The following is a 137,735-nucleotide window of genomic DNA, read 5'->3' as shown; positions in this document are numbered from 1 at the left end:
GACACCTCGTTGTTATGTCCACACCGTAACCTGTCCTGTACCAAGGACACGGCCATTCGAATGGATTTGTACACTCTGCAGAGGTAGCACGCTGTACCCACACGCACGATACTGCCCGAGGCAATATCGACATAGCCGACACCCAGCCATGGCATAACCTCGCCTAGCCGCCCACATACCCTCGGGTCCTGACCACTCTCGGTCTCCACCCATAAATACATCCACCTCGGACGACTACCAGGTTAGCCAGTGGGATTAGGCTAAGCCCGTCCCATTCCGGAACGCGTGGTCGCACTGAACATAGGTTAGGTGAGATGGCAAAACAACTCGGCCCTTGGGTTTCACCAGGGCAGTGACCATCCCTAACAACACAACCCCGAGCCTACCACCACGGCAGCACTCGAACGTAAGTCTACCACCACGGTAGCGCTTACACATCCACTGTCCCACACTGCCCCGGTTGACATCTCATCTCATATCAGGTTCAACTCGACGTATCCAAGGTCAATAGGCAATCATCATGCAAGACATCATAGCAACATGCAATCAAGGCAGTAACTAGGTTCATCTCAATCACTCGGTAATTATCAGCAGCACATGCAATGACCTATACTAAGGCTGTAACGGGTAGTTCCTCGTAATAGGTGCAATATGATCAAGCAGGGGTCGATGAGACTTGCCTTCGCTGGCGTAAGTGTCCTCTGCGTCGAACTCCGGGTCGTTCGGTTCCTCTGGTTCTCCTTCACGTACGGGTTCTGATTTTGATTTGTAATCACGCAAACAGACCACATACATGTATAAACAAACATCAGCACATCATACACATATTGGTTTCATTTGATAGTTCTTGATTTTATATGAATTTAGGAAAAAGAATCGGGTCAATCGGAGTTCGGATGGGTGAGATATGGTCTAAACAGTGTTGCTGTTTTTAGTTGACTACGAAAATAAAAAGGAATGGATCGACTTGGGCTGTACGAGTGTATCTGTCCTGCTGTGCAATTGATTTGGGTCCAGCTAATTTGTGTACGTGGGCTTAGGCATGGTTGGGCTGTGTGGGCTCCTTTTACTCAGCCCATCACGTGGGGGTCATCTGCCTCACACAGACCACCAGGGTAATAGGATTAGAAGATTAACACGGTCACGTTGGAACGAGATAGAAGAAATTCGGTTGGGTTTCCAATTTAATCAGATGGAGGTCAAGATGAGTCGGATTGTGGGTTGACAAGGAAAAATACAAAGGACGGGTTGCATTTCGAATGAGAACAAAGTTTGAGCAACTGACATTATTTTATCCGGAGTACTTTTATTAATTTAATTAATTAATTAATTCTTAAGTACGGTTTTAATCATGCGTAAAATTCGGGATGTTACAGACCTACCTCACTTAGGTGGAATCTCGTCCTCGAGATTCGGGTGGTTCCTGAAAAAGGTGGGGAAACTCGGCTCTCAGCGCTTCCTCTCTCTCCCATGTCGCTTCCGCTTCTGAGTGCCTGCTCCACTGGACTCGGCAAAGCTTGACGGTGGACGTCCTGGTCTTACGAGTCATAGTGTCCAAAATCTTAACGGGCACCTCTTGATACCTCAAGTCATCTTGCAGATCGATGGTGTCCCGTACCACTTGTTCTTCTGGCACTCTTAAACATTTTCTCAGCTGGGACACATGAAAGACATTGTGCACATCTGACATCTCCTCCGGCAGCTAGATCTTATAAGCTACGGCTCCCACTTTCTTCAAGATCGGAAAAGGACCGATAAATCTTGGGGCCAGCTTTCCACGCACTTGGAATCTGCGCGTGCCACGGATTGGAGAGACTTTAAGATACGCATGATCTCCAACCTCAAAGTTGAGCTCACGCCTTCTCTTATCCGCATAGCTTTTCTGGCGTGACTAAGCTACCTTCAAATTTGTTCTTATCTCGGCCACTTTGTCTTCTGCTGCTTCAATAAAATCTGGTCGCTCCACGATGCGATCCCCAACTTCAGACCACATCAGTGGGGTCCGACACTTCCTTCCATAGAGAGCTTCGAACTGTGACATCTTAATGCTGGTCTGGTAATTATTGTTGTAGGAAAACTTGGCATATGGCAGACTATCTTCCCAGTCCTTGCCATAAGTGAGGACACATGCTCTCAGCATATCCTCTAAGATCTGGTTAATCCTCTCAGTTTGGCCATCTGTTTGAGGATGATAAGCCGAACTGAAATCCAGCTTAGTGCCGAGTGCCTCATGCAAACTCCTCCAGAACCTCGAGGTGAACTGGGTCCCTCGATCTGAGACTATCCGCTTGGGTACGCCATGCAGCTTTACTATACGGTCGATGTACAGCTTAGCTAGCTTGTCACCGCCATAAGTGGTGCGCACAGGTATAAAGTGGGCAACCTTTGTGAGACGGTCAACCACTACCCAGACGGAATCATTACCACTCTTGGTTCTGGGTAGACCAGTAATGAAGTCCATACCAACTTCATCCCATTTCCAAACTGGAATTGGCAAAGGCTGGAGCACTCCACTGGGCTTCTGATGCTCAGCCTTGATTCGCCGACATACATCACAGTATGCTACGAACCTAGCTATGTCACCTTTCATTCCATTCCACCAGTACTTTTCCTTGAGGTCCAAGTACATTTTGGTGGCACCAGGGTGAATAGAGTAAGCTGAGTTGTGTGCCTCATCCAAAATGGTTTGACGTTAATGACCTTGCTTAGGCACACACAACCGCTTTTTGAACCAAAGAGCTCCATCCTTATCCACCCTGAAATCGGGGGCCTTATTTTCTCCTGTTTGGCCCTTGATCTCCATCAACTTCTCATCATCTTTCTGAGCCTCTTTGATCTGATCATCCAGAACTGGTCGAACACTAAGGTTGTAACCATAGGAATGGGGTACAACACCTAGGTTCAACTTCTGCATCTCCTCACATAACCGAGGCTCCTGGGTAACCAAGTGGTGGCAATAAGCTTTTCTGCTTAAGGCGTCTGCCACTACATTAGCTTTACCCGGATGATAACGGATCTCTAGATCATAATCCTTAATTAACTCCAACCATCTCCTTTGCCTGGGATTTAGATCTGGTTGGGTGAAAATATACTTAAGGCTCTTATGATCCGTATAGATCTCACACTTATTTCCAATAAGATAATGCCTCCAAATCTTCAGAGCATGCACTACCGCTGCTAGCTCCAAGTCATGAGTCGGGTAGTTCTGCTCATGGGGCCTTAACTGACGGGAGGCATAGGCTACAACTCTTCCTTCTTGCATAAGCACACAGCCTAAGCCTTATCTGGAAGCATCGCAGAAAATGACGAAGTCCTTGTGAATGTCAGGCAAGACCAACACCGGAGCGGTAGTTAGCCTTTCCTTTAATTCACGAAAACTTCGCTCACAAGCTTCTGTCCAGAGAAACTTCTTGTCCTTCTTGAGCAACTTCGTCATTGGCCTGGCTATCTTAGAAAATCCTTCAATGAATCTCCGATAATAGCCAGTTAATCCAAGAAAACTTCGGATTTCTGAGACGGAGGTTGGCTGCTTCCACTCTGACACTGCAGCTACTTTCTCTGGGTCTACTGCTACTCCTTCAGCAGTCAGGACATGCCCAAGGAAGCTTACCTTCTGTAGCCAAAATTCACATTTACTGAACTTGGCATACAGTTGGTGGCTTCTAAGCTTGCCCAAAACTACTCTGAGGTGCTGCTCGTGCTCTTCGGCACTTCGAGAGTAGACTAGTATGTCATCGATAAAGACAACGACAAACCGGTCTAACTCTTCCATGAACACCTTATTCATGAGGTTCATGAAGTAAGCAGGGGCATTGGTTAAACCAAACGGCATTACCGTGAACTCGTATTGACCATAACGAGTCACAAACGCCGTCTTAGGCACATCTTCCGGCCTAATCCTCAGCTGGTAGTATCCTGACCTTAGGTCTATCTTGGAGAAGAACTTGGCTCCTTTCAACTGATCAAACAAATCATCTATCCGAGGCAACGGGTACTTGTTCTTGATGGTGACTTCATTAAGGGCTCTATAATCCACACATAACCTCATGCTTCCATCCTTCTTCTTAACAAAAAGGACAGGTGCTCCCCACGGTGATGAGCTAGGTCTTATATAACCTTTCTGCAGGAGCTCATCTAATTGGTTTTTCAACTCGACTAGCTCTGGGGCTGCCATCCTATAGGGTCTCTTGGCAATAGGAGCTGTACCAGGGGCTAGGTCTATGGTAAATTCTACTTCACGCTCTGGAGGCATACCCGGTAATTCTTCAGGGAACACATCCATATACTCTGCTACTACCGGTACCTCCTTTGGGGTTTCAGCCTTTAGGTGGTGCAGCATGGGGCCTGGTCTACTGACCTTAACATGGCAAGTGACCGTTTCTCCATGATGATTGGTCACGGTCACTGTCCTTTCTGCACAGGCTATGCTTCCTCGGTGTTTAGTTAGCCAATCCATCCCAAGGATAACATCTATCCCTTGGGAGTTGAGTACCACTAGGTTGGCTAAGAATACTACCCCACTTAGGTTAATAGGGATGCCATTAAATCCTAAGTGGCAAGGTATGTGGCCTCCCGGAGATTGAGTTATTAATGGCCTCTTAAGGGCTACCGTATCAACATCATTAGCGTCCACAAAACTTGATGAGATAAAGGAATGGGATGCACCAGAGTCGAAAAGCACAGTTGCAAGGACTGATTGGACTAGGAACTCACCGAGTATCACTCCAGGGGCATCCTCAGCTTCCTCGGTGTAGACATGGTTCACTTTGGCCTTTCCATAAGACTGCTGGGTCTTTGCTGGTGCTCCACGGCTGGCTCCAGATGTCTGCTTTGGTCCATTCACTGAGTTGGAGAAGACAGACGGTGCTGGCTTATTCTTGTAGGGACAATTGGCAATAAAGTGCCCGGTCTCACGGCAGTTAAAGCAAGCCTTTGGGTTGGTCAGCTGGCTCCCACTGGCTGACTGAGTGTGGTTAATGCCTTGAGTCTTAGCAGGTGCAGACTGAGATGGCTACCTAAAAGATGCAGTAGGCACCTTGTAAGACACCACACTATGACTCTTCGATCCAGAATAAGCTGGATGCTGAGTTTTCTGAGTCTTCTCCTGGTAAAACTCCTTCTTGCGTTCAAACTTTCTTTTTTTGTCCTTGATTTCCTCCTTGTGCTTTGCGGTGGTGATGGCCTTGTTGACCAAGGTGTTGAAATCCGGATAAACAGAAGCTCCAAGTAGGGTCCTTATCTCCGGATCCAAACCGCGAAGGAAGGCGTCTTGCTTCTGCTCATCTGTCTTCAACACCTCAGTGGCATAACGGGACAGCTCTGTGAACTTGTGCAAATATTCCACCACCGACAAGTTCCCTTGCTGTAGGCTCATGAACTCCTCTAACTTGAGCTTCATCACACTCTTAGGGATGTGATGCTCCTTAAACAGCTTAACAAATCTGTCCCAAAGCATGGTGTTGGCATCTTCATTCATCTCCCTGTAGCTCTGCCACCGTGCCAAAGCTGGTCCTCTCAACTGCTGGACAGCCAACAACACCTTATCTCTGTCATCAGCATGGACTACTTCCAGCTTCATTTCAATTTCCCTGATCCAATCATCCGCTTCAATCGGGTTGTCGGATCCACCGAACTTTGGCGGGTTCAGCCGGTTAAAATCTGCAATCCGGTTATTGTTTTGGGGAACATTTGGCCGGAGGTTAAGGTTACCATTATTGCCTTGAGCGGCCAGGGCATTCGTCAGTAACTCAAGAAGTCGAGTCTGACGATCCAGAATGGCCATCAGATCAGGGGCTGCTGGGGGTGGTGGCGGTGGTAGCTCAGGATTATTCTCTCCCACATCATCCTGGTTGCCAACCACCGCGGCTCTCGCTCTCTCAGCTTGGTTGACCTCATCCTCATCCCTAAGAGCTTGGTCCCTCCGGACTTGGCTCGATCGGTGGGACATCTGCGGTCAAGCACAAGCGGGTTTAATATTATTACTTTTATTATTATATAGCACACATACAAAGCATCACAAACAAGCACCAAGCCACACAATCATTCATTCAAACAAGCAAAACACAAGATACAACGAGCATAACGTGCTTGCTAACTATTTCGGGTCAACAGGCACATCAGCCTGGCTATCCTCTCCTAACGCTTGCTTCGCCGAGTCTTCACCTTCGTCGACTCTATCTCCTCGAGGCGACGTTGGAGGGGTTGGCGGGACAGGCTCGCAAATCCTCCTTCTAGGACTTGCTAGATGGTACATTGGTACTCCCTCCAGGATTGGAGATTCACCACCATTCCCGGAGCGATTCTTCCTCTTGGCACGGTCTACAAGGTAGACACCCCTAAGGAGCTGACTATGATGGTCGGCTTGCTCCCTATTGTTTTCTTCTGCTAAGACGGTTCTGCTTTCCGCGCTGGTGGCTTGGGCTTCGGCTTTAGCAAGCTCCACTCTTGCTTTTCGCCAACGGGTTTCAGCTTCTTCAGCGCGCTTGATGAGACTCCTCACGCGTTGGCCTAGCTGATCACAAAGATCATCCAAGGCTAATAAGTAGCCTAACATGGCCACAACGGTGGGATTATCATCGCGCTCTCCAGGGCTCTCCAGGGTTCGGATCCTCGCCACCCAGGCGGGGCGATTACGATCCAAAGGCGGGAAGTACTTCATGGGCGTGGGGCCCAAGTGCCATTCATACATCTGGCACAAGTACCTTAGGCTTTACGGGCTACCAACTGGTATGTGTCTTTCAGACGACACCCAGTGGCAGTGACACTCCACGGCTTCATCTCTAAAAACTTGTCACTGGCACCAATGTGCACCGTGACTTCGCAGCTCTCTATGCCACGCTCCACATATTCACGACCCACGTACTCCGGGCGTTCCGGAATACCAAGTCGGATAGTGGCGGCGTAGAGCACTTTAGGGAAGCCATCTTCCTCGGTGCAATAGGTGGTGGTCCAATCTCCAGACATCTGATTAACAAGCAAAAAGGGGTTAGCACATTAAAAACGAACCTATCACTAAGGCTCTAGGGGGTTTCTTGGGTTCCTATGGGGTTTCCATCCTAAGGGGACATCCTACAGTCTCACAAGCCTACGGTCCACGTCCTACAGCCAACCTGGCTCTGATACCACCTGAAGCGCCCCGACCCAGAGGATCGGTTCTAATAATGTATTGATATACCAGAAAACAGTCTCTGGTACAATACATCACATAGGTGGAACCAACGTCATACAAGCTTTATTTTTACACAGTTCATCACGAAGATTACAATCACTAGGAACACGATCACAATCATCATATCGGCACTAAGCTGCTCTTCACACGTCATCGGCACTACCGCTAGACTATGGCTCCACGAACACAGACTTGGGTGCGGGCACGGACTACTCGACGTCTTCTGGCACGTAGTCAGGATCTTCTAAAAAACATATCAGCAACAGGGGTGAGTACAAAAGTACTCAGCAAGTCCCACCTCGCCCTACGAGAGGGGGTTAAAGCAGATAAACAATGCAATGATCAAGTAGCTAAATAATGCAATAACAAATGCAACAAAAGGGTGACAATTACCAAGCATTCCGGGTTTATCTCACCAATGACCATCACATAACAGGGCTAGAATAGGCTGGATAGACACCTCGTTGTTATGTCCACACCGTAACCTGTCCTGTACCGAGGACACGGCCATTCGAATGGATTTGTACACTCTGCAGAGGTAGCACGCTGTACCCACACGCACGATACTGCCCGAGGCAATATCGACATAGCCGACACCCAGCCATGGCATAACCTCGCCTAGCCGCCCACATACCCTCGGGTCCTGACCACTCTCGGTCTCCACCCATAAATACATCCACCTCGGACGACTACCAGGTTAGCCAGTGGGATTAGGCTAAGCCCGTCCCATTCCGGAACGCGTGGTCGCACTGAACATAGGTTAGGTGAGATGGCAAAACAACTCGGCCCTTGGGTTTCACCAGGGCAGTGACCATCCCTAACAACACAACCCCGAGCCTGCCACCACGGCAGCACTCGAACGTAAGTCTACCACCACGGTAGCGCTTACACATCCACTGTCCCACACTGCCCCGGTTGATATCTCATCTCATATCAGGTTCAACTCGACGTATCCAAGGTCAATAGGCAATCATCATGCAAGACATCATAGCAACATGCAATCAAGGCAGTAACTAGGTTCATCTCAATCACTCGGTAATTATCAGTAGCACATGCAATGACCTATACTAAGGCTGTAATGGGTAGTTCCTCGTAATAGGTGCAATATGATCAAGCAGGGGTCGATGAGACTTGCCTTCGCTGGCGTAAGTGTCCTCTGCGTCGAACTCCGGGTCGTTCGGTTCCTCTGGTTCTCCTTCGCGTACGGGTTCTGATTTTGATTTGTAATCACGCAAACAGACCACATACACGTATAAAACATCAGCCCATCATACACATATTGGTTTCATTTGATAGTTCTTGATTTTATATGAATTTAGGAAAAAGAATCGGGTCAATCGGAGTTCGGATGGGTGAGATATGGTCTAAACAGTGTTGCTGTTTTTAGTTGACTACGAAAATAAAAAGGAATGGATCGACTTGGGCTGTACGAGTGTATCTGTCCTGCTGTGCAATTAATTTGGATCCAGCTAATTTGTGTATGTGGGCTTAGGCATGGTTGGGCTGTGTGGGCTCCTTTTACTCGGCCCATCACGTGGGGGTCATCTGCCTCACACAGACCACCAGGGAAAGAACAGGACTGTTCTTCTTCCTGGCTTCCTGTTTCTGTCCGCCATTGGAGAGCTCAAGTGAGCTCTGGCCGGCGTGGGGGAAGGGGAAGGGGACGGCCAGGGAGCAGGGGAAATCGATCCTTGGTTCACAGCTTGCTCATTTGAGGCGTCAGCTCGGGGAATGGCCATGGGGCTGCTGCTGCATCGGGGTGCTGCGGCCATGGAGGCAGAAGCTCGACGGCAGCTCAGGAAGACCATGAAATCAACGATTCAGCAGGTGGGGGAGGCAGGGGGTACACTGGTGGTGCTCACCTTGCCTTTGGTCGGTCCGAGGAAGGCTCACAGGAGCAGATCAACGAGGGCAGCGATTTCAGTTTGGGGAAAAGCTTGAGCTCAGCTCGTGACTGGAATATGGGAGTCGAGTGGATTGGGGCGCTGTGGTGGCTGTGGGTTTGTTTAAGTAGCGGAGGAAGGTCGGTGCTTGCCGGGAAAAATCTCCGGTGTGCTGCTGTTCGTGTGGACGCTCTCACAGTTCAAGCATGGACTCGCTCATCCGTTTTACTTGCTATGCTGCCCGACGAGTCGCGTCACGTCCGGCAGCACAGCGAGTGAGCACAGTTGGGAACCAGAAGGTTGCAGCCTCAGTGCAGTGACATCCTCCTTGGCATGGTTGTGCGAGAAAAGGCAAAGACGGCGGGCAAGCTGTCGGCTCAGGCTGTTGGCCGTTTACCGGAGTAAAGGCTTTGCACTGGTGATCGTTTACCGCAGTAAAGCCTGCGTACGGCTGCTTCCGGAGGCTTCGGCGCGTGCGTGAAATTGGTGAGGTGCGCGGCTGCCGAGGCTGTCGGTCTCGCCGTTGCGGCGTGCGTAAAAGCAGAGGGGAAAAACAGGCAAATTTACCGAAACACTAGGCAAGGCTAGCGGGCATGTTGGTGATACTTCATCGGCTTCGACTAGAGGTAAACGGTGAATGAGATTCTACGTTGTGCGGTGGACTCGGAAAAATTACAGGGATGACGAGAAAGGACGGTGAGCTCTACTGATGATATTCTGGACCGAGGAGGAAGAAGGGTAATAGGATTAGAAGATTAACACGGTCACGTTGGAACGAGATAGAAGAAATTCGGTTGGGTTTCCAATTTAATCAGATGGAGGTCAAGATGAGTCGGATTGTGGGTTGACAAGGAAAAATACAAAGGACGGGTTGCATTTCGAATGAGAACAAAGTTTGAGCAACTGACATTATTTTATCCGGAGTACTTTTATTAATTTAATTAATTAATTAATTCTTAAGTACTGTTTTAAGCATGCGTAAAATTCGGGATGTTACATGTGAAGATGCATCTTGAGAGTTTAGGGACTCGAATGACATCTCCGGTATGCATTTTGAGAGTTTAGGGATCTAGATGACACCTCGAGACAAGTTCGAGGACTGCCCATGTATTTTACTAAAAAGATGTGATAAGATGACTTTCAATCGTGTATGCGACATTTTTTTATACTCTTTATATATATATATATATATATATATATATATATATATCATCATCTGAATTTCGATTCTACCTCCATGCTTTTTCATTCAGATTTCAAGGTCTTCAGTAACATTGCTCTATTGTTAATACATCATATTGTAGTAAATCATTTACAGAAAATATTATTGAAATTAAATGGCATGCAAGGAATAGGATAGGATGCTGTGGTTTCCACTGCTTGAATACTGGATTAGGAGCATCAGTGTATGATCTGTAACAATGGCATAGGAATTCCAACAATAATTGCATGAAGGATTATATGTGTTGCAGAGCTGGATAGAATGTGCAAGCAAAGCAATTCAGATTGTACCATTTTCAGTTTTTGTTGTCTCCTCATGTTTGAATTACTTTGGAAGATGGCAGATGCAGTTTCACAATGTGGAGTGGTGGCATGGCATGTGCCGGTTATTGTAATTCTGCAGACACTATAGTACTAGATTCCTCAATGCAAAATATTGGTACTCCCCATTCTAAGATAGTCAATTGAAATATCCTAACTATTCCATGGTAAATCGATCTCATCATTATAGTAACTGGTTTCTCAGTACTGCTTGACACCAATTTGTGGTAAGTCTGGATCCTAGTTTTCGTCTTGAGCCATTCAATTATTGTAACTATCTTACGACAAACTTATTGCATCATCATACTATCATAGTTAGTTGTTCCTCAAAACAGCTTGACGCCAAATTTGTGGTAAACTATTACACGGTAAATTCGTACTGGCATTGTTGTAATTGGTTCCTCGTAGCACCATGACGATAAATCACTCTTCTATTGGTTCCTCGTAACACCATAACTATAAATCACTCTTCCTAGTATTCTCCGGATCCGTTAATATAATCATGTACTCTCGTAGATTCTAGTAAATTATTTAAAAGAACTCTCGTAAACATATACTTGGAAAGTTTTACTGCTGCATGCACTTTTAAAGATGCTTATCTTTTTTGTTGATAAGTCCTCACTTTTTCGGAGTAACATTTTCAATTTTTCATCCTTGCAGATTGAAAATTTATCTGTTCAGCCGTTCTGTTATGAAAAAGAGCTCACATTCCCAACATAAACAAAAGGATATGACCAAAGCTACCAATAACTGTGAAAGAAGAAAGATACAGTAATGGTCGTTTCATGTAACTTTATGAACAGATTGTGAAATTGTGAAAGTTTTTCCTCCAAATTGCGCTTCTGCATTATACCGAATACTGGTGTGGTGCATGCCTAAATTTAGTCAATGAAGTTAATCAATGCTTTGTTACATTGGTCTTGATTTAAGTACCTGTAGGATCACACTGATTAAGGTTTCATGCTATCCTGCCCATTCAGTTTTAGTTTTCTTGCTTTCTGACATGAGTGTGTCATGATTTATCAACTCAAGCCATTTGAATTGGCACTTTTTTATACGAATACATGGTAAATTCGTCCTAGAATTATTGTAACTGGTTCCTGGTGGTAACACCATGATGCTAAATTAAATCAGCAACTTGTGCCGTCAATCGCTAGTATTTATCATGGTTTTTGCATGCAGTAGTGCTACATGTATGCGCACTAATGCTCTAGCTTGTATTCTGGTGACACTTGCGCTTGACTGTTTAAAAAAAGAAAAGAAAAAACACATACACATGCAAGCATGCGTATACAAACTGCGATCATGTATTCTCGTAACCCGTCCAATTGCTTGCATGCAATCGTTCACGGTAAACTAATCAACGTAACTTAGTTACTATTCACTGGGTCCTAACTTCCAAGTATTTTGGAAGGAAACAAGTTTCAATTATGGAAGGAGAAATCCGGTTGAAAATTGAAGTTTCGATCGCATTGAAAGTATTGTTCCGGCGTTGATTACCGTAATTACCGTCGGCTTGTCACGCTCGGCTGGCTCGCTCGCTCGTGGGCTCGGTCCTGGTGGTGGCCAATCCTATTGTGCCACGTGGTACCCTACATATATACATATATAGGATAAATTTTTGTGCAGTTACTCTCATCATCGGTATACCATCGTGCGTATGTTCATATACTCATTTATCACTTTAAATATGTTGATATACTTATTCTAAGATAACTTTTAAGGGATATGCACGAAAAATTTCAAAAACATCCATATTTTTTAAATATATCATGATTATATATTAGTATTAGTATATAAAAATAAGTATATACCATCACAGATGGTCTAGTATGATCATATACACCTCGTGAGTATCTCATGATGTAGGATAGACATAGAGGAGTAGCTAGAAGCGAGTATCTAACCATGCAGGAGTATCTCATGACGTAGGATATATCTGACCCAACAAAGAGTATGTACGTGGAGTATGTGATTATACTAGAATATTTATGATGGTATATATATGTTGGGTATGTGACTATATATAGAACATATGGATATACTTATTTTTATATACCAATACTAAGTAATACTAAGGTATAATCATAATATATTTAAAAAATAGGGATGCTTTTAAATTTTTCATATATATCAGTTTGAAGTATCATAGAATTAGTATATAAACATACTCAAGGTGATAAATGAGTATGCAGATATACGCACGATGATATACCTATGATGAGAGTAGCTACAAATGAGTGTAGATAAAATTTGTCCTATATGGCAGCGCTATTCTATAGCTAAGGTGTAGAATGTTATTCTACACCCACCTTCTATTACTAGCAAAAATAGTCGTCAAATTACTAAACTAAATTTACCAAGTTACTGAACAATGTTGGTAATAGTTCACTGGTTATTGAACTACAGAAAAAATATTCAGTAATTCTGCTCAGTTTAGCTGTTGGTGTAGAATAGCAAAGGTGTAGCTATACCCAACTAATTACTGAACAAATTTTCAGTAATATCCACTGTGCGTGATTACTTATACTTTTTGCTGAACGTGATTCAGTAATACGGTAGCTCGGTTCAGTAATTTGACTGCTGGGTGTAGAATAAATGTTAATGGAGCCCGGCTTGGACGTCTGCAGCTGGCCGGTGCGGGACGGGAAGGGAAAGCGCGTCACTAGAGGGTCACTAGCGGGAGGCCGAGTCGCGAGAAATTTGAAACCGAATCGTCGTCCCATGATCTATCAGGAGCTGGCGAAGGAAAAAAACGGACGGACGGAGGTGGAGGGAACCGCCCGAGGGGAACCGACGAAGGGGAGAAAAATCGGATAGGGGTGGGGGAGGCGCGCTCGGTGAGGTGGGGGGTCAGGTCGGACCCAAGGGAGGCTCGAGTACTAAATAGTTATTCAGTACCCTGAGTACCATATAGAAGTACTATATATATAGTTATTCAGGAGCATTACAAGATCATCTTCGAAGAAGGTGAAAAGTACAAGATCCAACATAGGATCTTTAGAAATACCACGCAAACGTCCGTGAGTACACTGCCGTTGACCAACGCTAAAGACACCGAGGTGGAAAGGGCCTCCTGCTTCAAAGAGCTAAGGTCGATATGGGGTCGCCGAGACCACAGAAAATGAACTTCTCCAGCGAAATGGTCGAAGTAGCTCTGAATTGTATAAGATTGGCTCGATGAAACTCCGAGATGATCGTCGATGAACTCTGAACTCAGGAGGCAGTATGTGACATTAACATCTCCTATCCCTCGCAAAAAAAAAACATCTCCTATCAACAACATGTCTACTCCCATTGAGCTTCTGCTTACCATTTGTTCGGTTGGCTTCCTCAAATCTCTTTCACTTGCTCTATTTATGCCTATAGTGCTAACTACTTTCTCCGATGAGAAACATAAGTCCATCAAAGTTTGCTACAGCCGAATAATTTTTTTATATTTGACAGTAATTATAAACTTTTATGTAGATTGACGCATGATATTGAGATTACATGAGAAATACTGTCATAACATATAACCTTTCACATTTTATAGGTATTCTTAGTTGATTTGGAGACTGCGCCCATATCCTAACACGCTTGCATTTCCGATCGGAGAAACTATTTTGATCCCGTTATATTAAGAAAAAAAATACTTTCTCCATTTTTCTATTCATCATTGGGGGCTGTGCGTCACCGTCACCGTTGCGCGGCGCGGCGCGCTGTTTGTTCAAGGGCGGTGAATCTTTTCCGGGCCTGTTCTCGCGGGCGGGCCCACCGCCGCGGCATGGGGAGCAATCCGGTCCACGCGCTCTTCACGTGGCCTCCGCACCGGCGGGGCCCATCGCTCCGCAGCCACAAGCTTTTGCTTCCCCGCCGCATCTCTTTTTCTTCCTCCCTCCCTCTTGTTTCTTTATGAGCTCTCACTTCACTCGAGCAACTGCTGCAGCGTCTCTCTCACTCGTCGTGTGGCCAAGCTTGCTTCCCCACCCTTGACGTCACTGTCCTCGTTTTTATAAACATAAACATTAATCCTAATTACGCATCATCTTTTGCCTTTTTTGCAAATAGTTTGCGATTGCAGGCTGATTAGTCAATCACGGCAGCATGGCCTGCCCCGATTTGGATGGATTGTGTCGATCCAAATCCAGATCTCCAGCCCGGACAGATGGATAAAGATGGATGGATATCGATGGGCATGGGTGTCCACGTAACTATCTCATCTTCTGTCGGGTGTGTCACTGTGCTGCGGCCGGAGCGCTAATTGGAGAGATTGGAACGTACTTCATGTCACGCTCAAGCTGTGTGGCTGCCTGCTTGCTGGTGGAGCCAGCAAATTCGCATGCACGGTTCTTCCAGTGCCCGAGCAATAATACGAAAAAGGAAAACATGGGTTTTCCTGGCCAAGGAAATTGAGGTGGTCTGAAGAATTTCACCAAATAGAAAATGTTTAAGTAACTAGTTTCTTTTTACCCTTTAATTGAGTTCAGGTCGGCGATCCCTCCCTCCCTTTTTTTTTTGCTAGGGATTTAAATAGCTAGTTGTATTATAGTCAAAGTCGAAATATTGAAAGGAACTGAAGAGGATTTTCCCTTTCAACCCTCTCCAATCCCCTCAACTCTACTGAGGAAAGGATTAGTCGAACAAGCTCTAACTAGGTGCTCAGAAGAGGGGGTTTTACCTGGAAAAAATAGACTTCTTTTACCACATACGCACCACCAGGTGCTTAAAATGTGGATGAAGTACTTGAGTTTGTACTGATGATTAACGTGTGCTAACAACCTATTAGTGCTTACTACTCACGTTCACCGTTCACATGGCAGGAACTAAGCAACTTTTATACCGATGTTTACTGATGATGTGATAAGATTCGCTCCTTAAGCACCGGCCGGTGTATAAGCACCTCGGATTGTACACGGAATCTACTGTCTTGCAGTAAAAAAACAATTTGTACAAAGAAAAAACCACAATCATGCTTACCCATTGATAGGCTGACTCCAACGGAGCAGCCATCCGGGCAGGCAAAGCAAAAATGGCTCCCACGCGGGTACTATAGCGCTCGGATGGGTGTTCCAACGGGCCAGCCATTTGAGCCAGCCAAAATAGCGGCAGGAGGGAGAAGCAGCAAAACTGGATGGTACTGTGGCCGCTAGCGATCGGTGTTGGGCCCACTCCTACCAACGGCAGCACGGCGGCTTCCTTCTCCCCGTCCCGCTCCCCCTCTGTCTCCATCGGTTTCGCCTCCGCTACCCTGCCCCCGCCGCCCGAAGCCCGCCGCCGCCAGCCCGCCGCCGCGCCTGCCCCCCCCCTCCCGCCCGACGCCGCGCCCCTGGGCCCCCTCCCCCACCCCCGCCGCCGCCCGCCCGCGGCCGCGCACCGGCCCCGCCCCCCTCCCCCCCCCCCCCCCCCCCGCGCCCCTGCCCCCACAGCCCGGAGCCCGCCACCGCCCGCCCCCCGTCTTGCCGCCGGCCCCGCCCCTGCCCCCGCCGCCTTCCGCCCGCCGGCGCGCCACTGCCCCCGCCTTGCCGCCGCGCCCCCACCCCCGCCGCCCGAAGGCCGCCGCGTCCCCTCCACCTCCGCCGCGTCCCCTCCCCGAGGCGGAGCTCCTCCTCCGCCGCCGCCGCGCCCCCCACCCCCGCCTTCCACCTGCTAGCGCGGCACTTTTCCTTTCCGTGGCGCGAACCAGCCTGGGCCAACGTCTCCAGCTATTTTAGCTGCTCCGTTGGAAACAGTAGGTCCATCGATGGCAATGTAAAATTGACGGGGCACTCCGAGATGGATGGCCCAAATGGCTGCCACCCGTTGGAGTCAGCCTCAGTCGGTGGCAGGCAGCCCAGCGCTGCGCGGTTACCTCGGCGGGGAACAGGTGAGAACGGAACGGAGGCGAGATCGGCCGAAGCCCGAGGCCGAAAATGAAAAACAAAACGGGGCCGGGGACCAGCCTGCGGGCCCACGCTCAGTGAGCCACCCACCACCCGCGGCCTCCCGCCTCCCAGGCCAGCGTGCGGCCGGGCCGTGGGGCACGTGGCCCGTGGGCCCCCACGCGATCCCCCCGCAGCCACCAGTGCCTCAACGCCAGTTCCCAGGCTCCCAGCCCGCCGTCGCACCGCCACTAGTTCCGGCCCGCTGCCCGATGCGGATCTGACGGCCGTGGAGCGCGCTCCCGGCCGGGCCTTTGGCTGGTTGGTTGGCCCACCACCACCAACGTGTGGCCACCGGCGGCTGGGAATGTTACGTATGGTACTGTACGAAAAACCACCGTTGTGCAGAGCAGACCGCGCCGTGCCTAGGATTGAAGGGTAAACTAGGGATTGTACCGTGTACTAGACATGGTGTTTCTTTATTTTTTTTCATTTTTATAAAAAAATGATAGGTTTCAGCAGAATTTTCTGCCGTAGAGGATTTCTTACTAACTTTACTTGCCAGTTCCTGCATATTGTCATTGTGTGCTTCGACTACATGTATATATAGTATGTTGCTCTCCAATATCAAATTTCGTCTGGACTTCCAATCGTGGGACTTGCGCTTCTTTTCTCTTCTATATGCTGCAATTTCGGTCCACATGTGTTTTCTTAGGGCCGATGCTTGATGTTGTCTTGCTCTTTTTCTTGTATTCCCCTCTTTCTCGGTGAGGTATGTACAGGCTATGCCATTGCTCAAAGCCATTTAAAAAAAGTTGCATCCTTTCTCTCTTCCCAAAGGTTGTAGCACAAAAGGATATGAATATTCGTAGCTTTGCATGAAGTTCAAATGATATATGTTGTTGTTAGGAACCTAAGTTGGCCACTGCGAGGAATGGAGATATTCTTCAGGACGACTATACATCTGATTTCTCTCGCATCTAAATTTCTAAACTATCAGATCTTGGGTCAAATGGTCCATCTTAAGAAGGACAAGTGATGTCATGGAATATATATCTAAAAGGAATGATCCTAAAGTTAGCTTCCACATGAATCTGTTTTTATTTTTTTCGGCTATCTTGTGGCAACTGACTCTACATATACTACCTTAATTAAAAAGTTTGAATTATATGGTGGATGTTCAGATATTTCAATCATCTATCATGAGTTGTTGATCCATAAGAATTCATGACTTATCCCGATATTTGCAAAAAAAAGGGCCAAGGTTAGTAGAGAGAATATGTATATTCTTCATACTCCTTCCATCAGTAATAGTACATGCTGCTTTGAATTTTCAGTAAACTCATTATTTTCTAACATTCTGATAAAGCTAAATAAAGTTATACTTGAGTCAGCTTTCATTTACACACTAGTTTAAAATCCGAATCTAAATACGAACATGCCTGGATTATAGTGAAAGCTTTCATGCCATAGTTTATATATTGTCATAAGATTATACAATGGTACGAAGGTACAATCATGGCAAACATTTAGTATTCATGACACATGTACGGCCGCATAAAATAGACAAGCTTCCTCGTCGGTGTCCACAGCTTCAAGCAAACCCAGATCAGGAGGATCAAATACAAGTCAGAAAAAGATTGCATTATAAAATTCGATACGGAAGGGGACATCACTTAGAGGCTGGCATACTGGAACCGTAGAATGTTCAGAATTGCTAGATGTACCTACAGCAACTTACAACAAAAGAACAGTTGAGAAAACACTGACACTTCTCAACTTTTAAATTGTGAATACTTGGGCCATGTGTGGAAACAACTTCTGATAGACCAAAATTGCAAATAACTTTCTGTAACATTTTTAATCCACACACATAATAGTGTTGCTATACTAGGTCAAATACCTCATGGTCATGTTAGGCTCGCAAGTTTTTTTTCCCTTTCAAAATTCACAAATATATTTTTCACAATATGCCGAATACATTCTCATAATGTGCAGATTGAGCGCAACAAATGTGGTAGATTTGAAGAATATGCCGCCGTGAACCATCGAACTGGTATGGAAACCAAAGATGACAAAGGTGTTAAGCTAGCCCTTTTTTTTTTAAAAAAAGAAGATGTTAAGATCAGTGTGTAGTATCTTGTGTACGCCTAGCAGGGCACGGGAGGCGACGGATGAGAGAGAGAGGTGAGCCGCAGAGAGGGAGGAAAAATATCTGACGCTTGTGGCAGCGTGGCAGGTGGAGCGGGGAGGTTTGTGGTGGGGGAAACGAGGAATACGAGGAAAGCAGCGGATGGATCCGGGCGCTTCACGTGGGCCGACCCACCTCAGCAGTTTTGAGCTTGTGGCCCTCGCTCTCTTCTCTTCTTCCTTCGAGGCCACACTACCCCCCTCCCAGCCTCACGTTCTCCTTCGTGGCTTATTCCTCTCACCACGTCTACTTCTTCCAAAAACTTCTTTTGTTTTTTCGCAGTCTTCATTTCCTCCCGGCCACGACATGTGCATATGCATACTTTTTCTGAAAAAGTAAGCATGCGTACCCTCAAATTAATTTCTACTTGTTCTGAAAATAAATTTTCTATTACTAGTCTAAATGGGATCGATCCATTATAGAATTTAGTTTTCTTTTTCGTTTTTTGTGTACTCTAACTTTTTTTATCCATTTATTGTTCGAGGTAACATTGTACGTCATGCATACAAACACTGGCAAAGCATATTGGTATAAAATACGTGTGAGGTGTTAAATTTCAATAGGTTGTCATTCTTGCCACCGGTTTTGAGATGTCATTATTAATGATCTTGATGCATTTATTTTTCAAAAAATAAGTATGAGAATTCCAAAATACTTTCTACTTGTTTGAAAAAATAAGCTCCGGTGTTAAATTTATATTTTGCATATATAAAAAGCATCTTACATTAGTACACATTGTATGCGTGTGGTATAAAATTTCTCATGGTTTTCGATTCTTCCCTCCTATTTGAGATGTCACTATTATTGACCTCACTATAGATACCTTGATAACTATTTGTTGGCCTTCTACGGTCTCAACAGCTGCGAACAATTGCTTTCCATCATCCCATATATATTCATTTCAAACCATGCAACACAAATCTTATTCTTGATCTTTGGCGATCAGTTACTAAATACTTCGCTGGGCAGTGCTTGGATCCCGAGAGAACAAATAGTCATGTCAACTTCAAATAGTGCTTTAGAGCCATGGACAAATTAAAGATTTGGATCTAAGTCTAGAAGCTTAAACCACTATCACAGCATGCCTCTGGCGTAACAACTACATATAATATCACATGCGTAGAATTGATCCTTTTCTTAGTTGAATTAGTCGCTTGATTATACGACTATCGATAAGGGATCACTCAATTAATTAGATTAATATTATCTTCTCTAAAAATTCATGTTACACCAGTGAATTACATTCCCAGTGAATAAAATATATAAGTACGGAACATTGCAACCCACACCATATAAAACAACATCAAAATAGTAGATCTGGAAAAGGATAAAAATATATTAATATAACATCAGACGCAATAAATCAAATAATGTAATGTGGAATCTACTTGAATTTAAATTTTTTAAATAAAACTTTCATTACCAAACGCGACTAAATTGTTTGTTACCTCGCTTATATTTTCGGATTTGAAGCTACAAACCGCCGCCGGTGGCCAGATAACCCATGCCCTATAGCTGCTGAGCTGTAGCAATAAAGCCTCCGGGAAGAAGACGGGAGAGAGGAAAAAAAGGCGTGGAATGTCCAGGTGGAGGCTCCCGCGGCCAGTAGTGGGAGCGAAGCGCATCCGCAGAGGATCCTCGGCTGGAGGCTCAAAACCTCTCGCACCCAACCAAACTCCAGCCTCACATCACACCCTCCTTCCGTTTACTCCTTCCTCTCCTCACAACAACACAACACACCACAGAAATCTCTCGTCTCTCTCTACGCTCCGCGGAAGAGGAAACAACGGAGGGGGAAAGAAAGAGAAGTCCTCTGACGGCGAGGCGATCTCCGAGGACGAGGATCATGGCGGCGGCCGGGGAAGGCGGCAAGGAGAAGGGCCCCGGGGGCGCGTGCGAGCTCTGCGGCGCGGCGGCGCGGGTGTACTGCGGCGCCGACGAGGCCACGCTCTGCTGGGGCTGCGACGCGCAGGTGCACGGCGCCAACTTCCTCGTGGCGCGCCACGCGCGCGCGCTCCTGTGCCGGGGCTGCGCGCGCCCCACGCCGTGGCGCGCAGCGGGGCCGCGCCTGGGGCCCACGGCCTCCCTCTGCGACCGATGCGTCCGCCGCGGCCCGGGGGCCGCGGGCGCCGGCGGCGCTGGGGCCGACGAGGAGATGGGCGGCGGCCGCGGGGGCCGGGACGAGGAGGATGACGACGGCGAGGGCGAGGACGAGGAGGAGGACGGCGAGGAGGAGGAAGGGGAGGGGGAGAACCAGGTCGTGCCGTGGACGGAGGAGGCCGCCGCCACGCCACCGCCCGTCGCCAGCTCTACGTCCAGCAGCAGCCGGGAGGCCGCCCCCAACGGTGCGAATGCCGCCGAGTGCGCAAAGGTGCCGCCTTTATCTCCTCTGCCCTCTCTTCCCCTGCTCCGCCATTTTGGTTCCGACTCCATTCCGTCGGATTCAAAGATGCGATTTTTCGTCGATCGGGGCGGTTTCCTCGCGAATCGCGGTAGAAAAGACCGGCCATTTCCTCCAATTCGTGAGCGGCCAGTCATTCTGATGCAAATATCGCCGTGTCTCTTCTAGGAGGATGTGCCGTGCTCGACGTCGCAGCCAGGCTTGTGCCACTACTCGTCGCCAACGCGCCACGGCGGCCAGAGCGACGAAGCCACCTCCTCCCGGAACGGCGGCCGGTTCCTCGCCTCCCGGCACAGGAAGAGATCACCCTCTGATTTCCTCGGCCCAGGGTCGGCGCAGTCCGGGAATGGCACGCCGGCCAGGAATTGCTCCAACGCGGGCATTGGCCGAAATGGGTGAGTTTGCAAACCCCTTGATCTGAAAATTCCATGGCATATGCTCAGTGAAAACTTTAAGAACTGTGAGTACCATTCACTGTACTACAAAAAAGGAAAAGTCTGGACTTGCGAACATGGATGCAATTATGCATCTTCACAAGCATGATGTGAAGTACTCGGTCATTAAAAAGAAAAGAAAAGAAAATGACAGATCACTGTTTTTTTTTCAAATAACTTGTAAGTAGCACGACCAGGGAAGAACGAATAAAAATAAATGTAAGGTGAGCGAATTGATGCGATGGTTGATAACTACCTATGGGTTCTACGGTCATGAAGTTTCTACTGGCGAAAGGGGTTGCCTGCATCATAATGAGAAAGCTTTCTTGTCTTGTTGAGCGCCATCATATGATGCTTGGAGTGATCCGCAATCCCAGTAGTGCTTTAGCTGATGGGTAGCAAACTTGCTTTTAGATTCTAAAAGCATTACATTTCCACTTTTTTGTGGTCTATTTTGAGTGAGTGACATGAAGATGGCAGGCGAGCTTGTGAGGTGCCAAGTGTCAATTTATGTCACTTATCACACTCAAGTGCTATGGTGTTAGTGTTTTTGCATTTGAGACTTGAATGATATTTTGTTGTTTCTATGATGGCTTATGCTATGATTGGTAGTTTGTAAATATTGAGCCACCTTCTGGAGAAATTTTCTTTGAAAACACAATATGGATTCTGTTCTTCTGGAGAAATTTTCTTTGACAACACAATATGGGTTCTGTTTCGTGATTACAGTAAAAGTTGCTCATGGTTGATTTCTGTTTTGTTATTGCAGCTTTACTTGAGGCAGGCAACTTGCGATGACGGTGTAGATGTTGATGCTAACTGCATTAGAATGCCACTTTTAGTGTATCCAAGCATTTGGGGGGAATTGGATCACGACGAGATTAAGCTTCCACCGAGGCATACATCTTTTTCGGTCGTCAACTTGCACACTTGAGTTGTCAGGGCAGCCATCCCAGAACCATGATTGTATTCCCTAAATGGCGACGGCTCGCTGGAGATTGTATATGTTCCCCACTAGTATTCATGCATTCAATTCCTTCCTTCTTTTCTGTTTGTGGATGAGGCGTGTTCGCTAACCTAAGGAAAATGATATAAGGCTCGCATTTGCTGGGACATTCTTGGATGGTCTACTGTCTGAATGCTTCCTTTTGTGCCCCACTACCTGCTTCTGGTTCATACACAATGTTTGATCAAAATTGATACCTCTTGTGGCTGCAGTGGGCAGTAGAGAAGCCTGTTGCTCACCTGGCAATGTGCAATTTGGGCAAGTAGCACCGTGGCCTTGAATTCTTAATAGCCCATTTGCGCACGGGATTAGGATATGATTCTTCTGCGGATGCAACGCTATCTGGTCAAATTAATGTTCTTAAATGGGAAAATATCCAGCCTGGTAGGAGGAACGGAGAAGTAACCCTCCATCTAAAAGCCTGCAGAGGTTGATCTGATCTGATCTGATCTGAGCTCATCAGGTCAGTGATAGCAACCTGCAGATTTTGATACTGCCATAAGCCTTCCTGCCTGCTTAGGGGCATCAGATTCTTCGTCCTGATCTTTTGATCCGCAAGGTCGTTATCGACATCACTCACCAGTCGAAGAAAGAGTCTAGATTACTCCTCTCAGGTATCATCAAAGTCTAGATAACCCTTTAAACTATCTTTTTTCAATTTACCCCCTAAACTATATTATTTGATTCAATTTACCCCTTAATAAGATTTATCTTTTTTATTTATCCATGCACAAGCGAAGTCTTGATTTAAAATTTTGCAGGATGATAGCGGACATTATAATATTTTTTAGAAAAATATGTCAAGAATTTTTCATCATTATTTTGGTAGGGTATAATATTTAATAATATATTAAACCTTATAATACAAAATTATAGAAAAACTAATAATAAAAAATTCATAATATATTTTTTGACATACATTGTGATGCCACTACAACCCTGCAAAATCTTAAATTAAGATTCCACTTGTACATCGAGAAATAGAAAAGATAAATTGTATTAGGAGGTAAATTGAACCAGATGACATAGTTTAAATAGTTTATGGGTCAAATTGAACCAAGAGATAGTTAGACGGGTTGTCCGAACTTTGACCCTACTTAAGGGGAGTAATTTAGACTTTTTCAAGAAAAGAATGCCTGAAAACGAAAGGAGCGACACGCCATTGATGTACGCATGCTTTGCTTTGTGGTGTGAAAGAAAGTTGCAAAGAACTGAAGCGTTTGTATTCTATTCTGCTGGCGTTTAGCATGGCGAGGAGCATCGTGCAAGCCACATGCCTGCAGCTTGCTTGAAGATGATGATACACTTGGGCAATAGAGTAGTGACCAAGTGGAGTCATTAGGAGCTGAAGAACATGCAGAGGGAAGGGATCAAGGAGCCTCCTTGACCCGGATCTTTTTAAAAGACCCTTAAGTTTAGTTTGTCAAGAAGATACATAATAAGCTATGCCATCCTATGGGCTATGGCTTCTAGATCCGATGTATATTCTTCTGTTGCGAAAATTGCCAGCATACTGAGGGCGAGAAGTGGAGCCTTGGTCCTACATGTCATTGACGCGCTCGGAGTTGTTTTTCTTTTATCCAAAAAAACCCGCTAGCCTGGTCCCACATGTCATTGGGACGCTCGGAGCTGTTTTACTTTTATAAGAAAAAACCCTGCTAGCCAGGCCCGCCCTACATGTCATTGGCACGCCAACAAGTGTTCTACCAAAAACGGCTACTCGTGGTACTCGCGCAGAAGGAGCAAATCTCATCTTCCTTTTTCTGATTCTTTATTCTAGGAGAATTTACAGAAGCTTGTGATCACATAGCCGCGAGCTGCTGGAGCGAGCATTTGAAGTGTTGGGGGACAGAAGAAAGGTGGGATGAGCATGGCCAAGGAATGCAGGGGAGGGAATAATTGTTGTAGCACCTTTACTAGGAAGCTCTCAGTCCTGGGAAGTGGTCCTAAAGAGAGATGCATGTCACCCAAGCGATCCGAAAAGATCTCTGCACAAGAGAACATGCAAATCCAGGCCACAAGTTATGTACACTGGGCATGTAACTCTCTGGAAAGTAGGGCCAGGGAGAGCATCAAATAGTTCCAACCTAGGAGGCCACAAAAGTGTCCACTTTAATTTTCTTGGTAGTAGGAGTAGCTTAGCATGTGTTTAGTTGGATGGATGAAATAAGACGGGGTGAGGATATATCCACTTTTAAAAGCGTTTGGTTCAGAGACATATGTTAAGAGATACATGTTATAGTGTCATCCCAGAAGAGGATGCAAACGAGCCCACCCTCCTCAACACGAGCGGATGGACTCATCTCACTTCGATGCCATGAAAATCATCTTCTCTTCATCAGCATGCACCCCACTAAAGCTCGACCACACCACCCTTTGTTGCAAGCCGACCCACACCCTTCCACCTGATCCTGACCGTGTCGGGCTCCGTTGGAGAGACCAAGCCCTATCTACTCACCACGGGTTTGATTTACAACGTCCCCATGGTTGAGCTCACCAATGAGATTGATAGGCACAATCTTGCTGTTGACGCTGGGGTCGAAGCTCGTGGAGGCGGAGCTCAGGGTCGCAGCTTGTGGGGTTGTTGTGGAGGGGCATGAGCTCACCACCGGAGGAGCTCGTGGCGCTGCAAGTAGGATAGGGTGGGTAGGGTAGCTCCAACCGAGACGAGTAGAAGGTGGGGTCGAACTTGCAGTTGATGGAGGAGCCCGAGTTTGCCATAGGGGAGCTTGTGGCGGCTCAAGTAGGGCTGGAAGGGTGGAGCGGCTCCGGCCAGGAGGAGAAGATGCAAGCGAGAGGGTGAAGATGGATATTGGTATGGTGGCCCCGTTAGGGACGGTAGCTAACAGTGAGGGTAACCTCATCCATACCTCTTTCCGATTCTTCTAACCAAATAAAAAAATATGGGATGGACCCATCCTCCGAATCAAACATGAGGTGAGATGGTGAGATGATCCCATTCAAAAAAATTAGGATGGGACATTTCATCCCACCTCATCCTCGAACCAAACGCATGCTTATTCACTACCTTTCCATGGTCTATCTTTGCTTGTTGGCTGTAGTCACACAAATTCGTGTTCCTGTGAAACTTGATATAATCCATGCAATGCCATGAGGGCAAGATGAAATAATGCTTTTTATTTAAAGGAAAAAACTTGACAAGAAAGGAAATATTGAGGTGAGGACGGAAATCATCAATCCATAGTTCCCTTGTTCTCTTACCATTTTTTCAATGATGGAACTTTATTGTATAACATAAAGTTTAGGCTCTTTGTACCAAACCTACACAAACAACCTCTACCTTCAAATCTAGGTCCCTTGAACTGCAAAAGGGCAAGCTTTTAACACTACTCCCTCCGATATATAAGATATTTTGATTTGTCATAAATCACACTATTCTAAGTTTGATCAAGTTTATAGAAAAGAGTAATAATATTTTAAATATTAAATTAAAATAATTAGAATTACTATGAAATATATTTTCATAATTGACTTATTTGATATGTTAGATGCTGATATTTTTCTATATAAATTTGGTCAAACTTATACTACTTTAATATTTTTTTGAACACCTTTTATCTAGGTACAGCTGTAAAATACGCACACACACCAACCTCACCACATACGCACGCCATACTCACACCCTATGCACACAACCAGACCTACAACTCTACACAGAAACGAAAATCGCGTCCTTCTTGAGATCACTGGAAATTCCGTAGACGACAGACATATGGTACTCACTTTATGGCTTCACGCGTGAGAGGCTGCAGACTTATTAAATGGAACACAGTCCCGGTGCGAAAACCTCCTGATAACCTTCTTCTCATAACCTTTTTTGCAAAATGTGAATGGATATTCCAAAAAATGTTGGTCAATGATAATCTTCTGATAACCTCACATAATCATCAAAATAATTAAATAAATGCATTTCATTCTTCCACAACTCAAGTGAAAAAAGGAAAGTCATAGACATAAAATGGCAAACATGCGAGAGCCCAGGGCGATGACGATGAAGAGAGTGGCTGTCTGACTGCCTCTTGTCCTCCCCCCACCACCATCCCATTCCCATCCTTCCATCCGTTCCTCTAAAAAAATAAACTTCGGATCAGCCAAATCTCATTCTCCAGCAGTCCGAGCCCACCGAGGCGGGCAGCGGCGACGCGAGGTGCTTTGCCTGAATCTCAGAATCCCAGGTAACAATGCAAGGCACTGGAACAATTCTTAGCAATTAGTCTTTCTTGCCCGGCATCTTGGTTCGAGGATTTTCGTGCCATGAGCTGTCGGTGAATTCGGTCTTAGGTTTGAGGATTGTTTGCACGGCTGTTTGATGGCTCAACCTTTTTTTTTTGTTGCTATTTTCGATTGTGTTGAATGCACTGTTCCAAGAAGTGTGTCAACGGAGATTAAGGGGAGAAGGAAATTATATGAAGAAGAAAGGGAGATGAAGGTGGAAGAGAGATGAGCTCCCCTAAATTTTCAGCCTGCATCTGCCACTGGTCATCGCCACACGCTCATGCTCGGAAAAAGAATAGGTTTCCTGAAGAAATGTAAGAAATTGATTCTAATTCTCATGCACAACCGTTCTTTCTAGCTTGGAAATTCCAACGTTCCTCTTAAAAAGTTCCTAAAGGCTTGTAACCGGTGAAAAAAAAACTTGATATTGCGGATCTCTCCCCTGTCTCTCCGTTCTTCCTTCAAACTTTTTCTCCTCTCTTTCCTCTCGTTGACTCCCTGTCCCCCCACCCACCCGCCCCCTGGCTCTCTCGCTGGCCTTTCTTTCGTGGCAGCGACGACTGGGCGTTTGGGCGAGCGGCGCCAACCTACGCGACGTTTTCGTTGGCTCCGCGCCGGCGACGAATATCCACCAGGGACGCCCTTCCGTCCCCTTCCCTTCCCGCTGTGCGAAATCGATCTCCCTAAATCCTTGTGTAAGCTAATTTTTTTTTGCGGGTGAAACCTTATTTTATTCGGATCTGACTGACCCAATTATAAGTATATAGATGTATTATATATCCACTAAATTCGATTCTTTGCAAATTATTTTAGGTGTGCATATGCATACCCATGTCCTATACTGGATCCGCCCCTTGCGTATCTGTACTGTAAATGATAGATTGGTACATGCAAAATTATTGCAAGATTCTTACATATAAGGAATGACGCATACTATGACAACTCTAAATCGTGTTTGACGAGGAAAATTGCAAGGGTAGAGAATCACGAGGGAACACAGGTTCCGTTGCATTCTCCATTTATTGTAATCTTCATGTGCTCCAAATCTAGTCACGAGTCTTGCAGATTGGTGATGCTAAAATATCAGTGCTGTTCATATTTGTAACACCGGCATCCTATTTGGGAGAGTGAGCCCGTTAAAATTGCGCAGAACATATTTTGCAGGATGGAAGGGGAGGCAGATATCGTGGTTGGTTCTTGTTCTAAGCCATGTGGGCCCTTGGAGGAATACCACATTCCAGATTACATTCTGAAGCCTGATTGCCAACAAGTGATTGTCGATCATGCTCCTCCCTGTCCTGTAGTAGTGTTCATCAACTCAAGGTCTGGCGGCCAACTTGGAAGTAGTTTGATCAAAACATACCGTGAGCTCCTCAATGAAGCACAGGTACCTGTTCTGCCCTTTTGTAAATACTAGAGCATGGAAATGCACTTTTCATCTGTCCATAGTAGCATTGTGGATGTGGCACTGTTGTGAGAGCTGCTCAGTTATTTTCAGGTTTTTGACCTCTCAGAAGAGGCTCCAGATAAGGTGTTGCACCGTTTATATGTCAACCTTGAAAGACTCAAGATGGAAGGAGACATTCTTGCTGTTCAAATTTGGAGGACGCTGAGGCTAATTGTGAGTGTTAACACTTTCAGAATTCAGATTATATTATACAGAGATGGCTGTCTCTTTTCCTTTGCCATTTTATTTTTCTTGACTGAACGTAATTCAACTAGGTTGCAGGCGGTGATGGTACAGCTAGCTGGCTGCTTGGGGTGGTCAGTGACCTTAAGCTTGCTCACCCACCTCCAGTTGCGACTGTGCCTCTGGGAACAGGAAATAACCTTCCCTTTTCATTTGGATGGGTAGGTGGTCAGCAACTGTTCTAATAAAATGTATTTCTCTTATGTTTTTGTGTCCCTTATGTTCCACACGAAAGGGGAAAGGGAGGCTATTTATAATATTTTCTCATCCATGATGAAAGGTAGCAGAAAGAAAAAAAATGTGATTCACCTAAGGTCTATGCTAATACACCAATGGCTGTGTCTTCCCTCTATTACCTGTATACTGAATGTCTAATACTTTGTAGTACTTTGCATAGGATCTACTTACTTTTTTAATGTTTATTTTGTTGGTTTATGCTGCTGTGAGTGTAGAAGATTTTGGAAAGTTGATTCACTTTTTTGGGTTCTAGCAGGTCATGCAAGTACAATTTTATTGATGGACTGGCTCTTTTTTCTCACCTGAACTTTAGCTTGTGACCTTGCATGCATGTAAGAAAAGATTATAATTTGTATTGAATTCAATGTTGCAGGGAAAGAAGAATCCTTCTACGGACCAAGAGGCTGTAAAATCGTTCCTTGGGCTAGTGAAGCATGCAAAAGAAATTAAGATTGATAGGTACTGCCTGAAATATAGATTTCATTGTTTGTTTTTTTAACTTATCTAATGCTTGTCACGAGGATGAAAGTGTTGCTGAATTTGCCTAATAATCTTCTGTTTGTGCATAGCCCACATTCTTGTGGAAGTCTGTAGGAAACTATTTTCTTAATAATGAAAAATGCAGCCCTCCTGTGTGTTTGCAGCAAAAAATAAACTTGTCTAATATGTGATGCAATAATGCATCATGCTTCTATGCTATAATTTATCTACTGCTTCTAAGAAAATTGCATTTAAAATAATTAACTCTTCATGTTGATATCCTTCCTCAGTTTAAATCATGCTTATTCTTCTCTATTTCATGCCTAGGCAGGTTCAATTTAATGCACACTTTGATGTTTCAGTTGGCACATCATTTTGAGAATGCGAGTTCCAAAAGAAGGTCCATGTGATCCTATTGCTCCATTAGAGTTGCCTCACTCGTTGCATGCATTTCATCGTGTCTCAAGTGGTGACTCCTTCAATATGGTAAGACGTCCTTTTGTGTTGCTATTCCTTTTGTTATGGGATTATACTTGTTTAAGATAATGTGTATGCACCATTACAGTCAAAGACATTTGGTTACTGGATTTAATTCAAAGCTTCCTTGATGATTCTTCTTTACTTCAGGAAGGTTACCACACATTCCGTGGAGGATTTTGGAATTATTTTAGTATGGGTAAGGCTTTGTTGTTAATCTCCTCTGTATATTGCTGAAATGAGGGGAAAACCACTTTGTACCTTAAACTATGCAATTGCATATTTGTATTTTTATCTTGATCTGCGATGCTGGGTGCTAGTTCATGATACCAAGGATAGTGATTTTACTGACCCACTAAGGAAGCTATTGCAGATCTATTGCCATTAATGTGATGGCAGATCACCATTTTCTGTTTTTTTAATCCATATTTCTCACTGAATCCTTTTAAGAACATAAAAAACAAAGTATCCAGACTCCAGTGAGTCAACAGTCAATCATGACACGCATGACTTCACATGTTGCAGGGATGGATGCAGAAGTGTCTTATGCATTTCATTCTGAAAGGAAGAGGAATCCAGAGAAGTTCAGGAACCAGCTGACAAATCAGGTAATTTTTATTTTTCATATGTTTGTGGGCTCAGTTTCTTTACTATATTTTCTCTCTGTTGATTAAATCAAATGCCCATCCAGTATTATTTAAGTTGTGCTGAACCTATTGAATTGTCAATATATATCATTTATGCAGGGTACATATGCTAAGCTTGGACTTAAACAAGGATGGTTTTGCGCTTCTCTAAGTCAACCATCGTCAAGGTAAAGTTCACTAATTTATCATAATTCCAGATCAAAGAAACATCTGCTACATCGCTATGCTTGTGTGATGCTTGCCGTCCAGGACTAATGGAGCTTCTTATCTTGATCATGTTTAGTGTTACATATGAAATTAGACTGCAGAAGGAGCATGGGAAGGGGAGGGTGGTGTTCTTTGTTCTTTAACTGTAATAGCTATTAACTTTATGTTTTTTTTCATTGCTTCAAATCACCACCATCTTTTGCAATTTGAATTTGTAATCTGGGAGGCTATAGCTTCAGTGATAATGCTAAAGATATACTTTTCTGTCACTCTGTGTGCATCTTTGAGGTTTTCCTTCCTCTCCTTTTGTGGATAAATGATAAGCTAGAATGCTTTATTTCCAGGAACCTTGCTCAACTTGCAAAGGTAAAGGTCATGAAAAGACCTGGTAGCCAGTGGGAGGAACTTCAGGTTCATCACAGGTAACTTTTGATGCCTTTTACTTTCGTCAGAGCACTGTTTGTTTTTCTCCTATACATCAATATATTCCTACGAGTATGATTGACAGACCAAAGCTTCTTGCATTTCACTTGGGAATATTTCCCTTTTTCTGTTCCGTTTGTTGTGCCTTACAAAATACTACTTGGGTATCTGTATTGCTACAAGGCAGCAGATGGGTCTGTAACCTGCATTTGTGACTCCTGCAGCATCCGGTCAATTGTCTGTCTGAACCTTCCTAGTTTTTCTGGAGGACTGAATCCTTGGGGCATGCCTGGCACAAGGAGAGCAGCAGATGTGTGTTCCTGTTTCTTAATTTCTGTCAATAGATCATGCATGAACTGCAATCCACGGTAATTAGTTCACAAGTACGTTGTGGCAATGTGCAGAGGGAGTTTACCGCACCTTTTGTCGACGATGGACTCATTGAGGTTGTTGGCTTCCGTGACGCTTGGCATGGGCTGGTCCTGTTGGCCCCTAATGGACATGGTACTCGCATTGCGCAGGTGTGAATTGCTTCTGCTACCTCTTCCTTGTCCATCTTACATATCAGAAACACAAACTGAAAACGTAATGTGATTACCATTTTGGTTGTTTGGTACACTGCCATGGATTGCCCTCGCTATATAAATCTGGTATCAACATCCTGTTCGGCAGGCCCATAGAATCCGGTTCGAGTTCCACAAAGGCGCGGCGGACCACACGTTCATGAGGGTCGATGGAGAGCCGTGGAAGCAGCCTCTCCCGATGGACGACGACACCGTCGTCGTGGAGATCTCCCACCTCAGGCAGGTCACCATGCTGGCAAACGAGCCCTGCAGGTCCAAGAGCGTCAGCGACCCGTCCTTGCCATCCCCGGCCCACGACAGCCATGGCGACGACAAGGATGCCGCGGAGGAGGACGAGGATGAGTGGGAGGATGGCAGGAGGAAGTTTGGGGCCGCGGATACCTTCAAGCTCCCTGACGAGATCGACATTGCTCATCTCAGTTGAGCTTCGCTTCTGCATTGTCGTGTGCATTCTGATCATATATAGGAATTGATTTGCTATATGATTGCCTCAGCCCTGTATAAGTGGATCTAATGTATAATTGCAAAAACACACGAACATTTTTTTTCCATTCAAGAATGCAGCGTTTGCTTTTTGTTAAAAAGTGGCTCAAATATTTAATGTAGATATATTGCTACTGTATGTAATCTTTCAGCATACGAGGATACTAGTAGTGATGGAAATGTGGACGCGGATATCCGAAATATCCGATATTTGTATCCGCTTAAACATCAATATGGATATCCGTGTTCGTATTCGAATTTAGCGTGGTAGTAAAGTGGATACATCCAAATCCGATTTTTATTGTTTTCTCTATTCGATTCCACATCCGTATTCGACACTATTCGTATCCGTTTTCTATAAAACTATTTAAAAAGTTATATTTATTTTCTATAACCAATGTTATTAATTTTATAATAAAGATATAAGAAGATTCTTGTTTTATTAAAATTACTTTTATAATTTTTATTATATATTAATAAAAATTGTTTATATATTTATTAAAAATATATTTTTATTTCTAGTTTTATTTTTATGTATTTATTTATTAAAATATTTGTTGATAAATAAGCTATTTTTAACCGGCTATCTTTGTTATATTGTGATACTTTAGTTTAGTTTAATTAGTTTGTACATGTATAATAATTTTATATTCTAAAACTACCAATAAAGAAAATAGCTAAATGTCATCCTATATGTCGAGTAAATATCCGAATTCAAATCCAAATCCGAGACATCCGTTTTGCATTCGTATTTAAGAATATTCAAAACTGCATCCATATTCGAGTCAAAATATAGTAGAAAATGCTATCCGAATTCGATTTCCGATCCCCTTCGATACGGCGGTTCAAATCCGAATCCTCTGCGCAGGCGCGTAGCAAGCTCCTTCACGCCACGGCGGTTCGCATTGCAATTTGCGAGCACCAAGCCACCCAGCCGCAAGCTACCAAGGTAATAAGCTCATTCGCATTGCGATTCGGTAGCTTGCTGATTGGTACTTTGGTAGCCAGGGTAAGGATTTAGGATTGTACCAAATTTGTGGCTTGTGTCATTGTACATTCAGCATTGATTGAGCGTGATATTTTCTTTAATGTGAATGAAGATGATGTAGTGGAGATTTTCATGGCCATTAGAAAGCGTAGTCCTGAGAAGTAGCATTGTAATCTTATTTGAAATATTGTAAGTGTGTAAGCTTCTTTTGAGGCAAATTCAGACTTAATTATGGAGTTTAATACATTAGTAAGAGTGTTGTAAAGTTGAAACTTTACACTTTTGATATTCAAAAAATTTATCTCAGCTGGACCACCTAGATTGAAATCCTGCATACGCCAGTTCATGCCTCGCTCTTCAGTGACCACTAGCTTGCTCAAATCTAGCTCTGTTTTTCTTTTTTCAGGTGCTCCATTTGCAAAGGAAAATGGAGGACGTGGGAGATGCCGAGCCTGCGCAAGCGACACTAGCCAGGAACTGGTTGGAGCTGCCCCTTGATGCCCTCGCATTGGTCTTCACCAAGCTCGGCGTCGTCGAGGTCCTCAAGGGTGCGGGACTCGTGTGCCACTCGTGGCTCGACACGGCCAAGGTGCCTTATCTGTGGCGGTATCTCGACATGGGCCACACAACAATGTTGTCGAAGTGAGGCGCAGGTCTGGGGGTAGAGATGTCCTGGGTGCCATGGCAAAGGAGGCTGTGGACCGTGCCGGCGGCCAGTTGGAGGTGTTGCTAGGGGAGGAGTTTGTTGATGATGACCTTCTCAAGTACATAGGGGGCAGGTATGATCTTTAACTGTCTTTTCGGTACCGCACAACAGAATTGTCCTGTCAGCAAAAAGGAAGAAAATGTCTAGCTATTGCCTGTTTTTGGCAGCACATTCCTGCACTCCTTTTATTTGCATAATTTATTTATTGAAATCTAAACTCTACACATACTGAAACACTACATCTCAGGAGTAGCTGTGGGTTTGATACGTGGTTAGTTGCACCGTTATGATTTTACAAACAAGGGTTTTCCTTTTCCGGAACAACGGAATATTGTGGAAGAAAAAAAGGTTTCATGTTCTACTGAAATTCTAACTGGGCACAACCTTGTTTTGAATGCCGTTCCAGAATTTGGTGTTTCAAAATGTTTCTGAATGTATGAGATGACACTGTTTTTGTGTTATCAACGCCACTAGAGAAGGAGATTGGTTACAAGGGTAGTAGCCTAGTAGGAGTAGTGCTCTTCCATGGCCTCTGTGAAACACATGTTTCAAAACGTTTGTCCAGTGTAAAGATTAAGAGCACAGTCATTGCAAACAATGTTTTCACTCTCTTCCTTTAACTAAATGCATTGAAAGAGAGATTGGCATGCCTTTTGTTCGAAATATGTATTTGTCCTGTAGTTTTGGCCATCTTGTTTGAAATATAAGGCTTGCATGTAGATTTTGTGATGGTTTCACTCTGTACCCCCTTTTTATCTTCACACTCCATTTATGAGTAGCAGTGTAGCACCAACACAACGTTCTTTCAAGATATTCATCATTTCACTTTACCATTCTGATGGTTTCATGTGTTCCATAGCAGGAGAGCTCACGGAGCTAGTGTCATCTAATACTAATAGAGATGTGGATGGTCATCTTTGCCATAATTTTTCTTTCATGGACCTTATGCTTCCTTGCTTAGTTAGCACAGACCAAGGTTGCAAGTGGTCCAATGCATGAAAACTGTGCTTTTTAAAAAATAGGGGTGGTTGGTGCTGGAGAAGTTTCAATCACTTGATGTTTGCAATGAGAATTATAAGTGGTTCAGTATCCCAGATTTTTTTTAATACAGCCGATACTGTAGCTAGTTAACTTTGAATGAGTACACCTTGCTTTTGTATTTTGTAGAGCTTAATTAATATACAAGTGCTGTTTTGCAGGGCACCTTCTCTCAAGGTTCTTCACCTAACTTCTTGCTCCAATACCCTTAATGAAGGATTTGTGGAGGCAATAAACGAGTTCCCTCTGCTTGAGGAGCTCAAGCTTCCCGCCTGCGAAAGTATACGTGGTCGTGCGACCTACGAGGCTGTTGGCGAAGCGTGCTGAAACCTAACGCGCTTCGAAGTTGGCAAACACATGCCCTTGCCGTGCGCTTTTTCAATTTATCGCGGGGACAATTCCGGCTGCGACGAAGCCCGCGGGATCACAACGATGCACGGGCTGCGCTCCCTGAAGATTTCTCACAGTAAACTCAACAACAGCGCACTGACCGCCATCCTTGACGGCTGCCCTCACCTGGAGAGCCTTGATCTTCAGTTTTGCTTCAACATTTTCGTGGATGGAGCCACACCACCGTCCGTTCCGGCGGTGGGATGGGCCGGGAAGCTTTTCAGCCTGAAAATTGAAACCGGCCCGCCTCACCACCGTGTCCCGTCCAGTGGCAAAACCGCAGGCACCCCGCCCGCCGTTTCTGGGGGGCGCAACGTACGAGGCTCCTCGCTGGCCTCCTGCAGTTTCTCCGGGCGGCGGAGAAAAGGACGGCGTCGCAAACCGTGAGCTCCGGCACACCGGAAAGCACCCGGCGGGGCCACCTGTCCTCCTCCGATCCCTCTATAAAGCCTCACGCCCCCCTCGTCCCGCCTCCATCCTCCTGCACAGAGAGAGAGAGAGAGACAGAGAGAGAGAGAGAGGCCATGAGCCTGAGGCACGTGATGAGCCGCATGGCCTGGAAGGACGCCGCGTCGTCCTCGTCCTCACCGGTGCCGTGGGGGCCGAGGAGGGCGCCGGCGGACTCGCCGCGGCGGACGGCGGCGAGCGCGGGCCCATCGGAGGGGGCGAGGAGAGGAGTCGCTGCGGCGGCGGCGGGGGAGGAGCCTGTCCGGGCGCTAATGTTCCTCTCCTTCTGGGGGCCGAACACCTGACCTGGCTTCTCTTCGTTGCGTCGAGTTGTATGTAGCGCATCGCATGAGCGATGATAAGAACGCTACATGTGAATGTTCAGTAGTTGATGAATGACCAAGCTAATCGAGAACAGTCAAGCTCGATCAAATTTGGGCGAGTACTAGAGTAAAAAGATCCAAGGAATTCGAACGTTCTTTTACAGAGAAACAAATGGAAATGAAATGGCTCAAACAAGAGCTATGATCATTCATTCTACTAAATGAAACATATGTGTCAAACTCTTCAGTCCAGGCAGCCATTTTTTTTTTCTGTGTTTGCAAGGCCTTTCTCGATTCGAGCACGGACCAGATAACTGACACAGCTACTGAAAATCACTGAGAATTCTCAGCTAGTTGGGTCCCCAGCAGACGAGATTCACCAGCCTCTCGTCCTTCTCCGCCCGCCGCCGCCGCCGCCTCCTACTCATCGCCGCCGCCGTCACCTCCTCCGCGGTACTCGCCGCCGGCCCGGCCAACCCACCGTTGACCAGCCTCGCGGGCGGCTGGTGGTGAGACGGAGGACTGGGCGCCGCCGCCTGCCTGGTCGCCGCCAGCTGCTTCTGCTCGGCCCGCCGGACCGTGGCCTGCGCCGCCCGGAGGCACAGCCTGCCGACGTACCCCAGGCTCATCGCTCTTCCCAGCAGCTAGCTTTCAGAGACAGATCGATGGCAGACAAGTTAAAATGTGGGCTTCTTGACGAAGAAGAAGGTCGAGGCGACGGCTGACGGAGAGAGATCGGTTGTCCGTACTGCTGTTCTTGACGGAGGAGGATTGATCGGCGGCGGTCGATCGGCTCCGAGGTGTATTTTTCATGCTGTTGCCTGGTAAAGAAAAAAAAACGTGGCCTTCCTGCAGGCATGGTTACTACCGCTGGCTTGTTTGCCAAGAAGGAAATGATTATTGGCCAAGAAATCATTAAATTGGTAGAGCAGGTAATTAATCAATGCTGATGTACGTAGCATTGAGAGGTAAAAAATAAGGCATTTCAATACGGGAAGAAGGAACAAAAAATTAAAACTGCAAGATACTGGAATTTTTGAACAAATCAAGTTACCACGCGATGGTTTTAACAGGTTTGCATATATGGGACAGACTTCTCCATGTTGTTCAAACTACCAACAAGTATATGTAAGTGGCTGGCTAAGAAAAACAAGAATCACTACGGGCTGGTTACAATCCTTGCAGGGGGGTTTCCTCTCTACAACACCACCTCAAGAAACGCTGTCACTGCAACAACATGCACCTTGCAGGGATCACTCCTAGATCAAACTCGCTCCTGTCTGAAACTTAAACCGACCATACTACTGTGCCAATAATCTGCATGCTATGCCTGCCAACAATCCCTCTCTCTCTCTCTCTCTCTCTCTCTCTCTCTCTCTAATCTCTGAAATACTAAATCAAACCGATCTCTGCATGCTATGAACAAGTAATCGACGATCTTCATGGGAAGTTAGCCGGCGATCGAAACAGCCAAACCCTGCCATTGTGCCAATGCAATTCGCACCGGCGGTCCTATGATGGCTGGAGGCATGTGGATCGGTGGATGGTCAGTTAGCGTTAGGTTACACACGTTCGCGTCCCTAGCTCTGACAGTAGTCTGATCATCAGACGCCGGTCGTCCTGCGGTTGCTGCCGCCGCGCCGCGAGCCGTCGCGGTCGACGTTGACGTACCTCCCCCAGAACCAGTGCTGGCTCCAGACGAGGTTCATCTCCTCGATGGCCACCCCCTTGGTCTCCGGCAGGAAGAGCGCGACGAAAGCGGTCATCACGAACATCCACCCGGCGAAGAAGTAGAAGAGCCCGAACTTGAGCGTGCAGAGCATGCTGAGGAAGGCCTGCCCGATGATGAAGGTGAGCGTCATGTTGACGCACACGGCTATGCTCTGCCCGGCCGACCGGATCTCCAGCGAGAACACTTCGGAGGGGACGAGCCACCCGAGGGGGCCCCAGGACCAGGCGAACCCGGCCACGTACAGGCAGATGAAGAGCACCAGCAGCATGGCGTTGGGCCGGGACATGGCGCCGACGCCAGAGGTGCCGAACTGGAGCGCGATCAGGGTGCCCACCACGATCTGGGATATGAACATCTGGGTGCCGCCCTGGAGGAACAGCGCGCGGCGGCCGAGGCGGTCCACGGTGACGATGGACACCACGGTGGCGAACATGTTGACGAGCCCCGTGATGACGGCGGACATGAGCGACGCGTCGTCACCGAAGCCGATGGTCAGGAACAGCACCGGCGCGTAGAACATGATCACGTTGATGCCGGTGAGCTGCTGGAAGAAGGGGATGAGCACCGCCACCGTCAGCTGGGGCCGGTACTTAGGCTCCAGGATGTTGCGCCACGGGTGCTCGATCGCGCTCGCCTCCTCGCTCGCCGCCACCATGTCCTCGAACTCGTCGTGCACGTCGTCGGTGCCGCGGATCCTCACCAGCACCGCCTTGGCGTCCTCGTGGTAGCCGCGGGCGATCAGGGAGTTGGGCGTGTCGGGCAGCGCCAGCGCGCCCACCGTGATCACCAGCGCCGGCACGCCGGCGAGCCCCAGCCCGATGCGCCAGCCCCACCCGCCCTCGATGCCCACCGTCGCGTAGTTGATCAGGTTCGCCGCCAGGATGCCGATGGTGGTCATCAGCTGGAACCCGATGTTGAGCATGCCCCGGAGCTTCGCCGGCGCCATCTCCGACAGGTACAGCGGGACCGACTGGTTGGCGAACCCGACGCCGATGCCGAGCAGGATGCGGCCCAGGATGAGCATCATCACGTCCGTGGCCGCGCCGTTGAGCGCCGAGCCCGCCAGGAAGGTGAGCCCGCCGCAGAACATGGACCACTTGCGCCCGAACACGCGCGTCACCGACGCCGCCACGAACGACGTCGCCAGCGCCGCCAGGTACAGCGACGACGTGAAGAGCGTCAGCAGCTGGCTGTTGAACTTGCAGTACTGGTTGGTGTCCTTGGTGGCCTCGGCCTTGGCGTACACGGAGGGGAAGAACTCCTGGAGGAACGAGTCCATGGACGTCACGCCGCCGGAGATGCCGATGTCGTAGCCGAAGATGAGCCCGCCCGAGGACGCCACCAGGCAGGTGAAGAAGACGAACGCCGTCATGTGGCCGGGGTACTCCTTGCCCCCGGCCGCGTTCACCACCACGCCGCCCGCCATGGCTGCCGTAAAGGGATGGGACGAGGGTTGGGAGAGGTGGCCGGGGGCGGGGACGCCTGGTGGAGGAGACGCGCGGCGACACCTGTTTATATGGAGGCGGCAATCCTCGTCCAGCGGCGGCACTGATGGATGAGACGAAGCTGCGATTTCTGATCACTCCTTGGAGTGCCTCGGAAACTGCTAAAATTAGCCCATTTTCGCCCCGTTTTCTTCTTGTTTTTCAGTTTGGTTTGCTGTAATTAGACCGCAATAGAGCTTTATCCATGTGCCGGTCTTAACCTTTTCAATTCCATATTTAGTCTACTATTTCTTCTTGGTCATGCACGCATGCAAAAGATGGTTTCTATCGAGGTATTTCAAACTTCCATTGGCTTTGCAGACGTTCTAAACTGGACAAGAAATGCAAACCACCTGAACAAGCTATTGTTCATTCTATCCGTGCTGTTAAAATAGATTCGAGACACGTAGAGGCATGGATGGGGTACTCCATCACGTAGAGGGACTTTCGTAAAGAGGCAAGGAAACATCATGAAGATAGCATGTTGATTAAGTCAAGAAAATGGGGTGATGGTGCAAATGATAAAACGGTCCGGGTGGATTTGATAAAATGGCCGTGGTAAGGGTTGCAAGACGAGGTGGATTTGAAGCTTGTTTGACTAAATTTCAAGCTTTGGTGGATTTACCAAACTTTGCAGCTGGAGATTGGTACCAGTTGAAGTTCCTTTTGGTCTGTGATTAGTTAATTAGTACCACCGAATCAAATTTTGGACACCAAACTTGAGGTAAGGGTGATTAGGCAGAATTTTGGGATTATTGAACATTGGGAATGTTAACCTTCACAATTTTTCTCCCTTTACTTTATTCCTCGTCTTGTCTCGACCCTCAATGGTTTTATGAGCTTCCTAACCTGTTCCTAGGGTCAACACCAGCACCGCACTAGTTGAATTATGTAGCCTCTGGGTATCTATAATGGGATTTGCAAGGAAATGGGTAATAATGTATCACAAAATAGTGGTTATAATTTACAAGTGTCTCATGCAGGTTTATGCTGTGCGGTGCAAGAATGCGAAAATTTCCTTCGATATGTATCAAGCACACTTCATTATTGTACAATTTTAGTTCCTTAACTTACAACGCACAACTGTGTCATAGACACTGCCACTGTGGTACCACAATAGCTCGATATACAAGAATCACATGTGAGGCAACTGACGTTTCTATACACAAAACTACCTGAAGACACTCTTTTGGACCCTGTTCTACCGATCAAACGGTACACAAACTGGGCAGACAATTATCAAAACCAAATCCACCCAGCAGCAAAAAGGTATGCACGACCATACGGCATGGAAAAGTTGAAGACATGGAGCATCGAAACCAGGTAAAAATTCAACACCCAGCATCTCAGGCTGTACATTCCATAGCCTCATATAGACATGGTCATGGGGAGAATCTTCTGAGGCGTTGGTTGTGGTTTAATTTCCCATGATGCCTTTTCATCCGACTCTTCACGGAGAATGAATGGCTGTGAAATCTCCTTGATCATCATGTCGCCGCAGAAAGGGCACTCACTTGCTACAGCATCATCCAACTGTGACCTAAGCTGTGAAAACAATTAATTGATCGCATCAGCAAAGCAGCTGCATGGTGAAGGATGCTGAGTTCAGAAATTACAGACCTTGTCAACCGGGGTTGTGCTCATAATAGATTCACCATTAACGTTTGCTCCATTGTCTTTTGCTGCTTTTCTATCCATCAAGCTAAGCCGTTTCTGAAGGTCCAATATTCTCTCAGCCTAGAACATAACGAACTCATCCATAAATGATTGGTATAAGACGTTAAATGTAAGCCTGGTTATATTATTGAATACCACAACAAGCAATTGAAATATTGCAGACAAACTTACATGCGCCTGGCTACTGCAACGAGTTACATGCCCAATCAAGCAATGCGCATGGAAGGCATGTCCACAGGGAAACACGTAAAAGGGGGCCATGTGCCCAACAGACGTGTAGCTTCTTCCTACCTGGTGTAACCCTCCAACAGTCAATATTTTACGCCGGCAAACCTATTAGGTCAGGAACAGGAATTAGCATCACGATGTTAGATACCAAAAGCAAGCATAAATTCATAGAACCATGTCTATAAAATGGTAAAGAATCCAAACATACTCAAGAGGCAAAGGAAATACAAACACAGGTATCGTTCCAAATTTCACTTGCTACATGTTTGAATTTCAGAAATACAAGTCAAGAGATGGAAAGTAATGAAGAAAGCAACAAGTAAAAGACAGCAACAGCACTATCTTGGATACTGCAGGCACCAGTGTCTTACCCCACAATCCTGCTCACGATCAATTACAGTATATCTCTGAGCAAGGGCACCAATATCACTTCTGATATTGTCTGCCCCACGGGTGGCATCATCCATCTCCTGTTTCAGCAGCTCAATCTGGCTGTTATAGTCCTTGAGAGATTTGCATATTTCCTCCTGTTCATTGCAGTACCATAATTAATAAACAAGAAAAGTCGTATGGAACGCAAACATATAGAACACAAACATAGAACATGAAATGAATCTCAAACTGAAGGAAGAACTGAACAATGGAAATGATCTTTTTATAATAAGCACTCCCTCCGTTTTCAAATATATGATGAACTAATTAGCTTATCCTAAACGTCATATATTCAAAAATGGAGGGAATGAGGGACTCAGAATGCATGGAACTTTCTTTATCTTACTTTGAAGTCGTCAATCAATACGAAGTCTGGGAAAAATGGTAAGATATCCTCAATCTTTAACAAGTTATTGGTCTCCGAAAGGAATTCTATTGCTTTCTTTATATTTTCTCTCTTGACACCTTTCTCTTGCTCGATTACATGCTTCGCAACCTTAAGCCACAGCTTCTTCCTAAGCTCTTCATCTTCTTCTACTTTGTCAGCTTCTGCCTTTGCAAGTTCTAAGTCCACCTAGTGAGAACAAAGTAAAATATAAGAAAAAAGAAGAACATAAAGAATCAAACCATTGACATTTAGAGGCACAATGCCTGCTAATCAGGTGGAACATAGTGAGGAATGAGGTTTACCTTTAAAGCAAGTGCCACAGCTTCCTCATGCATGGACATCATGCTGTAAATACGAACACAAGCACGCATTCTCTTCTCTTGAAGACATAGACGAAGAGCATACTTGGGATCATAAAAGAATTCAGGGCCATTTGTTTGTCCTTTACCAAATTTGGTGTCGAGAAATTGCAAAAGCTGGGATTCATCCTCCTACAGATAGATCAGAGCACATAAAAATTCTTGTGTGCATGTCTCCAAATATCCACTTAGCCTGATGGATTTGGTACGTATTCCTTTTTTTTTTTAAAAAAAAAGAACTACCAAAGACATGAATATGGCATGAATGCAGCAGAAGTAATATTGCTTCTATGCATAGGCTGTCAGGCACAACCATGATCATGTCCAAGAGAAACAAACTAAATGCAGCAATAAATTAATACACGGAGTTTTGTTTTTAGTCTGTAAGAATGACAGGAAGATCCAACTGTAAGCATACAGCATGACTGCATGATCATAAAAATGCACAGTTTCAAGAGGATTTACTTTCTTGGCATACAGTGATAGCAACAGATTATGCACTCCAGGGTCCTCGTTCTCCAAATCTTTCACACAAAATTCTAGGTATTTAATAACCTCGTGTGTTTCGTTCCTGCAAGAGTCACAAATATAATTTCATTACACCATGCAAATTGTAGAAAACCATGTTAGCCACTTTGAATTGCAGTTTGCTGAGGATCTTAAGAGAAAATGGAATAATAGCATTTTTTTTATAGTTTGATTTAAATAGTAGCAATTTTTTAATAGTTTGATTTAAAGTTTTGAAACCAAAGCTTGAGATTTAAGTTTAACAGACATCTCTTTCCATCCAAAGAATCTGCAGAAATGAAATGAGCAATATAACAAATGTTTCACAATACAAGAAACATAGGGTTCCCTGACATGATAAAAACAATTGCAGAAAAGCTATCAAAATATGAAGATCCATTTATAGTGTTATAATGGAAGAAAGGATGTAAGATGAACAATGATCTGTCTAAATATCATACTTCGCATGTGGTTCGCTCACATAACGCATCATTGCTGGTATGAGTTTCCCCGGATTCAACTTGTTTCTCACCATCATCCATGATTCAACAGTCTCATAAGCATCTAACATGATTAAATCTGGGGCAAATTTATACTGCAAGAAAACAAATAAGTAGATTTAATATGGTAGAAACAAATTTTTAAGATAAAAAACAGTATCATTGAAAGAACAAAATTCTGTACCACAAGATCTACAGGAACATTGAGCCGTTGAAGCACTTCCAATGCTTTTCTTGCTTCTCCTTGCTGACACAATAAATGGAAAAGGCATTAGAACTGGCATCTCAGCCAAGATCAATGGATACATAGTAAAATCCAATTGATTGTGGCCAGAGAAATGGACTTACACTAAATATGTGTAACTAAGACAAATGGTACTCGGTCAAAAAACAATGGCCAGTGCTAGTAGAATAAGGCATATGTATTGAGACAGGAATACTAGGTGAATAAATCAAGATGGCTATGCATTAATGTCCGACATCAAATAACTATTTCCTTTTCTGTTTATTTACATACGAAAATAAATTATTTTAAGAATTACAATTGTTCAAAAAAAGATAAAAGTGGATTCAATGGTAGATATATAGCAAGAATGCAAAACCATTGTAGCCTGGTACCCAAGACAAGAACAGCAAAGCACAACACAACAACTACAAACCGACCCTAAGCCCAATAGGCCAATCCAGTCTCAGATGTTTCTGTTGAAACATGGATTCTGCAATATTCTGGCACATTTTTGGATTCAAGTAGGCCCGCCTAAAGCACTGCAGCATATACGTTGTTTATGGGGAGCGTGGTTTGCTCAAATATTATATAAGCATGTCAGCTGTCAAAATTGTGTAGCAATTGGCAGTTGAAAGCATATCCTAAAATTAGGTTCTATAATTGTAGTGCTACACATTTCCTGAGATGATGAATGTCCACATAATGAAACCCACCTGAATGTAATGATGAACCACAATTTCATATTGCTCCTTCAAACCAGCAAAGTACACTAGCTCATCCACTCTTCCATAACTGCAATAGTTGAAGTGATAAGTCAGGGCATATCATGCATTCCAAGTACGGAGTAATCTAAACTACAGAAATGGCATACTGTTACATATATCTATTTAGTCATCTCACAGCATTTTTTTGCTGCTAAATAAGTATGCTACTGATGGTGAAACTATTTATAATTAATGTAAAAATAAGTCCTGAGCTTATTACAAAAAAGACAGTATAATCTTTCCGATTATCTCAAGTTCCTTGGAATTAATAATCCTTTTTCTCACAAGTGATTATCAACATTGCAAGTAGTATTCAAGTTTGCATTATGATCCTTTTGCAAATTCAGGTCCTTCAGTCTTAAATAGTACTGTAGGTGCCTTATCCCAAAAAAATATTATCTAGATTTGTATATTTACAAGAATATTTAAAAAATTAAAAATATAAGTGAAGCATATTCACAATATAACGTACCTTTCCAATAGTCTCATTGTTGTTGCTTCATCTAATACATCTTTGCTGTCACTAAGAAAAGCACGGAATTCATTTACTATCGAACGATATTCTGAGCTATTAGGCTCTGCTACAGAATTTGTAGTGGTGCCAGTGCTATCTTCCAACAGGAGGCGATTAATCTACAAAAATTACACAAATAATGAATAAGATCTAGAAAGGCGGTTAGCTAACCCAATACTGAAGCAATAATACCAACACAATGTGCTATATAATTTTAGGCACCTTGTCTAAGTACAGCTCAGTAGCCCAAGTTGAGATCATCGTAATCTGCATCTTGTCATCTTTGGTGAGGTTGTCGAGCCTTCTCAACAAGAAAGTTCTGAGAGCATCCTGCCATGTAGACATAGTTGACTGCTTCAGACAAATCCAAGATGTCCATGAAAAAAATTTACATCAATGTAAAGCTTAAGCAAGAGTGTGCCAAAGCATAAAAAGAAGTTTTCTGTAAGTACAATACAACAACCTTAATGTCATTATATTTATCATTATCAATCTTGGAAATAGAACATTCCACGTTATGCATCATGATAAGGGATACGTAAAATGAATCAAATCAACAAAAGATAACCTCACAGAATTATATAAGTTTAAGACAACACATAATTTACTATACAGAAAACACTTTCACATACTTGCTATAGATACTGCATCAGAGAGTTTCGAGTAAAATTACCTGCTCACCTATTGATATAAATTTCAGGCTGATCTCCTCAAACGATAGGATATAATTCATCTATAACCAAGAAGAGTGATACTTAGTCTCAATGGGAACAATACAACATAAATAGCAATAAACGTTATCATGGGACACAAATAACAGTATGAGTATCACCTTTGCATAAAAGGAAGCTGCTATGAAATACTCTTTTGCAGCAAATGCAGCATCAGCCTGCAAAACAAAAGATTTATACACAAGAACTGAAGTCATCCACCAATCATCATCGCAAGATCGAAATAAGAACTCCAACTTAGCAACATTCTGAAGTGTAAATATAGAAGTAAAAAGTAGCATATGGAAGTCTTATGCAAACTACAGAAAGTGATCGCTGCATCAAGATATATAATCAATACCTGCACTAGATAGACTTGGTCCCGCTGGAAAGGGTTGCGACAATGTGATAAAGCAGCAGCATAATGATTCATATCCAAGTAAACTTGCCACATGTCACGACCCTCATCAGAAGTGGAAATCTAAATGATAGATAGCATCAGCTATGCAAAACTACAAATCAGGAAGCATTGATGACATGACCCAAAGCAAGAAATAAGAAGTCCCAAACCTGGAATATAGAACTTTCGTCATATGCATAGAAAAGTCCTGTAGATGCATCACTACAGAGGCCAATGATTCCTCTTGAAGTTTCAGGTGTATTATCAACTACAAGTTCCTCCACCATCTGCTGGCTTATTCTGTTCACTACCTAAAAATTTGAGGTTATGCATTGGCTTTCTAAGGAAATACACGACATAGTGGGTAAGAGAAAATAGTGTGAGAAAGCAAAACAAATCACAGAGAAAAGGCGTAGAGATAAACTTTTGAGAAAATTATACCTTAATCTTGTCCCCAGTAAGAAGCAGAAAATGGAATTCAGACAATGCAAATGACCTTGGTTTAGTTCCAGAATCTCCCAATTTTGAGTAGTCAAAAAACCCCTTATTTTCCACAAAGTTCTCATCTCCACTAGTAGAGCTGGAAAACTAAATTGAGTTAGAAAAAAAAATAGTGCAGAAAATTCAGAAAGGTGCTCTAATTTGTGTTTCCTGTAATTTAGCGCAATGATAAGACAGATTATTACAACATTTTTTTTCTTTTTTTCTTGAACGTGCAGGACAGCTGCACATCAATATATTAAGAAGAAAATGGGGATAAAGACCCCAGAATGTTACAGATATAAAGGGCCTGTAACCCACCCTTCTTACTGACAAACTTACTTACTCATAAAACAAAAAACAACAAGACCAGGAACACTAGACCAGAAACACTTACGTGGCTGGAACACTAAGATTATTACAGCATGAAAGGGTAGCCTAAAAAAGTAGCACCGTTAGGATATGGTGTGAACTAATGGGGACCAAGCTCCAAACTGTCTGAGGATTAATTTGGCATAGTTTCTTGACATAAGATTTATTACCAAGATACGTGTAAGCGGTTGCATCGGCCAGCCCAGATTCTTTAGCAACTAGGAGAGCAATAGAGCTTGCTTTTTGAAAAGAGCAATGTTGTTCAATGTAAGCTTGAACTCTACTCCTAAAAATAAGCTCAAGTAGTAAGCATTTAGTAATTAAGTTCAAAGCTAGGGCATTCTTAGTCTAGAATAACCCAAACATTCAACGGGGAACATCTTATATTATGTACTCCTGCTCGTAACAGAAGCTGATGATAATTAATATCACAGTATCAGTTTTGAAAGCTAATGTCTTGAAAATAATTGCAATGAGCAATCTACATGTATAATTTTTGCATATGGCAAGCTAGTGCGTTTCCACGTTGGCCGTGTGGGTTCCTTTTTCTCCTTCTTAATATAATGATACACAGCACTCCTGCGTGTTCAAGAAAAAAGTGCTTTTGCGCATTAGTAGTCAAAGTTCAAGAGTCTGATTGCGTGTTCCCGAAGAAAACTTGCATTTGGGAATGCAGGAGTCGGTTACTTGACTAACGAGCCAAACCAAACTTACAACAAGGCTTAGCCAACTAAGGAGAACATATGAAGTTGAGTATAAGGCTAGTTCAGTGGTTCACCTGTGTTGCGCTCCAAAATTCAGTTCACCATGATAAATTCCAGATCCAGAAAGCCATCCGAAGTGTTTAGCCCTTCTTTGCTTGATAAAGAAATGTAATTCACTGGGTGGCATCCAATGGATACATAAGTTAGAAACACAAATTTGCTGTATACAAATGCAGCTGCTTTTACTCTTGAGCACTGTAGAAATCACATCAGTTACCTGTTAGGTATTTCTCCTGGGAGCTCCATAAAGTGTATGGCACGATCGGAGTAACTAGTAAAAACAGTCTGTCCAGGATAGTTGTTATTAAAAACCACACAAATTTCAATATAAAATGCAACGGAAAAAACTTCTAAAGAAACTTTATAGTGTGTGTTGTTGCTCTCAAAAAAAAACAAAGCATTCAAAGTCAAAACTGCAGTATATAGTATAATGTGGTATCTACGATATTGCTGAGCCTAGTCGTTCAACATAAGCCCTGACACTGACATGGACATCAAAGTCTCAAGCTGACAAACTAGTTTTCCCAACCAAATTTAATTGTGATAATCCTACAGCATACACAGTTAAAATGTAGTATGTTTTTGAGATCTGCAACTGGTAAAGCTGAGAATCAATACTTACTTCTAATGAACCAATGCCTGTGAACGAGTAAAGCCGTGTTGGAGTGACGGCCATCACATAGTACCTTGTGGAATTTCCAACCACAGCAGTCTCCATCTGCGAAACAATTGCGCAATCACACCCACTCCAATTAAAACAGAAGAATCTAGAAGCAATTGACAACATCTCAAACCTGCAAATCCTTGATGCCCTCTCTTTGCTCAGTGAGCTGGAAGAGCGGCTTCACATACTTCTCCCTCTTGTCGGCCTCATCCACGGCCATCTCGAAGATCTGCCCGCTCTCCGTGCCCAGGATCACCTCCTTAGTTGATGCTGCAGCAACAAAATCAGACGCTCAACAACCGCTGCCACCATGGTCAATCCAATTGATGAGTCGATCGAGAGGAGAGGATGGTCCACCTTCCGTGATGGATTGGCGGTTCCAGGCGACGGCATTGACGAGGAGGCCGCGGAGGCGGGGGAGCGGCTTGGGGCGCGGCCACCTTGCGTGGTGGTAGTACGTCTCCGCGCCGCCCGGGTGGACCACCGTGGCGACGCAGTGCTTGCCGCCGGGGTCCAGGAACACCCGGTGCACCGAGTGGTCGCCGGAGCGGCCGCTCCCGAGGTCGAGATCTGCAGGAGGGGAGGAAGCAGCGGGGGCTGTGAGACGACGCCTTGCGAAAGGGGAGGGTGGAGGGGAGGAGGGGAAGACTTGCCGTGGGCGTCCTCGAAGGTGTAGTCGTGGCGAACGAGCCAGCCGCGGGAGGTGCCGAGGACGATGACGTCGCTGCCGGCGGCCATGGAGGTGACGAGGCCGTGGCCCCGCGCGGCCTGGCGCTCCAGGGGGTCCACGGAGAAGAGCTGGCCGCCGCCGCCGCCGTCCATGGCCGGTGGTGAATTGGCCAGGTCCGAGGGGAGTTCGGGCTCAGGCGGGCGGACGGCGGTCAGTCGGTTGTCGCCGATGCGGCCGAGCGCATCGCCGCCTCCTCGTGGGGGCCCGCGCCCGGGCCAGTGAGGGTCTGAGAGAGTAACAGAGGGGGGGGGGGGCGATGGCTGAGGGAGATGAGGCTGCGGCGCGGGTGCAGTAGCTCGCCGGCGCGGAAGCTCGCGAGGGGACGACGGGATCGCTGCGGCCGCCGCGGGGGAGCTCGCCGAGAGCCGAGGAGCCGAGCCGGTGGAGGAGAGGATCGCTGGTGGGGCGTGGGCCGTATGGTGGGTCCGCGCTGTGAGGTGGGAGATTGCAGCCCGGCCTGCGATCGGATTGCGGCCCAAAATAGCCCAACGTAATCGCAGTGAGCTGCCACTGAAACCAGATGTCACTCACTGTTCTTGCCTTCTTGGCATTTTTTTCATTTTCCAAACTTTTTAGAAATATATATATATACATATATATATACATAATCTGTATTTGTACACATGCATGTCTAGTAAGTTTTTGAAGTTTATGCTTTATTTACAGCTTTTGATCCCTAAGGCCATGGCCGCTGGCCACTGTCAGTAGCCCAGGCAGCAAGCTACAGCCTTGCAGTAGCTTCCGGCAGAAGCCAGAGGCACGCAACATTCTTATACAAGCCAAGGCAAGCCGGCCGAGCTCTGCGCGAGCAGCTGCGTCTTCCGATCCAGTGGCAAGCAGGTGGGTGGCCGGCCGGCGAATTGATACGCTAGCTAGCTAGCTAGATCGGGCCGGCGCGCGGTCGATCTGATCTATCTCTACCGCGCCTGACCGCCCGACCGGCCGGAGGCGGACGGCGACGAGGATGTCTTCGACGTCATGGTCTGCTTCACCTCTCTTTTCTGTCTTTGTTCCATCCATCCAGCTTTGCCATTTTGGACACACTTGTGGACGGAGGATTTCTTGATCTCTTGTAGTGAGATCAACATTTGGCATGCTTTATTCATCCAAACATGGTCAGCTAGATGCCTAGATATAGTCATACTGGCCAAACGGAGAAGTGGTGTAAATTGAAGATGACAAAGCAAAACGTCGATGGCAAACACAGCATTAGGAGTTGATGAATTGATGACAATAGTAAAGTTTGATTTCCCCATGCATAAATTATTGCCTCATTGTCACAATTTTTTTCAGCATTATTAGTAGTCATAAAATGATGTTGTTGGGTATCTGTTGTCACTCATGGTTGTCAATTAGTCAAAACAGCAATTCTTGCTCTAGTTTGCCGTGCCAATGCATTATATATATAGTTCGGAACTTAATGAGGGGTCATGTTTGCGAGCAAAAGGGGTTTGGGATGTTGGTGGTTCTTATCATTTCATGCGCATTGGTACCTATTGTACTGAATTCTGGTTGTCTCAAAAATTAATCTCTCCTGTTAATTAAAAGCCATAAACAAATTAATAAGGTGGTTCCTTCAGAAATACTAGGTTTACATTCTGTGGAATTTCCATCATGATATACAATATAATATAGCTAAACTGCTTGCTAGATAACAAATCTCTCTTCCTCATGTACGTGTCCTTTTCACACTTTTTGTAGATCTTTTCTGACCTTGTCTTTAACTCAGTTTGTACAATTTACCTCCTATTTTGACATATTTACCGCAGTAGGGGGGCTTCTCAATTGTATTTACCTAACAAAAGACAAAATTTCACATGGATTTTCCCCTCATCACTTGGGCTTATATATGAGTGATCTATATGCAATGCGAAGTTTCAGAGCCTCCACCAAATTTACATCAAACCCACAGTGATAGCTACTCTTTTTTTGCACACAATGGCAAATTTTTCTTTGGCACATGATAGCTCTGAATCAAAAGCCTCTTAATACTCAATTGCTCACCCAACATGTGGCACATCTTACCTTCAAATCTGTAGATCTTATTATGCTTGTCACTGCCAATTAACCATAAATTCATACAGACTGCAAATGATCTGTTAATTAGCTTTTCCATGGCGTGCTTTCCAGGGAAGAAGAAGGGGGTAGCACTCTGCGCATACTCGTGGCAACAGATTGCCACCTTGGCTACCTTGAGAAAGATGAGGTGCGAAGATTCGACTCCTTTGACACTTTTGAAGAGATCTGCTCATTGGCAGAAAAATATAAGGTAAATAACGATCTTGTCAAAAAGAAAATTCTTATTAGTATGTGTGTATGCTCTCTTTTGCAATGCGTGCACATGTTCTACTTTATGCATGTAATGCTGTTTCTTTCTTGAAAAAATTTATCACATATGATGTTCGAGTAGATATGAACGTTTTTTTTTCAAAGAATGATATATGAACCGTGAATGCTGAGGAATGATGATGAATTGCAGGTGGATTTCCTACTCCTTGGTGGTGACCTGTTCCATGAGAACAAGCCCTCCAACTCAACATTGGTGAAGACAATTGAGATCCTGCGACGCTATTGTACGAACGACCGACCGGTGCAGTTTCAGGTCATAAGTGATCAGGCAGCCAGCCTCCAGAATAGGTGCAACAATCTTTCACTTAACATTATATCTCTCAACTTCTTAGTTCTGAACATTAATCTTTCACTTACTAGCTAGACCAAGTGAAGCGTATGTCTACTTGTCCTGGTCCAATTGACAGGTAGTGATTTGTTCAGGTTTGGCCAAGTGAATTATGAAGACCAAAACTACAACATTGGCTTGCCCGTCTTCGCCATCCATGGGAGCCACGGTGGACCTGCTGGAGTTGTATGGACATTATGAATTATGATTTCTTTTCTTCTGTGTTTATTTTCATGATAGAAAGATAAATATACTCTCTTCATTTGCAAATATAATACACAGTTTTTACTTTGTGCAGTTTGCAAACTAATCTTTGACCATCAGTTTATGCTTTATCGTATTGTTGAAAATTATGCCAACAAACATAATCACATGGGAGTACTTTAAAACACGAATCCAATGATATCATTGTTATATTAAAAATCCACATATTGGCAGTCGAAGTTTATGAAATTTGGATGTATCTGGACATTATTATTTGCCTTTTTCTATAAAAAACAGCAGGCACATTTGTGTCCAGTGTCTAATTCGTTTAGTTTCTATTCTTGTAGGATAACTTATCTTTGAATGATATACTCTCAGCTGGAAATTTTTTAAATTTTTTTGGTAAAACTGATCTTGGATGTACGGGTGTCGGTAAAATAACAGTTTATCCTTTATTTATCAGAAAGGTATACCCATTTGATATTTTGTATTATATTCTATACGATGTTAGCCAGCCTAGTATTATCACTTATTAGAGGCTGATGCAATAGCTTGTATTATTTCAGGGTCAAACTTATCTTGCCCTATATGGACTTGGCAACATTAGGGATGAGAGACTGAACAGAATGTTACATGTACTTTGCCACAAAACCTGCTTAAGATCTGTATTTATGCATTTATTTTGTAGGTGAAGCAATGAACTTGCTAATTAATTATGAATATTTTAAATATATTTATTATTTAGGAACCACATGCGGTTAACTGGATGCTACCTGAAATCCAAGATGAGATAGACTGGTTCAACATCTTGGTTCTTCATCAGAAAAGGTGCATAGTCTGACTGAGTGATTGCCTATGATGATGATGATGATTTTATAACAATTTATGATTTTTGTTTTGCGGTTGTGCTTCCTGATCAGAATTATATTCTGAATTTCTTTAGAAAAAAGGCAAGTCCTAGCAATGGTGTCAGTGAGCTCCTCTTGCCACGTTTTCTGGACTTTGTAATTTGGGGCGGCCATGAGCATGAATGCCTAATTGATCCCGAGGTAACAAGACATTAAATTTTAAAAAAGGAAGGGGGAAATGCAGCATTTGCATATTTAGTCACGTGTTCATTATTTCTGCATTTTACATTTAGATTTAACTATTTTTCGTTCCAATCACCTACTTACAGGAGGTTTCTGGAATGGGTTTCCACGTCACCCAACCAGGTTCCTCAATTGCTACCTCACTGATTAATGCTGAAGCAAAGCAAAAGCATGTGCTCTTGTTGGAAATCAAGGTCAGTATTGATGCAACATGCTGCACTAACATTCAAATAATTTTTATCTCATCGCTTAATTTCTCATGTTACCCTTAAGCAGGGGACGCAATACAGGCCAACCAAAATACCTCTGCAGTCTGTTAGACCTTTTGAATATGTAGAGGTAATCCACTTCATACTTCCTTTCTGCATCAGTCAAGTGAATTACATCAAGAGAATGGCATGCAGGTTATACTGGAAGACCAGGTAGATGTCGATCCTAGTGATGAAGCAACCATTCATGCGTATCTGCACAAAATTGTAAGTCTCCAACCAAGTACCTAGTATTTTTCTAATACGAATTATGTCCATTTTCTTGAATATATGACCGTGACCAATTGAATTACCTCGAGAACGGTATCTTTAATCAGATCCATCATTGAATTTTTAGTTATTGGATGTTTGTAGTTCTGTGCTGTTGTTTCTATCTATTTGTATGCTACTCAATACTAATAGCCGAGCTGGTTCAGGTGAGCAGCCTTATTGAGAAGGTTAGGGAGACAGCAGCCAGTGGATCAGAACCCAAGCTTCCACTAGTTAGAATAAAGGTAACTCAGTCCTCGCCCCCCCCCCCCCCCCCCCCAAAGATTGTATTGAAAAGGATTGAATTGTTCATCAGGTGGATTACTCTGGCTTCTCGACAATAAATTCGAAGCAATTTGGTCAGAAGTATGTGGGCAAGGTACCTCAAAACCTAAATATGGAACTTACTAATGTGATGTCATCCCTTAGTCTTACTTCTTACTTAAGGTTTTTCTGTTCACTACTATTGTTGTTGTAGGTTGCAAACCCACAAGACATCCTTCTTTTTACAAAATCAGGGAAAAGGTGTAAAAATACACAAGGTACTTCTTATTATTTGAAAGAAAACAAGGTATTCAGTGGTAGAGCTTGGGCTGAACTTAAAGAAATGTACTTATTTTTATATCTTCTTAATGCAAAGATACGAAAATATCCTGTGTGTTCAATAAAAAAGTACACATGTGCTGATGATACGTCACGACTTAAGCAATAATAGAGAAACTAGGACATATTCATTGCAAGATTTAGATGGTTATATTAGAGAAGAATGCTAGCGAATTCATGGAGGAGCAGAAAGGTGGGACGACTTGTATTGATCATAGTTCTTTTAAATAAATTAAGACAAAACGGTATTTTTTTACTGGACACATATTTTTCATTCATGGCCAGAATAACCAAATTTCATGGAATTTTGGAATAATTTTACTAAATTAAAAATCCAAGTTGACTCTCTTCCTTAGTGCAATGACACACAAGATTTACCATGTTACTCGAAAAAGCCATTTGGTTTTTTTTATATGACTTGACCAGCAAATGAGCATTTGCAATCCCAACTGAGTAAAGTGGTCTACTGAACTTCCTTTTCTGTATATATTGTAGAAAGCACCAACAGTTCTGGACAGGTTGACACAAATGACCTTAACCAACAAACCATTGAAGCGCTCATTTCAGAGACTAACTTGGTACGTAACTTTCTCTTGATCCTCTTTTTAGCAGGAGTTGCATAATGTTAATGGTCTCTTTTAGTCATGTTGCATCATTATGTTAGACATATAGTTGAAGCATAAATGCGGGTTGATACGAGATACTAACACTGTACTATTTTTCATCCAACCTTGTTTTGCCCAGCAATTGGAGACCCTCAATGTGAATGACTTGAACAGTGCATTGCATGATTTTGTCAACAAGGATGACAAGACGGCATTTCACTCGTACTTGAAACAAAGCATCGATGAAGCAAGAGTAAGATACACTAGTACACTACAGATGTACAGAATATAATTATTATATAGATACACTAGTACACTACTGATGTGCAGAATATAATAACTATTATATATAACATCGATTATTGAACGAACAATACTACATGTTCTGGAACTGGAATATCTAAATAACTAACACTTCCAATTTTCTATCCGATCTGAACCTAAAAAGACGTCTGTTTGAGATTTGCAGAACAAGCTGACTACCGCCACGGAGGATTCTACAAAGATTGACGAACAACAAATAGCATGCTTGCTGGATCAGAGCATGCAGGTGTTAAAAGTCTTCTTTTGTGATCAACTGATATCTTTCTCGAAACAGACTATCTGATAAAACTTAAGCAGAACAAAAGTTTTTGCTGAAAACCATTCTTGTTGTGTAGGCGCCAGGACAGGAAACCATCACCAAGGGAAGACCAGGCTCCCAGAGTCTGCTGATCGATGCACTCAGCGTGCTTGAATCCGACGATGAACCGGTTGAATCTTCCGTACGTAATCTCTCATATGGTTCTGTTCTGCTAATCTGCTACAGCCATTTTTGCCACATGACATGCTGACAAACTGCTCTATATTTAAGGATCCGGAGGAGAGTGGTAGCAGCAGCCATCAAGCAGCAGGAAGGAAGCGGCGAGCGGCACCAGGTGGCGGCGATGGGGGATCTGCGGCGTCTGCTGCTTGGAGGAGGAAGACTGACCTGGCTTCGTTCCAAAGGGCTCCGACGAAGGAAGACGACGCTGATGCAGCCAAGAAACGCCGGGCTCCTGTAAGTTGCATCCAGCGATCTCTCTGCAGCTTCTCCATCTCCCAATACAATCGCCAGACATTGGCTGCTTCAGTTTGTTACTCAGAGTTCTCTGCACTGAATGCATGCATGTTCAGTGAATGGAAGGAGCTGCGCTTATTCCCCGAGGCTGGGTTGTCTACTTGTGCAGGTTGCCCCCGGGAGGTATGGGGCTGTGATCCGGAGGAGGTGATAACTGATGAGCTCGTTGGATGCCCTGCGGCATCGGCTGATGACTGACGACATTCCTTTTGGGGGTTGAGTGTTCGCGCCAGAATTTGTTTGGCGAAATAATTAGTTAATCTGCTCTGCTAGAAGTCTTTTTATGCACGACATGGTTCAAGTTCCTTGGCGCTACCGGAATCTGTTCAGCGCAGTAGATTTTTTTTTCTGAATCGACGAAGCTCTTCTCTCTTGGGGGTCTCCACCTCCCTCCAGTGGCTGCAGCACCGCGGCGGCGGCGCGGCAGCGGGTCTCCGGCGCGCGGACGTGGCGGCCAATCTCTGGTCAGGAGCCGCCGACAGGTGTCCACGGAAATTTCGCCGGGGTCAGACCTCTTGAGCGCGACGATGTGATCGAGATGCGCGTCCGGGTCGGTGATGTCCCGCCGGCACGCCGGCCGCGTCTCGTTCGCGGTGGTCTCCCCGCCGCCGCGCTCGGCCGCGCGCCGCGCCGACGACAGGTGGTACACCGCGGGCTTCTGGCACGGGCTGGGCGTATCTGGAGCGCCGTACCGTTCCGCCAGTGCCGATCTACTCTCCGGCGCATCCCGTTCCGCCGGTGCCGAGCTCTTCTCCGGCGGCGCCCGCCGTCGCGGCACACCAGGGCCTAAACCGGAATCAGGGGGGTTTCTGCAAATAATCGGATCGCGATTAATGGCCGCGATCCGATTGAGGGGCTTTGTGTAAATATTCGGATCGCGATTAATAATCGCGATCCAGTTAGGGGGTTTTGTGTAAATAATAGGATCGCGATTAATGATCGCGATCCGATTTCAGGGGGTTTTGTGTAAATATTCAGATTGCGATTAGTAGTTACGATCCATTGTACGGGGTTTTATGTAAAATAGTCTGACCACGGTCTTCTTTCATCGGCTCCCTCTCCTCTCCTCCCGCGCGCCCGCGCCGCCGCGTTCGCCATGACTCCTCCCGGCTCCTCCCGCCCGCCAACGCCGACGGCTTCAGGGGCGACAGCCACCTCTTCGTCGCGGATGGACTCCCCATCTCTCAAGGCCGCCACGTCCGCGCGCGTCAGTATGCGTCTCAGGTTCAACCTTTGGGTTCCCCGTAACCGCGCGATCGCTAGTGTGCACAGATTCACACGGGTCCAACGGGTCAAAGCAATGGAGGCGCGCGACACCGGCGACCGTAACGGGATGCGGTACTCCGGCGGACGGGGAAAGGTGGAGGAGGAGCCGGCGGAGTGCCTCGTGCCCGCGAAAAGCTCAAATCTCGGAGCAGCAGTTCAGGTACTCCCCAGTTTCGCTCCTCATCTTGCTTTGATTGGAGATCGTAGTTTGCGAGCTTTGGCAGAACGCTGTGTCCTCGGGCAGTTGGGCTTCCCTCGTTCCCAATTGCAGTTTCCGACTGGGTCTAGCCCCCATCAAAGGGAATTGTGCAGATTTAGTCTGGATGCATCTGCAATGTCAGAAGCCGTAGCTGTAATTTATAATTTTGAGGTACATGTTGTTTGTGTGGGTATGGGGCTGCTGGGGCTATGGACTCTCAACGCTTGCTTCCAGGAACCATAGCGTGCAGCACGAGTTTACAATGCTGGGAAGAGAAAATGGAACAATGTTACCCAAATTCATGAAGAACCAAACGCAAAATTTCTTTTGTCAATAGGAAAATAAGATATGAAAACAATATACTCTTAGCGTTTTCTCAGAACAAAACCAATTCATAGTATTATAGAAATAAGCTATCTGCTGCTATGAGCTATAAATTGACCACTATATTGTCTCAGCTACTATCTGCCTTCATCTTTTCTGTGATGGAATTTGCCTTCATTTTTTTCATAGCATTTCAACATACAGAAAGGCATTGCTCTTCTTGTCTCTGAATATCCAGGAGGTTCTCTTCAGCCTTTTGGGGCTCCGAAAACTTAGTTTCAGATTGATGTTGCATCTGTCGCCCTCTGTTTAGCAACTTCTCCACCAACATTAGTATCTTCAGTATCAGCCATCTTCTTCTTTTTGGATTTAGACTTTTTCTTCTTCTGCTTCCTGTTTTGCTGTTTTGCCTCATCATTGTTCAGTGGCATATTAATGCTGGGCTTCACATCAGCAGCACCAGCCATCCTTTGCACAACCTTTTCTGATGAGTTATGGCCAGCATGATCTAAGCTAGCTTTGGAGGTCTTCTCCAAGGAACCGTTAGTGTTGTTCTTCTTGGTTTCCTTGGAAAGTTTAGCATTTTCCTTCTCCAGCAGTCTATTGTATCGAACCCTATCACTGTCCTGATCTAGGGAGTTCCCAGACTGTCCAATGCCGTCCAGATCGTTGGTCATGAACTTCTTGTTCCTTCGAGGGGATCCAGATTTTTTTGAACGACTTTCTCCATAAATATCATCAAAATCTATATCGTCATCAAAATCATTTAAGTTTCCTTGTATGCCATCATCTTCCATATTAGCCATGAACTTCACTAGCTTTTCTTCTAGAGATCTGTCTTTTGAGCTCTTACTTTCAACTACTATGGTATTAGCTGGTCTCTTTTCTTCAGTCTTGGCACTTTCTACTACTGTGGTATTGGCAGGCCTCTTTTCTGCAGGCTTGGCACTGTCTACTACTGTGGTATTGGCAGGCCTCTTTGCTTCAAGCTTGGCACTTTCTATTACTGTGGTATTGGTAGGTCTCTTTTCTTCAGGCTTGGCACTTTCTACTACTGTGGTATTGCCAGATCTCTTTTCTTCAGATTTGACAGGAATAGCCACACTGCTTGAGTTCATAGACTTTCTTACTACCACAGTGTTAGGTGTTGTGCTAGTATTGTTCGTTTGCACAGGAGTGCTCTTACTATGCACATCTACTCTGTCTATTTTCTTGAAATCTTGGAACCTAGTCTTGATCTCTTCAAGTTCAGCCTCCTTCCGCTGCAGGATTTCCATCAGAGCTGCCATCTGGTCAGGGTTTGAACCTATGGCTTTCTCTTCCATTTGCCTGATACGGCTGTCTTTCTCCTTGAGAACTGCTTCCAATTCTTTTTGAGTGTTCGTAGCATTTGTGGTCTTCTCGTCCATTTGTCTGATGTGTCTGTCTTTCTCCGTGAGAGTTGCCTCCAGTTCTCTTCGAGCCTTCTTAAGATTTGTGGCTGCCTCTTCCATTAGGTTGATGCGGTTGTCTTTCTCTGCGAGAGCTGCTTCCATTTCTTTTTGAGTCTTCTTAAGATTTGCAACTGTGGCTTCCAGACCCTTGAGCTTTGTTTTCTGCTCTATTTTCTGAGTTCTAAGTGAAGTGGTTGTGGCTTTCATTTCTTCCAACTTCCTCTTCATCTCTCTGTTAAATGCCTTCTCTTTCTGGAAAAATGATGTGCCAACATCCAGTTAGGTATCTTGAATTTTACGCACATCTGTGTGCCACAAAACATGGTCTCATAGATAGAGCATTGTAATAGAGGAGAAAATGCATACGTGCTCTATCTGTTTAGACATAACAAACATATATTACTTCATTGCAGCAAGCCTCAATAGTAAATTCAGAGATGTTTAGGTTTTGGAATTCTACTTGGGAAAGTTGTTGCTCCATTCACCAAGTTAAAACTGGAAAACGTAGCAGCTTTTAAGAAATGTGATGGTTATGGATTTTAAAGACAATCACCTGTGATTAACGAGTTTCCCTCATCTTGTAATAGGGGACAAATGCGTACATGCTCTATCTGTTTGTAGACATAACAAACATATATTGCTCCATTGCAGCAAACCTCAATAGTAAATTCAGAGATGTTTAGGTTTTGGAACTCTACTTGGGAAGTTGTTGCTCCATACGCCAAGTTAAAACTGGAAAACTAGCAGCTTTTGAGAAATGTGATGGCTATGGATTTTAAAGACAATCACCTCATCACCTGTGATTAACGAGTTTCCCTCATCTTGGTTATGTTTATCATTAATTTTGCTTGTCTGTTCGACATTGAACTATAAATGCTATTTTTGGAAATAGGTTATTGTGAGATTAGTGCATTACTCTTGATTTACAATGCTTTATTGTACCGAAAATTGATTCTTTCCAAAATAGTTTGGAACCTAAATTGATACTTTTATCGGACACAGAGAAGATCTGCATGTTATTTCATGAAAGAAGAATAGTGAAATGACTCAAACCCACTTAAAATTGATACTGGCATAATGTTCTATCTGGTATATACTCAAGAGAACAAAATTGACCATGCTGTGGTTTTAGATTGACAAAACCCTGTATTGGAAGGTAATGCAAATACTGAAGCATCAGTTACCTATATGATCGATATGCCAGTGCAAAGTTTTCAATTGCTTTTAATGTTCAGTTATACCTTAAAGTGTGCTATTTTCCTTTAGTGTGATGTCACATTATCTTTTTTTTTTTGTCTGGTCTCCTACCTGCAAATGATAGCAGGTAATTCCTGCTCATGATTTGCTTCTTTCTCTTTTAACAATCTTGTTTGCTGCATTGTTTCTTGAAAAAACAAACTGGATCCAAGAAAATGGCCAGTGCAGGTATCTGGAGTAGAGGCTGTGATCAATGACCATACCTGGAGGAGGATCCGCAGGGAGACAAGCTGCCGGTCACGTTCCTGGAGACGTCCGGCAAAGATGCGCTGCTCCCTCACCTTTTGCAGGACGACGATGCTCAGCACGCCGGCTGCAAGGGCCAGCAGCAGCAGGAACGCGTAGGGGAGCTTCCTTCCTGCGTTGGCCATGGCGTAACCCTTTGATCGATACTTGCTCCCATCCATCTCTCCTACCTATGCACAACTCGCTTGCTCTTGTTCACCTTAACACCCTTCCTTCCCCTGCTTCCTTGAAGGATCCTGGCCTTGTTTGCTGCCGGAATGTGAATAAGCTGGAGCTACAGCTTTTTCCTTGGGTTTCCTGAGTTTGGGAATGGCAGGGCTTTCCAGAGTTTCTTGTGCATGGAGGTCACTGGTCAGGAGGGAAACACAGCTGAGCCTCTGAGGTGATGCTCTACACTACTCATCTGCCAATGCACATGATCTTGAAGTACTAGCCTATTTTGTTTTTAAATTCTGAGCCATGGAATCAATCAACTAGATGACAATGCAGCATTGACTTGCACTTACTGGAAGAGGATTTTTGACTGCAGGGGAGAAGTGGCTACTGACAACCGAGAACTGCAACTGTACATGCTCTGGACGGTCCGATCACCCATCAGACGGTCCAGGCCGAGCGCCCTGGAGGTTGGAGCTTGCACAAGAGATTACCGGACCGACAGTTCCACGGTTTAATCAGATCACCGAGTTCTAAAGTCAACATCGATGTAAGGCTGCAATTAATGAGAGGAGATTCTTCTATGCTTGTTTCTCAGATCTCCAGGCAGAGATGGCCTCAGGATGAGTAATCTATTCATGGAGCCGCAGCACGGTTAGTGCTCCACCACGCAGGATCCAATATCCTAGACCTCAGGGCTCCATCAAACGGCGTGTGAAAACGCTAACTAAAGTCCAAGTGGGATTGCCAAGGACGAAGACGGTACACTTGGTGGTACTAGCTTACAGCCATGTGATTGCGGTGAAAAAACAAAAACTTTTTTACTTGTGACGAGGAGATTGATGACGCCATGACTAGAGGAAGAAGAAGCACCTGTTATGTTTGTTTTTTCAGACTGGGAGTGCATAGATTACAGAGTAACAGGTTGATGTAGTGTTCATGCAAAGAAAGAGGAAGAAACAAGAAATGGTGATGAGTTGTGACTTGTGAACTGTGAACACAACCAACGGCAGGTGAGCGTTGATGGGCTTCACGTCGAAGCCTACCTCAACTGAAGACCTGATGACATGCCATCAACATTCCTTGCTGGTTGCAGCCATTATGAAGCGTATTACGCTGTCGGCAGGAACTGCTGCCTTATTCTCAAAGGAAATGGACAGACATGAGGCTTATTTGCGCGGCGGCTAGTATCATTTTAATTTGTTACCATATATTATCAAGAAAATATGTTACCAATTATTATCAAGAAAATATTTTTCGAACATTATCAAGAAAATATTGAAGTCTAAGTGTCTAATAAGGCAATAAGCCAACGGTTAACATCTGCATAGCAAAATAATGCCATGTCTGTGATTACAATCTAGCATTGAAGATGGGCGTGCTACTTATCTCTGTAGCCAACATGGTTCCACACTCGCCGACTGCCACGCTCGTCACACCTCTGCATCTTGCCTCACCGGCATACACGCATTTGTTTGGTTTTTTTAGATTCACAAAGTTTGCTATACATCTAAATATAACGGCCTACATTTTGGAACGGAGGGAGTACTATGTTCATCCAAAAAAGTACAATTCTAAGTTTGACATGAGTCAACTTTCTTAAGTTAGATTAAGTTTATAGAAAATATTATCAATGTTTATAGCTAAAAAATATATTATGAAATATACTTCATGGTAAATCTAATTATAATTATTTAGTATCATAAATAATATTATTTTTATATATATTTAGTTAAAGTTGAGATAAATTGATTCAGTAGAAAACTAGAAGTACATTCTTTTTTGACAGAAAAAGTACTAGCTAATTTCAAAGGTTCGATTTTGAAAAATTCAAAAGTCAGATGACTCATAGAATCGAGAATCGAGAATCCAGCTAATTCTGGATTCTCAATTCTAAATTTTAGGAATCATCCGATTTTTGGATTTCATAAAATCAAGCCTTTAAAATCGGTGAGAAGCTGAAATAAACAGGGCCTATAGTTTTCAGCCATAAGCTCGTAGGGTGAACCGATTGCTGCTCGCCAAGCGGTGAACGTGCTGACCCGCACGGCCGGCTCCATCAGCGATCAACCTCGCCGGCGTTCAGCTGATGGGCAGAGCTGACTTTGGGTCACTAACTTTGTCTCCAAACACGTTCTCAGGGTATGCATGCATGCTCGTCCGATCCCTGGACATACGCCTGCCCTGTGCAACTGTCTGCGTGTTCTGTGTGCGTGTGCAATTAGCTGTGCTGCACTTTCTAGGGCACCTTCTCTAAAAGTGTTTTTTACCACTTTAATATCTACTGTATAATATAGATTACTGAAAGAAAAGTAAAATGCGGCGATGATAGGGAGGGTGGCAAAGGTTTCGATCACCTGACTTTTAACCTTTTTTTTATGAATTACATTACATGTCTGATTGGAAGGGACTGCATCACAGGTAGGTCTTCCTACGCGTCCCTGGAATTGTCAGCCGGGAATTTGGTATTGTTTTTTCTTCTTTTTCTAAAAAGAAACGCGCACAATATCGCCACTCGTTTAAAACGTGTGCTACCAGGAGCTAGAAATTCTCGGTCGCGGTCAGTCGTCATCACACTTTGACCTCTGAGTCTCTGACTCTGTGTAAGGGTGTGTGATTCAAGTCAGACATCTCCCAGTTCCTTGGGTGCCAAGCTGCCTGCACACGAATCTTCCTCGATCCCTCCTGCCTGCCTGATCACCAATTCACTCTCTCCTACCTGCTACAAATAGCTCTTCACCAGGCGGCTCTGCATCAGAAGCAAGCAAGCAACATTAGCAACCTGATTCGTCCTTAATCAGAAGACGCAGCAATTTAAGGCGACAAACTAGTTAACTAGTAGTCTCTGTGCTCTGCCAGCCGCCAACTAGCTGCAGCAATGGCGTACGAGGCAGCTGCGGCCGTCGCTCTACGAGACCATCTCCGCCATGGAGGAGAGAAGGGCGGCGCGAGAAGCCATGGCCGGCCGAAGCAGGTGGAGGAAGGGAAAGTGGTGATGAGGTGCGGCGTTCTCAGGATTGTCAAACGCATCCTCCCGATCTCCAGGGAGTCAGGGTCAGGGAAGAAATATTCTGTCAAATTGTAACATTAGCATTTGTCTTCAGAAACAAATTAGCATTCAAGAGGTCTTTGTACATGTTTCCTTTTGATGGCTGAGCTAGTAAACCGGATGGCTCTGCTGCTGTTCGTTTTATGCTAAAGCTATTCTTAATAGAAAAAAAAATCATATCATTGCAGATTTTGAAAAAGAAAATATTTCAGTGCAAACGAACAAGTGAACAACATCCTGCACTGCCCGCCGCTCCTCCACACACTAATCGAGCTGCGCCACCTCTTGCACTCGCTCGGTCACCACCAAGCAAGGCCGGCCATCCGGCTCGCTCGCCGTTGAGGCCTCGTCTCCCAGTGCTCTGCTTCTCTAACCTGCCTCTCTGCTCAGCTGGTTGCTCTGATCCAACTCACCAACTGGAACGCAAAGACAGGCAGCAAGGCAGGGGAAGAAGTAAGAGCACTAGAGAAGCGACCAGAAATTTTATTGCTGGTTCCTACATACAAGTGCAGCAGATAGCGGGCGATGTAGCAGACGCTAAGTTTCAGTTGTAGTATTTAAAAGAGCACATAAAACTCTACGTAATACTGTATATATTATGACATCCTCCAATAAAAAATTATAGTTTAGAAGCATAACATGTATGTATAACAAGTCCACAAAACAACGCATTCTTAAGATTGAAAAATTAGACTTTCAAGAAATAATATGCCATTAAGGAGCACTATAGGGCTAACTATAGAAAGAGGCTCATACATCGGTCTTGTGAGGGCTGTAACGGTTTGAGAAGCACCATAGGGGGCACTAAGTTTCAGTGTGAGATGCTCTGTTTTTTTACCGCTAGATTTATCATTAGCATGTGAACCATCAGTATAGCTATTACAGGTGCAAATGCAGCTGCTAATAAAAGATTTTTTTTATCTTTGATCATTTTGGTAGCATCATTCTTTGCACTAATATGTGAAGCAACACAAGATCTTTTTTCCATTTATCTAGAAAAGAAAAGGCTAGTGCAACTTCTCGGTACCTTTTGAAGTGTACATATAAGGAGGGGCCAAACATAGAATCCCACATATAGGCTCACACGAGATGGAAGTTAGGGAAGATATTAAAGGACTTTAGCCCTTGCGGAGCGAAAGAGTGTACGTACCTACCCCTGCCCAAGATCTAATCCTAGGGATAAATGAGTAATAACCCATTCAGGAGGTGAATGACTTAGCAACCGCGAGCATTCACTCATCGTCGCAGCTAAGCGATGCTAGATTGCATGATTTGTTTTTTCCCTAAGAAGAGAAGACGCTAGGACGACTAGCGAAAGTTCAAGTCATGAATTTAGTAGTGTTGTGGATTTACTAGCTGTAGCAAATAAATAGCAAAATTATGATATATCGTGGTTATGTTCAATATGTCAACTTTTATAATTTTCAATGTTGCATTAAAGACAATAATAGATGTCACTAACATATTTATCATTTAATCAAACAATTATCAAAGCAAAGGAAAGTTAGACTATGATCCCCTACTGCAATGCTGGCACAATTAGAATCAGCACATGTCGACAAAAAGAAATCTATCTTGAGTAAGTGATTTTCCTAACACATGTAATTAAAATTTAATGCGATAGTATATATAGATAAATACTACATTAAAAAATATAATGAACACTCATGTTAATTGATTTTTGGATAAATTACATTGTACATGTTCCTAATCGAATTTACATAATAGTGTCTATCGTCGTTGGAGCATGTATGACCTTTGGTTATGCTACGCTGATAGCATTGTTGTTCAATTTTACATGAAGCGCAACATGAAAAGAATTATAGTTACAATATGTCAAAGGCACGTCGATCTTTGGCAGGTAAGATCCAACCTTGTCAATCACAGAGTTTAAAGTGAAGTTTAAACTATAGGACGTCTAGCCTAGTCAATCATAGATATAAAATATCACGTTGATTAGGAGTAAATAATTTTCTAGTAAAACTAAATGTTATTACTTTATAACAACAATGAGGGTAAAGTGTTTGTCACTGAAAATAGAGTTATTCTTGAGAAGGAGATTTCCCTCTTAAAGAGGAGGATATTACAACTCGAAGTTCATAAAAATGTTTCTACTCTCCCTACCGAGTTGCAACAGGATGACAGGTAAGTTTACCTATGAGATTGTTGTGCCTGAACATGAAGATCAATGAGTGCAAGCCGCACACCAGATACACAGGCATTACTGATTATGGGGTTGCACGAGATCTTGTTAATAGACAACAAAGAGTCTAAGAACTACACAAAAGCAATGATGGGACCGAAGTCTGAGAGATGGCTTGAAACCATGTCATCCGAGATGGAGTCCGTGAATTAAAACTAAGCTTGGACCTAATTGACCCACCCAACAAGGTTCGAGTTAAGTGTTTTTTCAAGAAAGAACTAGACACCCGTAGAAATTTTCACATATATAAGGCACAATTGGTGACAAAAAATTTCTATTAGACTCAAGGTGTTAGTCATGATGAGACGTTTTCTCTACCACTATGCCAAAATATATCCATATTTATAGTAATTATCGTGTATTAGACTATGAGATATGATAAATGGACATCATTCGTTAATGTTTTGCTCGATACAAAATTAAATAAGGATGTGTATACAACACGAGTTCTTTTTTATCCATAAACACTAGAAAAGTTTTTAGTTTTTTTAAGTTTATATATGGTCTAAAACAGGTACTTTGGAGTTGGAATCTTTGTTTTGACAAGGTGGTCAAATCGTTTAGCTTCTCTAAGAACAAACAAGTGCCTAGTGTTCATAAGAAGGCTAGTGGGAATGCACTTACGTTGTTGGTCTTGTATGTGGATGACATGCTATTGATCATGAATGTTTTTCCCCTTTTGGAGGATGTGAAGTCTTAATTGAGAGAGTTTCTCTATGAAGGACCTTGCAGAGGCATCCTACATTTTGGACATACAGATCTACAGAGTCAATCTAAAAGGTTAACTGCATTAAACCAAAGCAGGTGCATTGATAAATGTTGAAATGGTTCAAGATGGATGAGTCCAAGAAAAGATTCTTACCTATATCACATGGAGTAACCTTGAGGAAGAGTCAGATCATGCGTGCACTTCACGAGAAGTGCCATATGCTTTGGTGATTGGCTCCATCATTTACACCATGTTGTGCACGTAACCAGATGTTTCGTAGTCTCTCCATCTCATAAAAAAGTGCAATCCTAGTATTTGAAAAAAATCTCATAAAAGAGTACTATCCTAGAAATTGGACAGCAACTATTGCCTAATTAAGTGGTCAGATTTGATTTACATGCTAAGATTAACTTCTGATCATAATTTTAGAAAATCTATTTACTTACGTGTGCTCAATAAATAACGGTACGGAGGATGGAAGTAGTATACACTAAGTGTCGGGAGCATGTACAATCTAACTCATGTTGAGCATTGCATGTGTAAGTAGGTGGTAACGTTTGTAATGCTTTAAGATATGGTATGGAAAATCCCAATATCAGCACTCAATTCAACAACATTTTAAGAACACGATTCCAGTTCAATTGAACAACATCAGTGAGCACCTACAAAACGGTTTAGGCAAACACATAGAATTTTTTCTTCTTTGCAAAATTAAGCTAGGCGTCTACGTACTGAAAGGTACACACACGACAAGGACGTGCGTTTATTTCTACATCGATCATCAATACGCAACATTTTGTTCAGTTTCATCCTTCATTACCTACAAGCTCATCTACACGTATTTGCTTGCTCGAGCGATTGGAGGCCATATATACTTTATCAGCGTGGCAAATCGCAGTGCAGTTCAGCTACATCTTCTCCGCAACTTTAGGCCCCTACCCTGTTGCAAACCTCTGAAAGCAATGCGCCTTTGCATTGGGTCCTCCATGCCACAGCTAAGCCAGTCAACTACTGAAAGGTGCAGGACATGCAAAGTGAATGTGGACGCATTCTATCACTTCGGGGAGTGACATTGCGATCCCTCCTTTAGCTACAAGCTCTTCACACCTTCACTACTAAAAAAGGGCTCACATATTTTTAGAGGTGGGTGTGGTACACAATTTTTTGACGAAATATGCACACACTTGCATCACCCGAGATTCGAACCGCATACCTCAAGCCTCGCATATACGTTCCTTTCCACCACACTGCACAATCACCTATGACTCTATATGATATGCTATTCTTTTATATTACTCTAAAACTGATTTGTAGGCACCCTCCCCTAAAAATATTTTTCTATTTTATTCCAAAATTTCATTTAAATATTTATATATAGCAAAATAAATAAAAAAGTAAAACTTCTACACTATAATTATTGTGAATTGTAGATAAAAAATACGCCAAGTATGTTTCAGTATATATAAAGGTTAAGATTGTGGAATCCTCAAATTATGACTTGAGTTGCACGAGATACTATATAGTCATAGCTATTAGACAACTTATAATAATTTTTTGAATAATTAAATAATCTTAAATAAAAAAGTTATCAACTGTAAAATTGTAGGTCTCGTCAATCTCTCAATTTTAATAAAAAGTTTGACTTCATCCAAGATCATATGAAAAAGTTATAAATTTTTTTACTTTTAGGGGCGGGTGACGCCATCACCCGCCCTTGGAAATGGTCAAAAATGAGTTTCTAGGGACGGGTGATGGCGTCACCCGCCCCTAAAAATGGTGGTCATTTCCAGGGATGGGTGACGCCATCACCCGTCTCTAAAAATATATTTCTAGAGACGGATGAATTGCTACAGTAACCCTACTCTATTTGTAAGAGCCATAGAAAAATAGGACGCCTCTCTGAATCATTTTTTAAGTAGTGCTTAAAGCTCCATGAGGAACCAAAGGCCGGCAAATCTGTCCGTCATCAGCGTTATCCTGTTATACGCTCTTCAGAACTTTATGCCGGCAAATAAGTTATCAGTGTCATTCCTTTATATATATTCTTCAGAACTTCAGGCCGGCAAATCAGTCATCAGCGTTATTCAGTTATATATTCTTCAAAACCTTAGGACCCTAGCTAGCTTCTGAAAGCAATGTGCCTTTGTGTGTTGGTCCCTCCTCCATTTGTGGGTGTAGCTCAAAGTGGCAGCCAGTATATGCCCTGTCCATGCAAGAACGAAAGGGGAAGGTGGGGGCAGAGATGACATGCTTGCACATTGACAGTGGCTGCTGCATTTGCTGCCTCTCCTTTCTTTGGCCAAATTATTGCCTTGTGAGTGGAAGAAAAGGATTTTCCTGTGTAGCTGCAGGAGGGCATGCACTGTTTGAGTTTTCTTTGCAATTGCAAGCAAAGTCTTACATGATATTTTTTTATCTCCAGTCTTACATGATTTTTTTTTTATCTCCAGTCTTGCATGATCTTGATTTGCAGCAGACTGAAGTTGTTAGTTCTAGAGCTACTAGGTAGCTGGCTCGCCATCTGATCCAACTGGGAAACTGTGTGGGAAAAAAAAACTTTGATCCTGCTAGCTTGGCCTCGCATGCATATCTGTCCATGATGTCGCCTTCATACCTTTACATGCATTCCATTAAGAAAACACATCCGGGTTGATTTGATTCGTGATGTTAAACAAACGGTGTCAGTGTTCTTCCGAGCAGTCAAAAGGTTGGCCTTGCATTAGCTTGAGTTGTGCACGAAATGTCTTCTCTGCAAGGATCATTCTTAACTAACAAAGGCAGAGCTTTCGCAAAGGATAAAGTATTGTATATGCACATGCATGGCACTGATGAGGCTGTCCAGAACCTGCGTGTCCCTCTTGAAACCTGATGCCTCCTAGGATCAATACATTGCAGCATGACCACGTGTTGTGTTATCGGCTAATCCGAACAATTATTCACTGTGTAACGAATTAATGATGTTTATAGTCTTGAACATGAGGTTGAACTGTGTTTCTTCTTATTATGGAATTATTACAAAATTAGGTTTAAAGGTTTCCGTGAAGCGGAAAAGTAACAGTTGGAAGGAGACATGTCACTTGGGAACTTTGGAAGATGTCATCTATACAAGGTGGCCTCTTGGGCATACCAGGAATCGTCCCATGGAGCAGCCAATAGGCAGATTCCATTCGCCGCGGCAGCTGCGCACATGGAGTCGTCGCCCATGAGCCGAGCAAGGAGCAGCCAATAGGCAATGGGTTTATGCCGCATCTAGTCATCCTCATTTCAATCACTATACGCTTGCAAATGAGATATCCAGCATTATCCTAAGACCTAAATGATATGCTTAACTATAACTTGTTCTTGCCCTCTTTTGATTAGAAGGTAGAGCACGTATTATCATGCATACTGCGCTCGTTGCATATTACTTTTGATCCTAATTGAGACAAAGCGACTAATTTTTTTTTAACAAATGCAAAAGGAGGATTTGAGGGTCCCAAGAGTGACTCACCAAACTTCACTAGGTTTGATTTTTGCAAAGTAAAATCTCTTTTTTTTTCCGTCGCAGAAGGAAACACTGGTTGATCTTGGCTGGTTCATAGCTCCGTATATGAGTCGAAATTCGACTACGTCTTTTAAATTGAAATGATTTTATCTTTTTTTTTCAGGTTGAATGATCATGATCTCAAATATATAGTGCTGTTATTCAGTTGCGCAAGGATTCAAGTTGAAGTATCGAACCTATATGGTTTCCTACAAAATCTCTCGATTCCAAACAAGTTACACAAGATACAATTAATTGCAGAAGGAGCTCTATTGCCACATTATATAGTAAGAATGGCTGCATTCCAAATGGGACCTTGGGGGATGGGGATCTCAACTTCTAAACTCTAGCAAGTTTCATGGTTGGAAAAAAAAAGAAACTCTAGCAGCTTGCAAGTAACATTTGTGGTATATATGCACACATCATATAGCATATACACATTTTTTGAGGGTTTTTTTTAGGGTGTAATTTTTTTTTCAACTCTGACGTGAGAATATTGGCCGTCCACCATTGCCCTTGCGAAATGGCGCCTCCTGAGACGTTCTTGCTTCTGGAAGTGCCAATACAACTTTTCCCTTGGTCCCATGCATTTTTTTTCCTTTTGTTAACGTCACACTGACAAGCTGGCGGAGCTCCTTTTTGTGTCAATCAAGTACTTTATTAACTTTGGCACTTGTATTGTTGCCTAAATCGGCATTAGGTCCGGCAGCAAAAATAGTAATGGTCTACTACTGGCTGACGCTTTTCTCATTTTTTTATTCAATACCAGTAGCTCTAGTTTCTCTCAATTTGCGATGCGGGATCCTAAGCAAACATTGGAGGATAATGCAACATGGGATGCCATACAAAAATTTTCAAACATATATAGTTCTCCAAAAACACGTCGATATTGATGGTTGGATAGTTGTAGTAATGTACGAAGTTTAGATGTCAAAAACCTTGGCTGAGAAAACCAGCTCGAATCTAAATAACTAAGGCTATCCATAAAAGGGTACATTACAAACTTAAGGAAAATAAGACTTCTCCAAGGAACAATCCAAGCAAAAGAAACTGTTGATTTTCGAAGAAATAAACCACTCCTCTTCAAAAGATAATAAAGATAGTGCTGAATGTGATGTATGAAGCACATTTTAGATGATCCAGCAATTGAGAACTGAGACAGCGCAAGATTGCTTAATTTGATTTTATATAAAAGAGCTTAATTAACATAATAGTCCTTGCTAATAATTTGGTTAATCCTTTTGCTTGCTTTATCTCTGAGTATATGCTTTAATTAGGTCACTAAAGATTCTCATCTTCTTTGGGGCCTTCGGAGGAAAAGAGAAGGCTTTGTCGCATGCCATCCACCAACTAATGCTCCAACAACACTAAGTATGTAACTAGATCGCAGATCTCTATCACATTTTTTAGAGGCTTCACTACTCTTGAGATGTTATTTATTGTACTTAATAGTACATAGTACAAAATGATGGTAATTTGTTTCTCACACAAGTTCTACTGTGAAATTCCTTCAAAGTCTTCTTTTTCTAAAAGACCATTCCTTCAATTCTTTGCTTGCAAATGTCTCACCAAGTTGATTATTTCATAGTTCTCATGATTAGAGGCCTCAAAGAGTTAGGTAAAACAATTCTATCACTATCTACACTGCTAATATGTAACGTTATTAACTTCGCATGCAACTCCATCGAGAAAGCAAATTAAACATGGATGAAGAAGCCAAGCAACATCATTGGACTGATAGGCTGGGAAAAAGCATGCGTGCAAACGTGTAAGGATTCCTCTTTGGGTCTAGGGGGGACAATCCAGAGAACGGATGCTCCATCACGCATCAACAAGTAGGTGAATGAATCTAGTTACTCCTTCCATGATTTTTAATTGGATTTCATCATGCGTCCTAACTCTATCTTCGTCAGAAACTTAAGATCTTTATGGAGACAGTGTACCTCCATGGGAGTATCTGCAGCTCAAATTCTAATATTTTACCTTAGCTGATTGCTTGTTCATAATCCTAGAATGATTGCAACAATGTGTATTTGCAACATGGATTAGTTGTTAGCATACCTCTTTGGTGTTTACATTTTAGAGGAGGAAACTGCTTTACTCTGATTTTTCTCTTTGTAAACTTTGTGATATCTTTTCTGAATCTTGCATGTACGGCTTTTCCTGAGTCTTTTTTCTGCCTAATCAGCATGTATTGATATGCATGTCATGTCTATGCAATTTTGTATTTATCAAGTGCCATAAGTAAATCCAGGCTACTTTGCTTGCATGCATGACTGCTAATGCTACTTGAAAGCATGCCTTTTATCAAACTTTTACAGCTCAAAGTTACCGTCTTTCTGGTATGCATGAACCCCAGATTCTCTTTTCTACCTCTCATGTAGTTAGATGATCATGTATGTCAGCATATATGCTCTTGATTAGTTTAGTAGAAAGCATAATTAGTGCATCCTAAGCTAACAGGAGGCCCCAGTGATAACATTTATTAGTGAAAGCAGGCATGCAAGTTGGTTCTTTCTTTTTAAGGGAAATGGAATGGCTCCTTATATAGACTTGTTCATGGTCTCATGCGGGCAAGTGTGTGCTCTTTGGAGCTTGAGAAAGAGCACTCACACACTTACATATATGTGTGAGCTCTCTTGAGCTGATTCTTGCTGCTTGATTGGTGTATGTGCCTCTCCCTTATCTGCTCATCCTTACAAGAAGGTACTAGTCACTTCATGACTAATTCTTGTTCAATTGATTCAGTTTATACATGTTAGATTCATTTTGTGTGTCAGTTACAAGTTCTTCATCAGTGGATGGTATTGGAGGTGCCTTTTGCTTGTAGAGATGTATCGTTTCACATAGATAACACCAAAATTTTCATGACAAGCATGTAGTAATATGTTCTTTTGTAGCATCGTACAAAATTATCATAGAACATTTGACTACAGCCTTTTAGGACACACAGAATTTGCATTAGAGAAATAACGGAATCCTTCTCTTGGCTCTTACATAATGTAATATACAAACAAGTTTTAAAAATCTTTCCGTGAAAACTATCTTTCCTTTGAGATTAGCAGCAGTCATACAAAATTTTGTTGTTCTCGAATTTGTGTTACATGTTCCTAACAAGCTGTGTGTTGTTAGTATTTTCATTCTCAAAGAAAAAAAAGAAAAAAGTGCTCAGGGTAAATGTCGAACATTATTAATCTCTTTTTGGGAACATATCTTAGTTTTAGGTATTATTATGAGAGCATATCATTTCCTCGAGAAAATATACTATGAGCATATCTGGTTTCGTATTCATGATTCATGAAACATCACAGGTCCACGGATCCATAGTTAATTGGTCAAAACTGACGTAGCTAGCCACCACCATTTACTCATTATGCTATACAGAAATAAGAGTAAAGATTCTAGACTCTTTTTCATATATACAATTTCACCTCTAATAAAACTGTATAAGATTGTTATATCAAAGAATAGTAGTTCAAATACTATGAACTGGAGTAGGATTAAAGTAAATAACCTTCCCTGAACAATCGGTAAATATATAGACGACTATGTTCTATTAAGTTTTCTTTTAGATGAGCCTCTCAGAAGCTACATTTCAACTATTTATGTGTCCAATTTTTCCAGTATGTTATCATAACTATTGGTTTCTATTTAAAAATAATGCCCTATTTAGGTTGATCAAGTGAAGCATGAGATGGAGCTTTACCCTGGATATCTTGAAGACCATTTCAACATCCACAAACTCAGGTGACCATTCATGCTTCCTGAACCCCTGCTCTACAGCTCTAGTGATATGATGGCTGTTACATAATTTGAAACAAAAAAAACAAAACAAAGGTGATCCTATGCAACTTAAGAGAGATTGCAAATGAAGTCGAACCTTAATCACGCAATGCCAACATACTAAATTGTGGAATCAAAGCTGGTGGCACTAGCTAGTTTGTTGTCAGACAAGTGGACTAGTGCACCACCTCCAAAAGGTTGGGGCTGTGCTCTGCCTTTGGAATCTCCACTCCATCTAGTGGTGCAGCATGAGCGAGGGCGCATAGAAATTGGGCAGATTTTTTTTTCTCTTTTGGTTAATCAGGTGCATTCATGTGGTTCACGTAGCTAGTCAAAAGCATTTGTCTCGACAAATGAGGTGTTTCTTGTAGCGATGACAATGGCATAAGAATCAAAAGCCACACAACTTCGTGCCAAACTTGCTTCTAAAGAAATAAAATCCCCACTCTTCGAAAGGTAAGCCAGGCTTCTTTTTAAAAGGTGAAGGGTAAGAAAAAAAAATGAAGGCGGCACAAATCTTTCAAAGAAAAAAAGATGGAATTTCTCACATGTCTTCACCAGTCATCACGAATATGGATCTTTGGTGAGTGAACAAGATGCCCCCAAATGCATGTGGCATCTACTGCTTGAAACTCATGTGGACTAGAGTCGTCGATCCCATGAACAAGATGAGAGTGTGTCGTCCAATAATTTTCATGTAACTGGACAAGAGTCTGATCTGACCATGATACGGCGCAAGAGTGCTGGATGGTTGGTCACGAAAGGGGGATCCTGATTCCTCCATTTGTTGTGCTATGGGCCCCATCCAACTAGTGAGATCCCAAGGACCTCCATCCCAATGTTGGCCTCGAGTGATTTTCTTCTTTTCTCCTCTCCACTGCGATAATTAGGTTTGCTATCTTTTTGGGGGAAAAGACAGGTAGACACGGTCTCATTTGCTGCCATTGTGCAAAAGTTTCCGACCACACCGAGGCGCCTTAATTTTTAGTTTAACAATTGGCTTCTTTCATATCCATTTCGAGTTCAACATGTATATCGCCAAAAAGAATCACTAATTGGGGTCTAATTAGTGACCATGGGACTTTTAATTTGGTACCGAGTACCGAATAATTCTGCTAACTAGACCGAAACCTTATTCGACCATATTATTATTAGAGTAGTGACCATCCTGGTCACAAAAAGGGGATCGCGATTCCTGATTCTTGCGTTTCTTGTGCGGCCCCCACCTAGGTAGTGAGATTCCAAGGGGCTCCCTGCAGGCCGCTCAAGTCTCAAGTGCTGATTCCTCTCAAAAAAAGGATAAAAAGTTGTCAAGTGCTCATGCACTAACATCGTAAAATCATCGCCAACTAACTTAAGATCACCCACGAAATTCCTCCTTTTTTTCCTTCTCCCTGCTATGATGATAATTAGGTTTGCCACCTTTTTCCGTGGAACGGACACGGATACGTTCTAAAATTGGACGATACGTCTACACTGGCAATCTGTCATCACCGCGATAAGAAATCTCCAATTATACACCACAACATATACAGAGAAATAAAATGGTCATTAAGTGGTCTGAGTAATTTTTCGAATGCTCTCACTGAAAGGCATCCTTCCTCTTTACAGTAACAAAAATTTAATTACACGGAGATAACGGTCCAGAGGTCTGAGTTACTTTCTCAAACGCTTTCGTCAAAAATGGACGATTGTTTCAAATTTCAACACGGAAATAATGCATGTCATCACATCAGGGAGACTAAACCCATGGTGAAACAACCCTTGTGGACACTTTGATCCCCTTTTTCCCGCCTTTTTAATACGTGCCGGAGCAGAAACAGAGTCCACAACGCAAGGAGTGGCACTTGGGAGTGTGGGGTCAGCCAGGTGAGGTGGCTGGTCCGGCTGGCCTGGCCCTTTGGACGTTTGGCACCAATCGGGTGACGCCACCGGTGACGACGACGACGCTGCCTACCAGCGTTGGCGTCGCTGTCACCCACCCGGCTAGTCTACACGAGATAAGCTACTCTAGGCCCATGATGACTCGCGACTCGTGAGCTGCTGGGGATTAAAATTTTATTTAGTGGCGCCACGGTGGCTGTCCACTTCGGGGTGACGCCGGTGTCGAAGCAACACACGTAGAATACTGTGGCTGCAGAGCGAGGCAGCCACCTCCTGAACATGGTTAGCGCACGTTGCAGTGTATTATTGGCTGAGGTTTGTGCAAAGAAGGAATTTTGCAAGGTAACCTTAATTAGACAAATTTTTAGAGAAATAGCGCGCGCGTGACAAGTGGACTTTGAGGACTAGGAAGTTAGGTGTGCTAAGGATATCATACGAGCAACCAAACATAACCTAGCGGATTTACGACGGGTTAAGGTTGGTCGTGACGAACTCGAGTCCCAACCAGGAGGCGCCTAACATTGTGTCATTAGCGAACAATAGGGGAAAACATACTTAGATGGTTACTCATATGGTTGCGTGTGTGGATGTACGCCTCCAAGTTTGAATCTTTTTAAACCCAATTTGGGCGCATATTTCTTCTGCCTTTATCTATCAATCATATGGTGACGGCTGATAAATAAGATAGAGGAGTGGCTGGTAACAGAAAGCTAGAAGTGAGCTCAACACTAATCCCCAATCCAGTCAAACCCAGCGTTCACATTGCACACAGTCTGAAGTACACAAGCTGAACGTAGTAAAATGCCACCCCTACCATGCCAATGCCACCCCTACCCTGCCACCACCACCAACTCATCCTCTCTGGTTCTGGCTCCCTCGGAACGGAAGGAACAGACCGGACAAGGCGCCGCCTTTCCCCGCCCCGGGGGCGCCTTGTCGTGTGGTGTGGGAACGCCGCGACGAGAAAGGGGAAGCCCAGCCAGCGCACGCAACGGGCAATCACACGCGCGCCGCCATACGGCGACTCGACCGCTTGCTGTCTCGCCAATCATCACCGGCGGCAGGCAGACAGAGAGGGAGGGAGGAAGAAGCTGACACGGCTGTAAATCCACCCGCCTCCAGCTCCAGCTCCTGAGCGAGCTCACCGTAGTCACCGCGCCCTTCCTCCTCCTGCTGTCCTGCATGCCACCGAAGGCCAAGCCAGCCCAGCGCGGCCAGAGCGGCAGAGCCCCACCACCTAGTCCTTTGCCAGTTCCCACCGACTGACCGGCTCGCCGGTGCCATGGCCATGGCTCGCGCGGCCTCCACCGGCCGCTAGCGTCTTCCTCCGTGGCGCCACCGTTCCTTCGTTCCTCGACGTAATCCTCCTCCCCTGCTTGCCTGCCCTGTTGTGGCGGCGCTGCCGCCACCTCTGTTTCGTCTTCCTGATGCGATGATGCCTCTCGCGCTTGATTTCTGCCGGAGAAGCTGCGCCCTGATGACTGACACGTTTGCGTTGTGTTGTGTGCCTGCTGCTGATGCAGCCGCCTGCAGCCGCTGGCGGCGAGCGGCGCTCATCCGGGGCGGTACGCGAACGCGACCCCCGCCGCGGCGGCGGCCGGCGCGGGGGCCATGGGGATCTACGGGCGCCAGCGCCACCAGATGGCGGCGGCCGGCGTGTGGGGGGACCCGTTCCGGCCCGACGGCGACGCGCTGGCCGCCGTCGCTGCTCCGGTGACCGCGGTGGCGGCGCCAGTGGACGTCGACGTCGAAACAGAGGTCAAGTTCGGCAACCACCTGGTAAGCGCGCGCGGACGGACTTCTGGGTGATCATGCTGCAGCTCGATTTCCTCGTCGGTTCCGTGCTCACGGCCGTGGCATGGTTGCAGGCGCAGGACGACGTCGTCCCGGTGGAAGATGCGCCGCCGTCGTCGGACAGCTTCGGGCACGACGACGCCAGGCCCAGAGATAAGGTGAGACCTGAGAGAGGGGACACATGATCGATGAACCCAGCTGAATTGTTGGCACAAAAAAAGGGGAAGAATTCCTCGCTCGCTCGCTGTCGCTGATTTGCCGCGACTCTGCTTTGCGTAGGTTCAGAGGCGGCTGGCGCAGAACAGAGAGGCTGCTCGGAAGAGCCGGCTACGGAAGAAGGTGAGCGGCCATTCATCATCCCAAGTCAAGCTAGCAAATCTTCCTAGCCTTTCCGCCATTGTCTCCATGATGATCTTGTCGTAATTCGGATTAATTCATCGCTGATGATTGCCTGTTCGGTTTGGTCGATTGAAATGACAGGCCTACATCCAGAATCTCGAGACGAGCCGGATGAAGCTGGCGCAGCTGGAGCAGGAGCTCACCATGGCCAGGCGCCAGCAGGTAAGGCCACCTCGAGCTCCCAACAATTCAGGAGAGCTAGCAAAGCGTATCGATCGCCAATGGAGTAAATTCAGGCGAGACGGCCCCTCGCGCTAACCGCGGCCGCCATTGCTGATGAACTCCGCCGCTGCAGGGCGCGCACGCCGCCGGCGGGCTACTAGCGCCGCCCGTGGACCCGCGCGTGGCGGCGTTCGAGATGGAGTACGCGCGGTGGGTGGAGGACCAGAAGAAGCAGGCCAGAGAGCTGCGGGCGGCGCTGCAGTCGGGCGCGCCGGAGTTCCAGCTGCGCTTCCTCGTCGACGCCGCGCTGGCGCACTACGGCGCGCTGTTCGAGGCCAAGTCGCGGGCGGCCCGCGCGGACGCCTTCTTCGTGCTCTCCGGCGTGTGGCGCGCCCCAGCCGAGCGCTTCTTCCTCTGGATCGGCGGGTTCCGCCCCTCCGAGCTGCTCAAGGTCCTGGCGCCGCAGCTGGACCCGCTGGCGGAGCCGCAGGCGTCGGCGGTGCGCATGCTGCAGAACACGGCGCGGCAGCTGGAGGACGCGCTGTCGCAGGGCATGAACAAGCTGCAGCAGACGCTCGTCGACGCCCTCATGACCGTCGACGCGCCGGACGACGCCGCTTCCGGCGCCGGCGGAGGGTACGCCGCGCGGCAGATGGCCAGCGCCGTGGGCAAGCTCGACGACCTCGTCAGCTTCGTGGACCAGGTGACCAGCCCGCAAACCAAAATCTTGGCACGATCATCTACCAGCCAATCCTTGTTCTGAGTTCTGACCTCGGCTGCGTTCTCGGCGCAGGCGGACCACCTCCGGCAGCAGACGCTGCGGAACATGAACAAGATCCTGACGGTGCCGCAGGCGGCGCGGGGCCTCCTGGCGCTCGCCGACTACTCCCAGCGGCTGCGCGCGCTCAGCTCGCTCTGGGCGGCGCGCCCGCGGGAGCCGGCGTAACGCCCGGCGAGCGGCGAGTGGCTCGACGGAGAAGAGGAAGCGGCGTTGGCAAGGGCACGTGCGCGCGTGGTCGGCTTGGCTTGGCTGGCGACCGGACCGGCGGCCGACGGAGCAAGAGACCAACCGGACCTGGCGGCGTCAAGTGGCTCGGTTCGTCCAGCTCGGCATCTCGTACGGGCAAGCGATGTGTTTGCTCGCTCTGAAGGATTCAAACAACAAAATGTGTTTGCTCTGAATGAGATCTGAATCTTCTGATGGTTACAGTACAGCAGTAGGATTTGGTTGGCAGATCAAGGAATTTACAAGTGTAAATAGAGTATACAGCCTTGTTTGGAACTTTGGATAGGACATGCTTATGAGGCTATTAGGCACAGAGTATTTATCATTCAGTTGCTGCTTGTCTCTCTCAACCTGTAACTAGTGTCGTTTGTACGGAGATCATGTGAAAATGTTGATGAACAATCTAGGCTCAGTGGATGATAACCGAAATTTTGAGTTCCGAAAAGATCTGGTTTCGACCAAAACTTTAGTTAAACATATTTCGGTACAACAAATTCATCAAAGATCTAGGGTATATCTGTTAGCCTTTGAGGTTTAATCAGTGTGCCTGTCTCATCAAATTCGAAAAGAATGATAGACCTCCTCAGATGTGGAAAATCTTTTTTTCTTTTTCGACAGAATGAATATTTGTTTGCTTTTTTGGATTTTTTTCCTACTTGCTCGAGATTCATGAAAGCTACCAAGGTTCTTAAAGCCCTTCAACAGACGAGACGAGCGAGGCACGGTGGCAGCGTGCCTCCTGCGCTGAACAACCCCCAGCTTAAAATGAACGCGGACTTCTGTTCTCCGCTTCCCCGCAAGGAACACGTACTCCACCATCCGCACGGGAACCTCGCGTCCGGCTTTGGACGGAGGCGATGACGCCAACTCCGCCTCCCCGCGTGCATCCGACGCTACGCGTGAGCCCAAGCACAACTCCTCCTCCAAGGCTAGCTACTACCAACGCCGCCCACCCATCATCCCACGCAGCAGTTGCTGTCCCCTCCGGCAGCCTCGAGAACCTCCCCCCATTCCCCTTCCCCGGCGGCCGCGGCGACCGGCGAGGCGACCGACCGACCGACCGAGACGCCCCCTCCGCCTTGCCGAAGGAGCCTCCCTCCGCTCCGGACCCTCCCCTCCCGCCGAGGCACGCGCCCGCGCGGCGCCGCGGCTACTCCCCGTCGACTCGGTAAGGACGCCCTGCCCTACCCTGCCGTACCCTACCCTGCTTGGTTTGGACGGGCGGGCCGGTAGTTTCGGGCACGCGGGGGTCTCGTGCTTGCGGCGACCGCTCGAATCCGATCCCGGATTCTCGTTCCCTCCCGGGGTGCGCCGATCTGCCACCCAGTGTGCTGCCGATTTGTGTTTTTGTTTTGATGCTCGTTGGTGCTTGCAGGATCAAGGCGTAGTAGGGAGTGATGGCGAGTCTAACCGGCCTCACCGCGAACCCTAATCCGAACAAGTCATTCGAGGTACGCCGCTTCTACTGTGGAATCTCCCTACGGTGCTACGAAGAGTGCGTTTCTACTGTGGAATCTCGAATCGTTGACGTTTGCTTGTGGAATGCAGATCCTGCCCAACCCGGGTGACTCTGTCTCGAGCCTCAGCTTCAGCCCCAAGAGCAATCTGCTGGTGGCAACCTCCTGGGATAACCAGGTAGCTTTGCTTATGCTGCAATTCGCAGTTAGTGTTTGTTAATCTGATGTTTAATGTATCTTGCTTGGATTGGCTGGCTTTGCGTGTTGTGCAGGTGAGGTGCTGGGAGATTGTTGGCGGGAACAGTCAGCCGAAGGTGTCCATATCGCATGATCAGCCTGTACGATCTCAGTGTTTTCCTTGATTTGGTAGTATATTGACTTCCACGGAGTTAGTATCTGGTGTGCCAATTGATTTTTTTCCTGTTTCAGGTCCTCTGCTCGGCTTGGAAGGATGATGGAACAACTGTCTTCTCTGGAGGCTGTGACAAGCAGGTCAAAATGTGGCCTCTGCTGTCAGGTGGGCAACCTCAGACGGTTGCGATGCATGATGCGCCTGTCAAGGAGATCGCGTGGATTCCTCAAATGAATCTGCTTGTCTCTGGTAGCTGGGATAAGACTCTGAGGTGTTGCACAGTCCATTGCTCTCAATCTCCGCCTTCTTCACTTGGAAGTTGAATACATATTGTCAATTGATGTTCTCTTATGTTGTTACCAATGGATGCTTATTATTATAGAATGTTCTTTAAACGGATTAGTATGTTGCCTAAGTTTGTGAACGTTTTTGACAGTATTCCACCCTGTTTATCTTTCCATTCTAGTCTTTATGCCCTCTATAAAACTCATGGTTTCCTATCACCATGATCATTTTCTATGATCCTATCACATGTTATGTTAACAGCTGCAATTTATATATAATGATAATTTTCTAGTCATTGATGTAGTAGCTAGTGTTAATATGAAATCTACGTAATGTGATTGCTGTAATAAATATTCTTTCAGAATCTTTAGCATTAGTGGCCGTAGGTTTCATCACGTGTCCATATTTGGTTTAGGAAACATTAATTGAAATTCCATATCTGGATGCATATTTTGGTTGGCAATTTGGCACGCGTACATTGTGGAAATGTGCACTTTGACTATGTACCTGTTTGACTTTATGGTACCTTCCTTTCTTCCCAATATAGTTCTGTTGTGCTTTGTGTTCATCCCATTATGGCAAATATTAGTTCTGATCACTAGGACATTATACCCTCTAATTATGATGACTGATTTATTCTTATCTACCTTCAATGCTGATCATTATGCTCATTATAGGTACTGGGACACAAGGCAAGCAAATCCTGTGCATATCCAGCAACTTCCAGAGCGTTGCTATGCTCTTACGGTGAATTACCCCCTTATGATTGTGGGAACTGCTGATCGTAATCTCGTAGTGTTCAACTTGCAGAATCCTCAGGTGATTATGTTGTCATTACTAGCTATGCACGTGTCGATTCCTTTAATTTCAGTTGGCCATTAAATGATATGTGTTATCGAACTGACTTATTTCATGTGCTATATGTTTGGATCATTAGACGGAGTTCAAGCGTATTCAATCACCACTAAAATACCAGACACGGTGCCTTGCTGCATTCCCTGATCAACAAGGATTTCTGGTAATGCTTAATTATTTGCATGTCCTTTACTCTCACTCCTCTATTTGAATTAAATATACCTATTTTTTACCGTTCTTCACCAATAAATTATTTATTTCTCTTTTGTGGCATCACAATTTGTATTTAGCAAAGACAAATATGTACTCATTTGATTTGTCTTCATCTAGTCCTTGAGTTTCTTACTCAAATTTTTCTACACAACCTATACCTTAATCAAATCAGCGCTTGGTATGGGTGGGGTTGTGATTTTTGATCCAGTATCAGTTTCACTGTCATGGCCTAATGGGTGTTGCGTATCTCAGAAATCTGCATGTGAACTTTCTAACTACTTGAAGTATAAATCATGTATCAATGTTACTGATGCTCTTGTGTTTTGAATTGCTGGAATGGCTCACCAGAGGGCCTGGATTCATTCTCGTAGTCTTTCATGGGCAGCAAACCATACCTAAACTTACCTACTATCCAACTTGCCTATTGTTCGTGCCTTTTACTCATCCCTAGAACCAGATCAGAACCGAACTTAACTTTTAAGAAAAATCAAACTGTTGACTAAAACATATCAAAAGCCATCCTTAAATGTACATGGTCATGCTGCATACAATTGCACGACAGACACGCTTTATTCTAATTGAGATAGTTGCATAAAAGTGTATATTGCTTACTCTTGACCATACCCAGCTATTTTTGTACGCGATACTGATCAGTAGAAAGCGTCTTAGATTGTTTCTGTTAAGAGTCAATCTGGATATAAGATAATGCTGCAGGGCAAAGAGTCAAGCCCCCTCTGGGGCTTCATTTTTTTTTTCAAGTGGCTGTGCTGACTTTTGATTCTTTACCTGCCTAATGGCAGGGTGTTTAGGTGGTGGTTGTTTTCATGTTGGTTTGTGCCAATGAATGTTTTCCTGCTACCTGATATTTACTTTATTTTACATCGGGTGTTAATATCTTGGGTAAAATGGTTGGTACCTCGCGACGCATATTGTTTTCTATTTTCTTTAATACTTTCCATATGAATTCCAAAACAATTAGATTTCCATGTGACTGACCCATTGTTCGCATTTAAAGGTTGGTTCGATAGAAGGAAGAGTTGGTGTTCATCATATCGATGATTCACAACAAAGCAAGAATTTCACTTTCAAATGTCACAGGGAAGGAAATGATATATTCTCTGTCAATTCACTGAACTTCCACCCTGTAATATTTCTCTCTCCCTACTCATTTATTAATTATATCCGGGCTTATGGTTCTCTTTTTATTGCTTCACATATGCTGTTAGAAGTGTACAGATGCAATAGAGACATGCTAGGTTTTAGTACCTTGTCTCCATTCTCAGTTGATTTGTTGAATAACATAAGCTCAACTTTATCTTCCATATAATTTCTTGAGCTTAAATCAATGTTATAATGCACTTTAAGTTATCTACAACCATACACTGCAATCATAGGCATATGAGTGATGCAAAAGTATTCAGTACTCATGTCCATACAGATTAATATGGACTGCCGAAAACAATTTCAACAGATTATTAGTTCAGTTGAGCAATTTTGTCCATACCAGTTGAATATACATCTAGAACAGTGTGGATTGTTTGGCTATATTCTTTTTTGCTACTTGACCATTGTATTGGTATGGCTGATAAATGATATTGTATACCAATTGAGTTGGTTGTGCTTGTAGGCATTTCGTTGAACAAGCAGTGCCCACTTGCTTATTAGAATTTCCATTTGGGAATAGCAGTTGGTTCTAAGCTTGGACATCGTAGTTGGTGATGTTGAATTTGGGAATTTATATTTTTTTTACAACTTGCTGCAGGTCCATCACACATTTGCAACTGCTGGATCTGATGGTGCTTTCAACTTCTGGGATAAGGACAGCAAGCAGAGGCTCAAGGTATAACAATTTCCGTTGCTCTTTCTGTCTATTTTCACTTTTTGTTGGATAGCAGTTTATTTCTGTTACCTTGATTTTTCTTGATTCCATGATGGTTTGTGGCTTGTTTTCTCTGTACATTACTAACTGGGGTAGCGGGTTGCCCCGGTGATCCATGACCTTAGATCCAACATCCTTGATCAAGGTTATGCGTTCTTGGTAAGCAGATTTGATCCAACATCCTTGATCAAGGTTATGTGTTCTTGGTAAGCAGCTTTGATCCAACATCCTTGATCAAGGTTATGCGATCTTGGTAAGCAGCTTTGGTGCCACATACGATGGCTCATGAATCAATGGGCTGAGGGATGACAGAGTGGTCGTGATGAGGGAGAACATGGGGAGAAGAAACTAACCTCAACTGTACTGTTGCTTTTCCTTGTGGCCATCGATGCTGTTGTTGTTGCTTTCCGAATCCACCATGGTTGTGACTGGTTGGGGTAGAAGGGAGGGGTAGATGCGATGGGATTGAGATTTGAGGGATAGTGGTGAGAAGTGAAGGTGCTTGGGTTGCGGTATCGGCATTGTTGTGGTCAAGAGTTACGATTGAGTTGTCAAGGGATTGGGAAATAGCAGAAGAAAGGGGAAGAAACAGATTGGTGCAGAGTTTATTGAACTTTAGGAATAAATATTTGTAGTTGATCCATTGAACTGGATTCCTCAACTTAGATTTGTCCTTGTGCCCTGAACTAGCATCCCGAAGGACAGTATCCATCTACCCAGAACCCATGTCCCAGGGCATTGTTCGTTGACCCAGTCAACCTGAGTTTCTGGTGACTTTGGTTTATACCTTTTAATGTCCTACCATATTTGTTGTTTGTACAGTGGGAAAATGAAACCATGGTCAGCTCATGAGCATAATAATGAAGTCTTGGGCAAGAGCATTTATTTGTCAGTTATATAGGGTTCACACTACCCGTTTGTCCAATCTTGTAATGACATACTGTTTTTCCTGTTCTTAGTAGATCTATTGGTACTTCAATTTTTTTTTTTGATGAATGCAAGTTACATTTTCACCTAATAGGCTAATAGTGTGTATCCATTGTTGGGTGAATGTTCTGCCTATTTTGTTGGTGCACCGGGTTTGGTTGTTTTTATGCTCAGTTTCTCATACATTTCATTTCCTTATTTTCTAGAGGTCATTCATTCATTTAATACTTATTGCATCATTTCTGTACAGGCTTTTAGTAGATGCCCTCTTCCTATTCCTTGCAGCACCTTCAACAGTGATGGTTCCATATTTGCTTATGCGGTAAGTCCCATATCACATTTCACACCGTGTTTTTGATCAGTTGAGCTTTGAAATATATCTACTTTTGATATAGACAACTTGATACGCATATTAAATACGCACAAATCACTTCATGGCCTTTTAGTCCCAAGTTCACCATTTGGGTTCGACTGAAATATTCCAGTTTAATTGCTACATTAAAATGCATTCTCTGGTCATAGTTCTAGTTTGTGTTCAAAGTGGGATTTTACGTGGCCAAAACATAAAATGAGGAATGTAGGAAGAGTGACACAAATTTTCTATTGAAGTACAGATCATGTAGCAGTGATTTGGCAAGAGACTCTTACTGCCGTAGATGTGTAGAACCAGTATGATTCCAAAAGATGCTAGAGACTGATAAAATGCATATATTTATGCCTTGTAGCTTACAATCTACTATGATGCAAATTTTGGCATTTTGTTAGAAAGTTAATATTGTATCATGTATAAAGTTTCAAAAGTAAGTTGCGTGATCAAATTTACTCTTTATATTGACTTCTGCACTAGTTTGGTTTCGTGAGAAATTTTATCTTATTGTACTTGAATCAAATGAATGAAGTGCTGTTAGCCCTTCTTCCATATTTTTTTTGATGTAGGACTAAGATGCACTGTAATCAAGATAAATACTCCAAAATTAAATAGAGACAAGTTATCAATAGCAAAACTGGGATATTAGTGTGTATTAACAGTTCTTTTCTATTTCATAGAAAATAGTGCTGCAACTTATTTTGATGGCTACCAATGCTAGCATTTGCCTACATATTTCCATGTTTTACATCATCTGATCCTCAATGGTGTAACCATCACTATTGCAAAATAGGTCTGCTATGATTGGAGCCGTGGGGCAGAAAACCACAATCCTGCAGCTGCAAAGACATCCATCTACCTCCACAGTCCACAGGTAAGCTCTGTTTACAGCATTCATGATATTGAGATTCATCCCTGCAATGTTTATATTTACTATTTTTGGCATTGAACTCCCCTGTTTTGAATAGGAATCTGAGGTCAAAGGAAAGCCGAGGATTGCAACAGGCAGGAAGTGATTACATTCCAACTTGCGGGATCTGTTCGTCTTTAGGCCAGTCACCAGTTTTGTTATGCCCCCCTCCTGCATTGGAAGTCTGGGTAGATGTAAATTTCAGCGTTCCTGTAGCATCTAGGCACTGAATATAGGGTTTCTGTTGCAAGATTAACATGTAGTAATACCTGATGTTTGCAATGTCCTAGCCCTCTTTAAGGAATTGTGTATCGAGGTGGTCTTCTGTGATGTAAATTTCCGTGCATATGGGTCGATATCGATGATTTGTCAGTATTGTTTATGTGATATGCTATATTACTTGCTATAATGGTCAAAAAGAAATCCTGTGCTTCCTGGAAGGTTTATGTATACAAGACCTGGCAGTATATTTAACAGCAGACCTCCACCACTAAGAACAATAGAGGCTGGACTATAGAGGTTTTTGCTAGCATTTTATGGAGCCTCTTAATCCTTGAGGGTTTACACTCCAGCCGGATGCAAAGGATATAACATATTTTCATCCGAATAAGTCCATTTCTCGTCGGCCTTGTAAACAAGTATCTTTTTTTTATCAGTTTTTTCTGCCTAGTGTCTGGTAGGCAGTAAAGTTGGGTTTGCTTGCAGTCACTGGTTTGTTGGAAGCTAATCAAAGCTGATGCTACAACTACAAGCGACGAGTGTAGCACAGGAACATAAAAAGTCGATACTGTTTTCGTGGTATATCGAAACAGTTGAACACAAGGAATTTTCTGGAAAAGACGAATAGGAAAAAGGCAGAACTAATTAGTCTTGCAACCAAGACAATCCACGGATTCAGGGCAGCAGCATAGAGTAGAAAGAGAAGCAGTAACCTCTCTGTTGTTGGAATCGTATTACAACAGCAGGTAGGTTAGTAACCAGCACGGTTCAACAGGCACCTCAACATATCGATGCATGCCTGAAACCTGATACTGGGACGGTTCGGATGTGTCATGATGGCAGCATTAATGGCACTAGCAACCCATCTGACAGCGCCATCGTCAGCTCTTCCAAGTTGTGCGCCTGTCCAATCACTCCATCTGGAAATCTAATGCGCCAGTCAACATATAAATGGGTCAGTCGTTGTAGTTTGGTGATAGTGGATGGAAGCTCTTCAATGCCACTACCCCGTACATCCAGGGTTCGTAGATATTGCAGTTCTCCTATTTTCTCAGGTAGCTCAGTTCGATACTGGCCCCGCCCCTCTCAATAAACCTCTAAACTGTTGAAATAAAACACAAACAAGAGCATATCAGAAGTAAGGAGTTATGTAACTGAACAGCTAAGTATTTACTAATAAATGGTAGAAAGAAATATGTAACTACGACAGCAGTGAGGTTGATGGAATCATCAATGTCAGCAGTGAGAGGAAACTTACAGATTCGAAATGTTCACATTTCTTATAGTAGTTTGTTCTATATATGATAGTGGGATAGTTGGGATGTGTCATGATGGCTCCATTAATTGCATTTACAACCCATCTAACAGCGTCAGCATTCTCATCTTCTGTTGGATTGTAGATGGTGTCGTATGTGCAATTGCCCCAAATTATGACCTCAACCTTGCTAAGAGCGGAGAGGTGCTGGATGCCCAAATCAGAAGCACCATTCAGGCACTCCCTGTTATGCACACACAATGTGAGCTGCACATGCTCAAGCTTTGGCATTGATCCCACTTGAAACTCCAGCGTGGTCCCACAATAAAATAAACGCAGAGATAAATGTTTCAAACTTGTAAATCCATTGCTGCCATGAACAGTGATCCTTCCGTTGGTGCCTCCGGCAGTTGCTAGTTGGAGAAAAAGTAAAGTCGGTATCCCTCCAAGGATCTCCACATCCTCTGGTCTCAAACAGATGATACAATTCAGTTTTAGTACCACAAGATTTCCAAGTGATGCCATCCAATTTGGCACCTTATAGATGAAACGTCCTTCTATGCAGAGCTTCCGGAGGCTACAGGGAGCAGCACGGTGCCATGAATCCAGCGACAGTAGGTAAAATATTAAGTCCGTGATACGTAGATGATAAAGGTTGCACGAGGATAATAAGGTTCCCACATAACTGTGCCGGCCCTCAGCTTGGCTTAGTCCTTTCGAACCTTCGAGTGAAAAAGAAACACATGTAATTTTTAATGTCATCAGCTTGGTTAGTTTACTGAACTCTTGCAGAGACTTCCATTGTTCGTAGGATCGGACTCCATACCCCCTCATCTCTTCTAAGCTGTGCATCTGCTCAATCACTCCATTTGAAAATCTAGTCCCGCAATAAACATATAAATGTGCTAGTCGTTGTAGTTTGGTGATAGTGGATGGAAGCTCTTCAATGCGGGTACCTTGTACATCCAAGGTTTGCAGATATTTCAGTTCTCCTATTTTCTCTGGGAGCTTAGTTATTAAACTTGAGGAGAGACGCAAGTACTTGAGATGAATCAGAGTATCAATACTTTCAAGATGATGGTCTTTTATGCCATTGCAACCTCCAAGGTCCAACACATGAAGAGAAGTGGAAGGCAACAAACAGGTTTTCACGGGCTGTCCAAATATAGTAACTGATCGAACGTGAGATAACATCGGGTCTTTCCATATGGTAACATTTTCTTCAGTGTGGTTACTGACACAAAGTCTACGAACCTTGTATTTTGTAGTGTATACATGCTCTGAAGCATCTGATGATGTTACAAAATTCTCTTCAGTAGCCTTGCACCTGATGTAGTCAAGAATGATGTCATGAACTCGGCATGCCTTTGTCTGACCGTACTTTACATCAACAGGTTGGATCATGCTTCTATTGATGAGATCATTAAAATAACCCTCACCAATTTCATATTTAGTTCGCCCTTCTTCCTCATGAATGAACCCTTCTGCAATCCATCTATTGATCAAACATTTTTTCTCGATCTTATAATCTTCTGGGAACACACTCAAGTACAACAAACAAGTTCTCAGATGGTAAGGAATATCAAAGTAACTCAGAGATATTATACTAGTCATCTTCTTAGCATCTGGTTTGTTTGCAAGTGCAGAACCCATGGCACTTAGTACCCTATCCCATTCTGCTTTTCTAAGCTGATTGGTTAACATGCTAGATACAGTAACAATTGCCAATGGTAGACCACCACATTTTCTTAATATTCTATCCGGAACGTCTTCCAAGTGAGGATAACATGGAGTCTCAGAACCAAATGCTCGTTTGAAAAACAACCTTTTGGAGTCATCGAAACTAAGAGGCTCCATTTCATAAACTTGAGAGGAACAACATTTTGCCACAGTAACACTACGTGTTGTACTGATTATTCTGCTCCCAAGATCATTATTCGGTAATGCGAGTTTGATAAATTTCCAAGCTTCTGTGTCCCATACATCATCAATTACAACAATGTACCAACAACACAAGATTTTAACAAAGATGTAATTAGTGCTAAAAGTTTGCATTGTCAAAATTGTATGCATCACAACATCTGTGACATCAACTATGGGGTAGCTGAGGAAATACTAAGGTTGTGATGCATAATGGCAAGAAGCCAAAAATAGATATATTCTCGTGGTAATAAAGAGTGACATTCTAATGCGTGCAATCAAAATATTTCAAATTTTGCCAACAAAATATTTATGTATTATTCTTAGTTTCTATTAATTTGATTAATATACAAAACTTTTTTATTAATTTTATAAGTAAATGAAATCTAAGGTGAAGTTTACGTTTCGGATTCAAAGAACACATATTGGTGACTAATGTTGCATATCTTGAAATATCAGTGATTCCTCCATGAATTTGAAACTAACAGAAAAGGGCAAATAATAATATCTTGGAGAGACTGAAATTACCAAATACTAACGAACTAATCATGCATGACATCTTACTAAAATCAAGAAATAGCTCTTACAATTCCAATAATCCATCCTTGCTAAATGTTGCCATCAATTCAAGCACTACCTATTGTACTTATGCATACAGTATCGAAGATCACTAGGCTTACCTTTTACAGTGAAGGTAATTCCTGAGTTTATCAATAAGCTGCTGCTCACCATCATCCTGTGTGTAACCAGTGAATCCAACTCCACTACTAATGTGTATTAGAATCTTCCTCACATCAGGAGTTCGAGAAACCGACACAAAAGCTGAACAGGAGAATTGGCCTTTAATGGTGTCGTAGACTTGCTTCGCAAGAGTAGTCTTACCAAGACCTCCACAACCAGCGATTGAGACCACCTTAAGTTTTGTGGATGGCCCTTTCATCTCCATGGTTAACAACTCAGTGATATACTTCTTAGGGCCATCGATGCCCACAAGTTTTTCAATATCCTCATGAAGCGCCTGCAGCCTGGGATCAACCGAAGAAGTGCTAGAGTTGTGCCTAAATTGGGCAAAATCATACCTCCTGTGCCTCTCGCTTGCCTCCATTACACATGCCTTGAGTTCGTCAATCTGATTGGCAATATCATGGCGTGCTATCAGTCTCTTCAGCTTGCGGAAGTATTTCTTGAAGCCTGTAGGCCCATGACGCCCGTCGTCAACACGAGCCATGAAGCCATCGATGCAATCCTCCAAGTCATAGGCCAGCTCACGTAGCTTGTCCCTCCAGAGCCTCGTTTCAGGGTTGAGCTGCTCCGCGTCTGCGAGCACCTCGAGCGTGGCGCACATGGCGCTCAGCTCCTCTCTCAAGAACTTGATCTGCTTGCGCACACCTTTGACCTTGATGTACTCTTCTTCCAACAGCTTGGTAAGCTTGGACAGGAGCGGTTTCATCACTCCCGTGGACACGCTGACAAGAGCTGCCTCCATTGCTCTGTCCCCAGCGAGCTCTGGCCACTATGCACCTGAGATGTGTCGGCAGCGCTGGAGCAGGAGGCCAGTGTGTTTCTGAAGCCTTATCATCACCGGTGTGTTTTTGTGAGCAGCATAAGCATCTCTTTTGCAAAAGGGCAGAGTTATCGTGATGCCATTATTACACCCCCTAATGTGCGCCATTATGCACTTGCTTTGTTTTGCTTTATGAAGATGATTCGCTAGCTGTTTCCCACTTGAGATGTGTCCTTTTTTTCTGACTCCAACTCTGTGTCAGCCAAGTCGCTCTGCTCAATCGTCAGTTCACATGTCAATGTCACAAGGAATTTGGTCCGAATTATGAAAGTTTCTTCAGGCTCTCTGGTTTATCAATAATTCCTAGCGACCTAGATTTCTGGGTTTTATTACTGTAGGTTGTACAGCTACTTTTCATTTTTGAGTGTTCATCAATCATCAGAACCGGCAACTAGAGGAAATACCCGTTTGCTTATCTCACGAGAGCCTCCGGTGGCTTGTATCGTACTTACTTCCAGACTTTGTGCTACTTGATAATACAAAGGCATGTAGCTCCTCTGCGTGGCACAAAGTATTTTTTTACAGGATAGTACTGTTATTTTGGAGCCTATCACTGGAATGAAGACGCACAGGATCAAAAGGTCATCATGATCAGTATCTGCATGGCTCTGGGAAGACAAATTCAGTTCAATCGTTCAAAGATACTAGAACTGTCGCTTAGATTGTTCGCAATTTTCAGTAATTGTTTCAGTTTTGTCAATCAAACTATAAGTCCAGAAGATTTCTTTTTAATGGACGGCTGTCGCTGCTGGGGAAAGGATGACCAGAATGTCGAAGCAGATCGAAAACATAGAGAGAAGGACGCATCAACCTCTGAAAGGTCTTGGAGGGATCATCCCCTTCCACCGCCGCCGCTCTGCTCCACAAGCAGCAGGAGCCATCTGGAACCGCGCCGTCTGAAGCTACTCCCTGGGGCGGAGCCAGGATTTAGAAGTTGGGTATTCCCATATCAAAATAAAACATAAATGCTAAAGTTCACAATGCTACAAGACTATTCAAATTAAAGATTCCAAGGCACTGAATTGTTATTCTTTTTCACAGCTACAAAGTCCACGCTAAAATAACATACACAGCTTAAAACTAAATATTAATAGTTATTGTGCAAGAAAATCAAAAGTTGGGATGCGAGGTTCCCTCACTAATGGTGCTAGTGCTGGCCAGATAGCTTATGCTCGATTCAACTAGGGGGCTGTTGTTGGTCCATACCCTTCTGCTGGTCTGCTACCTTGCTCCGATGCTGCTGGTAAAGTGTGGCAGCTGTGGCCAGCGGGCTGACATGGGAGTGGATAGTGCTCTGCATTCGCGTTGGGCTGAGTTATAAATAAAAAATCAGAGATTTTGAACCAATATAACATATACATGTGTGTATACTTGATATGTGCTTAGCTTTTTTAAATTTGGGTGTTCCCAATCGATACTGGCCCCGCCCCTATCAATAAACCTCCAAGCTGTTGAAATAAAACACAAACAAGAGCATGTCAGAAGTAAGGAGTTACGTAACTGAACAGCTAAGTATTTACTAATAAATTGAAGAAAGAAATATATAACTATGACAGCAGAGGGGACTTACAGATTCGAAATGTTCACAATCCTCATCGTAGTCTGTTTCATATATGACATTAATTGCATTTGCAACCCATCTGACAGCGCCATCGTTCTCATGTTCTGTTGGATGTAGTTGCTATGGTTTCTGCAGTTGCCATAAATTTCTACCTCAACCTTGCTGAGAGCGGAGAGGTGCTGGATGCCCAAATCAGAAGCACTGTTCAGGCACTCCCTCTTATGCGCATTTACCATGATCTTCGCGTGCTCAAGCTTTAGCATTGATCCCACTTGAAACTCCAGCATGGTCCCACAACGAAAAATACGCAGAGATAAATATTTCAAACTTCTAAATCCATTGCTGCCATGAACAGTGATCCTTCCGTAGGTGCCTCCGGCAGTTGCTAGTTTGAGAAAAAGTAAAGTCAGTATTGCTCCAAGGATATCCACATCCTCTGGTCTCAAACAGATGATATAATTCAGTTTTAGTACCACCAGATTTCCAAGCGATGCCATCCAATTTGGCACCTTAAAGATGAGATAACGTTTTATGCAGAGCTTCCGGAGGCTACAAGGAGTAGCAGGGTGCCATGAATCCAATGACATTGGGTACCTGTTGTCATCAGACCAGTCCGTGATATGTAGATTATAAAGGTTGCATGAAGAGAATAAAGTTCCCACATAACTGTGACAGCCCTCAGCTTGGTTAGTTTACTGAATTCTTGCAGAGACTTCCATTAATTGTTAGTTTACTGAATTCTTGCAGAGAATAAAGTTCCCTCAATGGTGTAACCACCACTATTGCAAAATAGGTCTGCTATGATTGGAGCCGTGGGGCAGAAAACCACAATCCTGCAGCTGCGAAGACATCCATCTACCTCCACAGTCCACAGGTAAGCTCTGTTTACAGCATTTGAGATTCATCCCTGCAATGTTTATATTTACTATTTTTGGCATTGAACTTCCCTTTTCTGAATAGGAATCTGAGGTCAAAGGAAAGCCGAGGATTGCAACAGGCAGGAAGTGATTACATTCCAACTTGCGGGATCTGTTCGTCTTTAGGCCAGTCACCAGTTTTGTTATGCCCCCCTCCTGCATTGGAAGTCTGGGTAGATGTAAATTTCAGCGTTCCTGTAGCATCTAGGCACTGAATATAGGGTTTCTGTTGCAAGATTAACATGTAGTAATACCTGATGTTTGCAATGTCCTAGCCCTCTTAAGGAATTGTGTATCGAGGTGGTCTTCTGTGATGTAAATTTCCGTGCATATGGGTCGATATCGATGATTTGTCAGTATCGTTTATGTGATATACTATATTAGTTGCTATAATGGTCAAAAAGAAATCCTGTGCTTCCTGGAAGGTTTATGTATACAAGACCTGGCAATATATTTAACAGCAGACCTCCACCACTAAGAATAATAGAGGCTGGACTACAGAGGTTTTTGCTGGCATTTTATGGAGCCTCTTAATCCTTGAGGGTTTACACTCCAGCCGGATGCAAAGGATACAACATATTTTCATCCGAATAAGTCCATTTCTCGTCGGCCTTGTAAACAAGTATCTTTTCTTATCAGTTTTTTTCTGCCTAGTGTCTGGTACACTGTAAAGTTGGGTTTGCTTGCAGTAACTGGTTTGTTGGAAGCTAATCAAAGCTGATGCTACAACTGCAAGCGACGAGTGTAGCACAGGAACATAAAAAGTCGATCCTGTTTTCGTGGTATATCGAAACAGTTGAACACAAGGAATTTTCTGGAAAAGACGAATAGGAAAATGAAGCCTAGCTGTTACAAAAGGCAGAAGTAATTAGTCTTGCAACCAAGACAAACCAGGGATTCAGGGCAGCAGCATAGAGCAGAAAGAGAAGCAGTAACCTCTCTGTTGTTGGAACCGTATTACAACAGCAGGTTAGTAACCAGCACGGTTCAGCAGGCACCTCAACATATCGATGCATGCTTGAAACCTGATACTGGGACGGTTCGGATGTGTCATGATGGCAGCATTAATGGCACTAGCAACCCATCTGACAGCGCCATCATCAGCTCTTCCAGTTGTGCATCTGTCCAATCACTCCATCTGGAAATCTAATGCGCCAGTCAACATATAAATGGGCCAGTCGTTGTAGTTTGGTGATAGTGGATGGAAGCTCTTCAATGCCAGTACCCCGTACATCCAGGGTTTGTAGATATTGCAGTTCTCCTATTTTCTCAAGCAGCTCAGTTCGATACTGGCCCCGCCCCTCTCAATAAACATCTAAACTGTTGAAATAAAACACAAACAAGAGCATGTCAGAAGTAAGGAGTTAAGTAACTGAACAGCTAAGTATTTACTAATAAATGGAAGAAAGAAATATGTAACTATGACAGCAGTGAGGTTGATGGAATCATCAATGTCAGCAGTGAGAGGGAACTTACAGATTCGAAATGTTCACAATCCTCATCGTAGTCTGTTTTATATCTGACAGTGGGACGGTTGGGATGTGTCATGATGGCTCCATTAATTGCATTTGCAACCCATCTAACAGCGTCATCATTCTTATCTTCAGTTGGATTGTAGTTGCTGTCGTTTCTGCGGTTGCCATAAATTTCTACCTCAACCTTGCTGAGAGCGGAGAGGTGCTGGATGCCCAAATCAGAAGCACCATTCATGCACTTCCTCTTATGCACACGCAATATGAGCTTCACATGCTCAAGCTTTGGCATTGATCCCACTTGAAACTCCAGCGTGGTCCCACAACGAAAAATACGCAGAGATAAATATTTCAAACTTCTAAATCCATTGCTGCCACGAACAGTGATCCTTCCGTTGGTGCCTCCAGCAGTTGTTAGTTTGAGAAAAATTAAAGTCGGTATTGCTCCAAGGATATCCACATCCTCTGGTCTCAAACAGATGATATAATTCAGTTTTAGTACCATGAGATTTCCAAACGATGCCATCCAATTTGGCACCTTAAAGATGAGATAATGTTTTATGCAGAGCTTCCGGAGGCTACAAGGAGTAGCAGGGTGCCATGAATCCAATGAATCCAATGACATTGGGTACCTGTTGTACCTAGGCCAGTCCTCGATATGTAGATTATAAAGGTTGCATGAAGATAATAAGGTTCCCACATAACTGTGAAAACCCTCAGCTTGCCTCAGTCCTTCTGAGCCTTCGAGTGAATTAAAATCCCATTTAAATTTTAATATCCTCAGCTTGGTTAGTTTACTGAATTCTTGCAGAGACTTCCATTCTTCGTAGGATTGGACTCCATACTCCGTCAGCTCTTCCAAGTTGTGCATCTGTCCAATCACTCCATCTGGAAATCTAATGAGCCAATCAACATATAAATGGGCCAATCGTTGTAGTTTGGTGATAGTGGATGGAAGCTCTTCAATGCCAGTACCCCGTACATCCAGGGTTTGTAGATATTGCAGTTCTCCTATTTTCTCAGGCAGCTTAGATATTGAGCCTGAGGAGAGACGCAGGTACTTGAGATGAAATAGATTTTCAATACTTGCAAGATGATGGTCTTTCATGCGACTGCAATCTCCTAGGTCCAACACACGAAGAGCAGTGGAAGGCAACAAAGAGGTTTTCACCGATTGTCCAAATATAGTAACTGATCGAACGCGAGATAACATTGGGTCTGCCCATATGGTAATATTTTCTTTAGTGTGGTTGCTGACACAGAGCCTACGAACCTTGTATGCTGGAGTGTATACATGTTCTGCAGCATATAATGAAGTTACAAAATTCTCTTCGGTAGCCTTGCACTTGATGTAGTCAAGAATGATGTCATGAACTTGGCATTCCTTTGCCTGACCACACTTCACATCAATAGGTTGGATCATGCTTCTATTGATGAGATCATTAAAATAATGCTGACCAATTTCATATTTACTTCGCCCTTCTTCCTCATGAATGAACCCTTCTGCAATCCATCTATTGATCAAACATTGTTTCTCGATCTTATAATCTTCCGGGAACACACTCAAGTACAAGAAACAAGTTCTCAGATGGTAAGGAATATCAAAGTAACTCAGAGATATTATACTAGTCATCTTCTTAGCATCTGGTTTGTTTGCAAGTGCAGAACCCATGGCACTTAGTACCCTATCCCATTCTGCTTTTCTAAGCTGATTGGTTAACATGCTAGATACAGTAACAATTGCCAATGGTAGACCACCACATTTTCTTAATATTCTATCCGGAACGTCTTCCAAGTGAGGATAACATGGAGTCTCAGAACCAAATGCTCGTTTGAAAAACAACCTTTTGGAGTCATCGAAACTAAGAGGCTCCATTTCATAAACTTGAGAGGAACAACATTTTGCAACAGTAACACTACGTGTCGTACTGATTATTCTGCTCCCAAGATCATTATTCGGTAATGCAAGTTTGACAAATTCCCAAGCTTCTGTGTCCCATACATCATCAATTACAACAATGTACCTACAACACAAGATTTTAAAAAAGATGTAATTAGTGCTAAAAGTTTGCATTGTCAAAATTGTATGCATCACAACATCCGTGACATCAACTATGGGGTAGCTGAGGAAATACTAAGGTTGTGATGCATGATGGCAAGAAGCCAAAAATAGATATATTCTCGTGGTGATAAAGAGTGACATTTTAATGTGTGCAATCAAAATATTTCAAATTTTGCCAACTGTACCTTTATGTATTGTTCTTCCTTTCTACTAATTTGATTAATGGTCAAAACTGTTGGATATATGCCCAAGAGGCAAATCAGGTTGGATCAACTAATAGGCTAAGACGGATTTTGATCCATTTGGGTTGTATAGTCACAATAGGCCACAACCATTGAAGGATAACTTAATGATGCTCATAATATGATGAGCCTGTTGGGGGCCTCCAGAGTTGTTTGCATGCCACCGCCACCACTCCTTGGGTTAGACAGTGAAAAATAGCTGCGTTTCAGTAAAAATTAGAGGGACAAGCAACTCCTGTTGTCAGGCGGATCCACTGCTTTGCCTTGTGCACTGCACAAGAGCTGCATGGTGGAAACCCTAGCCACTACTTTCATCAATCCTTCCTGCAGTGTGATTCTACGTTCCGATGTTGTGGTGACGTTTTTGCTGTTATGATTTGTGCTGACCAATGTGTGGCGTTGGACCAGGCTACTCCAACTCTTTTTTTTTTTATACTAAGCATTTAGTAGTAACTATCCATGATACCCTACTTCCATAACTTTCTAGTTGATCAGTCGAAAATATTTCATTTGGCTCGCGTAGTGTTCCCAATGCCCCCAAAAATGCTAGATATTGTTGGCTACCTTAGTGTTCCCGAGCCTTTCATCCACGACAAATATACCAGTATGAATTTACCGGATCCAATTCATACTGGTATATTATGGTGCATGGATGAGATATTTTCTGTAGTAGTGGTAGTTCAAAAAAGTTGATGTAGCTAGTTTAAGCTGTGACTCTAAACTTTTATATAAATTGGACTTATATTTGAAACTTCAGGACTTCACCAATCTTGATAGTAAACATGGTAGCCAACAAAATCTAAGTCCGTACTTCTTTTATGCATAGAAAACAAGACGCATAAGCTTGAGTTAGCGAGAAATGTCAATTCGAGAAATTATTGAATTCTATGGTACGACGTAACCTCTGCTGCACCATATAACTAGAGGTACGAAAAAAATCCAGTAACAATTATTGCACTTATATTTTTTCTCAACATGTATTTTAAAATTGCCACTCTTGCATAGTAGGACATGTAGTGTGACATGGATCCAGCATTGCAGCATTATTTGCGACAAATGTTGTATATTTTGAAATATCATTGGTTCCTTTATGAATTTTATAAACTAACAAAAAGCTCAAATAATAATACCTTGAAGAGAATTTAAAACTTACTCATAACTAATGGACTAGTGATGCATGGCTTTTACTACAATCACGGAGTAGCCCTTAAAGTTCCAATTCGTTTGTTGCTAAATGACGAATTTAACTTGGTTACAATAGACGTATAGACTCCTACGTACTCTTATCCGTGCTAACTCTTAACTCATCTATAGTGGTTAGACCTGAGCAAAATGAGTCCAACCCAACAGCCCGGCCTGATGCTCATTCAGGGCTGAGTATGGCGCTAGTTTTTGTAGGAAAGAAAAAAAATTGAGTTGGTCCAAGCCCGGTCCAAACATTAAAATTATTAGATAAAGATAGTGGACGTCCTGGCCCAAGTCCGACTAGAATTAGGCCCGAATTTTCCTGCCCGATAGAGTTGTTGGGCAGCCTAAAAACAATGACACAAATACGCCGAATTGTTTTTGCTTTCTGCCAACCTGACCAGCAAAATGCTCAGGTCTAGCACCACACCAATGACACGGATAGTCGGAATAAAAGATGGCAAAAGAAAGTCACCAAAAAAAATTTTAGACCCAAAGGCCCCCACCCAAATGTAATATGTAATACTATTCCATTATATTCCATTACTAATGTAATGTGTAAGTTTATTTCTTTGACTTTTGTTGCCTAAAACTTTCTTAACTATCTAGAGATCTAAACAACATCAAATAAAAATATGTTACAACTACAAAGTTGCAATGCTTTTGTCCTATCTTACAGTTTTATATAAAGTTTGTTTCTATCCGAGGCTATATGAAAAAGTTATTAGCTACCGAAATAAGTTGAAATTCAAATTGTAAATTCAGGAAAGTATCAATATCAACTCGTATTAGAGCCGGCATTAATATATAATAAGTCAAAAACTCTATCTCATAAGAACAGTCGGCATTGATACTTTATAGTATATAATGCTCCATATTTTGAAATATTAGTGGTTCCTCCATGAATCTGAAACTAACAAAAAAATAAGCCAAATAATAATATCTTGGAGAGACTGCAAAATTACTAAATAGTAACGAACTGGTCATGCATGACATCTTACTAGAATCATTAAATAGCCCTTACAATTTCAATAATTCATTCTTGCTAACTGTTGCCATCAATTTGAGTACAACCAATTTTACTTATGCATACATGCATTATCGAAAGATAACATAGTAATACCACAAATAGTCTATTGTCCAAAGTTCCAAGCTGACGTCCAAACATCTCTAGTTCACTAAAAATCCTATTCAATGTTTCACCGATTTAATTGAAAACCAATCGGTTCAATTAGTTCGCACTGGTTCAATTGCATGGCCGGTCTTTTGGTTGAACCGAATCTGTCAGCTCACCAGTTTAGGGTTTTCCGGTCCAATATGTGAATCAGTTCCTTTTTTGTTTTATGCCTAAGAGTCAATTTGGATCCGGGTGACTAAACTTTAGTCCTATCGGATCGGATATTTAGACACTAATTAGAAGTATTAAATATAGGCTAATTATAAAACTGTTTGCATAAATGGAGACTAATTCACGAGATGAATCTACTAAGCCTAATTAATTTATCATTAGCATATATTTACTGTAGCACAACATTGCCAAATCATGGACTAATTAGGCTCAATGGATTCGTCTCGCAAATTAGTCTCCATTTATAAAATTAGTTTTTTATAATTAGCCTATATTTAATACTCCTAATTAGTGTCCAAATATCCAATATGACAAGGACTAAAGTTTAGTCCGGGGTATCCAAACACTCCCTAAGGCACCACTGCCTCTCCCTGTTCTCTCAGCCCCCTTTCATGGATCTAGGACCATGACAAGCACAGTAGTCTTTTATTCCTCTATTTTACAGTGCAAGTCCACACTTGTTTGTGCAAAAGAAAAAATAGGGGAGAATAAGCTTGAGTCAATGGGAAATGTCAATTGGTGTACTAATTGAATTCTATGGTACAACTATTAAATCTATCTTTTACCAAATTAGGGGTAAGGTAAAAATACACTAACAACGACACTCTTATTTTTCTCCATATAAATTTAAAATGGCTACTCTTGGGTAATAGTACATGTATTGTGACATTGATGGAGTGCATATGGTAACTTTTTAAGTAAATGAAATCGAAGGTGAAATTTACGTTTCAAATTGAAAGAACACATATTGGCGTGACTAATGTTGCTTATCTTAAAATATCAGTGGTTCCTCCACAAATAATAATATCTTGGAGAGACTGAAATTACTAAATACTAACGAACTGATCATGCATGATGTCGTCCTAAAATCAAGAAATAGCCCTTACAATTCCAATAATTCATTCTAGCTAAATGTTTCCATCAATTCTAGTGCCACCAATTTTACTTATGCATACAGTATCGGAAGATCACTAGGCTTACCTTTCACAGTGAAGATGATTCCTGATTTTATCAATGAGCTGCTGCTCACCATCATCCTGTGTGTAACCAGTGAATCCAACTCCACTACTAATGTATATAAGAATCTTCCTCAGATCTGGAGTCCGAGAAACCGACACAAAAGCTGAACAGGAGAAGTGGCCTTTAATGGTGTCGTAGACTTGCTTCGCAAGAGTAGTCTTACCAAGACCTCCACAACCAGCGATCGAGACCACCTTAAGTTTTGTGGATGGTCCGTTCATCTCCATGGATAACAACTCAACGATACGCTTCTTAGGGACATCGATGCCCACAAGTTTTTCAATATCCTCATGAAGGGCTTGCAGCCTGGGATCAATGGAAGAAGTGCCAGATTTGTGTTTTAATCGGGCAAATTCATACCTCCTGTGCCTCTCGCTGGCCTCCATTACAGATGTCTTGAGTTCTTGGATCTGATTGGCAATATCATGGCGCGCTTTCAGTGTCTTTAGCTTGCGGAAGTATTTCTTGAAGCCCGTAGGCCCATCACGCCCGTCGTCAACACGAGCCATGAAGCTATCGATGCAATCTTCCAAGTCATAGGCCAGTTCGCGTATTTTGTTCCTCCAGAGCCTCACTTCAGAGTTGAGCTGCTCCGGATCAGCATCTGCGAGATCCTCGAGCGTGGCACTCATGGCGCTCAGCTCATCTCTCAAGAACTTGATCTGCTTGCGCACACCTTTGACCTTGATGTACTCTTCTTCCAACAGCTTGGTAAGCTTGGACAGGAGCGGCTTCATAACCCCCGTGGTAACACCTACAACCTCCATTGTTGTACTACCGACTTGCTAGCTCCCTGCAAGGTGAGGTTCCAGAATCTCCCGTTGTTTCAGATCGAATGTTAAGAGAGGTGATGCCTGCTTTGGATGTGACAGCAGATAGAGCTTCACCTTGGAGCGGAACCACCGAGAGATGTCGTCGACTGCTTCCGGTGGACAGAGCGCAGAACCCGACCGAGGTCACCGGAGAGCACCCGGACACGGCGCCGTGAACCGGCCCCGGGTCCTTCGCGCGGCGGCGAGCAGGAGCCAGGAGGGCCCGGCGCGCTGGGTCTCGATCGTCGTGTGGCCTGCGACTCCGGCGAGATTGGTAGTGGGAATGGCGTTTATGGACGCGCTTGCTCCGTCTTCAATTATTGCAGGGCTAGTGGCCGGCCGACGACTTGACCGCGAACAGCGGCCGGGTCCCGACGCTCGGCGAGAGCTGCCTGAATCTGGACCCGGAAGCATCTCGGGGTGCCCGACAACAGCATGGCATATAAAAATACTGAGGAAAACGACTTCCTATTCCTCTGCTTCTGGTCGCGTCTATGCTGTTGCTTTCACTTTAGTGAGCTTTCCTTGCTGCTTCGCATTGCACAAATTTTGTTCGAGTGATGGTTGAGATGTCGATGTCACACTTGACTAGGCCGGCAAATATGAAGAGGGAAAACAGAAAAGAAAACAGACGGAGAAGAGCACCAACCTCAAATGGGTGAATCAGGAGTACTGAAGACTGAATACTGATTACGGATGGGAACCGCGTGCTTGGCCGACGACGGGCTGTCACTTTGGGCGAACGACTGCTGCACGCCTGCACCTGACCTGACCATCGTAGTCTGGCTCCGCTATACAATCAGATTCAGAGTGACAGAAATAAGCAAACTGAATAAAATTAAATTCTCCTAGACCGAACTGCAGAATTTTGTTCTGGTTTCATCTTCTATCGGGTTAGCTTTGCTCCCATCAAATCCTCGTGCACGGTGAGAGTGGTGCCCAGAGTTTTATTCTTTGCTTCCATAGCCTTGTCATGTTTCGCGTCAAAAGGTGATGTGCCAAACTGCAGATCCTCATGCAATTAGCCCAACACAAATGGCCTTCATGAGAGGACAAAATATCCTTGAAGGAGTGGTCATCTTTTCAGGGTTGAGCTGCTCCGCGTCTGCGAGCACCTCGAGCGTGGCGCACATGGCGCTCAGCTCATCTCTCAAGAACTTGATCTGCTTGTGCACACCTTTAACCTTGATGTACTCTTCTTCCAACAGCTTGGTAAGCTTGGACAGGAGCGGTTTCATCACTCCCGTGGACACGCTGACAAGAGCTTCCTCCATTGCTCTGTCCCCAGCGAGCTCTGGCCACTATGCACCTGAGATGTGTCGGCAGCGCTGGAGCTGGACAGGAGCGGTTTCATCACTCCCGTGGACACGCTGACAAGAGCTGCCTCCATTGCTCTGTCCCCAGCGAGCTCTGGCCACTATGCACCTGAGATGTGTCGGCAGCGCTGGAGCAGGAGGCCATTGTGTTTCTGAAGCCTTATCATCACCGGTGTGTTTCTGTGAGCAGCATAAGCATCTCTTTTGCAAAAGGGCAGATAATGGTTTCTGAAAAAGGACAGGCGGAGGGCATACTTGGATGCTTGGATCGTTTAGCGCTTTCTGGACACGCGCAAATGTTATCGTGATGCCATTATTACACCCCCTAATGTGCGCCATTATGCACTTGCTTTATTTTGCTTTATGAAGATGATTCGCTAGCTGTTTCCCACTTGAGATGTGTCCTTTTTTTCTGACTCCAACTCTGTGTCAGCCAAGTCGCTCTGCTCAATCGTCAGTTCACATGTCAATGTCACAAGGAATTTGGTCCGAATTATGAAAGTTTCTTCAGGCTCTCTGGTTTATCAATATATCCTAGCGACCTAGATTTCTAGGTTTTATTACTATAGGTTGTACAGCTACTTTTCATTTTTGAGTGTTCATCAATCATCAGAACCGGCAACTAGAGGAAATACCCGTTTGCTTATCTCACGAGAGCCTCCGGTTCGGTAGAGCTCCAACTGATTCTGATTCTCTGTGGGAGCTGATTCTCTAAGAGAAGTGATTCTGTGGCTGAAAGTGATTCTCTTTTATTCTCTAGCATAAACTCTTAAAATCAGGATGGAGAATCACTTCACAGAAGCAGGAGAAGCTAATTTTTTCAGCTCCCAGCCTCTTAGTTCATTTCAGAGAATCACTCCACAGAATCAGCAGAGAATCACTTCTCTCTGAAAAACTGTTTGGCAGAGCTCTTGCTGGATTCAGCAGAGAATCAGCTCTGGGAGCTCTGCCAAACTGGCCCTATACTTCCAGATTTTGTGCTCCTTGATAATACAAAGGCATGTAGCTCCTCTGCGTGGCACAAAGTATTTTTTTACAGGATAGTACAGTTATTTTGGAGCCTATCACTGGAATGAAGACGCACAGGATCAAAAGGTCATCATGATCAGTATCTGCATGGCTCAGGGAAGACAAATTCAGTTCAATCGTTCAAAGATACTAGAACTGTCGCTTAGATTGTTCGCAATTTTCAATAATGGTTTAAGTTTTGTCAATCAAAGTATAAGTCCAGAAGATTTCTTTTTAATAGACGGCTGTCGCTGCTAGGCAAAGCATGACCAGAATGTCGAAGCAGATCGAAAACATAGAAGAACGCATCAACCTCTGAAAGATCTAGAAGGGATCATCCCCTTCCACTGCCGCCGCTCTGCTCCACAAGCAGTAGGAGCCATCTGGAACCGCGCCGCCTGGAGCTGCTCCCAAGGGCGGAGCCAGGATTTAGAAGTTGGGTATTTCCATATTAAAATAAAACATAAATGCTAAAAGTTCACAATGCTACAAAACTATTGAAATTAAAGATTCCAAGGTACTGAATTGTTATTCATTTTCACAGCTACAAAGTCCACGCTAAAATAACATACACAGCTTAAAACTAAATATTAATAATTATTATGCAAGAAACTCAAAAGTTGGGATGGGAGGCTCCCTCACTAATGGTGCTAGTGCTGGCCAGATGGCTGATGCTCGATTCAACTAGGGGCTGTTGTTGGTCCATACCCTTCTGCTAGTCTGCTACCTTGCTCCGATGCTGCTGGTAAAGTGTGGCAGCTGTGGCCAGCGGGCTGATATGGGAGTGGACAGTGCTCCGCATTGGGCTGAGTTATAAATAAAAAACCAGAGATTTTGAACTAATATAATATATACATGTGTGTATACTTGATATGTGCTTAGCTTTTTAGTATGGGGAGTGACTAGACGTTACTCGATTAATTTTGATTATCTGTTTCACTTGATCTTTTCACAAATAGAATCGTTACTGTCCATAGGTTGACAATCAATAAAAAATCAGCTGAATCAGGACGCCAAAATGAGGCACAAAAGTGATATTTGAATCATCCAAATAACAGCCGCTTTTTTATCGGTTAGAACGTGCTGATTGGCCAATTAAACTCAGTTTGTTTATGGTCGTTCTTGAGTCTTGGCCAATGCTTATCGTTTGCTATGTTGGCCTTCTGGTTCAGGCAGCACAACTGCACACCAGCAGTTGACAACCTCATTCATATTCTCTCGGCCACCTTCGAAGGAGTCCTATGATGGAACTTCCCCACCTAGATCGAGTTCTCAATTTGGCACATATGTTTACATTTAGTATATTTATTTCTGTAACTAACGATGTTATTCTTCAACGCTATGCGATGTACTCACCAATAGCGTGGTGCCTATAGTGACCTTGTCAATTTCAAAATTTGTCGGCTCGATCTCTCGAAGGTAATCTAAGGAGTAGAGTTGTGTGCGTGTATTCGTACAGGTAAGTTGTACGCACTGTATTCACAGGAGTAAGCGTCTATATCTGTATTATACTTCAAAAAATATCTTGGACCTACAAATCATTACTAATTCTTCCATTAATTTGATCTGACCAAAACAAATGATAACGTGCAAGACACAAACAAATGTAGTGTTAAAATCAACTGGAATGAACAAAATGTTAACAAAAAAGTGATTACAAGAAGAGATTAGTTTACAAAAACATAAAATTGATTTGATAAGAGGCAAATATATTATACCTTTTAATTTGATCTTAACAATACAAGAAATTCATTCATCATTTCACCTCCCACATACCTTGGACATTCACACATTCATAAATACACATACACAAAAAATGCCCAGCTAGTTTTACTGTCCAGTAAAAATATCGACATAAAATTTCAGTGACATACATACATGTTGTATAGCTGCATAGTTTTAGGGCTCCAAAAAAACTCCGTTAACTTGCATTGGCATGTCCACCGGCCATAGGTCCATGTGCGTTGACTTGTCCGGAATGCTCGCTACCACTTGGCCTGCTCCACAGCTGCTGCTGTGCTGCGCCAAGGGCCTGGCAACACAGCAAGCATGCATTTTTTTTCAAAAAAAAAGGCAAAGCATGCACGCGTGATCAACCGCCGTACGTCGTGACGCAGATCGCAGAGTGACGAGTTCTTTTTGGAAGGGGATAGAGTGACGAGTTGATGGGCCGTATCTGCCGCATCCACGTTACGCTCGCCTCATGGGCCCAGCCTTCAACAGAAAAAATCGACTGACTGACGGGAAGAAAAACGGCTTGTATAGTTAGGAATTTCTTTTTCTCAAAAATTTGGATGTTCCCAGGAAAACCAAGGAATCGATACTGGCCCCGTCCCTGTCAATAAACCTCCAAGCTGTTGAAATAAAACACAAACAAGAGCATATCAGAAGTAAGGAGTTATGTAACTGAACAGCTAAGTATTTACTAATAAATGGAAGAAAGAAATATGTAACTATCACAGCGATTCCAATGTGAGCTGTGAGAGGGAACTTACAGATTCAAAATATTCATAATGCTCATATATAGTAGTCTGTTTTATATATGACAGTGGGACGGTTGGGATGTGTCATGATGGCTCCATTAATTGCATTTGCAACCCATCTAACAGCGTCATCATTCTCATCTTCTGTTGGATTGTAGTTGGTGTCATATTTGTAGTTTCCATTAATTATGACCTCAACCTTGCTAAGAGCGGAGAGGTGCTGGATGCCCAAATCAGAAGCACCATTCATGCACTCCCTCTTATGCACAGCGATCCTGAGCTTCACATGCTCAAGCTTTGGCATTGATCCCACTTGAAACTCCAGCATGGTCCCACAACAAAAAGTACGCAGAGATAAATATTTCAAACTTCTAAATCCATTGCTGCCATGAACAGTGATCCTTCCGTTGGTGTCTCCGGCAGTTGCTAGTTTGAGAAAAAGTAAAGTCGGTATTGCTCCAAGGATATCCACATCCTCTGGTCTCAAACGGATGATATAATTCAGTTTTAGTACCACTAGATTTCCAAGCGATGCCATCCAATTTGGCACCTTAAAGATGAGATAACGTTTTATGCAGAGCTGCCGGAGGATACAAGGAGGAATGCAGTTTGTGTTCAAAGTGGGATTTTATGTGGCCAAAACATAAAATGAGGAATGTAGGAAGAGTGACACAAATTTTCTATTGAAGTACAGATCATGTAGCAGTTGATTTGGCAAGAGACTCTTACTGCAGTAGATGTGTAGAACCAGTATGATTCCAAAAGATGCTAGAGACCGATAAAATGCATATATTTATGGAGGCTGGACTACAGAGGTTTTTGCTGGCATTTTATGGAGCCTCTTAATCCTTGAGGGTTTACACTCCAGCTGGATGCAAAGGATATAACATATTTTCATCCGAATAAGTCCATTTCTCGTCGGCCTTGTAAACGGGCATCTTTTCTTATCAGTTTTTTCTGCCTAACGTCTGGTAGGCTGTAAAGTTGGGTTTGCTTCCAGTCACTGATTTGTTGGAAGCTAATCAAAGCTGATGCTACAACTACAAGCAACGAGTGTACACATAAAAAGTTGATCCTGTTTTCGTGGTATATCGAAACAGTTGAACACAAGGAATTTTCTGGAAAAGACGAATAGGAAAATGAGGCCTAGTTGTTACAAAAAGCAGAACTAATTAGTCTTGTAACCAAGACAAACCAGGGATTCAGGGCAGCAGCATAGAGCAGAAAGAGAAGCAGTAACCTCTGTGTTGTTGGAACCGTTGAAGAACCGTATTACAACAGCAGGTTAGTAACCAGCACGGTTCAGCAGGCACCTCAACATATCGATGCATGCTTAAAACCTGATACTGGGAGGGTTCGGATGTGTCATGATGGCAGCATTAATGGCACTAGCAACCTATCTGACAGCGCCGTCGTCAGCTCTTCCAAGTTGTGCATCTATCCAATCACTCCATCTGGAAATCTAATGCGCCAGTCAACATATAAATGGGCCAGTCGTTATAGTTTGGTGATAGTGGATGGAAGCTCTTCAATGCCGGTACCCGTACATCCAGGGTCTGTAGATATTGCAGTTCTCCTATTTTCTCAGGCAGCTCAGTTCGATACTGGCCCCACCCCTGTCAATAAACCTCCAAGCTGTTGAAATAAAACACAAACAAGAGCATGTCAGAAGTAAGGAGTTAAGTAACTGAACAGCTAAGTATTTACTAATAAATGGAAGAAAGAAATATGTAACTATGACAACAGTGAGGTTGATGGAATCATCAATGTCAGCAGTGAGAGGGAACTTACAGATTTGAAATGTTCACAATCCTTATAGTAGTGTGTTTTATATATGACAGTGGGACGGTTGGGATGTGTCATGATGGCACCATTAATGTCGCTTGCAACCCATTTGATAGCGCCATCATTCTCATCTTCAGTTGGATTGTAGTTGCTATCCGCCATGCAGTTGCCCCAAATTTCAACCTCAACCTTGCTGAGAGTGCAGAGGTGCTGGATGCCCAAATCAGAAGCACCATTCAGGCACTCCCTCTTATGCGCAGGGAACAGGAGCTTCACGTGCTCAAGCTTTGGCATTGATCCCACTTGAAACTCCAGTGCGGTCCCACAATGATAAATACCCAGGTACAAATATTTTAGACTTCTGAATCCGTTTCTGCCATGGACAGTGATCCTTCCGTTGGTGCCTCCGAAAGTAGCTAGCTTGAGAAAAAGTAAACCGGGTATTGCTTCGAGGATCTCCACATCCTCTGGTCTCATATAGATGATATATTGTAGTTTTAGCACCACGAGATTTCCAAGCGAACCCATCCAATTTGGCACCTTATAGATGGGGCATGTTTTAATGCAGAGCTTCCGAAGGCTACAGGGAGCAGCAGGGTGCCATGAATCCAGCGAAAGTGGGTAGTTGTCGTCCTCAGAGCAGTCCGTGATATATAGATTATAAAGGTTGCATGAAGATAATAAGGTTCCCACATAACTGTGAAAACCCTCAGCTTGCCTCAGTCCTTCCGAGCCTTCGAGTGAATTAAAATACCATCTAATTTTTAATGTCCTCAACTTGGTTAGTTTACTGAACTCTTGCAGAGACTTCCCTTGTTCGTAGGATTGGACTCCATACTCCCTCATCTCTTCTAAGCTGTGCATCTGCCCAATCACTCCATTTGAAAATCTAGTGTCGCAATCAACATATAAATGTGCTAGTCGTTGTAGTTTGGTGATAGTGGATGGAAGCTCTTCAATTCTGGTACCCCGTACATCCAGTGTTTGCAGATATTTAAGTTCTCCTATTTTCTCTAGGAGCTTAGTTATTGAACGTGAGGAGAGACGCAAGTACTTGAGATGAATCAGAGTTTCAATACTTTCAAGATGATGGTCTTTCATGCTCCAGCAACCTCCAAGGTCCAACACATGAAGAGAAGTGGAAGGCAACAAACAGGTTTTCACGGGCTGTCCAAATATAGTAACTGATCGAACGTGAGATAACATCGGATCTTTCCATATGGTAACATTTTCTTTAGTGTGGTTACTGACACAAAGTCTACGAACCTTGTATTCTGTAGTGTATACATGCTCTGAAGCATCTGATGATGTTACAAAATTCTCTTCAGTTGCCTTGCACCTGATGTAGTCAAGAATGATGTCATGAACTTGGCATGCCTTTGCCTGACCGTACTTTACATCAACAGGTTGGATCATGCTTCTATTGATGAGATCATTAAAATAACCCTGACCAATTTCATATTTACTTCTCCCTTCTTCCTCATGAATGAACCCTTCTGCAATCCATCTGTTGATCAAACATTGTTTCTCGATCTTATAATCTTCTAGGAACACACTCAAGTACAACAAACAAGTCCTCAGATGGTAAGGAATATCAAAGTAACTCAGAGATATTATACTAGTCATCTTCTTAGCATCTGGTTTGTTTGCAAGTGCAGAACCCATGGCACTTAGTACCCTATCCCATTCTGCTTTTCTAAGCTGATTGGTTAACATGCTAGATACAGTAACAATTGCCAATGGTAGACCACCACATTTTCTTAATATTCTATCCGGAACATCTTCCAAGTGAGGATAACATGGAGTCTCAGAATCAAATGCTCGTTTGAAAAACAACCTTTTGGAGTCATCGAAACTAAGAGGCTCCATTTCATAAACTTGAGAGGAACAACATTTTGCCACAGTAACACTACGTGTTGTACTGATTATTCTGCTCCCAAGATCATTATTCGGTAATGCAAGTTTGACAAATTCCCAAGCTTCTGTGTGCCATACATCATCAATTACAACAATGTACCTACAACACAAGATTTTAACAAAGATGTAATTAGTGCTAAAAGTTTGCATTGTCAAAATTGTATGCATCACAACATCCATGACATCAACTATGGGCTAGCTGAGGAAATACTAAGATTGTGATGCATGATGGCAAGAAGCCAAAAATAGATATATTCTCGTGGTAATAAAGAGTGACATTCTAATGTGTGCAATCAAAATATTTAAAATTTTGCAAACTGTACCTTTATATATTGTTCTTACTTTCTACTAATTTGATTAATGGTCAAAACTGTTGGATATATGTCCAAGAGCCAAATCAGGTTGGATCCACTAATGGGCTAAGACGGATTGTGATCCATTTGGGTTTTGTAGTCACAATAGGCCACAACCATTGAAGGATAATTTAATGACGCTCATAATATGATGAGCCTGTTGGGGGCCTCCAGAGTTGTTTGCATGCCACCGCCACCACACCTTGGGTTAGACAGTGAAAAATAGCCGCGTTTCAGTGAAAATTAGAGGGACAAGCAACTCCTGTTGTCAGGCGGATCCACTGCTTTGCCTTGTGCACTGCACAAGAGCTGCATGGTGGAAACCCTAGCCACTACTTTCATCAATCCTTCCTGCACTGTGATTATCCATGAGATGCGAGCACATACTTAAAGTAATAAATGAGTATGTGAATATATGTAAGATGGTATACTGATGATGAGAGTAGCTAAATACGCCCTACATCATGAGGTACACATATAGGAATAGCTACAAGCATGTGTAGAATGAATTTTTCATATATATATATATATGTATATGTGTGTGTGTGCGTGTGTGATGCTCCAGCTTTCTACGTTCCGATGTTGTGGTGACGTTTTTGCTGTTGCGATGGTGCTGACCAATGTGTGGCGTTGGACCAGGCTACTCCAACTCTTTTTTGTTATACTAAGCATTTAGTAGTAACTATCCATGATACCCTACTTCCATAACTTTCTAGCTGATCAGTCAAAAATGTTTCATTTGGCTCGCGTAGTGTTCCCAATGCCCCCAAAAATGCTAGATATTGTTGGCTACCTTAGTGTTCCCGAGCCTTTCATCCACGACAAATATACCAGTATGAATTTATCGGATCCAATTCATACCGGTATATTATGGTGCATGGATGAGATATTTTCTGTAGTAGTGGTAGTTCAAAAAATTGTTGTAGCTAGTTTAAGCTGTGACTCTAAACTTTTATATAAATTGGACTTATATTTGAATCTTCAGGACTTCACCAATCTTGATAGTAAACATGGTAGCCAACAAAATCTAAGTCCGCACTTCTTTTATGCATAGAAAACAAGACGCATAAGCTTGAGTGAGCACGAAATGTCAATTCGAGAAATTATTGAATTCTATGGTACGACGTAACCTCTGCTGCACCATATAAATAGAGGTACGAAAAAAATCAAGTAACAATTATTGCACTTATATTTTTTCTCAACATGTATTTTAAAATTGCCACTCTTGCATAGTAGGACATGTAGTGTGACATGGATCAAGCATTGCAGCATTATTTGCGACAAATGTTGTATATTTTGAAATATCATTGGTTCCTTGATGAATTTTATAAACTAACAAAAAGCTCAAATAATAATACCTTGAAGAGAATTTAAAACTTACTCATAACTAATGGACTAGTGATGCATGGCTTTTACTACAATCACGAAGTAGCCCTTAAAGTTCCAATTCGTTTGTTGCTAAATGACGAATTTAACTTGGTTACAATAGACGTATAGACTCCTACGTACTCTTATCCGTGCTAACTCTTAACTCATCTATAGTGGTTAGACCTGAGCAAAATGAGTCCAACCCAACAGCCCGGCCTGATGCTCATTCAGGGCCGAGTATGGCGCTAGTTTTTGTAGGAAAGAAAAAAATTGAGTTGGACCAAGCCCGGTCCAAACATTAAAATTATTAGATAAAGATAGTGGACGTCCTGGCCCAAGTCCGATTAGAATTAGGCCCGAATTTTCCTGCCCGATAGAGTTGTTGGGCAGCCTAAAAATAATGACACAAATACGCCGAATTGTTTTTGCTTTCTGCCAACCCGACCAGCAAAATGCTCAGGTCTAGCACCACACCAATGACACGGATAGTCGGAATAAAAGATGGCAAAAGAAAGTCACCAAAAAAAATTTTAGACCCAAAGGCCCCCACCCAAATGTAATGTGTAATACTATTCCATTATATTCCATTACTAATGTAATGTGTAAGTTTATTTCTTTGACTTTTGTTGCCTAAAACTGTCTTAACTATCTAGAGATCTAAACAACATCAAATAAAAATATGTTACAACTACAAATTTGCAATGTTTTTGTCCTAACTTACAGTTTTATATAAAGTTTGTTTCTATCCGAGGCTATATGAAAAAGTTATTAGCTACCGAAATAAGTTGAAATTCAAATTGTAAATTCAGGAAAGTATCAATATCAACTTGTATTAGAGCCGGCATTAATATATAATAAGTCAAAAACTCTATCTCATAAGAACAATCGGCATGGATACTTTATAGTATATAATGCTCCATATTTTGAAATATTAGTGGTTCCTCCATGAATCTGAAACTATAAAAAAAAAGCCAAATACTAATATCTTGGAGAGACTGCAAAATTACTAAATAGTAACGAACTGGTCATGCATGACGTCTTACTAGAATCATTAAATAGCCCTTACAATTCCAATAATTCATTCTTGCTAACTGTTGCCATCAATTTGAGTACCACCAATTTTACTTATGCATACATGCATTATCGAAAGATAACATAGTAATACCACAAATAGTCTATTGTCCAAAGTTCCAAACTGACATCCAAACATCTCTAGTTCACTAAAAATCCTATTCAATCTTTCACCGATTTAATTGAAAACCAATCGGTTCAATTAGTTCGCACTGGTTCAATTGCATGGCCGGTCTTTTGGTTGAACTGAACCTAAGGGCCAATTTGGATCCGTGTGACTAAACTTTAGTCATGTCGGATCGGATATTTAGACACCAATTAGAAGTATTAAATATAGGCTAATTCTAAAACTGTTTGCATAAATGGAGACTAATTCACGAGATGAATCTACTAAGCCTAATTAATTTATCATTAGCATATATTTACTGTAGCACAACATTGCCAAATCATGGACTAATTAGGCTCAATGGATTCGTCTCGCAAATTAGTCTCCATTTATAAAATTAGTTTTTTATAATTAGCCTATATTTAATACTCCTAATTAGTGTCCAAATATCCAATATGACAAGGACTAAAGTTTAGTCCGGGGTATCCAAACACTCCCTAAGGCACCACTGCCTCTCCCTGTTCTCTCAGCCCCCTTTCATGGATCTAGGACCATGACAAGCACAGTAGTCTTTTATTCCTCTATTTTACAAGGACCATGACAAGCACAGTAGTCTTTTATTCCTCTATTTTACAGTGCAAGTCCACACTTGTTTGTGCAAAAGAAAAAATAGGGGAGAATAAGCTTGAGTCAATGGGAAATGTCAATTGGTGTACTAATTGAATTCTATGGTACAACTATTAAATCTATCTTTTACCAAATTAGGGGTAAGGTAAAAATACACTAACAACGACACTCTTATTTTTCTCCATATAAATTTAAAATGGCTACTCTTGGGTAATAGTACATGTATTGTGACATTGATGGAGTGCATATGGTAACTTTTTAAGTAAATGAAATCGAAGGTGAAATTTACGTTTCAAATTGAAAGAACACATATTGGCGTGACTAATGTTGCTTATCTTAAAATATCAGTGGTTCCTCCATAAATAATAATATCTTGGAGAGACTGAAATTACTAAATACTAACGAACTGATCATGCATGATGTCGTCCTAAAATCAAGAAATAGCCCTTACAATTCCAATAATTCATTCTAGCTAAATGTTTCCATCAATTCTAGTGCCACCAATTTTACTTATGCATACAGTATCGGAAGATCACTAGGCTTACCTTTCACAGTGAAGATGATTCCTGATTTTATCAATGAGCTGCTGCTCACCATCATCCTGTGTGTAACCAGTGAATCCAACTCCACTACTAATGTATATAAGAATCTTCCTCAGATCTGGAGTCCGAGAAACCGACACAAAAGCTGAACAGGAGAAGTGGCCTTTAATGGTGTCGTAGACTTGCTTCGCAAGAGTAGTCTTACCAAGACCTCCACAACCAGCGATCGAGACCACCTTAAGTTTTGTGGATGGTCCGTTCATCTCCATGGATAACAACTCAACGATACGCTTCTTAGGGACATCGATGCCCACAAGTTTTTCAATATCCCCATGAAGGGCTTGCAGCCTGGGATCAATGGAAGAAGTGCCAGATTTGTGTTTTAATCGGGCAAATTCATACCTCCTGTGCCTCTCGCTGGCCTCCATTACAGATGCCTTGAGTTCTTGGATCTGATTGGCAATATCATGGCGCGCTTTCAGTGTCTTTAGCTTGCGGAAGTATTTCTTGAAGCCCGTAGGCCCATCACGCCCGTCGTCAACACGAGCCATGAAGCTATCGATGCAATCTTCCAAGTCATAGGACAGTTCGCGTATTTTGTTCCTCCAGAGCCTCACTTCAGAGTTGAGCTGCTCCGGATCAGCATCTGCGAGATCCTCGAGCGTGGCACTCATGGCGCTCAGCTCATCTCTCAAGAACTTGATCTGCTTGCGCACACCTTTGACCTTGATGTACTCTTCTTCCAACAGCTTGGTAAGCTTGGACAGGAGCGGCTTCATAACCCCCGTGGTAACACCTACAACCTCCATTGTTGTACTACCGACTTGCTAGCTCCCTGCAAGGTGAGGTTCCAGAATCTCCCGTTGTTTCAGATCGAATGTTAAGAGAGGTGATGCCTGCTTTGGATGTGACAGCAGATAGAGCTTCACCTTGGAGCGGAACCACCGAGAGATGTCGTCGACTGCTTCCGGTGGACAGAGCGCAGAACCCGACCGAGGTCACCGGAGAGCACCCGGACACGGCGCCGTGAACCGGCCCCGGGTCCGTCGCGCGGCGGCGAGCAGGAGCCAGGAGGGCCCGGCGCGCTGGGTCTCGATCGTCGTGTGGCCCGCGACTCCGGCGAGATTGGTTGTGGGAATGGCGTTTATCGACGGGCTTGCTCCGTCTTCAATTATTGCAGGGCTAGTGCCCGGCCGACGACTTGACCGTGAACAGCGGCCGGGTCCCGACGCTCGGCGAGAGCTGCCTGAATCTGGACCCGGAAGCATCTCGGGGTGCCTGACAACAGCGCTGTTCCTCTGCTTCTGCTCGCGTCTATGCTGTTGCTTTCACTTTAGTGAGCTTTCCTTGCTGCTTCGCATTACACAAATTGTTCGAGTGATGGTTGAGATGTCGATGTCACACTTGACTATGCTGGCAAATATGAAAAAGAAAACAGAAGGAGAAGAGCACCAACCTCAAATGGGTGAATCAGGAGTACTGAAGACTGAATACTGATTACGGATGGGAACCGCGTGCTTGGCCGACGACGGGTTGTCCCTTTGGGCGACCGACTGCTGCACGCCTGCACGTGACCTGACCATCGTAGTCTGGCTCCGCTATACAATCAGATTCAGAGTGACAGAAATAAGCAAACTGAATAAAATTAAATTCTCCTAGACCGAACTGCAGAATTTTGTTCTGGTTTCATCTTCTATCGGGTTAGCTTTGCTCCCATCAAATCCTCGTGCACGGTGAGAGTGGTGCCCAGAGTTTTATTCTTTGCTTCCATAGCCTTGTCATGTTTCGCGTCAAAAGGTGATGTGCCAAACTGCAGGTCCTCATGCAATTAGCCCAACACAAACGGCCTTCATGAGAGGACAAAATATCCTTGAAGGAGTGGTCATCTTACATGAAACTGTCCATGAGCTAAATCGTAAGAAACAAAGTGGAGTCATCTTTAAGATTGACTTCGAAAAAGCTTACGATAAAGTACGATGGTCTTTTCAATTACAAACGCTTAGATTTTCACCCAAATGGATACCTTGGGTACTCTCTTTCATATCGGAAGGAAGCCTAGCAATCAATGTCGATGGAGAAGTTGGCCCCTACTTCCAAACAAGAAAAGGGCTTCAACAAGGAGATCCCCTATCACCAATTCTCTTCAACATGGTTGCTGATATGCTAGCAATTTTAATCAATCGAGCAAAGGCAGACGGTCAGGTAGGTGGGGTGGTGCCCCATCTAACGGATAGCGGCTTATCCATTCTACAATATGTTGATGACACTGTGTCACATCCGGGGCCACGGGACTGTGTACATGACGTAGTTTAAAGAGGTTTAAGAGATTAAGTCCATCTTATCTCTTATTTATATCGTTTATCTCTTATTTATCCCGTTTAAATAGGAGGTAAAGCTAACCGATACAGAAGGAATCTACTCGAGATATGTTTTGTTACGATTCCTTAGCTGGTGTTGGTTAGTATCCTTGTAACCCTAGCCTCCCGGATATATAAGGGGGGACAGGGACCCTCTCAAAACAAGATCTCCATATCATTCTACACCAAAGGCAATACAAACCACCACACAGGACGTAGGGTATTACGTGCCTCGCGGTCCGAACCTGTCTAGGTTTTATGTTCCTTGCACCTTCGAGTTCCTGATCTCGGCATCTCCTCACCTAAAACTTACCACCTTGGGCATATCCCTCGGTGGGCAGCCGGTAAAACACGGACAGCTGGCGCGCCAGGTAGGGGAGCGCATCGAAGATACACCGGCGAACTCGATGGCATCTTTCCAGTTCACCAGAAGGCCATGGCACCCTTGTTCACCTTCGGAGACGCGGCAGAGGCGCGGTCGGCGACAAGATCCGGACTGCACGTCCATGTTCGGCACCGAACCGATGATGGCGCCGTCGCGAAGACGCTGGGACAGGAAGCGACGTCAAGATGGCGGACGAGCGTGATGGCGGGAGGTCACAAGATGCTGCCGCGCCGGCGACCCGACAAGCCGCACGGAGCCAGGGAGTCGATCTGCAACCAGGCGCCAGAGCGTGCGCTCGCATGCAAGCCCATGCATGCGCTGCCAGAGGCGTGAGTGCACACATGCTAATGAGATGCTAGCAAGCTGCTGAGGCATGATGCACGAATAAGATGTACGGGCGCCACCCCGTGAAGCAAGTTACTGGAGTACTGCAACTACGTGCGGGTGTCCAGCCATTATAAGATTATGAAGCCTTCTGCGGATGGGATTTTTCAACGGAATCTCTTCGCTCATCTACAAGCATGCAACGACTACTCGGCTCAACTTCAGCTCGCGCTGCAATGTCGACACGCTGCTGCCGACCTCGACTACTCAGCTCGACTTCACCTCGCGTTGCAACGTCGATGCACCGCGACCGCCGACCTCGACGACCTGGTTAAACTTCGTCTTGTGCCGCAATATCCACACGCAGCAGCAACGAGTTCGACTACTTCGACTTCGTGAGGACGATCGGCGGCTCGCCGACTACTACATCAACTACTCGTCTCGACTTGAAAACTACTCGGAATCGATTCCGACTAGTCGAGCTTCATCAACAAACCGTCGCAGCGTCATCAACAAGCTCCACGGCTTCGTTGACATTCGTCCACGAATCAAGCTAAGTGACTTATACCTTTTTCGACTTGTTCTTCACAAGATCGGCTACCTTTTTGGGTACGCCTCTCGACGGGCATGAAACCCTCGGGGGCTACACCATGATCGATTACTTGTCTGTGTATGTCTCTCGACGGGCATTGAAACCCTCCAGAGCTACACTTCGCCGACTACTTATCCGTGTACGACTCTCGATGGGCATGAAACCTTCTAGAGCTACACTGCACCGACTACCTTTGCGCACTGCGCATCCTCTTTGTCGCATGATGACTACTTTCTACGCGTGTCTCCTCTTAATGGTCGCTAATCTACTAGGGTAGCACATGCCTTAATCCGTGAAACCTCGGCTCTTTTGTCATGCCTAATGCCTCTACGCGTACACGAGACAAAGATCTCATACACGCTATAAGCAACGGCTAAAACAGGACTAGGTGTTTAAACGTAACAGGTGGACTGCTCGGGAGACTTAAATGGCCTAAAAAAGAGCTTGACACAGCAATTTTTACACCGAATAAATTTTGGTGTCTTCACATTATTACTGAGTACTGCTCGGTATCTTTGTATTATGCTATATAATGTATGCATTGTTTTTTTTTCAGATCAAGCTTCGGCAACAACCCTCCAGGCAGCACGGCATACCATCACAGTTCCGCTAGACCCAGGCTCGGGGGCTGGGCGATGCACACTACTCGACATGGCTCTTTCGGCTCTCCTGGCTCGTAAGCTCGGGTGCAGAAGAAACCCTAAGCCACCGCGCGGTTAAATAAACCAGCGGGAGGCTCAATTTCACTATGCAGAAGGTGAAGAGTTTTTCTCAGAATTTCAGAGTAACACTGCATGCCACGACTTTTGGATCCTTATTTCCAAATTTGAGAGATTTGGATTCAAGGCTCGGGGGCTGCGGGGTACGTGGCATCGACTACTTATTTTTTCTAATTTATTTGAAAAAGTAAGCAAGGAAGATTCAAGATTAATTCGACCCTCAGTCTGATTCTCCGATTCAACCTAAGGCTCGGGGCTACTCCATATGGAGTGCGATTTTTCAATAGCACACCATATTAAAAATATAATTCGGGGCATAAGCACCTCATAGCTTCGATGCAGCCGAGTAAGTACTCGAAGAAGGACTTCAAGACGGAGTTTAAAAAGAAGCCGAAGACTACTTCGAAAGTACTCGATAAGCCTGCAGTACTCAGCTACGAAGAGCTCGGGGGTTTGTCAGACCCGAGGCCACGGGACTGTGTACATGACGTAGTTTAAAGAGGTTTAACAGATTAAGTCCGTCTTATCTCTTATTTATCTCGTTTATCTCTTATTTATCCCGTTTAAATAGGAGGTAAAGCTAATCGATACAGAAGGAATCTACTCGAGATATGTTTTAGTACGATTCCTTGGCTGGTGTTGGTTAGTATCCTTGTAACCCTGGCCTTCCGGATATATAAGGGGGGACAGGGACCCTCTCAAAATAAGATCTCCAGATCATTCTACACTAAAGGCAATACAAACCACCACACAGGACGTAGGGTATTACGCGCCTCGCGGCCCGAACCTGTCTAAGTTTTGTGTTCCTTGCACCTTCGAGTTGCTGATCTCGGTGTCTCCTCACCTAAAACTTACCACCTTGGGCATATCCCTCGGTGGGTAGCCGGTAAAACACCGACACACTATTTTCTTTATGGAACCCATAGAAGGCTCAGAACATGAAGCTTTTGCTTTGTGCCTTTGAGCAGTTATCGGGACTAAAAATAAACTTGCATAAGAGTGAAATTTTCTGTTTTGGAGATGCAAAGGACTACGAGATCAATTATATGGAATTTTTTGGATGTAATCCAGAAACCTTTCCGATGAGATATTTGGGTATTCCAATTCACTATAGGAAACTATCAAATGCCGATTGGTTAAAGGTAAAGGTAGAGGAACGATTCGAAAATCCCTTTGTAACTGGAAGGGTAAAAATCTGTCCAAGGGGGAGACTGGCTTTAACTAATTCAGTTCTAAGTAGCCTACCTATGTACATGATATCCTTCTTTAAGATTCCAAGAGGCGTGCTAAAAAAATTAGATTACTTCCGGTCTCGGTTCTTTTGGCAATGTGATTACCATAAAAGAAAATACCATTTAGCAAAATGGGATATCCTGTGTCAACCTAAAGAGCAAGGAGGATTATGGATTCACAACCTAGATATTAAAAATACAGCGCTGCTTAGCAAATGGCTATTCCATCTACTTATAACTGATGGAACATGGCAGCAGATACTGCGAAATAAATATCTAGGAACACACCACTAGTGCAAACATAGTGGAAAGTAGGGGATTCCTATTTTTGGGCCAGCCTAATGAAGGTTAAACGGGAGTTCTTCAAATATGGGTCTTTTATTTTAAAGCACAGGTCTTAAATAAGGTTCTGGGAAGATAAATAGTTAGGAAATAGAACATTGCCTGTTGAAAACAAGAGATGGTGGCACAAATTCTGGGCACCAACTAACCGAATATCTCTTGGCATAGGGGTCTTATTGGCAACAATTTGATAGGTGGAATTTGTATCACCAATATCGGATTAAGTCAAGAAGATGATGAATTTCGCTGGAACCTACATTAGGATGGAGTGATCTCGGTGAAATCACATTACCTTGCCTTAATCCATAGCGAGGTCCCAAATTTGAACAAACATCTTTGGAAGCTAATTAAAAGCTCCGCTCAAAATAAAGTACTTTTTATGGTACCTTTGAAGAGGGAAGACAATCTAATTAAGTGGACTGAAAAGGTAGTAAACAGTGCCCCTTTTGCCACAAAGATGAGATGATACTGCACTTGTTTTTTGAGTGCCGACTTGCTCGATTGGTATGGGCAGCTATTTATGCAACTTTTGGACTCCAACAACCTCGTAGCGTGACATATATGTTTGGTCACTGGCTAACGGGGATTTGTAACGAGTTTAAACCTCTAGTGTTACTGGGGCTGCAGCAACATGTTGGTCTTTGTGGTTGAGTAGGAATGATATGATATTTGAAAACAAACAAACATCTTTTTTGCAGGTTGTCTTCAAAGTATCGCACTGGCTTCATACATGGGCTAGTTGCAGCGGTATCTTAACGTTTGGCACAAATGGCCATGGAGTTTTTTATCCAGGCACATGGGTGACGGTCTAGTCTATGGATTAATAGTTACCAGAGCGTTTGCTCTCTCTTTTGTGTAAGGCCGTATGCCCTTTAGGCAGAGATCGGGATTTTCCTTCTAAGTCTTGTTGTATCACTTGATGTAACGTTACTTGAAATCAATAAATTTTCCTTTTTGTAAAAAAAGAATTTTGAGCTGGACTATTTGAAGGACCGCTGGTCACATCAGCAGTACGTAATTGTAATCAGGCCGATGTGGTCAAATCAAGCGATGAACATATGGTGTGCCTTCCATAGTAATCCTCGATCGGAAGACACCTTGATCAATTACTTTTTCTTTCAGAAGTGCATGTGCAAATCATTACAATTATAAGGTATTTGTTAAGTATTGTGATTGTGATATCAATAGGACCAAGAAGAAAGACCAGGGGCAGAGCTGAGGCTTGTTATCGGGTCCGAATTTTGACGAAATCAGTTCAAATTACTGTATCTATCTAGCTGTTATTGCTTCATTATGACCCCATCCTTTTCTACATAAGACCCCGGCCGGTGCTCTCGTGGCCTAGCTTCGCCCCTCAGAAAGACCCTTGGCATGAAGCCATTGTCAACCTTGAAGACGAGGTTGACACAACACTTCCCTTTGCATCAGTAGAAATCACCATTGTGGCAGCCTGAAAACACACTTTCTTGGGTTGCAAATTGGATTTTCGGAAAATCACCAAAATTTTGAAGGCGCAGTGCGAGGCGAATAGATTGCTCGATAGACTGGAACTGTCATTTGCTTAGAACATACGTTTCTCCATACCAAAATAGTTCCATGTTTGGGCATGGCTGACTTTTTAACACCGGACTCACACCCTCACCTATTCTTGACAGAGCAGGGACAATCCATTTTGTCAGCTTTAAAAAGCAGGGGGCAAACATGCAAAGTTGAAAAATAGGGGCAAACATGCAGTTAGGAGTCAAGGTGGAGGCAGTTATGCAAATGGTCCATAGTTTGAAGTGACAGGGAATTACCTTGGCAGCAAAAGCTGTAAATTTTGCAACTGCATTCATGTGGAACAGAATTCTTAACGAGACAATGGAACAGATCACAACTCCACATTGGCATGGATGGATTAATGGAACCTCAGGTCGAGTGTTTATTAGCAGGATAGTATAGTGCTGGTCACATGAAAGCCTATCATTGGAGCAAACCATACAGGATGGAAGCCTCATCAGGACAGTGCCTACAAGGTCAGGTAAAGTAAGTTCTCATATGCGGATCATGCCCATTAGGAAGACTAATTCAGTTTAAACGAAGATTCTAGATTTGCAGAATTCCACAACTGGCTTTTAGTAATTTAGATTGTGGACGCAAGAGAACGGTAAAACAAGCAAAAACTAGCTGGGACAGACTGAATTAGTGAACATCGACCCCTGAATCTCAATGCATAGGCCAGGAGAGTGTTGGGGAATAGTGCCGGTTTTCCGATTGGGATGGTGTCGGTAGGTCATCAGTTCCTAAGAAGATGGCGCTTGCAGGGGCAGTTCGCGTCTCGCCAGGTCGAAGTTCGTGGCCGCTGCCGCCAGCTTGGCCAACCCACACTAGTAGATTGCAGGATAAACGGAGTTTAGAGGAGGCATGTGAAGAACTAGCGGTAGAAGGGAAACAAGCGTGTACGAGTCAAGCTTGGCGTGTTCTGTTGTGAAAATCAGAAAATGTGAAATATGTTGCTGACCATCAAGTGACGTCAGCTCTAAACAAGAATACAAATAGACATAATGCAGAAATGTGCCGCATCCAGCTTTTATTAAAAGCAGACTAATTAGAGCCTTACAACCAATACTAACTAGACCAAAAGCAGGGGATTCAACCAATACAAACTCTGTTGTTGGAACCGTTGAAGAATCGCAACAGAACAGTCGGTCAGTAACCAGCACGGTGCAGCGGGCACCTTAGCAGCGAAATATCTTCACATCGAAGTTCAAAACTAAGAACACATACGCACAAGGAAAACTGATATTCTAGAGAAATAAACAGAGCGATGACTCTTAGATGTGGAAGTAGTTAGCCACCAACGGACTGTGCAGCTTGCCAACAGGAAGCATTGCGCCTCTTGCCATCGGGTCTCTTTCCACCAAGAAGAAACACATCACCTTTGACTGGGTACGTCGCCCATGCAGATAGCACCCACAACAAACTCATTCGGGGTTTTATTCTAGTTGCCCTCTTGCTGCTCCTGTTCCTTCCTCTTCATAGGTATCTTCTTTCTCTTTGTCGGTTTCTTCCTCTCCCTCCTCCGCACCAGCCTGCCGTCTGATTGACACCCTCGAGAGTGAACTTTGGTACCTCTTGTTCAGTCTATCCGTCTGTCCTTGCTCTTTCTGCTCCTCTCCAATTTGCAAAATTTTGAGCCACTTGGTCAATAAACATTAATGGTAGATGGAATCATCAATGCATGCAATTCAGGAGGGGGACTTAGACCCTGTTTGGTTGGATGCCAATTTTTGCCCAGACAAAATCCTAGCAAACCAATATCTTAGCTTGCCAAAATTAGGACATGCTAAATTGTTGGCAAGAAATTTAGGTATTCAATTAGTTTAGTGCTAAAATATGGCAACCATCTCTTATAAAGTTTAAGAAGTTTCTAGTAACTTGCCATGATTTTGGTCAAAGTGACCAACTTTTAGACATGAACCAATTGATAGCTAAATCTTGTTGGTAGCAAAGCAGGCTCTTACATATTTGAACTATACACACTCCTCATCATAATGCACACACTCCTCAACATGCATTTTTTTGAATCTGATAGTGGGACAGTTGGGAAGTGTCACGATGGCACCATTAATGGCACTTGCAACCCATCTAATGGCACTTGCAACCCATCTGACAGCACCATCATTCTCATCTTCTGTTGGATTGTAGTTGGTGTCGTATCTGCAGTTTCCATTAATTTTGACCTCAACCTTGCTAAGAGCGGAGAGGTGCTGGATGCCCAAATCAGAAGCACCATTCAGGCACTCCCTCTTATGCACAGCGATCCTGAGCTTCACATGCTCAAGCTTTGGCATTGATCCCACTTGAAACTCCAGCGCGGTCCTGCAAAAATCAATACTCAGGTATAGATATTTCAGACTTCTGAATCCATTTCTGCCATGGACAGTGATCCTTCCGTTGGTGCCTCCAAAAATAGCTAGTTTGAGAAAAAGTAAACAGGGTATCACTCCAAGGATCTCAACATCCTCTGGACCCAAACAGATGACAAATTGCAGTTTTAGCAGCACGAGGTTTCTAAGCGAACCCATCCAATGTGGCACCTTACAGATGCTGCATTGTTCTAAGCAAAGCTTCCGGAGGCTACAGGGAGCAGCAGGGTGCCATGAATCCATCGACAGCAGGTACATGTTGTGACTAGAGCAGTTCGTGATATATAGATTATAAAGGTTGCATGAAGATATTAAGGTTCCCACACAACTGTGATAGCCCTCAGCTCGCCTTATTCCTTCCGAGTGTTCGTGTGAATCAAAATTCCATATAATTTCTAAAGCCCTCAGCTTGGTTAGTTTACTGAATTCTTGCAGAGACTTTCTTAGTTCGTAGGATCCGGCTCCATACTCCCTCATCTCTTCTAAACTGTGCATCTGCCCGATCACTCCACCTGGAAATCTAGTTTTACCATCAACATATAAATGTGCCAGTCGTTGTAGTTTGGTGATGGTGGATGGAAGCAATTTAATGCTAGTACCTTGTACATCCAGGGTTTGTAGATATTGCAGTTCCCCTATTTTCTCTGGGAGCTTAGTTATTGAACCTGAGAGACACAAGTACTTGAGATGAAACAGATTTTCAATACTTACAAGATGGTGGTCTTCCATGCTCTAGCAATCTCCTAGGTCCAACACACGAAGAGCAGTGGAAGGTAACAAAGGCGTTTTCACGGGCTGTCCAAATATTGTAACTGATCGAACGTGATATAACATCGGGTCTGCCCATATGGCAACATTTTCTTCAATGTGGTTGCTGACACAAAGTCTACGAACCTTGTATTCTGTAGCGTATACATGCTCTGAAGCATCTGACAGAGCTACAGAATTCTCTTCTGCAGCCTTGCACTTGATGTAGTCAAGAATGATGTCATGGACTCGACATGCCTTTGCCTGACCGTACTTTACATCAACAGGTTGGATCATGCTTCTATTGATGAGATCATTAAAATAACCCTCACCAATTTCATATTTAGTTCGCCTTTCTTCCTCATGAATGAACCCTTCTGCAATCCATCTATTGATCAGACAATTTTTGTTGATCTCACAATCTTCTAGGAACGCACTCAAGTATAGCAAACAAGTTCTCAGATGGCGAGGAACATCAAAGTAACTCAGGGCTATTATGCTGGTCATCTTCTTAGCATCAGGTTTGTTTGCAAGTGCAGAACCCATAGCGCTTAATACCCTGTCTCATTCTGCTTTTGCAAGCTCAGTGGTTAAGATGCTAGATACAGTAACAATTGCCAAAGGTAGACCACCATATTTTCTTAATATTCTATCTGGAACGTCTCCAAGTGAGGATAACATGAACTCTCCTAATCAAATGCTCTTTTGAAAAACAACCTTTTGGAATCATCCAAACTTAGAGGTTCCATTTGATAAACTTGAGACGAATAAAATTTTGCAACAGTAACACTACGTGTCGTACTAATTACTCTGCTCCCAAGATCATTATTCGGTAATACAAGTTTGATAAATTCCCAATCTTCTGTGCCCCATACATCATCTATTACAACAATGTACCTACAAAACATGATTTTAACAAAGATGGAATCATTGCTCAAAGACTGCAACACCAATTTTGTATGCATCGGTGACATCAACTGTGGCTGCCTACGGAACTGCTAAGAGCTTGATGCATGATGATAGGAACAAAAAATAGTAATGATACTCTTACCATTAATAAAGAGTGATATTGTAATGTGTGCAACAAAAATATGTATTTCAAAATTTCCCAACAGTATATTTATGAATTATTGTTAGATCCTCTACTACTTTTGACTAAGGTGGATCTATGAATACGATGTACTTTGGAGTTGGTTTGAATTAGTAAAAGCTGAGATAGAATTAGAGATCGAGTAGCAAGGTGGATTAGAACTATAAGGATTACATCCTTATTTGTTGTCTTAGGACGAGTAGATGGATACATGTAAGTGATCTCATAGGTCATCTTATATAATTCCACATAGAATTTTTAATAAAGTGGAGGAGAGAGAGGGGCACATGAGAGAATGAGGTGGTTGTTTCAGTGAAGCTACCACCTTATAAGCTAAAATTTAAGACTACAAGACTACTCCATTGTCATGCAACTCATAATGTTCCTTTCTCTATAAATGAATTAAGGGATCGCACTATTACTACATGACAACTTAAAAGACAATCCATTGTGCGGTGTTTGTCTATTAGATCATCTCAAAATTATGTTTATGGCAATACATAAGATAGCACCAATGTACTTTGTCTTATGGGCAAGAGTTGATATAAAATTCAAGATTTGTAAATTTGTAATCATATTTCATCTCAGTCCTCCTTTGGCTACACCTCTATTGACCATCCCCAACCAACCAACACCTTGATAGCCTGGTATTGATAGCCTGGTATCACCGTCAGGATGTTCAGCCATGGCCGGCAAGATTTCCCCGCAAACCCCTAGGCAAAGATGGCAGACACTGACGATGTGGCCATTCGATCGAAGAGCCAAGGCTGAGAAGGATCAAATAGAGACTAGAATTTTTCTTAAATTATTGGATGCAAAATTGTACTAGGCACGTCAGGGGCAACTTGGTATTTTTGCCCTCGAGTTAACACCGTCACTAGCAAAAATAGATGGCATTGTGAAATTTGGAGCCAATTTCAGACCTAGTGTCAAATAGGGAAGATCAAACTTTCGAGGGCCAAAGAAGGAATAAGTAACTTTGCCTGTGTCAAATAAAAAATTTTCTCGTAATTGAGCATATGGGGTCATTTCACGCCACCATGAATCTTCTAGAAAAAAGATACACTTTTCACGGACACTAGTCCCTTGCCGGGAAGATCTAGAGCCCCATCATATTCCTCTAAGCTTCTTGCTCTCTCTACCCTGGGCGCTGCCTGATCTGAGCTCGGCACTCGATCTGCCCGCTGTCCCACACGAGAGCGGAGCAGAGGAAGGGAGGGAGCAACAATGCTAGTGGAGTAGCGGAGGGCAAGTGGTGGTTGGCTGCCTGACGCAGACAATGAGCGCTCCGTGCGGCAAGAGGACATACGACGAACCAAAATCGAGGAAGCACATTGAAAGGAACTACAGGGAAAACAGGATGAGTTACTTCTCTACTTGGGTTTTTTTTTAGAACAGAAGCCTAACCGAAGTTCGAACCATTCAGGTTACCTACTAACCGGTCAAACCAGTGGTTTATCATTTATCAATATAATATTAATTTCTTAACATGACTTCAATGGAAAATATGCACATTGTTTATCATATATGTAATAGGATCTGCCAAACACATCACATATTGCACAATAGATGAAATAACATAGCAATACCACAATAGTCTATTGTCCAAAGTTCCAAACAGACGTCCAAACATCTCTGGCTCACCAAAAATCCTATTTGATGTTTCACCGATTCAATTAAAAACTGATCAATTCAATTGGTTCGCACCGGTTCAATTGCATGGCCGGTCTTTTGGTTGAACTGAATCTGTCAGCTCAGCGCTATAGAGTTTCCCGATCCAACCAGTGAACTGGTTCTTTTTTTTCTATATATGCCTAAGGCGTCTCTCCCTGTCCTCTTAATCCCCTTTCATGGATCTAGGACCATGACAAGCACACTAGTTTTTTATTCCTCTATTTCACAGTGGAAGTCCATGGTTGTTTGTGCAAAAGAAAAAATAGGGGAGCATAAGCTTGAGTCAATGTGCTATCTTGCACCCTAAAATTAGGGGTAAGGTAAAAATAAAGTAACAATTACACTCTTATTTTTTTTCTCCACATAAATTTAAAATGGCTACTCTTGCGTAATAGGACATGTATTGTGATACTGATGGAGTGCATATGGTAACTTTATACGTAAATGAAATCAAAGGTGAAATTTACGTTTCAAATCCAAAGAACACATATTGATGACTAATGTTACATATCTTGAAATATCAGTGGTGGTTCCTCCATGAATTTCAAACTAATAGAAAAAGCCAAATACTAACGAACGTCTTACTAAAATCAAGAAATAGCCCTTACAACAATTCCAATAATCCATTCTCGCTAAATGTTGCCATCAATTCTAGTGCCACCAATTTTACTTATACATACAGTATCGAAAGATCACTAGGCTTACCTTTTACAGTGAAGGTGATTCCTGATTTTATCAATGAGCTGCTGCTCACCATTATCCTGTGTGTAACCAGTGAATCCAACTCCACTACTAATGTGTATTAGAATCTTCCTCAGATCAGGAGTTCGAGAAACCGACACAAAAGCTGAACAGGAGAATTGGCCTTTAATGGTGTCGTAGACTTGCTTTGCAAGAGTAGTCTTACCAAGTTCGAGATAAACAGAATGTGATGTGGAGTTTCTGGAGGGTACAGCGAGCAGTAGGGCACCATGAACCCGTTGACAGTGGCTGATACCATGGAAGATTATCTCGGCGGTCATGGATATATAGGTTGTGAAGGTTGCATTTAGATATCAGAGCTCCCACCAAAATTTGAAGGTCAGCTTGCTGTCTTCCTCTGGAGTCAAATGAACAATAAAGTTTCCATGATATGACCAACGTCCTCAGCTTGGTTAGCTGGCTGAATTCTTGCATAGACTTCCCTATTTCATAAGAGCAGACCTCAAACTCTGCTAGCTCTTTCAAGCTTTTCATTTTACCAATCATTCCATCCGGGAATCTTATTCTGGGATCAACATAAAGATGGGCCAGTCGTTGAAGCTTCATGACAGTTGATGGCAGCTGTTTAATCCGGGTACCTCGTACGTCCAGTGTTTCTAAATAATGTAGTTCCCCGATTTCCTCTGGTAGATTACTTATCAAATATGAGCAAAGACGCAAGTATTTCAGATGAAGCAACTTTTCAATAAATGTAGTAATGTAATGGTCGTTCAAGCCCCTACTAGCTTCTATGTCCAACACACGGAGAGCCTTGAAAGATAACAATGAAGTTTGAATAGGATGTCCAAATATACTAAGTGATCGAACATGAGACAGAATCAGGCTTGTCCATATACTGTCTTTTTTTTCATTGCGTTTGTTGACGACACAAAGCCTACGAATCTTGTATTCCAAAGTGTATTGATGCTCTACAGAATCTATTGAGGCTATGAAATTCTCATCAGCAGCCTTACATTTGATGTAGTCGAGAATTATATCATGAACTAGACATGCCTTCGCCTGACCATACTCTACGTCAATGGGTTGGATCATGCTTCTATTGATAAGATCATTAAAATAATTTTCACCAATTCTATATGCACTAAGCTCTTGTTCTTCATGAATGAATCCTTCAGCAATCCATCTATTTACCAACCTTTCTTTTGCTATCACATAATCTTCTGGGAATATACTTAAGTACAGGAAACAAGTTCTTAGCTGACGGGGAAGATCATAGTAACTGAGTGACAATATCTTTGTCATATCCTCAGCATCTGGATTCTTAGCAAGCGCATGGCCAATAGTAGTCAGCACCCTTTTCCATTCATCTTTTTCAACCTGATCAACTAACAAACTAGATATAGTGATGAGTGCCAAAGGTAATCCACTGCATTTTTCCATTATCCCATGGCATACCTTCTCCAGGTGAGGATAGCATAATTCCTCAGAACCGAATGCTCTTCTGTAAAATAACCTTTTGGAGTCAGCAAAACTAAGAGCTTCCATTTGATAAACATAACCCCCTTGAGAAGAACAGCATGATGCAACTTTAGCACTACGTGTAGTAGTGATTATTCTGCTCCCACTATTATTATTCCATAATGCAAGCTGGATAATTTCCCAAGCTTTTGCATCCCATATGTCATCAATTACAACTAAGTACCTTCCACATGATTTTAAAAGTATCCAGTTAGTGCTGAAAACCTTTAAGTCAGCTTGGGAACATGATAGTTAGACAAATGAAAGGATACTCCCAAGGTAATGAATAGTGACACCCAGAAGCATATAATCAAACGACATCTAAAAGTTCAATATTCTCTCCCCCCCCCTACTCCCCTCCCCCTCTCCCTCTCTCTCTCTCTCTCCACATCAAGAAGACCATTCTAACATCATCAAATTTATTGTTGTGTTAACAAAACATAATAAATTATCACATAACCAAAGTTACCTTTTATCGCGGAGGTGCTTCCTGAGTCTGTTAATGAGTTTTTCCGCATCATTCGTCCAGTGTACTAGTGAATCCCAATTCTTCAGTAATATCTCTTAAAATCTTTGTCATATTAGGATTCCGAGAAACTGACACGAAATTTGCACACAAAAAGTGTCTTTTAATGGCCTGGTAGACTTGGTTTGCAAGAGCAGTCTTACCAAGGCCTCCACATCCATAAATTGAGACCACTTTAACTTCCGTGGATGAACCCTCCATCTCCATGGTTAACCGCTCAATGATATGTTTCTTTGGACCATCCATGCCCACAAGTTTTTCAATGTCCACATGTAGCGCCGGCAGCCTGGGGTCGATGGATGAAATGCTCGAGTCGTGAGTTGGTTGGGCAAAAGCATACCGCTTGTGCCTCTCACTTGCCTCTATTACGCATGCCTTGAGTTCTTCGATCTCATTGGCGATCTCATGGCACGCTTTGAGTTTCCTCAACTAGCGGAAGAAACGCTTGAAGCTCGAACCTCCATCGTGCTCGCCGTCAACACGAATCATGAAGGCATCAACACAATCTTCCAAGTCATTGGCCAGCTCCCGTAACCTGTCCCTCCATTCCCTCATCTGAGGGTTGAGCTGCTCTGCATCTGCAAGCATCTGGAGCGTGGCACTCATGGCGCTTAGCTCATCTGTCAGAAACTTGATCTGCTTGCGCACACCTTTGACCTTGATGTACTCTCCTTCCAGCAGCTTGGTGAGCTTGGACAGGAGCGGTTTCATCACCCCCATGGAGACGCTCACAAGAGCAGCCTCCATTCCTCTGCTGCCAACGAGCTCTCGCAGCTGCGCACCTGAGACGTGTGGGCAGCGGGCACCTACGGCGAAGGCACGGTGAGCATGGGAGCAGAGGCGTTCGTGTTGCTTGAACGTCACTACATCAAGCGAAGCTTACACCGGGGATGAGCTTGGGGAGGAACTGAGTTCTTTTTTCTCTTTCATCTCAATGTCTGGCGTCATTTCAAATAGGCTCGCTAGCAGGGGTCCGCTTCATCATTCCTGGGCAAAGAACAGGGGTTGCATGATTGATAGGAAATGAAGGTTCAGAGGTTAGGGCTGTTGTAACCTTGGATCGGCTAATGCGCGATTAGATTAGAAGATACTCTGTGCAATTGACTTGATCGAGCAACAGAGAGGGAAAGAGAGAGAGAGACAGGGGAAGGGCACAAATATACCTTCGTGCCCTAAGGCGGCGGCTGACGCAGACGTGCCCGCCATGGCGGTGTAGTGCGGGAGCTTGCAGTGGTCGGGCCGTAGGCGTTCGTGCTCGCGGTGGCCGAGATCCAGGCGCGTCCGTGGGCTCGGGGTCGAGGGAGATAGCGTCACAGATGGCCGGAGGGGCTTCCCGCCGCTGACCGCGCGCAGACTAGATCGGCTAGGGTTTTACTGTAGGTGGGGTGGCGGCGGCCGGTGATTCTCGTGATCCGAGCCGCTGGCCCCCACCTGTCCTTTTATAGCGCGGCGCGACGGGGGCCCACCAGCTAGAGATCAGCTGGGACGCCCCCGATCAGGGCGCAGAGGTGAGCTGGCCCATCGGGTCCGTTGGGGTCCGATGGTCCAGGGAGATCAATTCTAACAAGGGCCACTTGTGGGTTCAAACTGATGAATTGATGAGGCATCGCTTTCTATGAGCAACATCTCTTTTGCGAAAGCATAAATGGATACTCTTATCTTAAAGGGATAGGCGAACGACACACTTGGATACATGAATTGCTTAGTCAGTGTTTTGTCTGGACGCACGCAAAAGGTATTGTGATGCCCCACTATTTTGGCTCCTAATGTGCGCCACTATGCACTTGCTTTTTGCTTTGGAAAGCCTGGAAAGATCACCTAAGTATTTCTGATTAAAAAGGTGTTTGGTCTTGACTCCTACTCTGTATAACCCAAGGCGTTCAAGTGGTAGTTCACCTGTCAATGTCAGCGGAATTTGATGTGTATCATGAAATTTTCTTCCGGATCTGGTTTATGATCAGTAATTCCTAGCGACCAAGATTTTTAGGCTGTATCATTGTAAGTAGTACAGCTACTTTTCAATTTGAACATATTTCTTTCCCTAAATTATCCCCAGGCTCTGTTTCATGTTTCACAGTTCCAAGTTCCAACATGTGTTACTGGATCTCTGAACGACAAATGATGACCAGAACGACAATGCAGAACACTGGGAGAGAAAAAAAAACAGGAAAAACGACGCGCCAACCTCTGAACGGGGTAGGAGGCATCATCGGAGACTAAATGTCTGAACGCGACAAATGATGGTACCTCTCCGTTTAGACTGAACGTCTGTTTCTGTATGGACTAATTATAATTAATAATAATTATAATTATCTATCTTACACCCTCTTTCATTTATTAAATATTTAAACATATACTTTAAAATACATACTTATTATTATCTAGTTGCAATAGATTTTTTATTTGCATCATACCTCCACGTGTGTTTGATATATATTTAATTGAACTATTTGTTTATTAATTGGTATTCTTATCTCTTACATCATACATGAATATACGGTGACACATATCGTGGGTAGTATTTTTATATAAACGATAACATAAATAATATATTAATAATGATAGAAATAGTATTTTAGAATTTTATATTTGTGCACTTTAATATATTGTTGTAATTATATAATTTAGATTCAGATTTAGGGGTTACTTTGACTTTTAATAATAATATAATTGGATATTTATATGCAAATTTATGTGTTATTTGCATTATTTTTATAATAGTATAGGTGGGTAATTTACACAAAGATTAGGGGATTACTTTAGATTTTCTTATAACGGCAGAGGTGGGTAATTTAAATACATGTTTAGGGGTTACTTTAGTCTATTTTTATAATGGTAGAAGTGGGGTAATTTATTAGGAAAGATAACAGATCCATTAGAGTTGTTGGATTGACGGTTGGATGTTTCTGATTTTTGTGAGAATTTCTAGAATTTTTCTACTCTAAATTTTTTAGAGTGTCCATATAGGATTCCAGGTGGCTTCATGTGAAGGCTTTAAAAGAAATCTCCAATTAGTAATAGTAAGAGTAATAGTAAGATAGAGGCTGGACTACAAAGGTTTCTGCCGGCATTTATGGAGCCCCTTAATCTTTAGAGGGTTTGCACACATGCGCATGCAAAGGATGTGACGTATTTCATCCGAACAAGGCCATATCTCGTGGGCCTTGCAAACAAGTATCCGTTCTTATCATGTTTAATTGCCTAGTGTCTGGTGGCCTGTAAATTTGGGTTTGCTTGCAGTCACTGATGTTTTGGAAGCTAATCAAAGGTAAGGCACGAGCGTAGCACAGGAACATAAAAATCTGATCCTGTTTTGGTGGGATGTCGAAACTGTTGAACAAGCATGTGTTGTCAACACAATGACCAACGGGCGATCCATGAACATAGTAAGATATTCTGGAAAAGTCGAACAACATAATGAAGGCCAGCTGTAACTCAAAGCAGATTAATTAGTCTTGCAACCAATACAAACTGACCCAAAGAAGCCGATTCAAGGCAGCAGCATAGAGCAGAAACAGAAGCAGCAACTTCTCTGTTGTCGGAACTCTTAAAGAACAGTATTTCAACAATAGGCACCTCAACAGCGAAATGTCTTAATTATAAAAAAATACAGTGAAATGTTTTCAACGAAGTTCAAAACTAACAGCACACCCGCACAAGGAAAACAAATATTCTAGAGAGATGAACTGAGCAATGGCTCTCACTCCATTGTGCAAGTAGTTAACCAACAAAGGAGTGTGCACACTGCTAGACAAACTAGCATTAGTACCGGACATAGGTCGCTTTTTGTACGGTCGGGCTGACCGGTACTGTCTGGCTGGTACTAAATGGAGGGTCATTTAAGTACCAAAAAATGAAAAAAAAATCAATCACCCCTGCGAGTCACAAGTCATGTGAATTTTTTAGGCATAAATGCGCATGCACGGTCGTGGCCTCGCACGTAGCTTTCTTACCATCCCACCTATGCATCACATGTGATTGATGGGAGATGCATTCCTTTTAAGTAACCCATGGAGGACCATTTAGTACCGGGCTAAGACACCGGCTGATACTAAATGGTGACATTTAGTATCGGGTGGTGTCATTGACCGGTACTAAATGGCCGCGCCATTTTAGTACCGGGCCAAAAACACCAGCCAGTACTAAAATGCGACATTTAGTACCGGCCGGTGTCCTGGTCCGGTACTAAAATGGCTTCGGAAACTTTCAAATTTGGACCCAGAACTAAAATGCCTCCGGGACAACTTTAGTACCGGATCAAAAGTTAACCGGTACTAACCAAAGGGACGAAACCTCATTTTTCTAGCAGTGGCAGCTTGCCAACAGGAAGCATAGTGCCTCTTGCCATCGAGTATCCACTACTAGAAAATGGGCTAAAGATCCAGACCTAAACTACCATCTGTTGTTGCAGCCGGTACTGATGCCTCGCATCAATACCGGTTGCAACGACCGCGGTCTTAGAGAGAGCCTTAGGCACCGGGTCATGGCACGAACCAATGCCAAAGATTTCACGGGGCCTCAAGCATCAGATCATGCCACGACCCGGTACTAATGCCTCCACCTATAAATACCATACCCCCTCCCCTCCCCGAACTACCATGAACTCAGCACTGTTCATGGCAGCCGGGTAAGGGAAGGGGAGAGAAATTTTTGGCAATTTTTTTCTAAAAAGGTTAGAAATTTTTTCCTTAAGCTAGAAATTAATTTTATTCGGTGCAGCTAGCCTTTGATTTAGTTTATAATTGTTATAAACTTGCTAATTAATTTTCGTAGTTTTAGTTTGCAAGTGATTTAGATGTAGTTAGCTATCAATTTAGTTTATTATTGATATAATAATTGTTAGACATGTGATAATGATTTTTTAGATGTAGATACCATGTGATTTAGATGTAGTTAGCAATTAGTTTAGTTTATTATTATTATTATTATTATACTATTATAATTAATTTATTTAGACACTCTAATGAGGTGGTTTTAGCGTATTTAATTTTAGGTTGTAATTACATTTTTAGAAATGAATTATTTTAACACTCTAATGATGTATATATGGTATGTTTCTCAAAAAATTTCTGTGTTTCTTCCAGCATAGGCTTAGCAACATTAAAATCTTTCATGCTTACACTATAACCCATTGAGAACTAAAAATTCCATCAACAATGGCTGCAGCACATCAAGAAACTGGAGAACCTCTCCTGGACCCTTCTCAGTAAGAGAGAGGACACCAAATCAGTGAACTAGGCATGGATATAATTTTTGTTAAGATCCAACTTTATAAATGATGCTATAAAGTTGTATCTTCATAAAGATTTTGTTCATGACTCCTTCATTGATTTGGTGTCCTCTGTTCTATCTAAGAAGGGTCAAGGAGAGGATCTTCAATTTCTGGATCTGCTGCAGCCAGTGTTGATGGAATCTTAATTTCTCTAGGCTATGTTGGAAGAAATATATAAATCTTTTCAGAAACAAATAGTCATCTCTGAAAGTCTATTTGTGGAGATGCGGTTTGAAAAAAAACTGAAGAGTGTCAAAATAATTCTATTGACTTTTGTATTCAATTATCGGTTAATGAGTAATTATTGGTTAGACCTTTTAATTAATCATGGTGTGTGATGGATATTTGGACCTTATAATTATTCATGTTATTGTAATTATTAGAATTTATTCATTTTTGTTCATTTATTTGATCATTGTACTGATATGGCGTACATTCGAACATAAGTAATTTGTAGATTTACTCTTTATTTTTGTAGATGAGTCGGCAATGGATGTACAACGCCGACCGGCGTTCAATGGAGTTTATTAATGGCATGCACGAATTCAACAAGAACGAGAAGGATTACTCGTCAACAAGAACCATTTATCGATGGAGTTTATCGATGCGGCCAAGAAATACAAGCATGACAGTTTCTATCGTTGTCCATGCCAAATCTGTAAGAACGAGAAGGATTACTCGTCAACAAGAACCATTTATAGTCACTTGTTCAAAAACAGTTTCATGCCCAACTACAATGTTTGGACCGAGCATGAAGAAGGAGGGATTATGCCGGAGAATGATGAAGAAGAAGATGATTTTGTTCCTCACTTTGAGGACGATTACTACAGTGCCTTCTTTAAAGATACTACAATGGGTGAGCCTGAGGAAGATGCTGAAGCACAGGTTGCAGAAGATGATCTTGGTCAGATGCTGAGCAAAGGAGAGGAAGTATGCGAAACTGTAAAGGAGTCCAAGGATCTGAAGCGTATGTTGGAGGACTATATAATATTGTTGTATCCAGATTGCAAACACGGGCACAAAAAGTTGGGTACCATATTGGATTGTTGCAATGGAAGGCATCAAACGGTTTGTCTGACAAGGGATTCGAGGAGTTGCTGAAACTTATAAAAAACCTACTCCCTGAGGGTAACACATTGCCCGAAATAACATATGAGGCAAGAAGTGCTATTTGTCCTCTAGGATTGGAAGCACAAAAGATACATGCATGTCCTAATAACTGCATCCTCTATCGTGGTGAGGAGTATGAAAATTTGGATGCCTGTCCGGTATTCAAAGCATATCGGTATAAGATCTCTCTAGAAGATCCAGGCGACGTTGAGAGGGTGCATACCAAGAAGAGCGTTCCTGCCAAGGTGATGTGGTATTTTCCTATAATACCACATTTGAAACGTCTGTTCATGGACAAAACCAATGCAAAGTTAATACGATGGAACAAAGAAACGAGAAAGCAAGATAATATGTTGAGACACCCCGCTGATGGATCGTAGTGGAGAAAGGTGGATAGAATATTCCTAACATTTGCAGATGATGCAAGGAACATAAGGTTGGGATTAAGTACAGATGGCATGAATCCTTTCGGTGAGCAGAGCAGTGGCCACAATACTTGGCCTGTGACACTATGTATATACCATCTTCCTCCTTGGCTTTATATGAAGCGTAAGTTCATTATGATGCCGGTGCTTATCCCCGGCCTCAAACAACTTGGTAACAATATTGATGTGTACCTGAAATCACTAGTTGATGATCTTCTTTTGCTGTGGAAACAGAAGGGGTTCATGTGTGGGATGTGCACGCAGAGGAACATTTTGACCTGCGTGCATTGCTTTTTGTAACCATCAATGATTGGCCTACACTTAGTAACCTGTCTGGACACTCCAATAAGGGTTATAAGGCATGCACCCATTGTTTAGATGAAACCGACAGCATGTATCTGAAGCACTGTAGGAAGACTGTATACATGGGCCATCGTTGATTTCTTCCTGTCAAGCATCCATTAAGAAATAAGAA

At 43.4% G+C, this 137,735-nt stretch overlaps 12 protein-coding genes, 2 long non-coding RNA genes and 1 pseudogene across 29 annotated transcripts; 7 read left to right on the top strand and 8 right to left on the bottom strand.

Moving 5' to 3' along the window:
• The first annotated feature begins 20,215 nt into the window (after window positions 1–20,215).
• LOC112896527 lies at window positions 20,216–22,574 on the top strand. Its single transcript, XM_025964542.1, has 3 exons — window positions 20,216–20,995; window positions 21,194–21,420; window positions 22,229–22,574. The coding sequence occupies exons 1-3, from the start codon at window positions 20,471–20,473 to the stop codon at window positions 22,236–22,238; spliced, it is 762 nt and encodes a 253-aa protein (XP_025820327.1). The 5' UTR covers window positions 20,216–20,470; the 3' UTR covers window positions 22,239–22,574.
• Window positions 22,575–26,467: 3,893 nt separating this feature from the next.
• Window positions 26,468–32,073, top strand: LOC112896520 (diacylglycerol kinase 5-like). Of its 8 annotated transcripts, none has more exons than XM_025964519.1 (14): window positions 26,468–26,661; window positions 26,858–27,015; window positions 27,866–28,088; window positions 28,200–28,322; window positions 28,424–28,552; window positions 29,002–29,087; window positions 29,471–29,594; window positions 29,736–29,784; window positions 30,111–30,193; window positions 30,332–30,399; window positions 30,784–30,861; window positions 31,087–31,174; window positions 31,267–31,383; window positions 31,535–32,073. In XM_025964519.1, exons 2-14 carry the CDS (start codon window positions 26,927–26,929, stop codon window positions 31,868–31,870), a joined length of 1,593 nt encoding a protein of 530 aa, XP_025820304.1. In that variant the 5' UTR covers window positions 26,468–26,661; window positions 26,858–26,926; the 3' UTR covers window positions 31,871–32,073. The 8 variants fall into 8 exon arrangements, with proteins under 8 accessions (XP_025820304.1, XP_025820307.1, XP_025820309.1 ...); XM_025964522.1 differs by having other exon boundaries at window positions 26,855–27,015; XM_025964524.1 differs by lacking the exon at window positions 26,858–27,015 and having other exon boundaries at window positions 26,469–26,661.
• Window positions 32,074–37,425: 5,352 nt separating this feature from the next.
• Window positions 37,426–38,979, bottom strand: LOC112896521 (sugar transport protein MST5). The gene has a single exon (XM_025964529.1). It carries the CDS (start codon window positions 38,977–38,979, stop codon window positions 37,426–37,428), a length of 1,554 nt encoding a protein of 517 aa, XP_025820314.1.
• Window positions 38,980–40,051: 1,072 nt separating this feature from the next.
• On the bottom strand, window positions 40,052–49,148 carry LOC112896514 (vacuolar sorting protein 18). Its single transcript, XM_025964509.1, has 23 exons — window positions 48,676–49,148; window positions 48,380–48,592; window positions 48,153–48,292; window positions 47,981–48,076; window positions 47,576–47,643; window positions 47,373–47,474; window positions 46,184–46,322; window positions 45,913–46,053; window positions 45,704–45,823; window positions 45,465–45,521; window positions 45,306–45,365; window positions 44,855–44,962; window positions 44,591–44,751; window positions 44,068–44,146; window positions 43,313–43,375; window positions 43,090–43,223; window positions 42,587–42,692; window positions 42,065–42,253; window positions 41,721–41,948; window positions 41,314–41,469; window positions 40,886–41,047; window positions 40,658–40,774; window positions 40,052–40,582 (listed from the first exon to the last, which is right to left on the bottom strand). The coding sequence occupies exons 1-23, from the start codon at window positions 48,842–48,844 to the stop codon at window positions 40,406–40,408; spliced, it is 2,985 nt and encodes a 994-aa protein (XP_025820294.1). The 5' UTR covers window positions 48,845–49,148; the 3' UTR covers window positions 40,052–40,405.
• On the top strand, window positions 49,009–55,862 carry LOC112896890 (double-strand break repair protein MRE11-like). The gene is made up of 20 exons (XM_025965015.1): window positions 49,009–49,038; window positions 50,860–51,021; window positions 51,232–51,389; window positions 51,525–51,615; window positions 51,981–52,100; window positions 52,200–52,268; window positions 52,379–52,461; window positions 52,577–52,682; window positions 52,811–52,918; window positions 53,001–53,063; window positions 53,129–53,200; window positions 53,410–53,487; window positions 53,559–53,621; window positions 53,721–53,784; window positions 54,341–54,423; window positions 54,590–54,703; window positions 54,920–55,000; window positions 55,110–55,214; window positions 55,304–55,489; window positions 55,659–55,862. Exons 1-20 carry the CDS (start codon window positions 49,009–49,011, stop codon window positions 55,698–55,700), a joined length of 1,878 nt encoding a protein of 625 aa, XP_025820800.1. The 3' UTR covers window positions 55,701–55,862.
• A 1,454-nt stretch (window positions 55,863–57,316) lies between these two features.
• Window positions 57,317–60,465, bottom strand: LOC112896519 (ELKS/Rab6-interacting/CAST family member 1-like). Its single transcript, XM_025964518.1, has 2 exons — window positions 60,232–60,465; window positions 57,317–59,023 (listed from the first exon to the last, which is right to left on the bottom strand). Exons 1-2 carry the CDS (start codon window positions 60,433–60,435, stop codon window positions 57,617–57,619), a joined length of 1,611 nt encoding a protein of 536 aa, XP_025820303.1. The 5' UTR covers window positions 60,436–60,465; the 3' UTR covers window positions 57,317–57,616.
• Window positions 60,466–60,518: 53 nt separating this feature from the next.
• Window positions 60,519–61,320, top strand: LOC112896529. The gene is made up of 2 exons (XR_003229493.1): window positions 60,519–60,656; window positions 60,804–61,320. It is a non-coding gene; the product is annotated as an uncharacterized LOC112896529 (long non-coding RNA).
• An 11,163-nt stretch (window positions 61,321–72,483) lies between these two features.
• Window positions 72,484–79,405, top strand: LOC112896522 (transcription factor TGA2.3-like). 2 transcript variants are annotated; one of them, XM_025964530.1, is made up of 8 exons: window positions 72,484–72,617; window positions 73,585–73,658; window positions 77,102–77,357; window positions 77,447–77,530; window positions 77,652–77,711; window positions 77,853–77,933; window positions 78,067–78,636; window positions 78,727–79,405. In XM_025964530.1, exons 2-8 carry the CDS (start codon window positions 73,606–73,608, stop codon window positions 78,877–78,879), a joined length of 1,257 nt encoding a protein of 418 aa, XP_025820315.1. In that variant the 5' UTR covers window positions 72,484–72,617; window positions 73,585–73,605; the 3' UTR covers window positions 78,880–79,405. The 2 variants fall into 2 exon arrangements, with proteins under 2 accessions (XP_025820315.1, XP_025820316.1); XM_025964531.1 differs by lacking the exons at window positions 72,484–72,617; window positions 73,585–73,658 and adding an exon at window positions 75,588–76,936.
• Window positions 79,406–79,878: 473 nt separating this feature from the next.
• Window positions 79,879–86,624, top strand: LOC112896525 (protein RAE1). Its single transcript, XM_025964534.1, has 12 exons — window positions 79,879–80,107; window positions 80,315–80,390; window positions 80,488–80,574; window positions 80,669–80,734; window positions 80,826–81,019; window positions 81,711–81,852; window positions 81,971–82,051; window positions 83,117–83,245; window positions 83,864–83,941; window positions 85,158–85,229; window positions 86,068–86,148; window positions 86,243–86,624. The coding sequence occupies exons 2-12, from the start codon at window positions 80,337–80,339 to the stop codon at window positions 86,288–86,290; spliced, it is 1,032 nt and encodes a 343-aa protein (XP_025820319.1). The 5' UTR covers window positions 79,879–80,107; window positions 80,315–80,336; the 3' UTR covers window positions 86,291–86,624.
• A 319-nt stretch (window positions 86,625–86,943) lies between these two features.
• LOC112896526 (putative disease resistance RPP13-like protein 3) lies at window positions 86,944–93,366 on the bottom strand. 6 transcript variants are annotated; one of them, XM_025964536.1, is made up of 5 exons: window positions 92,713–93,366; window positions 92,349–92,590; window positions 91,954–92,051; window positions 90,259–91,695; window positions 89,459–89,628 (listed from the first exon to the last, which is right to left on the bottom strand). In XM_025964536.1, exons 4-5 carry the CDS (start codon window positions 91,062–91,064, stop codon window positions 89,592–89,594), a joined length of 843 nt encoding a protein of 280 aa, XP_025820321.1. In that variant the 5' UTR covers window positions 91,065–91,695; window positions 91,954–92,051; window positions 92,349–92,590; window positions 92,713–93,366; the 3' UTR covers window positions 89,459–89,591. The 6 variants fall into 6 exon arrangements, with proteins under 6 accessions (XP_025820326.1, XP_025820325.1, XP_025820321.1 ...); XM_025964537.1 differs by having other exon boundaries at window positions 90,259–91,354; XM_025964541.1 differs by lacking the exons at window positions 91,954–92,051; window positions 92,349–92,590; window positions 92,713–93,366 and adding an exon at window positions 86,944–87,505 and having other exon boundaries at window positions 87,662–89,664; window positions 90,260–91,694.
• Window positions 93,367–93,497: 131 nt separating this feature from the next.
• Window positions 93,498–93,986, top strand: LOC112896528. Its single transcript, XR_003229492.1, has 2 exons — window positions 93,498–93,577; window positions 93,664–93,986. It is a non-coding gene; the product is annotated as an uncharacterized LOC112896528 (long non-coding RNA).
• Window positions 93,987–94,338: 352 nt separating this feature from the next.
• LOC112896515 (putative disease resistance RPP13-like protein 3) lies at window positions 94,339–115,555 on the bottom strand. 2 transcript variants are annotated; one of them, XR_003229491.1, is made up of 5 exons: window positions 115,267–115,555; window positions 114,341–115,172; window positions 108,360–110,370; window positions 107,809–108,203; window positions 94,339–94,556 (listed from the first exon to the last, which is right to left on the bottom strand). XR_003229491.1 is itself a non-coding variant. In XM_025964510.1 (4 exons), exons 2-4 carry the CDS (start codon window positions 115,144–115,146, stop codon window positions 108,162–108,164), a joined length of 2,859 nt encoding a protein of 952 aa, XP_025820295.1. In that variant the 5' UTR covers window positions 115,147–115,172; window positions 115,267–115,555; the 3' UTR covers window positions 107,631–108,161. The 2 variants fall into 2 exon arrangements, 1 of the variants encoding a protein (XP_025820295.1); XM_025964510.1 differs by lacking the exon at window positions 94,339–94,556 and having other exon boundaries at window positions 107,631–108,203.
• LOC112896889 (putative disease resistance RPP13-like protein 3) lies at window positions 94,431–103,107 on the bottom strand. The gene is made up of 5 exons (XM_025965014.1): window positions 102,777–103,107; window positions 102,530–102,552; window positions 100,911–101,734; window positions 95,097–97,116; window positions 94,431–94,940 (listed from the first exon to the last, which is right to left on the bottom strand). The coding sequence occupies exons 1-5, from the start codon at window positions 103,033–103,035 to the stop codon at window positions 94,899–94,901; spliced, it is 3,168 nt and encodes a 1,055-aa protein (XP_025820799.1). The 5' UTR covers window positions 103,036–103,107; the 3' UTR covers window positions 94,431–94,898.
• An 8,188-nt stretch (window positions 115,556–123,743) lies between the features above and the next one.
• Window positions 123,744–128,547, bottom strand: LOC112896524. 2 transcript variants are annotated; one of them, XM_025964533.1, is made up of 3 exons: window positions 128,413–128,547; window positions 124,796–125,840; window positions 123,744–124,708 (listed from the first exon to the last, which is right to left on the bottom strand). In XM_025964533.1, the coding sequence occupies exons 2-3, from the start codon at window positions 124,923–124,925 to the stop codon at window positions 123,801–123,803; spliced, it is 1,038 nt and encodes a 345-aa protein (XP_025820318.1). In that variant the 5' UTR covers window positions 124,926–125,840; window positions 128,413–128,547; the 3' UTR covers window positions 123,744–123,800. The 2 variants fall into 2 exon arrangements, with proteins under 2 accessions (XP_025820318.1, XP_025820317.1); XM_025964532.1 differs by having other exon boundaries at window positions 123,744–125,840.
• On the bottom strand, window positions 128,312–131,741 carry LOC112896518 (annotated as a pseudogene).
• Between the last annotated feature and the right edge of the window lie 5,994 nt (window positions 131,742–137,735).

The sequence above is a fragment of the Panicum hallii genome, chromosome 6 (assembly GCF_002211085.1).
Source record: "Panicum hallii strain FIL2 chromosome 6, PHallii_v3.1, whole genome shotgun sequence".
NCBI lineage: Eukaryota > Viridiplantae > Streptophyta > Magnoliopsida > Poales > Poaceae > Panicum > Panicum hallii.
The sequence above is the reverse complement of the archived record's forward strand: the minus strand, read 5'-3'. Positions and strand labels throughout refer to the sequence as shown.

What these genes read in the sequence shown, in the direction of transcription:
- LOC112896527 (XM_025964542.1), top strand. Translation starts at nt 20,471, where the DNA reads ATGGCGGCGGCCGGGGAAGGCGGCAAGGAGAAGGGCCCCGGGGGCGCG. An exon ending in ATGCCGCCGAGTGCGCAAAG is followed by an intron (nt 20,996 to 21,193) that starts GTGCCGCCTTTA and finishes TGTCTCTTCTAG; the next exon opens with GAGGATGTGCCGTGCTCGAC.
- LOC112896520 (XM_025964519.1), top strand. Translation starts at nt 26,927, where the DNA reads ATGAGCTCCCCTAAATTTTCAGCCTGCATCTGCCACTGGTCATCGCCA. An exon ending in AGCTCCTCAATGAAGCACAG is followed by an intron (nt 28,089 to 28,199) that starts GTACCTGTTCTG and finishes AGTTATTTTCAG; the next exon opens with GTTTTTGACCTCTCAGAAGA. An exon ending in TTCCCTTTTCATTTGGATGG is followed by an intron (nt 28,553 to 29,001) that starts GTAGGTGGTCAG and finishes TCAATGTTGCAG; the next exon opens with GGAAAGAAGAATCCTTCTAC.
- LOC112896521 (XM_025964529.1), bottom strand. Translation starts at nt 38,979, where the DNA reads ATGGCGGGCGGCGTGGTGGTGAACGCGGCCGGGGGCAAGGAGTACCCC.
- LOC112896514 (XM_025964509.1), bottom strand. Translation starts at nt 48,844, where the DNA reads ATGGACGGCGGCGGCGGCGGCCAGCTCTTCTCCGTGGACCCCCTGGAG. An exon ending in CACCTTCGAGGACGCCCACG is followed by an intron (nt 48,593 to 48,675) that starts GCAAGTCTTCCC and finishes CCCCTCCTGCAG; the next exon opens with ATCTCGACCTCGGGAGCGGC. An exon ending in TTATATCAATAGGTGAGCAG is followed by an intron (nt 44,963 to 45,305) that starts GTAATTTTACTC and finishes TCTACATGGCAG; the next exon opens with GATGCTCTCAGAACTTTCTT.
- LOC112896890 (XM_025965015.1), top strand. Translation starts at nt 49,009, where the DNA reads ATGGCTGAGGGAGATGAGGCTGCGGCGCGG. An exon ending in AATGCCTAATTGATCCCGAG is followed by an intron (nt 52,683 to 52,810) that starts GTAACAAGACAT and finishes ACCTACTTACAG; the next exon opens with GAGGTTTCTGGAATGGGTTT. An exon ending in ATGAACCGGTTGAATCTTCC is followed by an intron (nt 55,215 to 55,303) that starts GTACGTAATCTC and finishes TCTATATTTAAG; the next exon opens with GATCCGGAGGAGAGTGGTAG.
- LOC112896519 (XM_025964518.1), bottom strand. Translation starts at nt 60,435, where the DNA reads ATGGATGGGAGCAAGTATCGATCAAAGGGTTACGCCATGGCCAACGCA. An exon ending in CCCTGCGGATCCTCCTCCAG is followed by an intron (nt 59,024 to 60,231) that starts GTATGGTCATTG and finishes TCATTTTTCCAG; the next exon opens with AAAGAGAAGGCATTTAACAG.
- LOC112896522 (XM_025964530.1), top strand. Translation starts at nt 73,606, where the DNA reads ATGGAGCTTTACCCTGGATATCTTGAAGACCATTTCAACATCCACAAA. An exon ending in ACGCCAGGCCCAGAGATAAG is followed by an intron (nt 77,531 to 77,651) that starts GTGAGACCTGAG and finishes TGCTTTGCGTAG; the next exon opens with GTTCAGAGGCGGCTGGCGCA. An exon ending in CCATGGCCAGGCGCCAGCAG is followed by an intron (nt 77,934 to 78,066) that starts GTAAGGCCACCT and finishes CCGCCGCTGCAG; the next exon opens with GGCGCGCACGCCGCCGGCGG.
- LOC112896525 (XM_025964534.1), top strand. Translation starts at nt 80,337, where the DNA reads ATGGCGAGTCTAACCGGCCTCACCGCGAACCCTAATCCGAACAAGTCA. An exon ending in AGCTGGGATAAGACTCTGAG is followed by an intron (nt 81,020 to 81,710) that starts GTGTTGCACAGT and finishes TGCTCATTATAG; the next exon opens with GTACTGGGACACAAGGCAAG. An exon ending in CTGATCAACAAGGATTTCTG is followed by an intron (nt 82,052 to 83,116) that starts GTAATGCTTAAT and finishes TCGCATTTAAAG; the next exon opens with GTTGGTTCGATAGAAGGAAG.
- LOC112896526 (XM_025964541.1), bottom strand. Translation starts at nt 91,064, where the DNA reads ATGGAGGCAGCTCTTGTCAGCGTGTCCACGGGAGTGATGAAACCGCTC. An exon ending in GAATTACCTTCACTGTAAAA is followed by an intron (nt 89,665 to 90,259) that starts GGTAAGCCTAGT and finishes TCTTGTGTTGTT; the next exon opens with GGTACATTGTTGTAATTGAT. An exon ending in AATGTGAACATTTCGAATCT is followed by an intron (nt 87,506 to 87,661) that starts GTAAGTTTCCTC and finishes TTATTTCAACAG; the next exon opens with TTTAGAGGTTTATTGAGAGG.
- LOC112896889 (XM_025965014.1), bottom strand. Translation starts at nt 103,035, where the DNA reads ATGGAGGAAGCTCTTGTCAGCGTGTCCACGGGAGTGATGAAACCGCTC. An exon ending in TTGTGTTGGGCTAATTGCAT is followed by an intron (nt 102,553 to 102,776) that starts GAGGATCTGCAG and finishes CTGATTGTATAG; the next exon opens with CGGAGCCAGACTACGATGGT. An exon ending in AATCATCTTCACTGTGAAAG is followed by an intron (nt 97,117 to 100,910) that starts GTAAGCCTAGTG and finishes CTTGTGTTGTAG; the next exon opens with GTACATTGTTGTAATTGATG.
- LOC112896515 (XM_025964510.1), bottom strand. Translation starts at nt 115,146, where the DNA reads ATGGAGGTTGTAGGTGTTACCACGGGGGTTATGAAGCCGCTCCTGTCC. An exon ending in AATCATCTTCACTGTGAAAG is followed by an intron (nt 110,371 to 114,340) that starts GTAAGCCTAGTG and finishes CTTGTGTTGTAG; the next exon opens with GTACATTGTTGTAATTGATG. An exon ending in ATTGTGAACATTTCAAATCT is followed by an intron (nt 108,204 to 108,359) that starts GTAAGTTCCCTC and finishes TTATTTCAACAG; the next exon opens with CTTGGAGGTTTATTGACAGG.
- LOC112896524 (XM_025964532.1), bottom strand. Translation starts at nt 124,925, where the DNA reads ATGGAAGACCACCATCTTGTAAGTATTGAAAATCTGTTTCATCTCAAG.